Raw genomic sequence first — 116,475 nt, 5'->3', positions numbered from 1 at the left:
GAAATATTTGAGTTATTTTTTGTCAAGAATAACCAATGTTCTATCAATATATGCAGCTGAAAAGAATATGTATTCTGCATTTTATAGATATAAAGTTAGATATTTATATACATCAGTAAGTCCATTCTGTTGAAACTTTTTATATATTTACTTTTTTTTTTATTTTTATTTTTTGAGGCAGAGTCTCACTCTGTCACCCAGGCTGGAGTACAGTGGCATGATCTCGGCTCACTGCAACCTCTGTCTCCTGAGTTCAAGCAATTCTTATGCCTCAGCCTCCCGAGGAGCTGGGATTACAGATGTGTACCACCATGCTTTTGTATTTTTAGTAGAGACAGAGTTTCGCCATGTTGGCCAGGCTGGTCTCAAACTCCTGGCCTCAGGTGATTCGCGCAAGTCGGCCTCCCAAAATGCTGAGATTACAGGTGTGAGCCACCGGTCCTGGCCATATTCACTCTTTTTACTTTGTCTTGTTTCATTGAGTTTGGTTTGGTTTGGTTTTGGTTTAGGTTTTGGTCTCCTTTTCTGCCAGTTACTGAGGGGTATGTTAAAATTTCTCATGATGATTATGATTGTGAATTTGTCTATTTCTTTCTGACAATTTTCGCTTTATTTATTTTCAGACTATGTCGTCAAGTGCTTATACAAGCAGAATTGTTACACTTTCTTGGTGGCTGACCATTTTATCATTATAAAATGTATCAGTTTATGCTGAGTAATTCCTCTTGCTCTGAAGTCTGATGTCAGAGACTTAAAAACATCTAGCATTGTTTTGATTCTTATTTACTTGAATATCTTCATCCATATTGTTATTCTAATGTGATGTCTTAATTAATATGTGCCTTTATAAGCAGGCACATATTAATTTAAATCAGTCTAAGCATCTTATTTGAAATGTTTATTCCATTTATAATTATTCATATTATTAGTTACTAATGACTAATATTAGCATATGTTTGGGTTCAAAGCTACCATATTGCTATTTATTTTCTAATCATTTCATTTGTCCCTGTTTCTGGTTTTATTCAATTTCTTCTCCTCAGTGGCTTTTAGTTATCCTCCCCTTTTTTCTTTTCTTTTTTTGAGACAGAGTTTCGCTCTGTCGCCCAGGCTGGAGTACAGTGGTGCAGTCTCAGCTCACTGCAGCCTCCTGGGTTCAAGCAATTCTCGTGCCTCAGCCTCCCAAGTAGCTGGGACTACAGATGTGAGCCACTCTGTCCGGCTAATTATATATTTTTAGTAGCAACAGGGTTTCACCATGTTGACTTGGCTGGTCTTGATCTCCCGGCCTCAAGTGATCCACCAGCCTTGGCCCACAGTGTTAGGATTACAGGCATGAGTCACTGTGCCCAGCCAAGTTATCCTTTCTTTACCTCTTCTTTTAGTGGTAACTTTAGTGATCATAATGAGTATCATTGACTTAACTGAGTCTACCATAAATTAGTACCTTTACCACTGCAAAGATGGTGGGGAAACCTTAGGGCACTATTACCCGTTTGTCCCCCTTCTACCTTGTATGTTATTGTTGTCACGTACTTAAATTCTACATATTTGATAGCCCGCAAAACAATATTACTGTGGTTTTATACATTTGGTATTCATGTGGATTTATCAATTATATTTATCATTCTTCTGTGCACCGTTCTTTCAACATTACTTTGCTTCCACCTGGGATCATTTTCCTTTACCACCAAAAATCTCTCTTTAGTATTTATTTTTAATTGGATCTTATTGATATATCATTTAACTTTTTCCAAAAGCCGACTTTTCTCTAAAAATTTTACTTCTTTGGGACCCCTATCCTAGGGATTCAGCCAAGTCTCCATCCTCTCTCTTCTAGGTGTCCCCAAAATATTGCTAATATATGGGTTTAAGGCTATAAATTTCCCTCTAAGCCCTTCTTTGGCAATGTCCCAGAAAGGTTGATGTGTCATATGGTTATTATCTTTCAATTCAAAGAATTTTTTATTTATTTTGTGACTTTTTAATCCATGAATTGTTTTTAAATACACTGTTAAATTTATAGACAGCTATAGTTATTAAAATTATTTTTAACTATTTTTATTATAGTTGTTTACTGTGAACAAAGAACATACTCTGAACCATTTTCATCTTTTAAATTTTTGAGTTTTTTTTCTTTTTTGATGTTCTGAAAATGTCTTTATTTTGCTTTCATTTTTAAGGAGTACTTTTACTGACTATAGAATTTGAGATTGTTCATTATTTTCTTTCAGTTCAAAGATTAAAATCTAGGCTTCTTCAAATGGTCTATTTTCAGTTCACTTTGACTCCTAAGATGTGGCCTGTCATGGTTTCACCTGAAATCCTGGGATATTTACCATAGTCTTCTTCCTTAACAAGCACTGAACTTTAATTTTTGTCCCCTCAATTGAAGCAGAGAAAATGCATTTTCCCAAGCAGCGTTGAAAGTCCAGACCTTTCATCCCCTTTCTGCCCCTGGTGCCCTCCACTCTAGGTCTTGCTCCAAGTCAGGCAGGACAGAGATGAGACTTTCCTACATCAAGGCAAGTGTCTATTACCACAGTGTCTCTCCAAAGGGCAGTGAGTAGCATCTGCCACTGAGTCCTCACCATGGAGAACATGCTGGGTCCCAAGGCTGAAGGATTTTAGCATCAAAAAGCCGGCAGGGACATGCTGAGTTGAGCTGCTGCTTCTGCGGTCATCTGCAGTCTTGGAAAAATTGTTCTTATTAACCAAGAAGTTGGTCAGGCCCCTAGGGACAGGCTCATATACCTGGAGGATCCTTTAGAGACTCATGGGCAGAGTAGAGAGCTGCCTGATCAGGCCTACCCTTAAGCTTCTTCAATCCTCTCTTGGGATTGCTTCATTACCAAAGGTGCAAAATCAGAGGTTCAGAATTGAGCATATATCCACACACTCATGTTCACAGCAGCATTATCCACAATAGCTGGCAGGTGGAAGCAGCCAAAGTGTCCATGGATGAATGAGTGAATAAAGAAAATGTAGCATTTCCGTACAATGGAATACTATTCAGCCATTAAAAAGAAAATCCCATCACATGTTACAACATGGGTGAACCTTGAGGATGTTACCTAAGTGAAATAAGCCAGTAACAAAAGGACAAACACTACATGATTCCACTCATCTGAGATGTCTAGACTAATCAAATTCACAGAGACAGAAAGTAGACTAGGGGTTGCCAGGGGCTGTGGGAGAGAAGAATGAGGTGTTATTGTTTAATGAGTATAGAGTTTCAATTTTACAACAAGAAAAGAGTTCTAGAGATGGATAGTGGTGAGGGTTGCACATGGATGAATGTACTTAACATCACTGAACTGTACACTTAAAAATGCTTAAAATGGCAAATTGTATGTTATACACATTTTACCACAATCAAAAAATCAGGCACTCAGGAGAATTCAGAATCACAAAGAGAAAGCTTATGATTTGAAGGCAAGTTGCTCCCTATAATGTGTCGTTTGGCATTGTCTTCTGGTGCTCAATCTGGCAGTAGACGAGGGAGCGGAAGGGAAGAGCACCACCTCCCCCACACCCCCATTGCTGACCTGCTTGGTCTCCTCTGGTTTCCCAGCTGGCCTGAGGGTTACTGCCTCCTTTTGGAGCGTTTGTTCTGCCTAAGAGCACAAGGGGCTAATGTTAGCCACTCTGGAAGTTATGTCTCCACCTGCTAGACTTCTGCAGAGTTCAACTGTCCAAAATATCTCTCTTTGGGGGTCCAATTTTTGTATCACATTTGAGAGCCATCATTCCCAGAGAACCACTGAAACCAGCAAAACACAGCAGAGTAGCCATCTGGCGTTAGAATATTTCATCATTTTGCGAGCTCTGAAAAGTAGATCTGGAGAGAAACAAACAAACAAAATGCTTTTTCTTCAATCACTGATCTATAATCAGAAACAGGATCAAGCATCAGCACAGTTATTTCACCATGTGAAAAAATAATAGAAATTTTCTTCTGGCAGCTGACAAAATACTCTGTGTCTTAGGGAACTTTGCTAGAAGGGAACATGGATGCTAGAGAAGACAGACATGCTAGCTAAAGCTGTTCCTAGGGTTCATATGCTGAGGAACTACATGGGCCTCTCTATAGTAGACCTAAAATCCAAGCATATCAATCATTACATTAAATATAAGTGATCTAAAGTAAAAGATAGAGATTGTCAAATGAATAAAACGAATAAAAATATCACCCAACTGTACGCATATATCTCCCTATTTGCATACAGAAATATGTATGATTATATGTGTCATGTCATGAAAATCCCAATAGTCTACCTCAAATCCTATAGAACTAGAGGATGGCGGTATTTATAAGGTGATGGACACATATGTAAGAACAGAATAGAACAGTCAAAACATAGAATAGAACAGAATAGCCAAAAATAGACCAACTGGTAGCCAACTCACTTTTGGCATTGGTGTAGAGGCAATTCGATATATAAAGAACAATCTTTTCAATAAATGGTGTTGGAACCATTGAGCTTCTATATGCAATAGAAATTAATCTAAAACTGAATTTCATCATATGTGCATTATACAAGAATTAACTCAAAATTGAATCATAGATAAAAATATAAAACTATAATAGTTTTAGAGCAAAATATTCATGGCATGAAGTTAGAATTTTTAGACATGACACCAAAAGCATGATCCTTTTTAAAAAGATTATATATCTCTCATTTTATGTTAGAGAGTCATAAAAATGATGTCTCAGGATACAAAATCAATGTGCAAAAATTAGTAACATTTCTATACATCAACAACAGTCAAACCAAGAGTCAAATCAGGAATGTACTCCCATTCACAATTGCCACAAAAAGAATAAAATGCCTAGGAACACAGATAACTAGGGAAGTAAAAGATCTTTACAAAGAGAACTACAAGACACTGCTCAAAGAAATCAGAGATGACACAAACAAATGGAAAAACATTCCATACTCATGGATAGGAAGAATCAATATTGTTAAAATAAATATTGTTAAAAAGCAATTTATAGATTCAATGCTATTCCTATTAAACTACCACTGACATTCTTCACAGAACTGAAAAAAAAAAACTATTTTAATATTCATATAGAACCAAAGGAAGAGCCTAAATAGCCACGGCAATCCTAAGCAAAAAGAACGAAGCTAGAGGTATCATGCTACCTGACTTCAAACTATACTACAGGGCTACTGTAACCAAAACAGCATAGTACGAAAACATACATGCATACCTATGGAACAGAATAGAGAAGCCAGAAATAAGGCCACATGCCTATAACTATCTGACTTTTGAAAAACCTGACAAAAACAAGCAATGGGGAAAGGATTTTCTGTTCAATAAATGATGCTGGGATAACTGGCTAGCCATATGCAGAAGATTGAAACTGGACCCCTTTCTTACATTATATACAAAAATTAACTCAAGATGAATTAAATACTTAAATGTAAAACTCAAAACTATAAAAACCCGGAAGACAACCTAGGCAACACCATTTAGGACATAGGCATGGGCAAAGATTTCATGACAAAGACACCAAAAGCAATTGCAACAAAAGCAGAAATTGACAAATGGGATCTAATTAAACTAAAGAGCTTCAGCACACCAAAAGAAACTATCAACAGAGTGAGCAGACAACCTACAGAATGGAGAAAGTTTTTGCAAGCCATGCATCTAACGAAGGTCTAATATCCAGCATCTATAAGGAACTTAAACAAATTTACAAGCAAAAAACAAACAACCCCATTAAAAAGTGGGCAAAAGACATGAACAGACACTTTTCAAAAGAACACATACATGCAGCCAACAAGCATTTGGAAAAAGGTCAACATCACTTATCATTAGAGAAATGCAAATTAAAACCCCAATGAGATACCATCTCACACCAATCAGAAAGGCTATTATCAAAAATTTTGAAAATAACAGATGCTGGCAAGGTTATGGAGAAAAAAAAGAACGCTTATATACTGTTAGTGGAAATATAAATTAGTTCAACCATTGTGGAAAACAGTGTGGTGATTCCTCAAAGTCCCAAAGACGAAAGTACCATCTGACCTAGCAATCCCATTACTGGGTATGTACCCAAAGAAATACAGATTGTTCTATTACAAAGACACATGCATGCATATGTTCATTGCAACACTATTCACAATAGCAAAGACATGGAATCAACCTAAATGTCTGTCAATGATAGACTAAATAAGGAAAATGTAGCACACATACACCATGGAACACTAGGCAGCCATAAAAAAGAATAAGATCATATCCTTTGCAGGGGCATGGATGAAGCTGGAGGCCATTATTCTTAGCAAACTAATGCAGAAACAGAAAACCAAATACCACATGTTCTCACTTATAAGTGGGAGCTAAATGATGAGAACACATGGACACATAGAGGGAAACAAACCACACTGGGGCCTATTGGAAGGTGGAGGGTAGGAGGAAAAAGAGGATTAGGCAAAACTAACTAAAGGGTACTAGACTTAATACCTGGGCAATGAAATAATCTTTACAAAAAAACCTCATGACACAAGTTGACCTACAAAACAAACCTGTGCATATACGCCTGGAAGAAAGAAGATAAATTGAGCTTCATGAAAATTTAAAGTTTTGCTCTAACAAAGACACAGTTAAATGAAAAGACAAGCTACAGACTGAAAAATGATATTTTCAAATCACATATATAAAAAATTGTAACCAGAAAAAATAAATAACCTCAAAAACTCAATAGTAAAAAAACAAACACACCAATTAATAAATGGACAAAGACATGAATACTTTACCAAAGATAAACACATAGTAAATAAACATATGAAAAGATCACTAGTTATTAGCGAATAGGCTCCATGTCATTAGTCCTTGGACAAATACTGATTAAAACCATGATAAGATACCACACAGCTAAAATAAAAAATAGTGATAACAACAAATGCTGGTGAGAATGTGGATAAACTGGTTCTCTGATTCACTGCCAGTCAGAATGCAAAATGGTGTAATCACTGTAGATATGTTTTGCAATTTCTTACATAGACATACCTCGGAGACATTGGGCATTTCATTTTAGACCACCGCAATAAAGTGAATATTGCAATAAAGTGAGTCACACCATTTTTTTTGGGTTTCCCAGTGCATATAAAAGTTTTGTTTATACTATATCGTAGTCTATTCAGTGTGTAATAGAATCATGTATGAAAAACAACATATATACCTTAATTAAAAATGATTTATTGATAAAAATCCTAACAATCTGTGCCTTCAGTGAGTCATAATCTTTCTGCTGGTGGAGGGTCTTGCCTTGATGTTGATGGCTGCTGACTGATCAGACTGGTGGTTGCTGAAGGTTGGGCTGGCTGTGGCAATTTCTAAAAATAAGATAACAATGAAGTTTGTGAAGTTTTAATATCTCACCAGGAATTTCCTTGTGGGAAGAATACAGGGGAGGCGGGTAGCTTTTCATCTTGTATTCATCTTATTTGGGAACAAAAAGGTGGAGGCAGTTTTGCATGACCCAGTTCCCAGCTTGACTTTTCCCTTTGGCTAAATGAGTCTGGGGTCCCAAAATTTAACTTCCTTTCACAGGGTGTATCTGACTGTTCCCCTACCCCATTTTGTCTGTGTTATCTTAAGTAAAATGTGGATTCCTGACATTTTTTATGTGCCTTTTGTTTATGTGAAAACTGTGGGCTTCTCAATATCCCACCCTTTCCCCTTTGAATTTCGAGCCCTGAAAATCATCTTCAGAGAAAGGCACCTGTCTCCCAGGTGCGTCCTCAACTATGGCAAATAAATCTCCAAAAATGATTGAGACTTGTCGCGCCATTTTCCTCGCTTGACAGCCCCATGATTACAAAATTTATGAATTAAAAAGTGAAAGATGACTATTCAACAAATGGGGCAGGTAAAACTAGATAGCCATCTGCAAAATAAATAGATAAATAAATACATAGTTCAATTCCCAGGGTATTCCTTCCACCAACACAAATTCCAGATGGGATCAACAAGTACAAGGGACACTTCTGAATGTTCCTCTGGCAGCCAGGACAGCCTCCCCATGACCCTCTGGATCCTACTGAGGCTACAAGGGAACCCTGGCTAAATGGGGAGAAGGAGCGAACTTCCTGTTAGTGAGGGCCTTTGGGGAAGCTGAGCTGTTAAGCAGCCACCATTTGCCTTCTGAGCTGTGAAGCAGGATCCTATTATATTTGTTCCCAGAACGGTATAAATGCATTTTAGGTGTTTATAAGGGACTTGGGGAGGCCAGCAGGGTTTGTGGAAAAGGCATTCTCATCTAATGTTGGCAGAAGTGCAAATTGCGGAAGTATAAACAGAAGTGTTGCTATAAACACTAGTTGTCTTGTGAGTTTGTTCCTTATTTGCTAGTCCACTGGGAACCAGCTGAAGACCTCGCAACAGTGGTGTAAAACTAGCTGCGTTGTGCAGGGAGATACCAGAGTGGATAGCGCAGGAATGGTCAGGATATTACATGAGTCTGGATGGAGTCAGTGAAGACTGGGCTGGAAGGCAGCTGTGGAAATGCAGTGTACGGGGAAAAGGATTTTATTCATTCAATCATCCATGTGTTCATGCTTTCACTCATCCACCATGTTTTTCAGCAATGATTTTGTGTCAGGCCCTGAAGATACTGTTGTGAATAAAACTAAATCCTGCACTATGCCAGTGGTTTTTGACAGGTGTGCTGAAGAACGACCCAATGGGACCTTATGATGGACTGGGCACAAAGAATGAGTCAGAGGAGAGAACCAAAGTTTAACACTTGGGCAAGTGCGTGTGTGTGTGTGTTTGTGTGTGTGTGAACATTGTCAGCGGTTCATTCAACATCAAGAACTGCACTACTTGTCAGAAATACAGAAAATAACAATGATAACAACAACAACAATAATAATTGAACACTTTTTGGAAACCATTATAAGCTCTTTGCCTGGATTATCTCATTTCATTAGCATGAATGGGAACTATTTTATACCCATTTTGCAGGTGAGAAGACTGAGGCACGCTGAATATAAGTAACTTGCTCACAGCCACCCAGTTGGTCAATGGTGGAGGCAGATGTGAGTCCAGCCAGTCTGACTTTGTTGTCCCGAGGGATTCAAAGTGAGGTTCCAGAGGCAGAGCCAAAGAGCAATGGAAAGAGAACAGCTTGCATGTTTTGATAGAAGAGTGGCCAGAAAGCAGTGGCATCCACGTTAGCCTGGGCAGAGGGTGGGGCAGGCAATCAGAAGGCGCTTCTTGGAGCAGATTGCTTCTTCAGCAGAGTCCAGGAATATGAGCAGCTGTTAATAAAAGGAAGAAAAAGGCAACAGCGCTCAGCAGAGGGGAATCCCCTACGAAGACCGAGCTATGCTGGAGACTTTTTAGGAGGGAATTCGGCTGCCCCAGGAAGCTCATGATCTTGGACTCCTAAAAACCTACATCTCTTAAATGTTGACCCCATTTTGAAGGAGAGAAGAGGCCACATGGGTCTAAGGAAGGTGAGGAAGAGCAATCTCTGGTAAGAGCTCGGTTTCTCCTCTGAGGCCCAGCAATTCCAACTCCTCTGGCTGACCCCAGACTGACAAAACAAAACCCATCTTAACCAAAGTCTCAAAGGAAACTGGGGCCACCTCCAATGGTCCAGGGGCCTTCCTTCCTGGGGACAGTACTGATAAATGTGCCTTTCTCATCCTCACCATAATTCAGTGATATTTGCTGGTTCTCCTGGAGACCAGCACCCTCCTGATTAATTGCCCACTCAATCCTCTCTGAGTCCAAGGAGCTGCATTCATTCAACTTGGCCAGGAGAACAGTTTTCATGAAACATGAAAGCTGAGGTAATAATAGCAAGCGAGAATCAGCACGCAAGGAGACACATCCACCTGAGCTATGGGGAACAGTGAAGAAGAAGTTTTAGCAGAGCAGGAACATTCATTGATTGCAACCTGAAAACTTACAAAGCCACTGGAGTTGAAGAGTGCATGGAAAATTTTAGAAACCAGCGAGTTCCTCAGCATGTTCATCTATGTGAGATGACAGTTTGGTGGCCAGATAACATCTTCCAGCAGAGCAACTCCATGCCTGCGGCTGCAGAAACTTCAGGCAAATATATGCAAACTGCAGTCTGAGTATTCTATATCAGGTTGAGATTCTGACAGCTGGAAATGACAGCCCATTCTATTTTCAATTTTAGCATCTTAACCAACTCTTGGTAGGATGTGGAAAGTCAGAAAGATTTTTTTGGAAGATAAACATGCTACAATATTGCATCTGTGGATGGATGTCTCCTAGCAATGAATCCATGGACCCATGGATGCATGTTACCGAGAAGAAGCCACAGCGGATGGGGTGTGGAACTGAGACATGACTGGAGAACTTGTGGGACTTGGTGGCTGACACTGGGGCTCCAAAGAGACAAAACGGGGTACCCCAGAGAGGCAGTGGAAGGGTGTGAGGACAATGAGCCCTTCTTTGGCTGGAGGAGATTCAGTTTACAGTGGGACTTTCAAAGGAATTTGCAGCAAACAGGTAGCAATATAGAATCACACTTCAAAAAGGGAACTTGGAATGAAGTTAACCACATGGGAGTCACATCTATAGCAGCATTAAATGCGGCCAAATTGTTAGTAACTGAGATTGTAGAAAAGGGGTTCCTAAAATAGCATCAAGGCTGGTGCAAGTACAATGGTATTTACAACTTATTGATCACAGCCATTTACAGATTCCTTTGTTCTTTCTCCACCCCCACTGCTTCACTTGACTAGCCTCTAAAAAGAATCATATATATATATATGTATATATACATATATATACACACACACACACATATATATATATAAAATCCCATGCCAAGGGATTGGATTCAGGGGCCTGTAACCTCCCTGAAGTCATATGCAACATTTTATGTAAATGTTACTGAATGTTAAATGGAATTTTTTTTTAGGACAAGTTTCAAAATCAGGTGCCAGAGAAGAACATAAAATTTTTCATAGTGGATAGAGAAGCCACCTGAATTGCTCACCCATGTTGAGAAAATGAAATGTCCAGGAGTCAGGAACAGAGGAAGTACTGAGGGAGGTGATCTACCTGACCCTCGCCCGAGCTAGTGGTGACTGACTTCCTGCTTTTCTGGCCAGGCAGCCAAGAAGCAGCTAGGTTGAGATGGTCCAGAGCAGAGAAGGACCTGAGGTGGTCGGGATGTCAACAGGGCTCCACATACCTCAGCCGAAAGAACCAGAGCAGTCTTGGCCGAGGCAAGAGCAACCGGCAGCCAGAACGGAGAGCCTCTGTGCTGCCGTGACAGGTAGAGTAACACCCCACCCGAGATGTCCACATCCTAACGCCACAACCTGTGAACTTGTTACCTTGTGGGCAAAAGTGACTTTGCAGATGTGATTAAGTTAAGGATCTTAAGATGTGAGATTATCTGAAGAGGCCCCATGTAATTAATCACAAGGGTCCTTAGAAGAGGGAGATAGAGAGCCAGAGAAGGAGACATGCTGGGATAAGTAGAGGTCAGAGAGAACTGAAGAGACTCTGTGCTGGCTTTGATGATGGAGGAAGGGGCCATAAGCCGAGCAGAAAAAACAGATTCTCCCCTAGGGCCTCCAGAGGGAGTGCGACCCAGCCAATACCTTGATTGAATGGCTGGTAACCTCCAGAATTGCAAGATAATCAAAGGGTGCTGCTTTAAACCACTGTTGTTAGTAACTAGTTACAGCAGCCACAGGAAATGAGCACAGCTGCCAGGGTAGCTGCAGGGGAGGGGCTACTAGCAATAGAGGCTGGGTAGAGGCAGGAAGGGACCCCAAAACAGCCAGTTTTAAAATTCTGCCAAGGCTGGCGAGCACAGCAGCTGCAGTCAAGTAGGAATTTTCCAGTCCCCTACATCTTCCTCCTCTGCTTGTTCTGACACAGAGGGTCCCTGAAAACCATGACGAGATGGAAGAGGTAGAGGAGATGTGGTGCATAGGGAAAAAGAGAAAGAAGCAAGCACTCCTCCCCAAATGCAAGTCTCTAGGAGGCAGAAGCGCAACTTTAAATCATGTTCGAAGTTTTGACCATCTCCAAAAACTAGCATTTCAATAACTGGATTGAGACTGTGTATATTGTCTGCGAGTCACTTGAAAAGTCACAGGGGACAAAAAGCATAGCCGACTCCATGCAAAGGAACACTAGGAAGTGAGGACAAAGCCACAAATGATGACATTTCCAAGTGAAGCCTGTTCCCCATAAGGGGCACATTCTCTGTTTTCGGGGGAGTGGGCTACAGCTTCCATCAGCTTCTCAAAGGGGATTTTTACATCTGCTGAGGTTAAGAATTATGAATACGGAGGAAGAGGTCAAGGTCTGGGCTTGGAGAAGAGCTTGTATTCCGGCCTGCAGGGGAGTGGGGAGGGAATAACAAGAAGAAAAAGCAGAGGGGAAAAAAGACAAGATCAAGAGGGCTGGAGGACACGGTGTTCTTCACACTGCTTACCTCCCCATGCAGGGCCAGGAGGGCAAGTGGGCGACAGGAAGAGAACCCACGGGCTACTGGTGAGATCAACCAAGAGGAAATGCTGCCAGTGCAACCCTGCGGCCGATCGACCACCTGCGCCTCCTGGCCCGGCTTCTTTGGTGCCGCCCTCTTGCCTTGCTACCTGGGGCCTGAGGGAGCTGGCAAGGCATGTTTGCGCTGATAGAAGTGAAGGCCCACGGGCTGCCCACTGAAGTTGGAGATGAACGGTGCCAGTTCTGCACAGCTGCAAAGCGCACACGGGAGGGGATCCAGTCAGACTCTCACAGACATTGATAGGAGGGTTTCTTTGTGAGCCCCACAATCCTGCCCCACCACGTGCTGGATGCTTACATATACTATCCCTAGTCTTAGAACATCTCTGCAGGAGACGTGTAGTAAGTATGTCTATGCCATGAACAACCTAAATCAGACAATAAAAAACAAAATTTCATAAATACTGTCCAGACAATTGCACAATAATCCCACTACATACTAAGCACTTACTATGAGTCAGATTCTGTTTCAATTAGTAGCAGTATGTGGCCAGCCATGAGAATTAGAGACCAAAATTATGGTGGTCAAAACACACAAGAGTTGAAAATATACTCTTATTTATATAAGCAAGAAAATAAACTTTACTATAAAAGAGTTGGGATGGCAATATAGGACTGGCACTGTAATTCCAAAGTGACAAGGGCACAAAGCACTACAATCCTTTCATCTTTTTCTGTTCCATCCTCAGAGCTCCAATAGAGCTGCTGGAGTTCCAGCCGTCATGTCCTCATTCCCAATGGCAGATAAGGCAAAAATGACTCTTTGCAACTGAGTCAGCAATTTACAGAGTAAATTCCTCTATGTCTCAAACAACAATTTCACTTAGATCTTGGTCATGAGACCACCCCCACTGCAAGGAAGGCTGGGAAATGCCTTCCCAGCCTTCCCAGCCATCTTTATTGCAGGCAGTCCCATACTCAAAACAAAAATGCACTTCTGTGACTGAGAAAAATAAAATGAGCAGTCTCTGCCATAGGCTCTTAATTATAATACAAGAGTAACCCAATGAAAAGAGCATTGATATCCCACTTACAGTCGCTCAGGGAGCTCAGGGCAGAGGCCAAGCAGACCTCACACTAGGCCCAACTGATGCCCAGCTTCTCACCTTTTTCCACTTTGCCTTTGTGCCACCAGACAAATTGAGGCCGTCCTGGAAGCACAGACAGGAGGTTGAGACAGAGCCTTTCCACAATGTTCATGCTGCAGTCATGCCAAATCCTCCATCAAGAGGGTGTGGAGGACGTGTGCCCCACTGCACTCCAAGGAGTGAACCCTAAGGTCCATGAGTTTGGGGTGTGTGTGTGCAGGTGTGTGTGTCTGTATGTGTACTGTGTCTGTGTGTTTCAGTGTGAGTGTGGGTATGTATATGTGGGGGTGTGTGTCTGTGTGTGTTGTGTGTGTGTTTCAGTGTGAGTGTGGGTGTGTATGTGTAAGTATGTGTCTGTGTGTATGTTGTGTGTCTGTGTGTTTCAGTTTGAGTGTGGGCATGTACGTGCAGGTGTGTGTTGTGTGTCTGTGTGTTTCAGTGTGAGTGTCATTGTGTATGTGTAGGTGTGTGTGTTGTGTGTCTATGTGTTTCAGTATGAGTGTGATTGTATACATGTTGTATACATGTAGGTGCATGTGTTTCTGTGTGTTACGTGTCTGTGTGTTTCAGTGTGTATGTGAGCATGTGTGGGGGGTGTGTGTGGTGTGTGTCTGTGTGTTTCAGTGTGTATATGTGCATATGTGGGGGTGTGTGTGTTGTGTCTGTATTTCAGTGTGAGTGTGGGTGTGTATATGTAGGTGTGTGTTTCTCTGTGTGCTGTGTGTCTGTGTGTTTCAATGTCAGTGTGGGCATGTATGTGTAGGTGTATGAGTGTTGTGTGTCAATGTGTTTCAGCATGTGTGGTTGTGTACGTGTAGGTGCATGTGTCTCTGTGTGTTGTGTGTGTGTTTCAGTGTGTATGTGTGCGTGTGTGGGGGTGTGTGGTGTGTGTTTCAGTGTGAGTGTGGGTGTGAATGTGTAGGTGTGTGTGTCTGTATATTTCCATGTGACTGTGGATAGGTATGTGACTGTGTGTGTTGTGTGTCTGTCTTTCAGTGTGTGAGTGTGACTGTGTGTGTAGGTGTGTGTGTGTTGTGTGTGTGTGTGTTCGGGTGTGAGTGTGACAGTGTGTGTTTAGGTGTGTGTGTTGTGTGTCTATCTTTCAGTGTGTGAGTGTGACTATGTGTGTAGGTGTGTGTGTGTTGTGTGTCTGTGTGTTCGGGTGTGAGTGACTGTGTGTGTAGGGGTGTGTGTATGTTGTGTGTCTGTGTGTTCGGGTGTGAGTGACTGTGTGTGTAGGGGTGTGTGTATGTTGTGTGTCTGTGTGTTCGGGTGTGAGTGACTGTGTGTGTAGATGTGTGTGTTGTGTGTCTGTGTGTTCGGGTGTGAGTGTGGCTATGCGGCAAGTGTGTCTGTGAGGGAAGGTTGAGCAAGGGTGTCAGGAAAGAGGCCCTGGCTTCCTGGTTCCCTGGAGGCAGATGAGGAAGCCTCGAAACAGGCCTTGGGTGCGCCCAGGGCTCCTCCCCTGGGTTCCCACACAGGAGCCATCACTGCACATTTGTGCATCCCATCTTCCCAAATGACACCATAACAGGCCTTCTAGGAACCGAGCGTAACTGCACCAAGCCTGCATTCTGTGTGCCATGGGACACAAGCTCCAACCTCCACCCACCAGTGGCTTCTTCCTTCCCTAACTGGCCGCCAAGTCTGGGGATTCCCATCAGGTCCCCAGGATGAAGCCTTTAGGAAGCCAGAATATCCAAGCAGAAAGCTCCTCGTGCCTCACACCTGAAGCTTCCTGGCTGCTTCCTTCTCCTCCAAAACCTCTAAGTCCAGCGGAAGCCACTCCAGGACTTGGCGGCACTGGGGAATCATCGGTGTCAGAGTTGACTCTCCCTCACTTCACACTTTTCTGCAGGGTGCCTCTGCTCCTTCGTCCTCTAAGGGAGGGGATTTTCCAGAACTCGTCTCCAGGAACCAGGTGCGGGGAGAGTGACTTCTGGTGCAGGCAGCCCCTCCCCACAGTGTCCATCCCCCACGGCTCACCTATGCATGCTCCAGTCCTGGTCTCCAGTCTCCCTGTGTCTCCAGCAGTTACCATCCTCCAGGACTCCCAGGGGCCCTGGCCTGGCTCCCACCAAGACAATGCTGGGTCCACAGAAGCCTGTGTGTTGCTGAGGGAGCAACCCCTCAAAGAGAAAATGTGTGTGTTAGCATGTGTGTGGCATGAACTTATGCAAAAACCATTGCACAGTCTCTTGCTGCTCTCCCCTCAAGTTCAGCTGCTGATGAAGGGGGAGGAGGAGGAGAGGAGAGCTGTGGGTGTCCACCACCAGCTGCTCTTAAATCCTGCCAGGGCAGGTAGGGTCAGTGTGATTCAACTTGTCCCTGAGGGGTGCAGAGAGGACTCTTCCTGTTCCTTTGCAGCTGAAGGATGATGGCTGAGCCCTGGCAGGCCCTAAGGCTCCTGCTGGCCATTCTATTGACTCTGATGACCCTTACCTACCAAGCAAGGAAGAAACCCTTTCTAAGTGTCCATGAAGTGACGGCAGTAGAAAACCATGCGAAGGACACCTTGCAATGGATCACCGACCAGTACAACAAGGAAAGTGATGACAAGTACCACTTCAGGATCTTCCGAGTCCTGAAAGTCCAGAAGCGGGTGAATGTATGACTTCCCGCCTCTCCCCAGGCCTGATACGTCCACATCAGGCGGCCACTGGTGTCAGGAATAGTCCCACTCAAGGGAAATTCAACCTTGCTTAGTTTGAAGTGAGCACTTTAAGAGAAGCATAAATTCACTAGGGTGAATGAAGTTACGGCACTTAAACGAAACCCAGGGCCAGGGATCCTCAGCACATTACATCCCAAAGGCCAAATCTGCCTGCTGCCCACTTTTGTAAGTCGTGTTCTTGTGACTCAGCCATGCGCGTGGGTGTGCTTTGTCTGCCACTGCTTGCTGCTGCCACACTCACGCTGAACTGAGTAGTTACAGAGACCGCATGTAGAAAACCTACAATGTTTACGATGTAGTCCTTTACAGACCCCTATCCAGAACCACTAGCATCACTTGTGTTATCCAAGGGATAGATTTGCCCAAGGGGAAAGATCATGTTTCTGATGGTTTCTGGTTAATTCTCTATGAATGATGAAAACAATCATGAGTCAAACAGAAAGAGGAGAGAGGAGCCCGCCCAGGACCAGGTCCTTGCCCTTGGATGCAGGGTAGCGGAGCTCCCAGGCACAGAAACCACAGACAGGGGAGAAGGAGACACACTGTACCTCCCCACCACCTGCCGCCCACAGGTCACTGACCACCTGGAGTATCACCTGAACGTGGAAATGCAGCGCACCACCTGCCAAAAGCCAGAGACCATGAACTGTGTCCCCCAGGAAGGGGAACTTCACAAGGTATTGGGTAAAAGCACTTTAACTTAGACAGAAGTCCTTTTCAGTGAGGTTTTTCTGTGGCTTTAGAATGAGTTGGGAAGAATTAATTGGAATTTACTCAAGCTGGCTTGAAAGAATGCATGGGTAACACCTCCTTTCTCAGAGAGGAAAAGCAAAGGTGCAGACGGCTGGGATGCTGCTCCTTTGTTGCTGGAAGGAGTGTGAGGAGGCCGAACGTATCCAGAGAGAGGAGTTGAGGTGGCCGAGCTGCAGGGGCACACTCTGGGGTGAGGGAAGCAGACAATTCTTAATATTTGAGCAGCCTGTGGGAGGGACGTAGCAGGTGCGCTGACTGAATACCTCAGCGTCAACATGACAAGGCTGCACAAGTGCTGGGCCGCATGAGTGCTGGGCTGCTGTCCTCTCTCATTTCATCCAGCTGTGTTCATCCAGCGGGAGAAGGAGGGGAGGAAACAAGTTCGGAAATGATTTGACTGGGTAAGGGGCACAAACTTGTATGCGTGTGCTATGCTGGGAAGCCACCACCCCCGAAGGCAGCTCCAGCTCCAAAAGGCCTTCTTCCCACACGGCACTGGCCCATCTGTGGGACAGTAAGCAGATCCCGACCCACACCACCAGCACCACAGTGTGCATGGGCAGAGTGAACCCTGCATACAAAGCGGCCTTGAAAGTTGCCAATCCTATGCGCCCTGCAAATCTCTTGACTTTACCCAAACAAATGAAAATGAGGCTGCCTGGATGTCCCGCTCTGCCTGGCATGGCCCTGATCTATGCCTAACTTCTCAGTGCAATCATTCATAGCATCCCCTGTTGCTTACAAATGTCTCCTGGTTAGGTTCATAAATTATATGATCAGCCTAGTTATAATGGCCTGGGTGTCCTCAACACAGAAATGTGACCCTCCCTGAGCTCCCTCTGCACTTTTTACATGCTTTTCAGTTCTTCAAGATCTAACAAGGTAGACTTTTTGTTTTTTTCCTGAAGAAGATTGTGAAATCTGCAAAAAGAGTAATTAAAGATGACAGTAAAGTAAAATGAAAGACGATTTTTGACTCGAGAGATTGAATTAGTGGAGTAGGTATTCTGAATGTTATTTTAAGACAAAAGTAAACACTAAAGCCTAGCACCCCTACCCCAGGCTTTCAAATGAAGAGCAACAAAACAAAATTACGCTAAGAAATTATAATTAGTAAGATGCATAATATGTTTAAAGTATTATTTTTATTATGGAAAAAGGAAGCAAAACAGAGAAGTAAAATTTGGAAGAAAATAGGGATAAGTGAGGAGAGAGATGATGCAATGGACGGATGGATGAAGAAATGAAGCAAGGCTGCAAGCACGGAGAGAGAGGAAGCAAAATCAGGAAGTAAAGATGGATGGGTGGATGGAAGGAGGGATAAATGGAAGAATGAATGGAGATGGATGATGGGTAAATGGAAGGATGGATGGATGGATGGGTTGATGAGTGGACAGATGGGTAAATGGATGGATGGGGGGGATGGGTGGAAGGATAAATGGATGGACAAATGGATGGATGGACATACGGGTAGATGAATGGAGGAGTAAATAGATGGTTGGAAGAATGGGTGGATGAATAAATGGAGTCATGAGAGAACAAATAAGGGAAGAAGTGAGTCTTAAAAAATGAGTAAAAATGAAGAGGGAGAAAAGAATCAGCAGTACCCATGGTGAATATGGGCTGCTCAGACACTTTATTTCTAAATATCTCGTTTGATATTTATTTTGATTTCAGTCACTTGATAGTAACATTGCTGGGATCATTCCAGAAAATGCCCTTCTGTTTGTGGTCAGATAGGATTGTAGGGGTGGAGAGGTGGTGGCCTTTTCTTCATTTTCATGTCTTATATCCTCTTCCTTCTCGTTTTAAATTTCACCTTGCATCTTTTAAAATACTGCCTTTGTTTTTTTATTTTAGCAAGTCAACTGCTTCTTCTCAGTGTTTGCTATACCCTGGTCTGAGCAGTACAAAATTTTGAACAAAACCTGCAGCAGTGACTAGGTGTCCTGGAACATACACCTGTGGTTACTGCATGTGAGAGAATCCTGCAATGAGCAATAATCCTTAAAATAGGCAATAAATGTTTGTCAACATATTCTTTTAAGATCGTGATTCCACTTTTTTTATTTTTCCTTTTAACCAAATTCTTCAGCTCATAGTAATAATCTGAAACTCTGCTGGGCCAGGGCAGTTTAGGGGTCCAAATGAGGTGATCTACATTATTCCTGACCTTATTGCCTACGCCGTCATGGTAGCAGAACTTCAATTTCATTATCACATCAGGCAAGATATTAAGATTCTTCAGATTTTAAAATAGTATGGAGAAAATGAGAAGCAGAATGAGGAGAGGGAAGAAGCTCAAAGCAACTGAACAGTCAAGAGATATTTGCAAGTATGGCCTATGATGGCACCTCTGAGGGGCCCAGTGAAGATCACCCTCTCTCCTTGCCTGAAATGCGAAATAAGAAGAAATCACACAAAGAACTGAGAAAGACAAGGCCTTTGCTACTGATGCGATAACCAGGTGGAGAAATGTGCCTTACTTTTGTAGGCAAGTCCACTTTCTAATTGCAAACTCCAGAATTAGACTTCTGCCCCTTTGCACGAGCAACACTGGACCAAACTAGGTCTGTCTATGAACAAATTCCTCTCCTGGAGGAGCAAAGGGAAATATGTGCTCCCCATGTGAAGGAGGCTGACCTGGTGACAATGCCCAGTTCATTCTTCCCAAACAAACCTGTCAGATTCATCCCACCAGGAGAGGAAGTCCCAAGGACAGGGAGAAGCCAGGAGTACTCTGTTCAAGGGGCTTTCTTTCCGCAGAGGGCACAGCAGCCACGGGAGGAAGCATCCCCCAACTCCATAGCCTGATTCAAGATCTCAGATGATGTCGCCGGGCTCACCCCACTCAACCTCCTCCTCCATGTGGTCGCAGGGAGGCTGCCAGCAGCTCAGTGGGTTAGGTGTGTCCTCCTTCATGTCCAGTAAGAAAGAGAGGAAGATCTTGTTCCCAAGAGCTCAAGCAAAAACCCTGGGTTTAATACCACAGGCGAGGTCTAGGAACACCATAGCGTGTGCATGCATACACACACACACACACACACACACACACACACACACACGGCATTCATCTCCTTGCGGGGAGAGGGAGTTGGGGTATTTATCCAACAGTTCAGTTCCCGTCAGTATTGGCTCTTAGGGGGCATGAATTCCCTAGTACCTCTGGCCTGAGGCAGCTCCAGGGCAGAGTAAGTAGCAGAGACAGTGCACAGATAAAGGGGCACAGGGTCTGGCACCTGGAAGTTGAGCTGATACACACAGAAAGTGAGAGATTTGAGAGATTATAGGCAGAGCACCGACAGGAGAGCTCTTGCATGTGTGAACTGTCAGCTGAGATGCATGTCAGCAACACCAAGTCTCACCAAGATAGGGTTGGCTTTGAAAGAACAAATCATTTTTTTGGCTTTTACTCTCACTATTGAAGTGCTGGAATGCCCAGGACCCTGTTTCAGTGGGGAGCCCAGGTGGGGTTTCCCTCCGCTAACTGCCTGGGATGATGTTAACCTACAGTGTCTTCATCTTTAACTGAGAACAACAGCACCTACTCCTTAAGGCAGTTGCAAAGATTGATGATGATAATGCATATACATTGCTTAACACAGTGCCTACCATGAAGCAGGCATTCAAATACATATTAACCATTAGTAGGAACACTGGCAGTGGCAGTGGTAGTAATTTAATACTAGTCAACATTCAACACTTTTCTGACATTTTTGGCTATGGTGTCCCCAAAGCAGGCATTATTATTCCTGGGGAGATTAAAAAGAGAAGGTGGAACATTTATGCCCATTAATCTCTTGGATTTCTCAGCCAATGTTGTGGGGCTTTCTTTGAACTTTTTAAAAAAATTAGTGTATGTTTCCAGGAAGTTACAAAGGTAGTACAGAGAAGTCCCCTGTGTCTTTCCTGTAGTTTCCCCTAATGGTTATCTCTTATCACATCATAGAAAAATATCACAATTAGGAAGCCATCATTGGTACTGTGTGTGTGCCATTGAGTCACATGTGTACATTTGTGTAACCAGCACCACGCTCAAGACACAGCACTGCTCCATCACCAGAGAGCTCTGCTGTGCTGCCTCCCTGTACTAAGCCAGGGCCTGGGTGCCCACTCTTGTCTTGATGCTGGCTCAGGTCCACCCTTCCTGTTTGCCAGTTATGAAAGCAAGGTGGGCAGGGGGTGGTGGTGGGAGAGTTCACTTTAAAAAATTAAAAATAATGCCACAAAGTTTGGTAAAACATTATATAAAGAATAGAGTGTCCATATGAAATTGTATTTAAAGAGATAGAAATACACATTGGGTACAGTGTGCACGGCTCAGGTGAGAGGTGCGCCAAAATCTCAGAAATCACCACAAAAGAAGTTATCCATGTAACCAAACAGCACCTGTTCCCCAAAAACCTATTGAAATAAAATAATAAATAATAACAATAACAATAATAAGAGATGACTAAAGTTGGAAAGCAGAAAAAAGAGAAATAGTACAATTAGACCATATAAATAAAAGGTGTTCAAAAAGTAAGAACTTAGAGATTGAACAAAATTTAAATTGATAAGTAAGTAACATTAGAAAAACAAAGGTAAAAAACAAAAAATGTTTAAAAGTCTTGAGCAAAAAATAGCTAAAGGCTAAACATAAGCACATCTGATTACCCACTAACTCTTAGGCATATATCCAATAGAAACACATGCATGTGGCCAGGCACAGTGACTCACGCCTGTAATCCCAGCACTTTGGGAGCCCGAGGCGGGTGGATTGCCTGAGGTCAGGTGTTCAAGACCAGCCTGGCCAACATGGTGAAACCCCATCTCTACTAAAAATACAAAAAAAATTAGCTGGGCATGGCAGTGGGCACCTGAATTCCTAGTTACTTGGGAGGCTGAGGCAGGAGAATCCCTTGAACCCGGGAGGCAGAGGTTGCAGTGAGCCAAGATCGTGCCACTGCACTCCAGCCTGGGCAACAAGAGCGAAACTCTGTCTCACAAAAAAAAAAAAAAAAGAAAGAAAGAAAGAAAAGAAAAGAAGCACATGAAAGGTGTCTAGCATTAGACAGGTACATGCATGCTTGTTAATAGCTATTGTTGTTAGAAGCTGAAAACGACCCAAAAGTACATTATCAGTACAATAAATTGTGGTATATTTACACAATGGAATTCTATACAATAATGAAAGTAAACTATAACTACACAAGACAACACAAATGTATTGAAGTCAAGAAGCCAGAAACAAAAGAATATACATTGTATGACTCCATTTCTAAAAATGCAACCAACAAGCTATGTTAAGCTAAGATGTTAGAATCTGGACAGAGGCTGCCTTTGGAGGCTCTTCATCTATAAAGTGGAGGAAAAGCTGCCATTTCGTAGGGTGGCCATGATGATCAAATGGGACAATGTGGGCAGCCGACCAGTGTTGGTCACCTAGTCAGCCCTCAATTAGCTTAGATTTGCAGGTCTGGGTGCCTTCTGGCCTTTTTGTTTTTGTGATGTTTGTGGGGAGGTTGTTTTTGCACAGGAATTTCACCTCCTTTAATTATTTTCCTCCATCCTCTCTTCTCCCTCAGGTCTTGCTGTCAAGTTTGAGGTTCTTGCTCTGAGTTTATTCTTTCTTTTTAGCAATACTCCCTCAAGTTGCCGTTATGACTGGCTGGTGGCACTGGTGCCTGGGAAGAGACTGAATGGTCAAGTGGTACAATAGGCACACTGTCAGCCATTGTCTGTGGCCGTGAGACCATTTCTGGTCTAACATGTACCTTCTCTAATCAACTGTCAGCCAGAGAAGGGGAGAAAACACAGGTCTTGTTTTAGCAGCTACAAGAATATGGGAGGCTGCTCAATGACTCAGTGTGCAGAAAAGAGTTTGCACGGCCTGCCTGAACTGCTGTCTTTAGAAAGACTGCTTGCAGGCTGGGCGTGGTGGCTCACACCTGTAATCCCAGCACATTGGGAGGCCGAGGCAGGCAGATCATAAGGTCAGGAGATCAAGACCATCCTGGCCAACATGGTGAAACCCCGTCTCTACTAAAAATACAAAAAAATTAGCTGGGCGTGGCAGCATGCACCTGTAGTCCCAGCTACTAGGGAGGCTGAGACAACAGAATTGCTGGAACCTGGGAGGCAGAAACTGCAGTGAGCCAAGATCGTGCCACTGCACTCCAGCCTGGCAGCAGAGAGACTCCATTAAAAAAAAAAAAAAAGGAAAGAAGGAAGGAAGGAAGAAAGGAAGGAAGAAAGGGCGGGAGAGAGGGAGGGAGGGAGGGAGGGAGGAAGGAAGGAAGGAAGGGAGGAAGGAAGGAAGGAAGGAAGGAAGGCAGGCAGGCAGGCTGGCTGCTTATAAGGCTGGCCTGGGCTGAAGTTTGAGAACCTGGAGGGTCAACAGTTTGATGGAAAACTTTTCCTACATGATAAGAGGGCCTCAGTGTGTCTACACTCTCTGTACAGCAGTGAGGTTGATGTTGAACCCCTGCTGTCCTCCAGGAGTCTGGAATTTCTGCATATGCCAGGCAGAGGCTGCCTTCATGACCAGCCCCCAATAAAAACCCTGGCTGCTGGGTTTTAAGGAACTTCTTTGTGACACATACTGTCACAGCTCACTTCTGGGGGAATTGAGCGTGCTCTGTGTAATGGCACTGGGAGAGGATTCCAGAAGCTCCTGCCTGGTTTTCTGAACCTTTTGCTTTTGCTGGTTTCGCCCTGTGTCCCATTGTTGTCATATCACAGCTGTGAGAATGACACTAGGCTGAGTCCTGTGAGTCCTCTAGTGAGTCACTCAATGTGATTTTGGTCTTGGGAATCTCAGACACACTCACAAAACTGTGTGAGTCACAGTGTTGTGTGTGTGCTGGGAAGAAATAGGGCTCCCCACACTAGGGTCAGAACTAGGGTTGTTTTCGCACAGGAATTTCACCTCCTTTAATTCTCTTCCTCCATCCTCTCTTCTCCCTCAGGTCTTGCTGTCAAGTTTGAGGCTCTTGCTCTGTGTTTATTCTTTCTCTTTAGCAATACTCCTTCAAGTTGCCATTATTTCCGAAAAGCCATAGAGAGGTGGGGTGGTGTAGAAAGAATGGTGAGGTTTCAAGCCGGGCATGGTGGTTCACGCCTGTAATCCCAGCACTTTGGAAGGCAGAGGTGGGTGGATCACGAGGTCAGGAGATCAAGACCTGGCTAACACAGTGAAACCCCATCTCTATTAAAAATACAAAAAATTAGCTGGGCAGGCTAATGGTGGTGAGTGCCTGTAGATCAGCCACTCGGGAGGCTGAGGCAGGAGAATGGCGTGAACCCAGGAGGCGCAGCTTGCAGTGAGCAGAGATCACACCACTGCACTCCAGCCTGGGCAACAGAGGGAGATTCCGTCTCTTTGAAAAAGAAAGAATGATGAGGTTTCCCCAATGATTATGAACATTCTGTTCTAATTACACAAGCTGGGTGGGCATGGTGGCTTGCGCCTGTAATCCCAACACTTTGGGAGACTGAGGCAGGAGGATCATTTGAGCCCAGGAGTTCATGACCAGCCTAGGCAACAAAGGGAGATATTGTCTCTACAAAAAGAAGTGTTTTAAAAAGTTAGCTGGATGGCCAGGCGTGGTGGCTCATGCCCATAATCCCAGCACTTTGGGAGGCTGAGGCGGGCAGATCACAAGGTCAGGAGATGGAGACCATGCTGGCTAACACAGTGAAACCCTGTCTTTACTAAAAACACAAAAAATTAGCCAAGCATGGCGGTGGGCACCTGTAGTTCCAGGTACTTGGGAGACAGGCAGGGGAATGGCATCAACCCAGGAGGCGGAGTTTGCGGTAAGCCAAGATCGCACCACTGCACTCCAGACTAGGCGACAGAGCGAGACTCCATCTCAAAAAAAAAAAAAAAAAAAATTAGTTGGACATAGTGGTGTGCTACTGTAGTCTCAGCTACTTGGGAGGCTAAGGTGAAAGGATCACTTGAGCCCGGGGAAGTCGAGGCTTCAGTGAACTGTGATTGTGCCACTTCTCTCCAGCCTGGGCAACACAGCAAGACTGTGACTCAAAAAAAAAAAAAAAAAAAAAAAAAAAAAAGAGAGAAAAGATTGCACCAACCCCTGAAGACCACTGAAAGTGTGTGTGAGTGTGCCTGTGTTTGACATGTATGAGTGAGTGGGTGGGCGGGTGGATGAGTGTGTGAGGCTGTTAAAGTGGGTGTGCCTGTATGTGAGTGGTGAGAGTGTGAGGCTGTCGTGAGTGTGAGCGTTGTGTGTGGGGGTTGTGAAGGTAAGTGTGTGCATGTGTGTGTGCGTGTACAATCATGTGTATGTGCATGTGTGTGTGTGCATGTGTAATGAGACCCCAATGAGGGAGACATGATCCTTTACAGTTTATTAACAGCCAGTGCACAACTCAATCGTCTGAGCCCTCATCCAAGGTTTCTGCTCACATGCTCAGGCCTCCAGACAGGAATTGTTCCAGAGCTGGAAATAGTTTATCCAGGGCACGGTGTATATCAAAGACTCGCAAATTAAACTCTGTGGAAGAAGAAAGAAAACAGACTTTGGGGGAAGTATTTTTCAAAGGCGAGCAACAGGTGCCTGTTCCCCAGGTCTGTCCCTGTGGCCGCTCATGAACCCCATCGGCAGAGAGGGGAGCTGCCCACAGTCAAGGGTAGAAACAGAAAGGAGGGCCAGTCTGCAACAGGAATGTCACCCTGTCTTCCCCCTACCCAGCCACTTGGGACCCACAGCAGGTGCAGCTGGAGCCTGCGGCCTGGCAGGACGCTGTGATATGGACCAGGCAGGCCAGCAAGGAGCAATAGCATCGTCCCCTCCTCCTGCACCTCCCTAGGCATGGGGGAGCCACTTGTATCTGCCAGCTTTCAAGGGGTGCCACTGACGGACCACAAAAAATAGGAGGGAACAAGGAGGAAATTGGACAATGCTTAGAGACCTGGAGAGGGAGAGAGAAGACAGAAGAAGGACCCCAAGGAAAGGGAAACACTACTTTCACACAGAGGGTCTCGGGAGCGGGCCAGGCTGGAGAAGGGTCCAGGCGACTAGAGGCCTGGGTGCAGGGCTGTACCAGCCCAAATATAAAACCTCCCTCCTTCCCCCTTAGGAGGTGCCAGGCAGCTCCAGGGCTGGGCCCCAGCTGGCCCCAATCCACATAAGTGGAAAAACTGCCAACTTCTAGCTGTTGCTTTTTAAAATGTTCACTTCACAAGTCCCTTTGGGATGACTCCCACTACACACCTTTCTCAGCTTCTTGCTTTGCAGGGGACAGGAAGAATTGCTCGTGTCATTCCTCTTGCATTTGGTCCGGCCAATCTTCACGGTGACTATATACTCCACTCCTGTCGTCAGCTGCAGAGAATCAGTTGTGCTGTTAGTGTGCACTCCAAGCATCCAGTGGCTGAACCTCTCCTGAGGAAGCTAGGACTGAGAGTAAAGCCCCCAGAGCCATAGTCCTTGTTCCCGGAGCTTACCCACCAAAAGCAGGGCTCCCTTCTCCCTACTTCTGGCTGGAGGGAGGGCAATGGCAGCCAGAGCCCCTGGTCATAGGTTGGTTTGCTGCAGCGGCCACAGAAAGCTTCTCACCTGCCTCCTTTCCATCCTCAGGACAGAAGAGGTAACATGAAGCTGGGTTGCCTGGCCACCACAGGCCACTCCCAGGCTGCCTCATGTGGCCTTCATAATGCAACAGAGTCAGCATCTTGTCCCCACCCTCCCAGTCCCTTCTGCCACTTCCTGTCTCCCTACTATCCTTCCTGACCAACCTAGCGGAAGGCAGCTTAGCAATACAGTTAAAAACAGTTTTGAAATCAAATTGATTTGGGGCACGCATTTTCCATTTACTGACTGACCTTGAGCAAGCTACTTAGCATCCTCAGCTTTTCCACTTACAAAGTACAAATCACAATTGTGCCTGCTCATGGAGTTGTTATGTGGGCTAAATGGAAGCATGCATTTCCCTTAATGCATAAAATACATTTTAAATATTTTCATAATTACAAATTATTAAATGTTTTAGCAAAGTGTCTGCACTGTTACTTTGAAGCAGATTCAGTGTTAGGAGAGTGACAGAACACAAAATCTGGCTTTATCCCCTGCAGACTCTGTCACCATGGGGGAGTCCCTCCATTTTCCTGAGCCTCAGTTTCCTCATCTAGGAAACAAGGAGAATAATGCCAGTTTCCTATTAGCATGTACAGAAATGAAGGAAGGAGGCGTGGTGGGTACACGAGCCACGGAGAACGCACACCAGGGATTTCCCCATGGCTCTTTCACTTGTGATCAAGTGTGAGGCCGTGAACCCTACAGGGGTTGGAGCCTGGAAAAGCCCTTGTGGGCAGGGAGGTCCTATGCCCAGAAAGGAGACTCTAACAGAGAGCTTGGGGGTTACAGTTCCCTGTCCGGTTCTGAGCTGGATTCCCTGAGTAGATGTGCAGATTAGTGGATCTTCACCAGTGCAGGAGAAGCTCTGGGAGGCTCCCTGCTGCCTTGCCTTGTCACTGGTCAAGCCCATCGAGAGGGCTTGGTCGTCTCTGGGGTGGTGACTGACGCAAAGAGTACCCACACTGCTCCTGGGAGGAAGACACACTCAGCAAATACTGGGACAGGGCAGCAGGGGGGCTAGGCCTGAGGGCAGTACCAGGCTCCCAGCACCCAAGCATGCAGGGGCCATCCACGCATGGGCATTTGTAGGGCTGTACCAGGCATGGTCACACTGACTTTCAGCACGCTCGGAATGTAAGAAAAAACTAAACCACCAGTCATCACTGTAACTGACGTTCCAGTGTGCAAAGAGTTATTCGTTATTAGACTTATTTGTCTGATAATGACAGGAGTAGTAGTAATAATGGCAACGATTTTTACAAGTGCTATTAAATGTTGGCACTGTGATAAGTACTTCCCTCCTATTCTGAGCCACTTCGCAGGTGAAGCAACTGAGGCCTGGAGAGTCTGGATGTCACTTGACCAAGAGTCTCAATCAGAAGGAGCTGGGCGTGAGGCCCCAGAGGCACCTGACAGCCCTCCATGCCTGCCCTTGTCCCCTCTGTGAGGTGTAAGGACAGACACAATCGTTGTCTGGGTGCGGGGGTGCCCAGAGGCCCATGCCAAGATCCACCCAGCTACCAGGAGGCACGCCTGCTCTGTCTCCTTATCAATATGAATGACATCAAATGCTCATCATTATTCTTTAACAGCTAACTTAATGGTAATTGATTGATTTCACAAGACAAGCCTCCTTGGGGTCTCAACCAATTGAGGAAGAACCAAGAACCAAATGGACAACATCGCCATCTTGTGGTAGTAGTGCCTCACTGAGCTAGTCCGCGGGACAGTCTGCACTGGGATAAGGATTTGACCTACGCTGACTGGTCCTGCCCACCCTGCCCTCCCTCCTTGCGGGTTCTCTCAGTTCCAGCTGCCTTACTCTCTGGCCAAAGAGCTTTCCCATAGCCAGTTGTGTTTTCCCAAATCCAGCTAATTGAACTAGGACATAGCATTGTTGCTGCCCCAACTTCTACAGTCGGCCCTCTGTACTTATGAGCTCCACATCTGTGGATGCAAACAACTGTGCATCAAAATATTCAGGAAAAAAAATGTATGGTTGCCTCTATCCTGAACATTTTTGTCTTGTAATTAATCACTAAACGGTACAGTATAATAATTATCTACATAGCATTTACACTGTACCAGTTTTACAATTAATCTAGAAATGATTTACCATATGTAGGAAGATGTGCATAGGTTATGTGGAAATGCTATTCCATTTTACACAAGAGACCTGAGAATCCGTGGATGTGGGCACCCTGAGGGGTCCTGGAACCAATTCCTCATGGACGCCAAGGGTGACTGTATAATTTATTATCTGACCTTGAGGAAATGTTAGACCACTAAAAATGGTTCCCAAACAACTTTTCTTTCTTCTATTATCCTTCAATTAATATATTTCGGAGAAATTTTATATGTAAAACAGAAGGTGAGGTGATCTGGCTGAACCCTACTTCTCACATCCCCTCCACTTCCAGAATAAACCCTCTGTGTAATGTGAAGTTTGTATAACACAGAAAACCCAGTTTTGAATTTTACAACCCTGGACATTGAAAAAATATTGGGGGCTACAGGCCTACAAAGAATATTTGTATTTTGCCAAATAAGAACTTTAAAGGGAGCAAAATCATCCTTGCTGTCACTCTGGCAGGGTCAAATATCAGAATGAAAGGCAATTCTTCCCAAGGAAAAAGAGTTGGCCAGGCATGGTGGCTCATGCGTGTAACCCCAGCACTTTGGGAGGCCAAGGCGGGCAGATCACCTGAGGTCAGGAGTTCGAGACCAGCCTGGCTAACACGGTGAAACACTGTTTCTACTAAAAATACAAAAAATTAGCTAGGCGCGGTGGCACACACCTGTAATCCCAGCTACTCGGGAGGCTGAGGCAGGACAATCGCTTGAACCCGGGAGGTGGAGGTTGCGGTGAGCCGAGATTATGCCATTGCACTCCAGCTTGGGCAACAAGAGCAAAACTCCATCTCACAAAAAGAAAGAGAGAGAGAGAGAGAGAGAAAGGAAGGAAGGAAGAGTTTAATCCTCAGTGAACATTGTTGTTTCTAAGTGTAATGGAGTTAGAGTTCATGCCAGTCCTTAGAAAAGAATTTTAGAAGCATGGCCGAGGACAGTCTGGGATCTGAACAACTCTACAATGGACCCACTACACGTGAAAATGCTCCCCACTCGGGACCTCATGGAGAACCCCTGCTCGGTTGTTTCGGGAGCCACCCCAGAATCCTCACGTGTCTGAAAGGGCAAGAACGGGGCCTGCTGATGTCTGGGAAGAGCAAGGTACAAACCTGCATCTGACTTCGAGTTAGCTTCTGAACTCGATATAAGTAGGTGTCGTTGCTGGCATTGTTGTAGGACTGAATGAAGAAGTTAAGCGTTGAATTCATGTTCTTCTTGCTCATAGGCTTCTCCTGGAAGCCCTCCCACCTTTGGAAGTGACCCAGCTTGGCCGACAGGACCAGGGCAATCAGCAGCAGCAGGGGGTTTCTCCAGCATCTGATCCCCATGTCTACAGCCTCGGAAACCTTCTTCTCAACTGCACCTTCCAGGGTGTGGTGGTGCCAGGCAGTAGCTCACTCGTTCTCCCACGGTGACCCTCACCAACATAGGCTTTCCTGGGGGATGGCCTACCTGCATTTAAACAGAGATTCAAACTGAACCTTGTCACTCACTTTCCAGTCAGTCAGTTCATTTTCTACCCATTTACACCACCCATTCAGTTCTTTGGTGATCCAGGCAAGCAAAATTTTTAAACACCTGCCAAGGTGTGCAAGCCCCTCTCCCTGCCTTCACAGGTCTCAGGGAAGAAAGCCCCCAGAACAGCCCCTCCAGTGCTCTGCAATAGGATCTGGGTCATAGAGAAGCATCACTTACGGGAAGGGAGGAGGCCTTATGGAGAAGGTAGTATCTGAACTGAGATATAAGGAAGCAGTCATATGGAGCAAGAGGTGGTACATTCTTCTTACCTACCTTGGGCTCCAACTGTCTTACCAAGCCACCACCTGTTCCCTGTGCTTCCTTTAGAGACACGTTCTCCTTGCTCACCTGCCACCCACCCACCACAGATTTCTGCCTGCGGGATCCCCTTGTACCTGCAGGCCCTGCCCTGGCTTTTGCTACCTTGTTGTGACCCTAGTGGAGCTTTGTGAGGTAATTGCAGCCTCCCTATGAGGGACGAATAAGGTGTGAGCCCCATTTAGACATTATCCTGCAGACCCCTGAAGATTAGGTGTCACTTACCCCCAAAAGTCCATGAGTGCCCTATTTTAAAAACATTTACTGGCTGGGCACTGTGGCTCACTCCTGTAATCCCAGCACTTTGGGAGGTTGAGGTGGGTGAATCACCAGAGGTCAGGAGTTCGAGATCAGCCTGGCCAACGTGGTAAAATCCCGTCTCTACTAAAAATACAAAATTAGCTGGGTGTGGTGGCATGCACCTACAGTGCCAGTTACTCGAGAGGCTGAGGCAGGAGAATCACTTGAACCCAGGAGGTGGAGGCTGAAGTGAGCCGGGATGGTGCCGCTGCACTCCAGCCTGGGTGACAGAGTGAGACATTGTCTCAAAAAAAAAAAGAAAAAGAAAAAAGGAAAAGCAAAAAGCAGCAGAAAAAACACCCTAAATGGAATCCCACCAGAACAAAACATTAGTGGAATAGTTGATGAAATGTGAATAAAATCTGCAGATTAGTTAATAGTATTGTGTGAATGTTGATATTCTAGTTTTCACCGTTGTACTGTGATTGTATAATACGTTAAAATTTGGGGAAGTGGAATGAAGGGTATATGAGAATGCTTTACGCTATTTTTGCAACCTTTGTTTAAGTCTGAAATTATTCCAAAATAAAGGTTAAAATGTCCAAAAGTAAATAAAGCATTGTTCTATGAAGAGTAGCGTGCTGAGGAGGGGGGAAGCAGGAGTCTTAGGATCCAACTGTCCTGGCTCAAGTCCTTCGCTGGGGACTCTGGGAGAGTTACCTCATCTCCCTACACTGGGTTTCTTTATCTGTAATATAATAATGAGGAGAAAGACTCCTCTTGGATTGTGGTAGAGACTAACTGGATATAGGCAAAGAACCTGCTCCCAAGTCAGGTGTCGGTGCATAAGAACATCTTCTTCGTGATTCTTCTGTGACTCTGAACCCACACTTAACCCTTGGCCTGGTCAGGTCCCTCCTGTCCCGGAAGCCAGGCCACCTTCCATCATGACAATGTTGCTAGCACCTGTCACAATATCCTCCCTTGGACCCAGAGCCTGTCTGGAAAGGACTTGTCCAGCCAGTGGAGGTGATATGTTTGAAATTCCCTGAGCCTGAGCTGCCGAGGGCCACTAGCTGTAGAATAGATAATGAAGGATTCTGAGTAATAGGGGAGGCCACTCAGACCTGGGTCATCTCAGAACCCACCAGACACCTGGAATACTCCTGTCAGACTGAGGCCCATAGAGAGGAAAAATAACATTGGGTGGGCCATAGTAGAAGCCCCATGGACATGGGGCTCAAAGCATAAACAATACATCTGCTTAAGAAACATGGGAGTTGGTTGCATCTGTAAAGAGGAAAATGAGTCACTGGCAATTTTAATTGAAGAAAAGGAAAACACAGACCCTGGCTATGCTACAGAAGGAGATGCGAGGGGCCTAACAGGTCACACTGGCATTCCTTAGCTTGTGGCAGTAGAACGCTGATCTCTGACTCTGTGGACATGGAATCAGGAAAAAATACGATTCTGGTAATGTGCATGTGTAAAGGGAGACAGGGAGCTTGGTTACAGCATGGAATGGGGCAGAGCATAGTGGCTGACGCTTGGGGGCTGAGGCTGGAGGATTGCTTCAGCCCAGGAGTTCCAGACCAGCCTGGGCAACATGATGAAACCCTGTCTCTACAGAAAATAAAAAAATTAGCCAGGCATGGTGGCGCATACCTGTAGTCCCAGTTACTCGGGAAGCTGAGGTGGGAGGATCGCCTGAGCCCAAGAGAAGTCGAGGTTGCAATGAGCTGAGATCGCACCAAGCACTCCAGCCTGAGTGACAAAACAAAGGGAAATAGAGGACTTAGTTGTCTGGTTACTGCCATGAAATAATGGAAAAGTAGGGGCCTGAGTATTTCCATGGAACAAGAGTAAATTAGGAGTGCTGGCTATAACAAATAGGAGCCCTGTCTGTTCTTGCCAATAAAAGAAGGGGAAAATAGGAGCTCTGGTTAGACAATGGAATAGCAGGAAATGTAGGGTCTGCTCATGTCCGTGGAATGAGGGGCATAGGAGAGAAGGATTGCAAAAGGGCATGAGAAAACTTCAGGTGATAGATATGTCTGTTGTATGAATTGTAGTGATGATTCCACAGATGCATACGTACGACAAATCTCATCAAATTGTACACTTTAAATATGTGCAATTTGGCCTGGCGCAGTGGCTCACACCTGTAATCCCAACACTTTGGGGAGGCCAAGGTGGGCAGATCACATGAGGCCAGGAGTTCAAGATCTGCCTGGCCAACATGGTGAAACCCCATCTCTACTAAAAAACACAAAAATTAGCGGGGAAGCACACGCCTATAGTCTCAGCAACTCTGGAGGTGAGGTGAAAGGATTGCTTAAGCCCTGGAGGTCTAGAATGCAGTGAGCTGTGATTGTGCCACTGCACTCCAGCCTATCCTACAGAGTAAGACCCCGTCTAAAAAGAAAGAAAGAAAGAAAAAGGAAGGAAGGAAGGAAGGAAGGAAGGAAGGAAGGAAGGAAGGAAGGAAGGAAGGAAGGAAGGAAGGAAAGAAGGAAGGAACGTATCTTTCCCAGGAGTCCAGCAAACCAGGCCTCCTATCTCATGAGCTGAACCTGGTAACAGGCCACTGCTGGACCAGGCATGATGGCAAGTGTGGGATTCCTGTTGGATCAACCCGTGGCTTGGTGCTGTGTGGATGAGATGGTGCGTGTCCCACAGGGGCCCTCTATGAGTTGCAGAACTTTCTGGTTCTCTCTGTTGACGACCAAGCTCAGGATTTCTTTATCAGTCAAGCTCCTAGGAGAAGCAGGAAACAAACAAGAACATGGTGATGTGTTTTATCCCAGCAGGCTCTGCTTGCGTGGGCTGAGGAACCTGCAGACAGGGAGTTTCCTGGCTGTAGCTTTTCATCACTCCTTCACCAGTAGATATGGCACTGGTGCTGGGAAAGGGTCACACTGTGACACTCTCTCCATCAGCTTACATCTGCTATCTGAAATTTTCCCATCACTCTGGGGAAACAAATCATCCTCTGTAAATAACACGGCTGATCTCAGTTGGTTTCTTCTCTCCACTCTCTCTTTTCTTTCTTTTTTTTGCTTGTAGCACTATTTGACAAGCTCTGCTTTTTCCCCTAAATAATTTTGTTCTAGGCTGGCTGCTGACCTGGATATAACCCAGGCAGAAAGCAAGTCTATTTGCCACCTGTCTGCTGCCGGGCACCCTCCAAACATGGCCCAGGAAGGAATGGTTAGCAGTCTGTGCCTGCTTGAGGACTCTCCCAGCCATGGCTGCAGGGCGGGGGTAGGGGAGCAGAGTCCACACTGCCAGCAGCAGCTCCCACTGCAGCCCTGAGCCCTCGCCTCCAGGGCAGCGGCAGAAGAACGTGGCTGACCTTGGCTGGAAATGCCTTCTGATTCTGGGGAGCAGGCCAGCGGCAGGCGCACAGAATGTCAGCAAACAAGGCGGTGCTACAGATGGCTCCAAACTGGCATCACTCCAAAGGTCCCAGGGTACATTTTCTCTTTCCAGACACAGAAACCTGAGAAATCACAAGGCTTAAAAAGTAAGAGCGTGTCACAAGAGGCCAAGGATGTCCAGGGTGGAGGGGCTTATGGGGAGGTCATCGTCCTCACCCAGACTTTGGTCTCCTTTCTGCAGATGTTTTCCACAACACGGTATCTGTTTACCAGCTCTTAAATAGTCATCAGGTTCCATTTTGAAAGCAAAGAAAAAGCAGGTGGATTCTGCAGGCCTTGACACTCCTGCTTCCACCTTCTCCGGAGATCTTTCTGGTTTTCTGTAAGCAGATGCTCTTCCCACTGAAGTAATGAGCAGCAAAAGCAGAAGAGGGCCAAGAGTTTGTTGAAATCTATAATTAAGACTTCAGGTTCAACTCTTTTGCCCATTTTTCTTTTTGGTTGTCTTCAGTTGATTCGTAGGATTTCTTTATCCTTCTTGCAAATATCATCCTCTGGGTTGTGGTTGTCTTTTCATTTTATTTATGGCATGTTGATGAAAAAATATTCTTAATCTTAATGGAAAGAATGTATTGATTTTTCTCTCATGGTTTGCATTTTTATGTCTTATTTAGGAAATCAAGGTCATAAAGCTACTTTTAAATATTTTTTTCTGAAATTTTAAAAGTTCAGCATTTCCCATTTATGTCCATAATCCATCCAGATATTTGTGCATGGTACGTTTACTAATGTTTTCTTCAGAATTTTTGTATCTATCTTCATGAGTTAAACTGGCTGATGATTGTTTTTTCTCATATTGTGCTTTCCTGGTTTGGGTTTCAAGGTTATACTGGCCTCATCCAATGAGTTGGGGAGCATGTCAGTCTGGGTCTCCACAGTCAGCACAGGCACACTTGCAACAGGAGAGTTCAGGGAAGTTTCCATACAGGGCACTGTGCAATGGTGCAGGTGCACAGAAACCCCAGGGCACAGGGCAAGTGTCTGCAGCTAGCAGCAGCCATGCCAGCAACCCTAAGCCTGAAATATGAGGTAAACAATCTAGAAAGAATTGGAGTGCCAGCTGGCCACCTTGTGGAGGGAGCAGGGGACAAACACCATGATCTCAATCCCCTCTGTCCTCTACCTCATGCCTAGGCATCTTGTTGTCAAACACAAACAGAAGTTATAGGGCACAAGAGCCCTACTGATGGAGTCCACAGCAGCCTGTGTTGTGGAGCAGAGAGCAGCATGGAGAAAGTGCATTAGTCAGGGTTCTCCAGAGAAACACATAGATATGAAGATATTTATTATAAAGGATTGGCTTGTACAATTATGGAGGCCTCGAAGTCCACCATCTGCTGTTTGCAAGCTGGAAACCAAAGACAACCAATGGTATAGTTTGAAGGCCTGAGAGCTGGAGAGCCACGGGTGTAGATTCCAACCCGAGTCTGAAGGCTTAATAACCAGGAGCGCTGAGGACAGGAGAAGATTGATGTCAGAGTCCAAACAGCCAGGCAGAGCTAATTCAACCATCTGCCACTCGGGCACTCAGTGGATTGGATTGGATGGTGTCACTCATATTGGAAGCCATTTGCTTTTACTCAGTCCACTGATTCAAATGCTGACCTTTTCCAGGAACATCCTCACAGACCCATCCAGAAATAACATTTAACAGATAATGGGCATTCTGTGACCCAGTCAAGTTGACACATAAAATTAACCATAACAGAGGGGTAGCAAGTGGAGCTAGGGGGCAAACAGAAATTAGCCAGCGCCAGACGATTTCCCTCTGTCTTAATTCTCTTGAAGAGCTGCTAGTTTTTACCTTTTTACCCATTCCTTTTATGGATTGGGAAAGGGAGATTTTATGATCTGACTTCATTTCATTTCTTTGTCCAGATACTCTCCCAATGTGCAGCTGATTTTCATCATTTGCAGAAGTTATCTTCTATAAAATCTCTGCAAACACAGAAGTAGTAAATGCTAAACCATTGTGCCCAGGAAAAATACAAGGCTTGGTTTCTTTGAGTCTCTGGTTACAACACTTTCTTTCAATTGATCAATATATAACCTCGTTTTATGTGTGTCTCCAGTTAGATGTGTCTTTTAAAACATATATTGTTGACTCGTTATCATCAAGCTCATCACCAACAGCTCTGTAAATGCCTGAATGAAGCTTATTTAAGACACATTTTCTCCATAAGGCACCTCACAGCCTTCCTGTGCTTAGAAACTAGACAGCACTGCAGTACTATGCCTGGGGCCATTTTAAACAGCAAAATCGCCAACCAAAAAAGCACAAAACCGAAACCACATGTGGTGGCTCATACCTGTAATCCAGCACTTTGGGAGGCCAAGGCTGAAGGCACTTGAGCTCAGGAGTTCAAGATCAACCTGGGTAACACAGCAAGACCCCACCTCTTAAAAACAAACAAACAAACAAACAAACAAACAAACACAAAATTGCAAAATGTGGCAGTAAACAGGCTGTGAAAAAGGACACTTGTTAACAATATAAGAGCTGGAACAAGGCTGGGAGTGGTGGCTCAAGGCCAAGGTGGGTGGATTACCTGAGGTCAGGAGTTCGAGACCAGCCTGATCAACATGGGGAAACCCCATCTCTACTAAAAATACAAAACTTAGCTGGGTATGGTGGCATGTGCCTGTATTCCCAGCTACTTGGGAGGCTGAGGCAGGAGAATTGCTTGAACCCAGGAGGTGTAGGTTACAGTGAGCTGAGATCGAGCCACTGCACTCCAGCCTGCACTCAGCCTGGTAGACAGAGTGAGACTTCATGTCAAAAAACAAACAAACAAACAAAAAACAACAACAACTGGAACAAGAAGGCAGAGTGTTGCTGTGTTTGACCTCAGCTTGGAACATATGTATCAGACCACCCACATTTTCCCACTCTGAGTGTCTGCAAAAGTGCCACAAGTGTTGATTTTAGGATTACAACTTAATTTCAGCAAGTAGGTAAGTTTGCAAATATGAAATCCATGAAAAATAAGGGTTGACTGTGTTTTTAAAGCCAGTTACTACCATGCTAAGAGTAGATTTGTGAAGACCCAGTTCTTCCCACCTGATTACGAAGAAATGCTAGCACCACACCCTAAATAAGCCTGGGACAGTGTAATTTAGTGATGGTAAAATTATTTAACTTTCCGAGACAGTCTTAGATGTTTCCATAAGAGCCAGATGTGATGCAAACCAAATATACCACAGTGGACAAAGGTTTTGTGAAATTTGATTCATTCAACTATTGGCCATTAACAATCAATTACAAACACTTATAGCAACAGAGAAAATATATGTTTCATAAACAAACAAAAAATACAAACTATAAGCATACTCCTAGTAATACTTACATGTGTGTAAGTTTCATGGATAAAAATGAGATAGCACTATATATGTATAAAAAATTAAAAATGTTTCATTGGGTAGGTAGAATTATGAGCATCTTCTTTTCCTAAAATTTCTCCTAATGTAATATTAAATAATGATGTGAAAGGAATTCAAAGAGTATGTGGGAAATAAACCATTTTTCCCTTTAAGCAATTGTGTCTGTGGGTCATAACCATAACTTACATTAAGCATAGATAAGAAAGGTCCTAGAACATATAATATAAATAAAAAATGTCAAAATGATCTTATGCCCATTTGCCATAAATCAAGGCATCAAGTTAATTTCAAAACTTGTTTGTAGACTTTTATATCAGCTAATAAAAAGAAGAATATTTGGTCGGGCACAGTGGCTCATGCCCGTAATCCCAGCACTTTGGGAGGCAGAGATGGAAAGATTGCTTGAGCTCAGGAGTTTGAGACCAGCCTGGGCAAGACAGCAAGACCTCATCTCTACTCAAAATAAAAATTAAAAAAACAGCTGGGTTTGGTGGTACATGCCTGTAGTCCCAGCTACTCAGGAGGCTGAGGTAGGAGGATCACTTACTCCTGGGAGATTTAGGCTGCAGTGAGCTGTGATTGTGCACTTCAGCCTGGGCAGCAGAGCAAGACCCTGTCTCAAAAAAAAAAAAAAAAGAAGAAGAAGAAGAAGAAGACTTACTAATGACAATAATATGTATTTTCTCATAAGCATTTATTTTAACTTAATTTACCATTTTTTGTTTTCCCTAACAGATATTTGTGTGTATTTAATTTTACCTTTTCTAACTTTTTGGTCTGAATTTTGTAAAGTAATTTTTTAAGGAAAGGTTAAGTAAGATTAACAAAGTTACATTTGGGGAAACTTGTAACAATTTTGACAGGGTGTGAAATGTCACCCCACACACACATAACACACAAACACATAAACTGATGTTGTTTCAAAAAGTTTTTTAGAGATTAACAAAAGCTGTTTAATTATTTCTCTGAAATGTGCCATTCAAATGTTGTTGGGTTTTGTTAGTCTATGAGAAAAATGAAAAGAATCACTGTAAATAGAACAATTAAATTCTATCCTTAGATTTGCACAACCTCATCCACACAAATGGAAGATTTATTTTCATTAATGCATTCCTTTAACGATTTTGGGTGAAGAGCCTCCTGAAATGGACTTCCTTCTTCCCTGCCTTCTGAAGCAGAACACTCTGCTTTAGATGGTTTGACCTTGTCCGAAGACTCTGAGCCACGCTTAGCATTTCAGGCAGAAGCAAGGCTGAGATGTCATCAGAGGAGGCCACTGCAGACCTGGGTAGGGACCCTTGGGCCATGCCATGCAGGGCCATGTGAGCTGAGGGCTGTCCCCCAACCCCAGCGTAGGGGCTCCAGCTTCCCAACTTTGTCAATGAAACCAGAGTGGACCAGGGTGAGCACGGACTCCCTCTAACCTAGCTGTTGTGCTGTGAAAACATCTGCAAATCCTCGGAGGCCCTCCCATCAGGAAATGGTGTCTCATTTCCCTCCCCTTTAATGTGGGTGAGCCTTCTTGCTTTGCTTCAGTGAAGCAGCAGTGATGTCCTGTAACTTTCCATACTGGATCTTTGCCTGGTGCTTTCTCTCCTTCTGTGAACACGCGCAGATGGCTACACGCTTTCTCCATATCGATTCTGTTCTTTTCTGACTCTGGCTTTCTTAGTGTTGGGGTTCCCAAGTAGCCTCAGCCCTGTCTTGATGGATCATATTTCGGGGTGTGTGTTGATTCAGTCTGAACGTCCAGGTGTCCACCTCCATCTGCTCACAGGGAAAAGCCAGCAGTACTGTTGGCTCTGCCTTGTTCAGGCTACAGGCTCCTTTCCTGCTCTGACTTCTCAGAAACTCCCTGAAGCCTTTTTCATCTTTTCTTACATGTGTCTGGAGTTTCTGAAAAGCAAGGCACATAGAGGCTAGTGCCATCCACTAGGACTTGTGCAACGATAAAATTGTTCTCTGTGCAGTCCAATATAGTAGTGTAGGGGGGCATCTCACGCTCCATCCACCTAGGCTCCTGGTGGAGTATAAAAATTAAACTTATACAAGACAAGTTAATAGCAGAGAAGCACACAGATGTATTTGATACAAGTTTTACATGGCATGGGAGGCCTCATAAGGAAATAAAAACCCAAAGAAGCAGTTAGAGTGTGTTACTTATTTACTGAATTGGACAAAGAATAGTAAACTGAAAAATTGATGAGGCAGAGGAGCTTGGGCTAGGGTAGTTAATTGGACAGAAAAGTGACTAGGAAGGTAAGGGTTAGTTTAACAGGGTTTGTACAGAATTCTCTTGGACTCAACTTCCTGCCTTTGATGATAAAAATGTTGCTTTATTGCTAGTATAAGAAGGACATCTTTCATATGGGAGTTTCATCTCTTGCTTTAAAGAAACAAGAGGTTGGGGCCAGGCGCAGTGGCTCATGCCATAATCCCAGCACTTTGGGAGGCCGAGGCGGGCGGATCGCGAGGTCAGGTGATCGAGACCATCCTGGCTAACACGGTGAAACCCCGTCTCCACTAAAAATACAAAAAATTAGCCGGGTGTGGTGGCAGGTGTCTGTAGTCCCAGTCACTCGGGAGGCTGAGGCAGGGGAATGGCATGAACCCAGGAGGCGGAGCTTGCAGTGAGCCAATATTGCACCACTGTGCTCCAGCCTGGGCAACAGAGCGAAACTGTCTCAAAAAAAAAAAAAAAAAAAAGAGAAAGAAAAAGAAAGAAACAAGAGGTAAAAACATCCAGTGTGTATTCTGTATGCAAAAATAAAAGAAAAAGGTCAAAGTAATCTTCTTGCACCTGTCGTTTTTCAGGTGTCTTTTTTTTTTTTTTTTTTTTGAGACAGAGTCTCACTCTGTTGCCCAGGTTGGAGCGTAATGGCGCAATCTCGGCTCACTGCAACCTCTGTTCCACCTCTCAAGTTCAAGTGATTCTCCTGCCTTAGCCTCCTGAGTAACTGGGATTACAGGCATGCATCACCACACCCAGCTAATTTTTGTATTTTTTGTAAATTTTGTATTTTTAGTAGAGATGGGGTTTCATTGTGTTGGCTAGGCTGGTCTTGAACTAGTCACCTCAAGTGATCCGCTTGCCTCAACCTCCCAAAGTTTTGGGATTACAGGTGTGAGCCACCGCCCTCAGGCATCTAACTTAGTCAATCCACCAGGTGTCTAACTTAGTCAATCCACCAGGGTGATATATTTTTAACTCTTTCAGTAGCCACTGGCTATGTGTGGCTGTTGAGCACTTGAAATGTGGCTGGTACAGCCCTGAAATGGAACTTTACATTTTATTTAATATTATTTCATGTGAATGTACATGGCCACCAGTGGTGAGCAGTTCCATCCTGGGCAGCGCAGGTGTGGGCAGTGGGTCCTTTGGCTCTTCTCCAAGGTAACTTCTACTCTTCTCCTGATCCACACCAGGGGTGCTTCTCCTTTTCTTTTCCTTCTTGTTTCAAGGATTCCTCAACTGTCTCTCTAGTCAGGCCTTATTCTGTGATGTTCATCTCTCTGCCCTGCCTCCTTTCCTCCCCCCGCCTCTGGGAGAAGAAAGCACTTGCTCTACACAGTAATTACATTTTGAAGGTTTTCTCCCGCTTTGGTGTGGACTGGCGGAATGGTGGGAGTGCCCACAAATTTCCTGTGACAAAGAAGAGAATGAAGGAAATTACCAGAAACTACCAAAAATGTCTCTCTTAATTGCAAGTACTAGCTTCGAGGAGGCAGTCTGTTCCGGCTCCTTTTCAACTGACTACAGATTTGAGAATCTAGAACTGTGTGCTTTAGAATAGGGGTGGATTTCAAAATGTGCATTTTCTAGACCCCAGCTGCAAGAGACCTTGATACCAAAACCCAGTGGCCTAGCAATCAGTATTACTTAAATATCCGTTAGAGCTTCTGCATCAAACCACGTTTGGAAACTGATTTAATCAACACACTGATTTACTTAGGAGTTTTTGATTTAGCCTCACTCCATTAAATGCCCATAGACTGCTCTGCTTTCCAAATGCTTATGTTCACTTTTTACGGTTTTTCTCTGATCTCCCCTGCATTTATGGTCACCTCCAACTTCCTGCCTCCTTCTCTCTCCAAAAGCACACAGATCAGCTTTTCAAAGTTAGAATAACGCATGTAGTAATCATAAATAAACTGCAGGAAGAGCTGAGATTTCTTTTTATCTCTACAGAGGCCTCAAATGTATGAACTCTGTGATATGTGCTTTAGTCAACTTTCTTTCTAGGAGTTTGGCCCCTCTTGCCTTGCTCTCTACAGACAGTCTTCATTTTTAAAAATTTTGCATGCCAGTGCCCAGAGTGTATTTATTAATAGTTTGAAACTGTCATAAATCCTCAGCATCTCTGCCTTAGCACTGCCAAGCTTGAATGGTCTAGACATTGTATTCAAAAATAACTCCCTCTGGGACAGGCCTGAAAGTCTCTGGCACAGGATTCCATCTATCTATGGATACTTCTCCTGGGAGATTAAAAGTCTTCCTGGCAGGCACAAATTTTGTCCCTGGAGATCCATCCACTATGGCCAGTATTATGTAAAGGATAAGAGTTCAGTGGTTGATATTCACTGAATATAACTCAGTCAACAAAAGAGTGGATTGTGCATATATTGCATATATGCAACTCATTTATAACCAAGGAAGAAAGGACCAACAGAAAGTTAGTTTGGGGAGATTTAAAAATAACTGAACTTATATTGGGGAAGTCTTGCTCTTGGAGATGAAAATGGCTTTTATTGCCAGCTGTTGCTCGTTTTTTGGTAGGCGGTATCAAGCATGTGATGCTTTGGTGGCTACACTAGATTCTCTTTTGCAGAACTTGCATGTAGGGTGTGGGTTCCATCCAATCTGTTATCCCCCTGTTCCTTCATCCATCCCATTGCCATGCGAGTTTTACTGAGTAGGTGATATTTACTAGAGGCCACGGATCATTTACCATGTCTTCATACCTAAAAGATTAAAGTTCACTTTGGCCCAGGACCCCTCTGGGTGGTCACGCCCCCTGCGCCGATGTCCCGGGAGTTAGCTGTGCGTATGCTCGGCTCACACACACCCCGCTCCGGAGCCTCCTGGGAACTGTAGTAGGCGGTTCGCGCATCCCCGCCCCCATGACAGGACCTGGGCTACAGCTCCCGAAAGGCCTCGCGCGTCGCGCCTGCGCCTGCGCCCCTGCGGCCGCCAAAGGGAGGGCTAAGGCGCCTGGGCGCGCAGCGAGCCGGCTGAGGGGGATGTGGCGGCTGCCGCTGGCGACACGGACAACGCGGGGAAGGAGCGTGAGGCGGTACAGCTGATGGCGGAGGCCGAGAAGCGAGTCAAGGCCTCCCACTCCTTCCTCCGAGGGCTGTTTGGGTGAGCGCCAGACCGTGCATGCCCTAGGGGGTCTCGGTACTTGGCCCCCTTCCTTTCACGCTGACCCCCCGAGTCCCCCACGCGACCTCTGGGACCCTCAGACCACGCCTAGGGGCCCTCAGCCTGCAGGCGTCCTCCAGAAATCCTGTAGGGCCCCCTAGCGCCCCCTGGAGCCCCCAGGACGCCCCGGGGCCCTCAGTCCGCACGCGCCCTCCGGAGACCCCACAGGGCCCCCCAGGGTCCCTGGAAACGCCGCATCCTCCCAGGGGCTCTCAGCCCCCACGCGCACTTTAGAGACCCCGTAGGGCCGGCAGAACCCCCCAGGGTTCCTCAGCCCCCACACGCCCTCCAGATCCCCTAACACGCCCCCTTGGAATCCCCAGAGTCTCACAGGGACCCTCAGCCCCCACGCGCCTTTCAGAGAACCCTAGGACCCCCAGATCCCCCCAAGCGCCCCACGAAGCCCCTAGAACACTCTAGGGGGGCTGTCAGCCCCACGCGCCCTCTGGAGACCCCGGATCTTCCCCGTCGCCCTGGCCCGGGTTGGTGCAGGGGTCCCACTACCTAGCACGTCAGCAGCTCCCTGAGGGCCGGGGGCGGGGTAGCCCGGGGCGCGCGTGGGGCCCCCTTCTCCGTGCGTGGCGAGTCGTATTGGTGCATTTCGCCACGTTGAAGCCCGTATTGCTCCGGAGACCGGTCCGGGTGAGGCGCGCCCAGGAGGAACCGGAGGGGTCAGTGCAGGGGCCGCCCCTGGCGCCTGGCACGCGCTTCTGGGGGCGTCCTGCCTGCGGGTGGGCCCCGCCGGGGAGGGGGCTGCCAGGCGCCGGATCCAGAGCTGGTGTGCTTGTTGGCCTCCCGCCAGGGGCCTTGCGTTGAGTACACCTTTAGTAAATACTTGAATAATGAACGAATGTATTTTCTCAGCATAGTGTTTTTCCTTCTCCAGAGATTGATAGCCAGGGCCTCCTGTTTGATTAACGGTGACGCTGCTCCTGTTTAAGTCAGCGCCCTTTGGGAATCCCGTTAATATCCTGTAATTTTTCCTTTCTCTCTTAAGGAGGATTTTGAATTCCAGCCTCTCAAAAAGCAGAGCCCGCACTGACAGCCCAGAATTCTTCTGGGCTGTTGAATATGTGAATGATTCAGCTGTTTAGGATGAGAAAGGCAGAAATTTTGTGTGTGCTGGTTTTCATTTTTTTCTTTTGAAAGTGAAAGATCCTTTGCTGTTACCAAGAGCAGATACTTAACCCATTGCATGACTAGACACGATTTCATTTCTGTACACATTCAGTTCAGACTCTTATTTCCGAAGACACACATAATGGGCTCTTAGCTTGTTTTGCCAACTTCATTCTTTTGGCTATAAATTATAGTACTTTACGGCTATTGATATATCTTTAGGAAACGCTTAAGGACAAGTTTCGTGCAGTACTCATAACTGCAGAAATGCATAAAGGGCTGCAAAAATGCATGAAGATAAGGGTCCCTGTCCTCAAGAACCTCTAAGAGGACATTTATCACAGCTGATTTCTAAATTTCTCATGTGATGTGTAGGAGATATAGCTATGAATTATGTTTTGTTTTGCATTTAAAAGTTATAACAGTACCATCAAGTACTAGCGCCACACTAACTCCTTTTAAATGTTTTGATTCACAAAACATTTAAAATTCACTCTGATAAAATTTAATGCCATAGTACCTCATGCCAGGAGGTTATTTTAATGTTACAATGTATTTCAAGTCAGGAAGTGCTTCCCTGTGGGAGAGTCTGTAACTGGCAGAGGAAAAAGCATGACAGCACTTGGTGCTTGTCTCAGGAGAACACTCCTTTTGGGAAAGAGGTTTTCGATGTTTTTAGGAAACTAGGCCAAATCTTGAGCTTATAATCCTTAAAGGATTTTGAAAAGCCTTTGTTTTTAAAGAAACATCTCCCTTTTAACTGTTGCTACCTATGTTATTGACAGGACATATACGAAGACCAGTCTTCACCATTCACACTCAGTTTACACAAAAGTTAGTGCATCTTAGTTCTTACCCGGGTACAACAGGTCAGTTTATTATCTAGCTTTGGGACTTAGGACAAGTTACTTAGCCTCTCTGTGCTTCAGTTTCCAGTGTATACAATGGAGACAATAATAGTATATCTCAAAATTTATGCGGGTTCAGTGAGGTTATGTTTGTAAAACGTTTGGAACCATGGATGTTGGAGACAGTGACTATGAGATATTAATTAACATATTAATCAAAATTGTCAGCTCCAGTTATTTATCAAAGAAGCAGTAGACCAAACAGATGACTTTTCCAGAATTTCAGAGCCAGAGACCTTTTAGAGTACATCACTGATTTATTTATTTATTTATTTATTTATTTATTTATTTATTTATTTTTGAGACAGAGTCTCACACTGTTGCCCAGGCTGGAGTGCAGTGGTGCGATCTCAGCTCACTGCAACCACTGCCTCCCAGGTTCAAGCGATTCTCCTGCCTCAGTCTCCTGAGTAGCTGGGATTACAGCCACCCACTACCATGCCTGGCTAGTTGTTCTTTTTTTTTTTGTATTTTTAGTAGAGACAGGGTTTTGCTATGTTGGCCAGACCGGTCTTGAACTCCAGACCTCATGATCCATCCGCCTTGGCCTCCCAAAGTGCTGGGTTTACAGGCATGAGTCACTGCGCCCAGCCTCATTGATCTTTTAATGAAATAAAATATCTGAAAGAGCTTTAACCATTAATGCAAGTGTGATTTATACTTTGAAGACTGTTATTTCCAGTAATACTTGCTCCAGGAAAGCTTGCAGGAAGAAGAGTACTTAAAGTTTTAGGAGTTGAGTAATATTATATAATTACTGAAGCCAGAAAACAGACATAGTGTCTCTGTGACAGCTGGACAATTAAGATTCTGTATCAGTGTTAGATGTTTAGAATCCTACCTTATAGATGGCATGTATCATCACTTTTCTAGACTGGAATACATGTCACTCCACCCTGCCCCTGCCTTCTTAGCTATAGAATGTCCCCATATTCATTCCTAAAGGTCTACATGTAATCCTTTATTTAAAATGCAGGGTAGTCCATCTCTACGTCAGACTCCTGAATTAACGTAACACAAAATTAATAAAACACACAGACTGACTTGAATATCATCAGAGCTCATGAGCTGACTAGCTGGTGCTTTAAAGAGGACAGGCGATCTGTTTTGAGGTTGTGGCAGTCATTAAAAGGTGCTTGGCATATTGCAGATATTTCACATCACAGACATTCTGAATGTTCTGTCTGCAGATTAAAGCCTGTCATGAGTTTTCCTCTAGTGTTTACCACTCACACTGGTTTTGTGGCAATACTGTATTCTTAGTAGTATTCTACAGTTTTTTTTGTTGTTGTTGCTTTCAGTAAAATTAGATGAAAATATACTTAACGTATTTATGAGAATGTATCAGTCAAATATTTCTTCTCTGTGTAAGGCACAAATCCTGTGCCTTATCTGCTTGATAGGTAAGGTATCAGTATTCCTTCCCCACTCCCACCTTCCTCCCCAGGAAAAGGGCTGACAAGGGATGCAAACATTGCAGGAAACCACTGTTGTGATGGTTTGTGTTTCTGCTTAATTACCAGTTAAACAGTGATGTGCTTTTGTAGTTGTGGAGTTAAAACTTTTTCTCAAGTTTGTAGTATAGTACATTTAGTAAAACTGCTTCCAAAGGAGTTGTATTGTCCTTTAGTTTGTTGCCAGGAATGAGCTATGGAATTTTGTAGTTAATTTCAAATTCTAACATATAATGTTAATGAGCTACTCGTATGATTTTAAATCGGCCTGAGGCTGACATTAAGATAGTTTTCAATTGGAAAAGCCTCTTTTAATACTATCCCCTCCATCTTGTTGCTGTGAGACCCGACTGGGAATAACCTGCACAATGCACGTAGAAGAAAGTGCTTAAGAATGACAGTGGAGACCAGATGCAGTGGCTCACGCCTGTAATCCCAGCACTCTGGGAGGCCAAGGCGGGAGGATCACTTGAAGTCAGGAGTTTGAGACCAGCCTAGCCAACATGGTGAAACCCTGTCTCTACTAAAAATACAAAAATTAGCCTGGTGTGGTGGCAGGCACCTGTAATACCAGCTACTTGGTAGGTTGAGGCAGGAGAATCACTTGAACCTGATAGGCAGAGGTTGTAGTGAGCTGAGATCGTGCCACGGCACTCCAGCCTGGGCCCCTGAGTGAGACTCCGTCTCAAAAAAAAAAAATGCCAATGGAAAGATGTTCTTTATGGTTAACGCTGTCTTTTGCCTTTCAGTGTTTAGTCTCAGAGTTTACACAAGAGCTATAAATCTGGCAATGTCAATGTAAATTTAATGAAAGGCCCCACTGGGTTATCTTGAAATAATTGTGAATCTATAATTTATTAGCTGTTTGTGAAAATTGTGAATATTAAGCATTGCAGACTATAAATTATCAGTATTCTTCACTTGTGTCTATTTCAACAAAGATTGCTTTTAAGTTTTGCCAAAATATGGTGGGGCCATGTGATAACATAGGTGAAGCATTTAGGTTTTCCTCAGTTACAATTGTTGTTCAAATGCAGATTGAGCTTTTAAAAAAATTATTAGGCTCAAGTTTACTTATAGAGACAGGTGATACAGTATAAGAAATATATATGTGTATTTGTGTATCTTTCTCAAAAGAAATAGATTATAAATTGAACAATTACTTTTATAAATTATATAATACACATAAGAAATATAATTATATTATTATTCATGGGGAGACCAGGTGGCAGTTCAAGTTCTCTCATTTACTGTTTTGGTGACTATAGTCAAGTAAATCATACTCAGAACTTGTTTTCTTAGTTTTCAAATGGGCAGAGGGACAGAATCTGTTTTTCATGGTTGTTAAGGATTGAATGAGGTCAGAATGCTTATTCAGTTGCACAGAGCTATATGACTTTATTATAATTGTTTGGTTTTCTTTCTTTCTTTTTTTTTCATTTTTAATTTAACAGATATGTTTAATTGCAATTTCTATGACCTCACGGGCTCAACTTCACGGGATTTTACATCTGAAAGAGGAACATGTGCTCTAGCAGAAGCCAGATTGACATTCACCAGGTCCAGGTTCCCTGATGCTCCTGTGCTGCAAAGAGCCAAGCCGTGTGGACAGGCCCAGGAGAACGGGATGCCAAGTAGAGAATGGGAATCCAGGAGACGCCAAGGCTCCAGACGTATGGATGCAAAAGTGATCTTGAAAGTAGGGATCCTCCAATCCTAGTCACCCCAGCTAAAGTCACATGGGTCAAAGATGAACTGTCCTACAACTTAAAGAATTGTTTGGTTTTCTGATTTTTTTTTTTTTTTTTTTTTGAGACGGAGTCGCGCTCTGTGGCCCAGGCTGGAGTGCAGTGGTGCAATCTCAGCTCACTGCAAGCTCCGCCTCCCGGGTTCAGGACATTCTCCTGCCTCAGCCTCCGGAGTAGCTGGGACTACAGGCGCCTGCCACCGCGGTTGGCTAATTTTTTTGTATTTTTAGTAGAGACGGGGTTTCACCGTGTTAGCCAGGATAGGCTCGATCTCCTGACCTCGTGATCCGCCCGCCTCGGCCTCCCAAAGTGCTGGGATTACAGGCGTGAGCCACTGCGCCCGGCCAGTTTTCTGATTTTAGGTTGTTACAGCTTGGTATCAAATAATAAGCTGTTACCAGACTGGCCTTTTTCTTGTTGCATTTTTGCAGTTTTCTCCACATATTCTTTCATTCTTGTGAGCTCTGTGAGGTGCAGTTACTCTGGAGAGAGAGGGAGGGCCAGTGGTCATGTGTGGCTCCTTGGAAGTCTGCCTGTTTTGTTGCTGTGGCTAACACATCACCTAGCCTGAGGCATGTGGTGGGCACGTGGTAAATATTGGTGGAGAGAATGAATGTATTAATGCTAATATAAATGCTGATGTTTTTTCTTTTATTCTTACCTAGTTTTCAAGAGTAAAGCTATACCAAGTAAAGGAGATTTTAAGTCACTTTCTTCCATTTTATGTATGTATTTATTTTTTTCAGACAAGCTCTCACTCTGTTGCCTAGGCTGGAAGGCAGTGGCGAGATATCTGCCCACTTCAATCTTGACCTCCTGAGCTCAAGAGATCCTCCCACCTCAGCCTCCCAAGTAGCTAGGACTGCAAGCATGCACTACCATGCCTGACTAATTTTGTATTTTTTGTAGAGACAGGGTCTTGCTATGTTGCCCAGGCTGGTCTGTAACTCCGGGACTGAAATGATCTGCTCTGCTGACCTCAACTTCCCAAACTGCTGCTGTTACAGGGGTTAGCCCCCGTACCAGGCCTTTTATTTAAATATTTGTTTATTATAAACATTGTAACTGTACACGGTAGAAAAGTACAAGGAGTACAGAGAGTTGTCTTCTTCTTCTTTTTTTTTTTTTTTGATGGAGTCTTGCTCTGTTGCCCAGGCTGGAGTGCAGTGGCGTGATCTTGGCTCACTGCAACCTCCGCCTCCTGGGCTCAAGCAATTCTCCTGCCTTAGTTTCCCAAGTAGCTGGGATTACAGACATGTGCCACCACGCCCAGCTAATTTTTGTATTTTTAGTAGAGACAGGGTTTCACCATGTTGGCTAGGCTGGTCTTGAATTTCTGACCTCGTGATCCGCCTGCCTCGGCCTCCCAAAGTGCTAGAATTACAGGCGTGAGCCACCGTGCCCAGCACAGAGAGTTTTCAGTTGAAAAGAAAAGTTCTCTGAGCCTTTTCCATAATCTCACTCCTAAGAAGCAACCATTTTTAACTTTCTCATTAGTTTTTCTGATGGTTACCACCATATTTCTAAATAATTTTAGAGCACTTCTACTTCTTGATTTCTTGATTTTAGACAGTATCTATTGATTTTGCTAAAAATGATGAAGAATTTATTATAACTTTCATGGTCTCAGATTTTCCCCTTTACCCCCTCATTTTACTTAGTTATATCTCAATCTCTATTACCTTGTGTATATAAACAGCAGATTTAAATCTTAATTAATCATGTGAATTAATGCTGAATAAGTATTTAAGCTAATCAAAATATTTTACTTAAAAATTTTTTAATATATTTTTCTATTTTTGTGAGTTATGGAGTCAAAGAGAATATATTGTCCAAATTGCGATATTTTTGAGATACTAAGGAAATGGGTACAAATCAAGCATGTCTATGCAGTGAGGACACAGAATCACCCTAGTTACAGACTTCATATACTCTTCTTAGATTTTTACATTGTGTTTATTTGATTGGATGATAAAATCAGTGAAGCTTTTGTACCTTCAAAGAATTTTCAGTGACTAATAAAGTTCACAGTAAGGAAACTTGGAAGTAGTTTCAGAATGTTAACTATTTTTGTGTTTAAGTAGAACTTATAAGTAATAAGAAAATTGAATAAGTCAGTACTTTCTTGAATTAAGGTATCTTTTTTCATGGTAAGGACATGTCTGTCAATTCCAGTTTTAGTCCGTGTTTTCATTAGGCATTAGTGTTGTATTTTGAAGCCCTTTTTGAGTATCTGTGGAGATAAACATTTTTCTCCTTAGAGTTATTATATGTTAATTAGTAAATACGAGGCCTCGCATTGTACTGTCCTTGCACTCTTGGAGTAAATCTCTCAGGATTGTAATATATTTTTAAATTTAGATTCTATTTTTTATTTATTTATTTATTTATTTATTTATTTATTTATTTATTTGTGACAGGGTCTCACTTTGTCGCCCAGGCTGGTGTGCTCATTACTCACTGCAACCTCCGCCTCCCAGGCTTAAGTGATCCTTCCACCTTAGCCTCCTGAGCAGCTGGGATTACAGGCACAGGCCACCATGCCCAGCTAATTTTTGTATTTTTATTAGATATGGGGTTTCAGCATGTTGGCTAGGCTGGTTTCAAACTCCTGGGCTCGAATGATCTACCTGGTTCGTCTCCCACAGGGCTGGGATTATAGGCGTGAGCTACTGTGCCCGGCCTAGATTCTATTTTTACATATATGATTTAGGATTGTTTTATCTACAGTTCATTTGTATGTAGTCTTTATCAGCTTGAAGTATTGCTGTTGCAGGTGCCTCCCAAAAATAATTTGGATTTTTCCTTTTTTTTTTTTTTTTTTGGACTCCAGTCTTTGAAGGTTTAAGAATATACCACAGTGAAACCATTGGGGCTTTTGATGGGTATTTCTTTGATAATTTTCTTGTTTTTGTCTCTGGAGTTTGTAATTAAATTTTATTTCTCTACTGATGTCAATTTTGGTAAATTGTGTTTTCCTAGGAAATAATTCATTTTATCTAAGTTTTAAAAAATATATTTGCATTGTGCATAGTAGTCTTTTCTGATTTTTAAAAATGTTCTGTTTTAGTAATTTTCTTCTATCACTTTATTTTTGTATTTGTGCTTTTTACCTTTTTTCCTTGATTCTTTTGATTCTTTTTCCCTAAACAACGAATATTTTGATTGATTTGTTCTACTGGTTTTGTGTTTTCTGTCTTACTGACTTCTACTTTTATCTTTATTGCTTTCTTTGGCTTCTTTTGTTTTTCCCTCTGGTTCATTTTTCTAGGGAGGTGTTTTTTCACTGTTTTCATTATTTTATTTGTATGGATTCAAATATTCATGGCTATACTTTTGTTCTTAAAACTGCTTCAGTTGTATTTTATAGATCTTGTTATACAATATTTTTATCTTAGTTTGTTTCCCCTTTGTTCCAAGAGGTTTTTTTTTAAGGGTTTTATTCCAGATAGACAGAATGGCCTTTCTTTGTATATTATTACTTAAACTTCTTTTTTTTTTCATTATGATCAGAGATTTTCTTTGCCACTTAATATATTGTTGGTGTTCATGAATGGTCCAGGTACACAAATTTTTTTTAGACATGGAGTCTTACTGTGTTTCCCAAGATGGTCTTGAACTCGTGGCCTCAAACAATCCTCCTGCTTTGACCTCTCAGAGACTGCTGGGATCATGGGCATGAGCCACCGGCACCCAGCCCCCATGTACACTTTATTTTTTTGGAGACAGAGTCATGCTGTCGTCCAGGCTGGAGTACAGTGGTGCAACTCACTGCAATCTCCGCCACCTAGGTTCAAGCGATTCTCCTGCTTCAGCCTCCCCAGTAGCTAGGAATACAGGCATGTGCCACCCCACCTGGCTAATTTTTGTATACTTAGTAGAAACGGGGCTTCACCGTGTTGGCCAGACTGGTCTCAAACTCCTGACCTCAAATGATCCAATTGCCTTGGCCTCCCGAAGTGCTGGGATTGTAATCCCCTGTGTGTACTTTAGAAGGTGGATATTTTCTTGTCAAATTTTGATAGAGATCCCTCATGTCTAGTTATTGATTATATTGTCTGTGTCTTTCATGTCTGTATTTTTTGTTCACTTGATCTGTTTTGGACTTAGAGGGGCATATTAATATCTGCTTTCTTATAAGTGTATTTCTGTCTTTTTTAGCTTTTGCAATTTCTGCTTTATAAAGGGGGCTACTGTGTTTTTGGTGCATAGATTTTCACAACTAATATTATTATGAATTATATTTTTAGCATTATGAAGAGAGCTTCTTGAAGGCCTTTGAGCCCAAATTTTGTCTCATTGCAGGGTAGCAATCTCTATTTTCTTATTGCTTGTATTTGCATTCCTTAGGACTGTATTATGTAAGAGGATCATACATGCCGTCTGTTACCGTGTGCCCTCTGCTGCTAGTTGTGGCCATGTGACTGACTTCGACTGATAAAGTATGAGTGGAAGGCACTTGTGCCATGGCTTTTTCCCTTCCGTAAGAAATTAAGAAGAGTATATGTACCGGATAAGTGGTACATTCCACAGTAGAGAATGATGACACTTGGAGAAAGAGCCAGCAGTCACAGCCAGTCTGCAGTAACAAGTCAAGTGACTGAGAGAAGCCTTTGGGAGACATCAGGGTTATTTGCTGTTACGACAGCGCTAACAAGAGCTGCTTGATTGGTTTGGTATACTTTTGACCATCTCTTTATTTTAAGCCTTTCGGAATTGGTATTTTAGTTGTGTTTCTTGTATTGAGCACAAAGTTGGGTTTTATTTTGTGAGCAGATCTGAAAATGACAAGTATATGATTGGTTCTTAACTGTCATACCACTATATGTACTGTATATTTTATTTTCATTGTCATCTATTTTCATGTCATCTCTTTTCTCTTTTTAGAAAGGTTTGTAATTTTGTTCTACTGGTTACCTTTATGCTATAAATGTTTTTAAATATCCTTAGCTCCTTTTCCTTACTTAGGTGCCTTTTATTTTGTTTACTCTGGAAAACTCCTATTACCTATGTGCCTCTCAGTGAGCATGTTCTACATCTCTTGTTCTCTAATGTGCCTGTTTTTTTTTTTTTTAAAGCTGTTTGTACTTTATCAGACATAGAAGTGTTTCCCTATTATTTTTCTACCCTCGTCCTCACATTTTGTCTTAGATATACAATACAACATATGCAGTGACACCACCAGTCATTTCAACTATGTTTCCTAGTCATCTCTTAGTTATCCCTTGGGTCCTGGCTTACACTGGGGGTGCTTGATGGATGGCCTGATTGTGTAATCCTTGGCTCACTTTTTTCCCCCTTGAGTTTCCGGTAAAGGATTGTTCCACTGTTCTTTTGCTCTGTATATTGCTGTTGATGTCTTAGCCTGATTTTCTTAGTTTTAGAAGTAACTTTGCCGTTTTATGTGGAAGCCCAGAAATGTTCTTCATTTATAAAATCTAGTCATCTTACTAGGATATGTTTCATAGTAGACTATTCTGGGTCAGTTTTCCAAGTACATGTAGGCCTGTTCAGTATTTAGATTCATGCCTTTTGTTTCCAGAAAATTTTCTCAGATTTCGAAAGTGGGTTTTTTTCCTCCCTTCTTCAGGGACTCACATTACATGGATATTGGCTCTTTGCCCATCCTGTATCACTTTTACTTAGATCCTTTTCTCTTCATTTTTGTTCTCTTGGCTGTTTGCATAGTTTTCCTTATTGTCAGTAGAATCTGCTCTCCCCCTAGGTATGTTATAACAGAGATTTTATTTCCGAGATCATTTTGTCTTTTTATTTCTGTCCTTCTAGAATTTGAAACAAGAGTTCATCATCTTACTTTTTTTGTGTGTATTTCCATGATGAGTTTTTAAATTTCTAACTTATGATGTACTTTCATATCTGTTTAATAATATTTCAGTCATATGGAATTGTTTTCCTGTGCCTTGTGATTGTTTTAGGGAACATATTTTAATTCTTGTTTCTTTTTTGTTTTGGGGTTGTTTTGGTATGACTCAATTTTATTTTAATATTTATTCCTTTTTTACAACTTTTATTTTAGATTCAGGGGGAACATGTGCAGGTTTGTTAACTGGGTAGGTATATTGTGTGCTACTGAGGTTTAGGGTACAAATGATCCTGTCACCCAGATACTGAGCATAGTACCCAATAGTTTTTCAACTGTTTCTCCCCCCATGCCCCTCTAGAGTCCCCAGTGTCTGCTGTTGCCATTTGTATGCCCATGAGTATCCAGTGTTTTGCTGCCACTTAAGGTGAAAACATGTGGTATTTGATTTTCTATTCCTGCATTAATTCACTTAGGATCTTCTTTCTTATATAGTAGCTTCATATGGATGCTGTTTCTCCTTTCTGTTTAGTGTAGAGAGTGACAGAGATTCTTGGACACACAATAGCATGTGTTTCTGTGACAGGAGATGAGGGGTTTGTGTGACTTCACGGGTTTCTTAGTTTAAATGCTGCCTTGTATAGGTACAGTTAAATGAGGTTTCTTTAATGAATGGTGCTGTAGAGGGGTAGATAGAGGGTTGGCGTGACTTCTAATTTTGTGATACTCTTTTGTATCAAGAATGTATTTCCATCACTTGCCTTCTTTCCTTTCACTGCCAAGCCTCCATAGAGTTGCCCCCACCTTCTAAGTTGCCCTCTCCCAGAAGCAGTGTCTTCTGGAAACTGCTGCCTGTGGCAAAGCCCCTCTATTTGTTCCCAACTGCAGTGCTCTAACCTACCAGGTCTTCCACCTGGTCTGGGGTGTTTGCCTACCCTGGTAGGGCACTTCCTTGCTGAGAGTTCTTCCCTGGACAACGATTGCCAGGTTAAACTCCCCTCTCCTGTCCACAGATTCCCCTCTGACTGGCAGCAGGGGCAGTGTTGCTAGCTCTGGTAGTTTTGGATTTTTTATTTCCTCAATTATATTTAATGGAGGCTTGCTGAATAATGCCTCCTTTTGCTGTGGGCACGGATTATGGGTGGTGGTGTTTGCTTTTTGTTGATCTGTAAGGTTTTTGGAGGATGTGTGGATATATTCATCTGTAAGCAGCCACCATGATTTTTTGGGAATCACATGTCTCATGAATATTTTCTGAAGACTGAAATTCAGCTTAAATTTTTATAAAGACTGAAATTCAATTTAAAAACTGCTCTTGGTAAATTAGGTTGTGTAACAGTCATTTCTGAATTAATCTAGCAGTTACCATTATCTTAAGTATTTAAATATCTGTGTTTTGTTTTATTAATAGGTCCAGTCTATGCCTATTTCTTCTCTATAAAGATGACTACTCCCCATATAAAGTTGAGGCTTTAGAAAACTATTGTCAAAATAAAGTCTAACTAGCTTTCTTTGTTATACTTGTTCTCATAAGCTTTATTTCAGGAAATTGTGCTTAAACAGAAATACTTTGGTCACAGTCCTTAAATGTCTCCGATTATTTTCTCTATTTGAGAATCTATGATTTTTGTCCTTAATTAAGCAGAAGCAAAGTGGAAAGTTCTTAGAAAATTGATTCCAAAAGTCCAAGGCCACTGAGACAGCGCTCCCCTTAGTGGTACAGTACTAACTGGCTTGGTGGAATTTCTCTTTCTCTCCAAGGCCAAGACAGGCCTGGCTGCTCCAGGGAACTGAAGGCTGGTAAATAAATGACAGTGGTCATTTGTAGGTAGTCTGACTCAAGCCCATGCCCTGGACCTTTCCACCATACCTTGGGCTTCTGCATTACCGATTTATAATGGAACAGTGAAACATTTAGATGCTGCCTTTTGATGTAAGAATTCAAATTAGCATTCTGGAGAGTATCTCCCTCCTACCTTTTTTTAAAAAATAGTTTTTAATTGACACATTGTATTGCACATATTGATGGGGTACAATTTGTTTTTTTGATATATGTCTGTGTTGTATAATGATCAAATGAAGATAGTTAGCATACTCATCACCTCATGCATTTATCATTTCTTTGTGTTGAGAACGTGTGAAAATATCTCTTCCAGTTGTTTTATGTCCTCCTGGGGCCTCTGTGTCTCCCCCACTGAAGAAATCTCTACTTTTGCATCACATAAAAGATTTGTACTATTTTAAAATATGTTAAGACCTGAAATAGAATAGTCTTGGCAGGGTTAAGTTTATCAAGTTTGTAGAATCTGTGGAGATTCCAGAAGTGAAGCATCAGGGGGAAATAAATTGTTTATAGAGCCTATAATATCACAGAGTAGTTCTGTATGGCAGAGGCACTTTTAGACAGATTTTGAATTTTCCTCTCTTCTGGATTTTTTCTACATTTGCTTATTATTTTGAGGCATACATGGGAAACCTTAAAACATTAATGTGGACAGTTTGTTCCATCCAGACACTAAGCAGTCAGCCTTGTTATTGTAGCAGGCCCTGTGCTGCTTCCTTTCCTCAGAGCATCAGTCTAGTGGCTAAGGAGATACTGCTGGTAAATAATGAGAAAAAAGCTACCCTGCTTTGTGGGGATCCCCCCAGGCTCCCCACACTGGGCAAGTCCCTTTTCAGTCTTTTGGGATGGCTTGAAACACCCCTTCATGGCATCCTGATGTTAGAGCTGAATTTTGTCTCTGGTTCTACATGCTTATCTTCATAGTACTGTCACTGTCACTTTTTGTGGTATTTCTACTCTAATATCTTGTGATTTTAGAGGCAGCTTTATTTCTACCTCAGGAGTTGTCAGCCTTTTTCTTTGAGGTACATCTCATGATATGTGTGTCATTAGTTCTCACAATTCTACGATGTCTCCTTCCTCCCACCCACAGTTTTAAAATAGTACGGACTATGGTTGTCATAGTTTTACAATGCTCTGAAATAGTTATTATTCAGGATGGGGGAAATCAAGATTTTAGATTATTTGAAGATGAATTGGTTTTTACAGCTCTACTGTTCACTGGCTCCCGGTGGGACATTTGTGGCTTTGACCATGTTTCCTCAAGGGAACATGGGGAATTGATAGGCTTTTTCTCAGACCCTTCTAGCCATGAAGCTTGATATTCTTTCCTCAATGTTGTGACTTCTTTGTGGGCAAGAAGTTTATTTCCTTAGTGTTTTCTGGCACATATAGATCTCAGTAAATGTTTCCTGAGTCAGTATGGTCAAGAAGAAGAGAGTCTGCCTTGCCTCTGGAATGCAGGGGTGGTTCAGCTGCGTGAACCACCAGGCAGCCAGGTGGCAGTGGTTTTGTGCTAGCTGGGCAGTGTTTTCTTTAACGGTGGGGTAAATGTTTTCTTCTTCCAAGTCAGATTCCTGTAATACAAAACAGTAGTTAATTTAGCTCAGTTTAGCTTCTTAATGTCAATTCAGTGTCATGTATTTAACTTACATCGCTGTGTAATATGGATTCCTCACAGAATATTGTTTCCAAGGATCTTCTGCCTCACTGTGAGACCTCTGGATAACAGTTGTTACTTTGAATGCAAATTCTGAATACTTGTCCAATAAATTTACAAAAAATTAATTTTCGTATAAAACAAAATAAGCATCAGGGGTAATTTCAAAAGCACATTTTTTCATGAAGTTTTAAAGTTATGGTCAGTTTATGACAAATGGATTTGTAAAGTGAGGCTACCTCTGGTGATTCTGTTTCAGGAGACATGAGGATCTCTTGGTTTAGCAAGGTTCAAAGATCACTGAACTTTAAGTCAAGTGTCAGGTACACTACTGACCTTGGCTTAAATTTAATCCCTTGGATAAGCCATTGACCTCTATATACCATTTTCTCTTCGGTAAAATGGAGATAGTGTCTTTCATGGTTGTAATAATGAAAATGACATAACATACATGGAAGTATCTAGCATAAAACCTAGAATAATGTAGGAAGTCTGTTAATTCTAGCTATATCTGTCTCTGAAAATAAGTGGATAAAATACCTTTTAATTAAGCTAGTTTTATTTAGAAACCTTTAATAAGAATGATTGAACTATAATTACAGTTCAAGATTCCCAGTACTCTTTAGAAAAACCAGACCCAGGAAAGTAGCAAGACTTTATGCCAAGGGAGGTATGGCTAAGATTGAGAACATTTTCATGTCAGGAATTTTCCATTTAGGAAACTTATTAGCTATTTTTATTTTCTTTTTTTTTTAATGTGTAGATTTGAAGTGGAGGGAAAGGGATGTGAAGGTGTGAGAGAAAGCTGTAGCTTACTCTGACACTTCATGTTTGGTATGGCTTGTTGCCATTCTATCTTTCACTGTGTAACATAGTCCCCAAAGGTTTTTGTTTGTTTTTTGATTTTTTTTTGGTGTGTGTTAGGGAAGAGGCTTTATTGAGATTTAATACACATACCATACAATTCACTGATTTAAAATGTACAATTCAGAGGTTTTTAGCATATTCACAGAGCTATGCAACCACCGCAGTTTTAGAACATCTTCATCACCCCAAAAAGAAACCCTGTACTATGTAGCTGTCATTTTCTCTCACCTACCTGTTTTTCCCCAACACTCCCACCTCTAGATGTCTTTGCCTGCTTTGCCCTGCTGTAACACAATAACCTTGGCCTGGGTAATTTATAAAGAACAGAAATGTATTTCTCACAATTTTGGAGGCTGGAAAGTCTAAGATCAAGGCACCAGCGTCTGGTATCTGGTGAGGGCCTTCTTATTTTGTCTTCACACGGTAGAAGAGAGAACCAGAGAAAATGGAACCTCCCTTTCACAAGCTCTTTTATTAGTGGCCTTAATAAATTCATGAGAGCAGAGCGCTCATGACCTGAACACCTCCCAGTAGGCCCTACCTCCCAACACTGTTGCATTGGGGATTAAATTTTAACTTAGTTTTGGAGGGGACAAAAACATTCAAAACATAGCACTACCAACCACTGACCTCTTTTCTGTCTCTAAAAATTTGCCTACTGTAGACCTGTCATATAAATGGAATCACTGTGACTGCTCAACCATAGTGTAGTATGTATTGATACGTCATTTCTTTTTATTGCCCATTAATATTCCATTGTGTGTGTATACCACATTTTATTTATCTGTTAATCAGTTGATGGACTTTTGGGTTGTTTCCACTCTTTAGCTTTTTTTTGTTTCAAGACAGAGTCACTCTGTCACGCAGGCTGGAGTACAGTGACACTATCTCTGCCTCCCAGGTTCAAGTGATTCTCCTGCCTCAGCCTCCCGTGTAGCTGGGACTGCAGGTGCCCACCACCATGCCCAGCTAATTTTTGTATTTTTGCTAGAGATGGGGGTTTCACCAAGTTGGCCGGCCTGGTCTCAAACTCCTGCCCTGAAGTGATCCGCCCACCTCGGCCTCCCAGAGCGCTGGGATTGCAGGCATGAGCCACTGCGCCTGGCCACTTTTTAGCTATTATGATTAATGCTGCTGTGAACACTTACATACAAGTTTTTGTGTGGATATGTGTCCGTCCTTCCTTCCATTCTCTCTTCTCTTCTCTTCTCTTCTCTTCTCTTCCTTTCTCTCTTTTCTTTTCTTCTTGACAAAATCTCGCTCTGTTGCCTAGACTGGTGGGCTGGAGTGCAGTGGTGCGATCTTGGATTACTGCAACCTCAGTCCCTCAAGTAGCTGGGACTATAGGCATGCGCCACCATGCTGGCTAATTGTTTTTGTATTTTTAGTGTAGATGGGGTTTCGCCATGTTGTCCAGGCTGGTCTCGAACTCCTGACCTTAGGTGATCCTCCCGCCTCGGCCTCCCGAAGTGCTGGGATTATAGGCATGAGGCTCCTTGCCCTGATGGGAAGTATTTGATTTCTCTTGGGTGTGTACCTAGGAATGGAATTGCTCAGTTATATGGTAACTTTAGGTTTAACCTTTTGGGCAACTGCCAACCCATTTTCCAAAGTGGCTGCACCCTTTTATATTCCTCCCAGTTGTATATAAGGCTTCTCCATGTCTTCCCTGACTCTTGTTATTTTCTGTCTTTTGACAAGACAGTAGCTCATCCTAGCCATTCTAGCAGGAGCCACGTGGTATCACATATGTGGTTTTGATTTGCATTTATTCTAGATAACATGTTCCTTATGAGACATAACAATGTAATATTCTCAAAGGTTTTTATGCCTTCCATACATGGATCTAGATATGATAACCATTCTGATTGAGTACCTACTCTGGGTGAAGCTCTGCAGTGGCAGCTGTATACGGATTATTTCTTTTGATCCTCATAGTAACTCCTAGGTATACATAATATTATCTTCAATTTACACATGTCAAAACTGAGGTGTGAAGGAGTTAAAGAACTAGTCCAGGGCCAAACTGTTGGTAGTTATTGCCTAAGGTCTGAGTCACACCTGAGCCTTGCTGTATGCCCAGCCTCTGCTCTGCACTAGGACTTGTGTTGACACGGAGCTGCAAGCTTCTCTGCTGGAGCTTGGAGTTTATTGGAGTTCCTGGCACGTGTGTGTGCACTTTTTCATGTACATGTGTTCATACCAGGCCCAGCATCCAGTGTCAGCCTCGACCTCTCCTGTCTCTTGAGTCCTTATGTCCATACCCCACTGAGTTCCTTGTTATATGTACTGTACAGAGTCTACTGTGTCTCAGTTTTCCACTGGTTATTTTATGATTGTATATAGACAAGATAAACGTCTTTCATGGAGGGACCTTAGCATAGTAAAAGCAAAGTTAACTCTTGGAGGATTACGGAAGATAATTTTGGCTTTTATGTGAAAAGAAATTTCCAAGTAGCTTAGAGCTGTCCCTCAGTGGAGTCAGCTGCTTGGTGAAGAACTTTGCAGAACTATGTATGTTCAAGCAACAGTGGAGGTACCCTTCTCTCAGGGTGTTGTAAAATGCATTTCTCAGGGCGTTGCAAAATGCATTTCTATACTGGGCTGGACCCTGAGGCCTCCTCCAGGTTAGAGAAGGACTTGCCCTTACCAGAGTTGACATCATACAGCTGTAGAATGTAGAAAGCCACTTTCTCATCTGATGTGGCTTCTGAATAAACATAATGCTGAACTCTTGGGAGATAACAGGGAAAAGATGTCTTTATCCTTCAAAATTTAATCTCCTTTGAAAAACCTACTTTTAACTACTCAGACTGATATAAAACTTCCAACTTTTATAGATGGGAAGGACTCTGATTAAAGATGTAATCAGAGTAACATCTTTAGTCTGTAACCCCTCTGGTTCTAGGGTCAGCCAGATCTGTGTTTGAGTCTTTTTTTTTTCTTTTTCTTTTTTTTTTTTTTTTGTTGTTGTTTCGAGACATAGTTTTGCTCTTGTTGCCCAGGCTGGAGTGCAGTAGCACCATCTCAGCTCACTGCAACCTCTGCCTCCCAGGTTCAAGTGGTTCTCCTGCCTCAGCCTCCTGAGTAGCTGGGACTACAGGCGCCTGCCACCATGCCCAGCTACTTTTTGTATTTTTAGTAGAGGTGGGGTTTCACCATGTTGGCCAGGCTGGTTTTGAACCCCTGACCTCAGGTGATCCGCCTGCCTTGGCCTCCCAAAGTTCTGGGATTACAGGCATGAGCCATCATGCCTTGCCCTGTGTATGAGTCTTAATTCTGAGCTATCCTTTCCATGTCACCTCGGGCTAGTTACTTTACCACTTAACACCCCAGTTTCTCATCTGGAAAACGGATAGTAAGAGTATCTCCTTTAAACAGAGGTTAAGATTCTGGAATGCTTGTCTGGCACATAGCAAGTACATACTAAATGGTTATCATTTGAGGGAGGGAGAATTAGAGATGTGGATGGTTGTTAAAATGTAACATATTTTTTAACTTTTTCTCAGAGGAAACACAAGAATAGAAGAGGCTTGTGAAATGTATACCAGAGCTGCAAATATGTTCAAGATGGCTAAAAATTGGAGTGGTATGTACAAAGTTTGTTTTTTAGGCAAATGGTTTAAAATCACTTTGAAGGAAGAAATGACTGTTTTCCCCTTAATGAGCAAGACTATTGACCCCAGAGACAGGTGTCAGTGCTGAATAACTGGCCTGGCTGCTGCTGACATGGAGACTGAAGGGGTGTGCTCTAAGTGAATGAAGCTGGAAAGCCTGGCTTAAGTTCAAGCACAGGGACAGTGTCTGTCTTAGTTTCCATAAACTTCTTAATACAGTAGGCATGTGGTAACTAAAAATAGTTAAAATTACTTGGAATTAGAGTAATCTTTGTTTCTTACTAATATGCTTAAATAAATACAGTGCTATAAGGAATGAAAGTTGGAATAAAAGTCATTAAAACTAGTGGGATAAAGAGAAATGCCTGGTTTTCTTTACCTGAACATTGGTTGAGAATGACCATTCTCTGCTATGCAATAACTGATTGTAATTCCACTGAGAACTATGACAGTGTGGTTTGGGGGGAGGGGGATGGATTTACATTAACCTCAAGAGACTCATGGTTATTTTTTAGAGTAATGCTTTCCACCCAGTGAGACGGGGCATAACAAAATTCACAGGACTATTATTTTCATTGGTCTGAGATGAGATGGCTCTTTCAGAGAAATTCATCCCTCTCCCTTCAGCGAAAGAGATCTTTCATGCCTTAGTGATGGGATATTTCTATAGTGAAAATGGAGACCACCGTTGACCAGGGCAGGGGACGTGGGTGTTGAGCTCTGGCTCACAGCTGCTGTGGGACTGGAAGTGGGACTCTTGCCCTCTACAAGCTGTTTCAAGGCAGATACTTTAAAATCATTTCAAAGGAGAAAAATGCTTTTGAGCTAGTTGAATCTAAAAGGTAAGATCTTTATAAGAAGTTTAGTTTTAGCTAAGGCTTTAGATATGCTGTTTTTCAAAACACACTTATGCCTGAATTGTCTTGTGTTTTTAAAATGGAGGAGAAAACAGTTTGTTTCACATTCCATCTTTTGTTTTGTTCAGGTCTTGTAAGTAAAAAGTGATCTTACCTGAAGAGACTATTTATTTATTTATTTATTTATTTAAGACAAAGTCTCACTCTGTAGCCCAAGCTAGAGTGCAGTGATGCAATCTTAACTCACTGCAATCTCTGTCTCCGGGGCTCAAGTGATTCTTGTGCCTAAGCCTCCTGCGTAGCTGGGACTACAGGCATGTGCCACCACGCCCAGCTAATTTTTTGTATTTTAGTAGAGACGGGGTTTCACCATGTTGCCCAGGGTGGTCTTGAACTCCTAAGCTGAAGCCATCCACCCGCCTCGGCCTCCCAAAGTGCTGGGATTATAGGCATGAACCACTGCGCCTGGCTGAGACCACTTATTACTAATTGTATCTGGTGATCAGGTATTCTAACCTTTGGAAATTCCATTTCAGGGAGGCCACTGATCATGTATATAACTAAGGCTTCGTATGTGCACCACTCATTATCTGTTGCCTGGGATGATGCTCCAGCCTCCTGACATCGCCATACTTCTGCACTTTTCCAGTCTGTTTCCACTTATGTCTGAGGTTACAGTTTTTTGAATTTTGGAAATCAGACCTTGGTGATGACCTTAGCAGTAGGATAGGATATAAATACCTCCCACATGCTCAGCGTTCCAGTAAAGGAACACTAGGCATAAATGTGTTAATGAAGTAACATAACACAAGTTAAGTAAGGTCATCTCATTCCAAATAAGAGCTGACCTCCCTGTAGTGGCCCTCAAAGACTGTCCCCTTCCTTGTGCACCCAGCTCCCACCTCAGAGCCTTCGCATGTACTGTTCCCTCTGTCTCCCTACTCTTCCCCCAAACAGAATGTTGCTGGGTCCCTGCTTCCTTCAGCTCCCTCTTCACATGTCATCTTCTTGGTGAGGTCTTCTCTGGCCACCTCTTTTAAAAATAACAAACTTGTCCTTCCTGGAAACTTCTTTTTTTTTCCTCCAACATACTTATGACCATCTAGCAAAAATAAATTACATAATGTTTTATTGATTTATATTTACGTTTTTATTATACGGTGATTCTCATTAGAAAGTAAACCTTGGAAGGCCACATTTGTGTGTTTTATCTCTGCTGTATCTCCAGGCCTTGGATTGTAACCTGCAAAGTCATAGGTGCTCAGTATATTTGTTGAGTGGATGAATATTAGATTCCTTGAAATTCTATCCATGTTGCATTGGTGATGATCATAACAGCATTGCATCTCTTTATAGTTTTAAAAGTTCTTTCATAATGATTAAGCTAATTTGTTTGATACTCAGTTTTTGAGAGATCATCCTGACAGGTATTATACCCGTTTTGCAGGTGAGGAAATTTAGCCCAAGTTGTGTGGCTTCTCAGAGGCCATTTAATTTAATATATGCTCCTTTAAAGGCACTTCCAAGTTCCTTCCCCTACCTCCGAGAATAGAGTCTTGCTCTGTCATCCAGGCTAGAGTGTGGTGGCGTGATCTCAGCTCACTGCAACTTCTGCCTCCCGAGTTTAAGCGATTCTCCTGCCTCAGCCTCCGGAGTAGCTGGGATTACAGGCATGCGCCACCACACCCAGCTAATTTTGTATTTTTAGTAGAGATGGGGTTTCTCCATGTTGGCCAGGCTGGTCTCAAACTCCTGACTTCATGGTCCACCCTAAGTGTTGGGATTACAGGCATGAGCCACTGTGCCCAGCCCGACACTTCCAAGTTTAGATAGACTGAGCTAGCATTTGCTATTAGTGATTGGATTGAATAGTCAGCGTGAAAAAGTAAGTCAGCAACTCGTTTTGGAATGTGGGAATGTGCAAATGTAAAATTAAAGCACTTACTATTGTCTGGAGAAATGGAGGTAGCCTAGGAGAGCCTGGGTGTTGTGATATTACTGAGCAAGAAAAGGATGGACCATGACTGATTCTGGGACAGGAAACATAGATAAGTTACTAAAAATGAAATGCCAGCAGGAGAGCAAGGATGTACGTTGTAAAAAAATGATGACATTTCAACATGCCAGACCGCAGATGTGATCTAAGGCTAGATTTGCATATAATAATGAAAGTGGCCACTGTGTGTAATGTGAGTCAGGCCCTTCTAAGCATTTTACTTGTGAAGTCCAAGCTATTACTACCTTCTTCTGAGGCAGAGCCCATCAAAGCTCCCACCTAGCCAGATATGTTACTGAGCTGCCACTTCATGGTTAAGTGCTGCCCCAAGTACCCCAGGTGCCTGGCCACTGCCTTGGTAGTGGCCTTTGCCCCTCCTGGATACCCTCAGCCTCTCCTGATTCACCAGGGGCCAGCAGGGCTTCTTCAGTTCCAGCTCTGGCCCTGAGATGAGGCTGGCATCTACTCGGATTCTTCAGCACCTTGCTTTCTTCCTGCTGCTGTAACAGAATACCTTAGGGTAATTTATAAAGAAAATGAATGTATTGTTCAGAGTTCTGGAGGCTGGATAGTTTAAGATCAGGGTGCCAGCAGATCCCGTGTTTGGTGAGGACTGTTCTCAGCTTCCACGATGGCACCTTCTTGCTGTGTCCCCATGTGGTGGAAGGAGCATGGCAGCTCTCTTCAACCTCTTTTATAAGGGCACTCATCCCATTTATGAGGGTGGCGCTCTCATGACTTCGTCACTCCCCCAAAGGCCCCACCTCGTAACACTGTCAAATTGGATATCAGGCTCCAGTAATACAAATTTTGGGGGGATACTACCATTCAGATCATAGCACTACCCATGTCATGCTGGTGGCTACATATTTTTCAAAGATGCCTGGTTACTCTTAATCAGAAACTGAGGTACAGAGCAAGAATTGAACCTGGGCAGGTGGGCTTCAGAGTTTGTACTGTCCCTTTGCCCTCAGGTTCAGAAACCCACGTGAGAATTATGCATTTCCTCTGGGGAGAGGGAGTTGGAACAAGAGATGCAACTGAAGCTTTAGCAGAATTGGATGTTTATGGCCAGGTATAATCACCTGTAATCCCAGCACTTTGGGAGGCCGAGGCTGGAGGATTGCTTGAGCCCAGAAGTTCAAGACCAGCGTGGGCAACATAGTGAGAACCTATCTCTACAAAAAAAAATTTTTTTTTTTTTTGAGACAGAGTCTTGCTCTGTCATCCAGGCTGGAGTGAAGTGGCACAATCTCGGCTCACTGCAACTTCCGCCTCCCGGATTCAAGCAGTTGTCCTTCTCAGCCTCCAACATAGCTGGGATTACAGGCTCCTGCCACCGTGCCCAGCTAATTTTTTTGTATTTTTAGTAGAGATGGGCTTTTGCCACATGACCTCAGGTGATCCACCTGCCTCAGCCTCCCAAAGTGCTGGGGTTACAGGCTTGAGCCACCAAACCCGGCCAAAAATTTGTTTTAAAAAATTAAAAATAAAAAAAGCCAGGTGTGGTGGCACACACTTGTGTCCCCAGCTACTCGGGAGGCTAAGGTAGGAGGATTTCTTGATCCTGGGAAGTAGAGGTTGCAGTGAGCTGTGATCACGCCACTGCACTGCAGCCTGGGTGACAGATTGAGACCCTGTCTCGAACAAAAGAAAAGAATTGTACTTTTTTTCCTCACAAAAAAATTTATAGCAAATGTTTCATATCAGCAGTGAGTACTGCTTTATGATAATTTTTTTAGAAACCTAAAGGCTTTGTGATATTCTTAACCATGCTTTTCGTGGTAGATCAGATTCTTTCCTTTCCATTTCTACTGTACTGACTTCCCCAATGTGACTCATTTTTCGGAGGCACTCTGCCGTGTTGCTTCTCTGAACTCAGGAAGTTTCCCTTGTTGATGTTTAAACCCTCTCAGAAGTGGCCTGATGCAGCTTCAGCCTTGATTTCCACTGCCCTCCTGCAGCCATGGCAGGCTTGTCACTGGCCTCCACTTCCAGCCCTTTCTTACCTTCAAGCATTTCTTCAGTGTTCATGTGACTCCTCTGCTAGCGATTCCTTCCCTCTTTCTTTTCCAGCACTCCAGAATCCATGGTCCCTGATCCAAAACCTTTTCTGAAAAAGATTAGGTCGTGTACCTTGTATGTTGTGCCATGTCCCAGTTGGAGACCTGGGCAGTACCCCACAACCAGATCCATCAGTGATTCTGCAGGGAAATGTGTAAATTTTCACACTAATGGGGTAAAATAGATTAAACCTCATATACATTTCAGTCAGATTTTGCTATAAACTAAAGAAAAAAAAATTGGATTTTTAGACTTTTATGGATTTCAAAATTGTGGGCCTGATTTTCACTCTTTAGGAAACTTACTTTATCCACAAAGCCCTTCATTAGCAGTTTCTTCCACTCTGACAACTAAGTCTAGAAGACACTAAGAAAAGTAAACAAATATCTTTGAGCTTAGTGTTTTATCTTTCTTTAATCATTTGTGGCTTGAAGCCCTTAGCTGGTGTTTATTATGAATTAGTGGAATTGAATCCAGTAGCCCAAGACTTGGCTTTTGGTATTGAATGGTCAGATCAAGGAATGGTGGCTTAGTGCCCAGGGACACTTGGAAAGTCTGCTGGGGCTGAGGTGGAGAAGCTTTCATTGCTGTTTGACTTGATTCTGGTTATTTTTATATTTGCCCGAGGTGCACTGGACCACATGGATTTTTGCTTCTGACTAGAATGCTTCTTTTCAGTGGAATATAATAGGGAGGTCTACTACTTAGAGCATGGGTTGCTCTGGGGGGGACTTACTCCTCTGTGTTTAATTGTAGTGTCTTCTTCAGCTGCAGGAAATGCATTTTGTCAGGCAGCCAAGCTCCACATGCAGCTTCAGAGCAAACATGACTCCGCTACCAGCTTTGTGGATGCTGGAAATGCTTACAAAAAGGCAGATCCCCAAGGTAAGGCAGCCAGGCGCGTAGCATGCCTATCTCTGTGTGCAACTAACCAGTCAGTACTTCCCTCAACGTTAAGGTCAGTGTTGGTGTCCTTTCAAGTCCTGGTAAAAAGGAATTTTTGTATTTTGGAATAATAGATAAATTTTGATAACCTTAGGCATTTTTATTTTTTAATCATTTGGGGGCTTTTATGAGGAGAAAATATGTTAAATTTATACTGGCTGTTTAGTTTATAGCATCATTTAATTAAACTCCATTTATGCTGCATTTTAGAGAATTTTTTGGAAATAACCTTTGATTTTACGTAAGACTTCTTATATCTTAATTTTGTGAAAATGTATATTGTTCATAAAAGGAAACTCTTATGTTTCCTTACTCCTAAATACCTAAGGAGTTTTCAGATCCAGTTAATGGGAAATTGTAATATTCAATCGTTAAAAAGTCTTATTCATACAGTATCCATTTGGTTTTTTAAAAAGTGTTTTTCAAAGTATTTGTTTTGAGGAAAGAATGCAATTGGATATTTAATGTGATAAAATTTTGCAAAGATTATTTCTTTTTAGTTAGAAGAGTGTAATTAAAAGTATTTCTTCCCTTCCACCCGTGTGCATGGCAGAAATTTTGTGTTTTTCCTTTTTCTTTTAGCAGTCCATTTTGTTTAACACCAAATCCCAAATTTTGAGAATAAATATGTCATAAAGAAATAGGGTATCTTCACGACCTTTTGTATAAGGATTAATCACAGTTTATTTCCCAAAGTGAAAAACTCATAGGTTAAATGAGCTGTTAGAGTGGTAAAATTGTAATGCATCAGCACTTTAGAATATGGTGCAGGCATTAAAATACCCGGTTTCAGAGAATCTTCAGTGACCTGGTAAATGTTTACATGGCAATTAAAGAAGCACATGAGATTGAATGTTGTATAATCTCATTTTTAGAAAAAAATTTGTGCATATAGAAATGTGTTTAATAAACAAAGGAAAAGTACATCTGAGTACTAACAGCGGATTTCAGTGGGATTATAGATCGATAATTTTTCTCTTTATATTCTGTATTTTTAAAGGTATAACAGGGATCCACATTTTTTATGTAGTTTAGAGGGAAATTGTTTCGATTTTTGTTTATCTGCTTACCTTTCTAATTTTGTAGTCAGGCCGTTCTACTTTGCTGCCTCTTTAAACCAAAAGTAATAAACCTGGAGCTTATTATATGCCAGCATTATAAACACCATCATTTTATGATAGGGAAAATTTTTTGGCTCACTTTTTAAGATAATTAGTATAATTTATTAGCATTATTATTTATTAGATTTGTTTCTTCATTTTGTTAGTATGCTACAATTTAGCATCTTTGAACATTATACAGAATGTTGACTTTGCTTAAGGGTTGTTTGAATAGGCATTTCAAAGTGCTTTTGATTTTGGCTGCATGGAGAGTAGAACCTATTGAGGTGATCGTTCTTGTGATGTGGTGCCATATTCCAAAATTAATATATATGCATGGTATTAATGAGGAATATGTTTGCATTCATATTTTAGCAGATATAATTTATCAGTGTTGGTGACAACCTCCATGGTTTTATTTTTTTTATAATACAGTCTTTTGCCTGGATGGAGTCCTCACTTTAAGGTTAAGAGTAACTAAGACAATGTTACTCCAGCTACAGTTCCCTAAATTATACTGTAGCTGCTGGGAACAAAGCCATGCTGATGAATCTGGACTTGTGCATGATTTTTGTTTGCTTCTCACTAACTAACATGCCCACCCTCCACTCCAAAATTATACCTCATTAACGTTCTAATAACAGCCAAGAAGACAGCCTCACCTGAACCCTCTTTGACTGAATGGATTTTTTCGTTGTTTTTCTTAAATGCCTACACTTCAGAGGCTATCAACTGCTTAAATGCAGCCATCGACATTTACACAGACATGGTAAGACATTGCTTTGCTTGAGTGGCTGTGGGGTGGAGTCTTGAGATGGCTTAGAGTGCTCTCTCTCTTTTTTATGTTCCCAAACTGGCATTCAGATAGGAAAATGGATGTGTGACTATTTCTTATTTTTTCCCCTAGGGAAGGTTTACAATTGCAGCCAAGCACCACATTACTATTGCAGAGATCTATGAGACTGAACTTGTAGACATTGAGAAGGTAAGCAGTGGGCACACTTCCTCAGATGTGAAGCAGGCAGATAAGCTGACTCAAAGAACTCTCCTGTCCTCAGTTTGAGAGTGATCATAGGTGTAGAGTGATCACAGATGGCCTTGCTTGGAGACTTTTAGGGTCTAGCTGGCTAAAGTAGTGGGCTGTTTTCCTGGAGTTGGCATCTAAGACATGAGAGCTGGTTAAGATTTACAGAAATCACCTGTTTTTTCCCCTCTTTCTGATTCACGTCAGAACATTAGCATTGCCAAAGGAACCTTCGGCTGTATTGCTTAGTACTCTAAGGCCCAGTGAAGAAAGCGTAAGAGGTGACCTCTCTACACTCAGTCAGCATCACAGCTTTAAGTATCTGTATGCCAGTGACTCACAAATCTGACTGTAGCTCAGACCTCTCTCCAAATGCTAGATTCCTGTATCCACCTGGCTGCTGACCTCTCCACTTTGTCCAGCAGTCACCTCTAACCTGTATGGGACTGGATTCCCATCTCAGACGCCCTGTCCCCAACCCAGTGTTCCCCCCTAAACTATAGGCTTCCTTGCCTTTTCTCTTTCTCTACAACCTGTGAGCAGTTTTTGTGAGCAGTGTCCTTCCTGCTCCCAAGTCTCGGCACAACTCACTACCTTGTCTCCCAGCTCGCACTTGATCGCTGCAGGATCCTTCAAACCGGTCTCCTTGCTTCTGCTCCCCCTGCCTTGCCAACCCCACATCCCCTTGCCACAGAGTAGCCAGAGTGAACCTTCTAGGCATTGCATCATATTCTGTTTCTCCACTGCTCACAGCCTTTCATTAGCCCCCTTTCACTAAGAAGAACACCTGGAGCTGTGCAGAGCCTTCATGGCTCCACTGAATTGCTTCCTCCCAGCCCCACACTCCCCATGTACCTGTGTGGCCTGGCCTCTCCTCTTTTCTTTTACTCTCCTCCTCTTGCATACCCTACACAGCCACCCTGGTCTCCTTGCTGTTCCACACATGTGCCAGATGAGCACTCCTGCCTCAGGACCTTTGTACCCACGATTTCCTCTGTCTGCAAAGCTCTTCCCCAGATGTCCACGTGGCTGACTCCTCACATCTTTCAAGTCCACCTGGCTAACTTCTCCATGCCCTTCCATTTTTGCTCATTTATTACCTTTTCCATGAGGCCTATTATGACCCCCTAGTTAATTTAGCCCCCAAGGAAGGCACAGCAGATCCCCACACACCTCACTTAACTTCTTGTATTGCTGAGCAGATATCACCTTACAACATGCCTTCTCATATGCGTGCTCATCATTCTCATATTGGTTGTCTCCCTCCCTCTGCCAGAATAGGCACACATGTCAGCAGAGAGCTTTGTCTCTGCTTTACTGATGTGTCCCAAGAGCTCTGGGACCTATTGGGGTCTAAATATTGGCTAAATAAACAAATGCTACCCCTGCCTCCACCATACCAAATGGAGTCTCCTTGGTCTGGGGAAAGATCTGCTAGGCAGTACTAAAATTGGACTGGCATTGTTAACATTCACTCTTTTGACTGTGACCTCCACCTGTTATTCAGCACAAAATTTGATCATATTCGTTACAATTTATTATTTGACATCTTTTTTTTTTTTCCATAATTGCCATACTTTTCTGAGGATACTCCCTGATCTTGATCAAGTCAGGGCCACCCTGTGCATTGACATGTGCATGTGAACCTTCTCTCTGGAAGGTTATCTGTGGATCCTGGAGGAAGGTGATGGAGCTGGACCTGAACCTCCTTTGTTCCTTGGTGTGGAACTGATGATGGAACGGGAGGGAGATGGGTCTGGTGTGGCTGGGGTATTTATTTGGTCAGGGTGTCTGCGATGGCCACAGTATCTTTATTTAGGTTTGAGTGAGTCTTGCGGGGATGAGCACTGTGCACAGAGCATCTTTGCCAGCAGAGGCTTCTGTTCCAGCTTCCTCTTTCATAGTGGTGAGAAGGGCACTCTGGGGCAGGAGCCTGCAGTGCTGTGTCATTTCTGCTGCCCAGGCATGGTCTCCAACACATGGGTCTCCATAAACTTGAGAGCAGATAAAATGAAATGTGACATACTCTTTTTTCCTCTTGAAAAAAAAAAAAAAAAGGCCAGGTACAGTGTGATGCCTATAATCCTACCACTTTGGGAGGCCAAGGCAGGAGGATCTCTTGAGCCTAGGAGTTCAAGACCAGCCTTGGCAACGTGAGAAATCCTCGTTTTTACAAAAAATCCAAAAAAAAAAAAAAAAAACTAGCCAGGAATGGGGGTGTGTGCCTGTAGTCCCAGCTACTTGGGAGGCTGAGGTTGGAGGATCTCTTAAGCCCAGGAGGCAGAGGTTGCAGTGAGCCAAGATGGCACTGCTGCACTCCAGCCTGGGCAACAGAGTGAGACTCCATCTCAAAAAAAAAAAAAAAAATACCCAACAAAAGCAATTTAAGAATATTACTGAACACACTTGCACACACATACACACACACACATACACACACACACATGCACGTGCAGGCACAGGGTTAGGTTGTTACGGTCCCTAATGTTTAAACTCCTGAGTTGTTCAGAAACATCATTACCTGGCCAGGCGTGGTAGTTCACACCTGTAATCCCAGTATTTTGGGAGGCCAAGGTGGGAGGATCACTTGAGCCCAGGAGTTGAGTGACATAGTGAGACCTCCTCTTAAAAAATAAGAAAAGGAAGTATTATTACCTTCTCTTCCCTGGTTGGACTCACCAGATTGTGGTTAGTGGATTGTGAAATTAATGTTTGAAAAATCAGTTACACCCAAGGTACCTTATATCTGGCTTGTTACAGATCACTTTCTTCTCATTTAGCGCTCCTACCCAATGTCCCTTCTCTGATTTTAGATCATTCACAGATTTTAGTTAGTGGACAGTGAAGTGTGTAGTTTCATAGCTTCATATTACCTCTTTTTTTGAGATAGAGTATATAAGTAGCTGATAAGTCAAGCAGATGTAACATACCTAATACAAATAAAAATCTTGTGAAATGTTAAAAATATGTATAACATGTTTTGGGGTTTTCTAGAATTTTTTAATGTTTAAATTCAGGGCTGCATGTGAAGATTTGTTATACAGGTAAACTTGTGTCATGGGGGTTTGTTGTACAGATTATTTCATCATCCAGGTATTTTGCCCAGTGCCCAGTAGTTAACCTTTTCTGTTCCTTTCCTTCCTCCCACCCTCCACCCTCAAGTAGACCCCAGTGTCTGTTGTTCCCAGTGTCTGTGTTCATGTGTTCCCATCATTGAGCTCCCACTTGTAAGTAAGAACATGCAGTATTTGGTTTTCTGTTCTTACATTAACTTGCTGAGGATAATAACGTCCAGATCCATCTGTGTTTTTGCATAAGACATGATCTTGTTCTTTTTTATGGCTTCATAGTATTCTGTGGTGTATACATACCACATTTTCTTTATCCAGTCCACCATTGATGGGCATTTAGGTTGATTCCTTGTCTTTGCTGTTGCGAATAGTGCTGCAGTGAACTTTTCATGTGCACGTGTCTTTATGGTGGAATGGTTTATATTACTGTGGCTGTATACCCAGTAATGGGGTTGCTGGGTTGAATGGTAGTTCTGCTTTCAACTCTCTTAGGAATCGTCATATGCTTTCCACAATGGTTGAACTAATTTACACTGTCACTAACAGTGTATAAGTGTCTTCACAACCCCACCAGCATTCGTTGTTTTTTGACTTTTAATAATAGCCGTTCTGACTGGTGTGAGATGGTGTCTCATTGTACTTTTGATTTGAATTTCTCTAATGATGAGTGATACTGATCTTTAAAAAATGCTTGTTGAGGCCGGGCGTGGTGGCTCAAGCCTGTAATCCCAGCATTTTGGGAGGCCGAGACGGACGGATCACGAGGTCAGGAGATCGAGACCATCCTGGCTAACACAGTGAAACCCCGTCTCTACTAAAAAATACAAAAAACTAGCCGGGCGAGGTGGCAGGCGCCTGTAGTCCCAGCTACTCGGGAGGCTGAGGCAGGAGAATAGCGTGAACCCGGGAGGCGGAGCTTGCGGTGAGCGGAGATCTGGCCACTGCACTCCAGCCTGGGTGACAGAGCAAGACTCCGTCTCAAAAAAAAAAAAAAAAAAAAAAAAAAAAATGCTTGTTGGCTGCATATATGTCTTTTGAAAAGTATTTCTTCATGTCCTTTGCCCACTTTTTAATGGAGTTGTTTTTCTCTTGCAAATTTAAGTTCCTTATAGATGCTGGATATTAGATCTTTGTCAGATGCATAGTTTGCAAGTATTTCCTTCCATCCTGTAGGTTGTCTGTTTACTTTGTTGATAGTTTCTTTTTCTGTGCAGAAGCTCTTAAGTTGCATGTGTCAATTTTTGCTTTTGTTCCAATTGCTTTTGGTGTCTTTGTCATGAAATGTTTGCCTGTTCCAATGTCCACGATGGTATTGCCTAGGTTGTCTTCCAGGATTTTTATGATTTTAGGTTTTACATTTAAGTCTTTAATGCATCTTGAGTTTATTTTTATATATGGTGTAAGGGAGGGGCCCAGTTTCAATCTTCTGCATGTGGCTAGCCAGTTACCCCAGCGGCATTTATTGAATAAGGAGTCTTTTCTCCATTGCTTGTTTTTGTCAGCTTTGTTGAAGATGAGATAGCTGTAGGTGTGTGGCCTTATTTCTTGGCGCTCTATGCTGTTCCATTGGTCTGCGTGTCTGTTTGCGTACCAGTACCATGTTGCTTTGGTTACTGTAGCCCTGTAGTGTAGTTTGAAGTGGGGTAACATGATGTCTCTAGCTTTGTTCTTTTTGCTTAGGATTGCCTTTACTGTTCAGGCTATTTTTTGATTCCATATGTGATTTTGATTCCAGCTTTAAAATAGGGTTGTCTAGTTCTGTGAAGAATGTCGTTGGTAGTTTGACAGGAATAGCATTGAATCTAAATTGCTTTGGGTGGTATGGCCATTTTAGTGATACTGATTCTTCCTATCCATGAACATGGGATGTTTTTCCATTTGCTTGTGTCTTCTTTGATTTCTTTGAGCAGTGTTTTGTAATTCTCATTGTAGAGATCTTTCATCTTCCTGCATTGCTTCTTTTACTTCATGAAGTAAAACACTGAACCACGTAATAAATGGGTCTTTTTTAGATGGTTTTTAAAAATGATCTACAGGAAATATAATTCAATTCTATTTTCATCCTCTGGAGAGCCTTATTTAATACTGTTTGTTACAGCATAGAATAGGGGTATATGGCAGATTTATGTTAGGTCTGCTCTAGGGGCATTTGTTCTAAAAGAAATGATCCCATTTTAAAGCTACTTAAGGGTATTTCACCTACACAGTGGACTCTTAAGCCTGGAAATTGCATTTGCTTTATGGCATCATTGATGCAGTCATAAGGCCCTTGTTTCTCATTCCAGAATTCCATGTATCGTGACACTCATCCAGGTGCCCCAAGCAGAAATGTTGTGACTTCCTTGGCCCTCTACTTAAATAACAGGATAACCAGCTGGTCTTAAATTTCTGGATTTATTGTTACGTGTGCTGTTGTTATTGGTGGCTGTGTTCTGCTTTTGACATTTATTATAGTCCTTGGGATTGTCAGATATCTAGGTAGGCTGATTTCTGGTGTGTAAGGATCTGATAAATTTCACTACATGTTAAAATTCCAAACTAGATGTGAACATTTAGAGATAGCCTGTGGCCAGTCTCTTCTCTGAAACCTCTCTGTTAAACCAGTGAATTGTGCTTTTTTTTCAAGTACAATCTGTCACAACTTGGGAAAACCATGGAATTTAATGATTGGTTTAATTAGCATTATTAAAAACCAACTTGAAATTTTTTCTTTTGCTGTGATAAATATAACTGTAGTTTACATCTCTAAAATTCTAATGAGCCAGTGCCATTATTGGTAAAGTGTTAAGTTACACCAAATTGTCAACATCTAGCCTTTTCTTTTTTAACCTCCAAAGCAGCAGTTACATACGGTTTAACCCAACCCTATTTATTCATTGAGTTCTGGTGCTGTAAGAATTAGGAAGATATGTAGTTATACTCTATCTGTCCTGAAAAAGAGGTTATATAATCCAGTACTCTTCACAGACAGATTTGGTCAGGTTTATCATGATTTGCCCAGTTTATTTTGATGGGAAATGGTGCTAAACACTTTAGAGAATGAGGCCAGTTGAAAGGAGGTTATTGATTAATCATAAATTCGCTGAAAACCTTTTATTTCCTGAGTATTTCACATAATCATGATACTGGCAATAGTTTAATAGGCAGCTTTCATTTGTGATGCACTTTGCCTTCATTCACGTAGCATCTGTTACCGAGCACCCACTTTGTGAACAGGCATCATGCTAGGCTCAGGGCTGTGATGGTGAGCCAAACAGTCATGGCCTTGCCCTCACAGAGCCCACATTTTAGTAGGAGGAGATGTACCTTCATCAGGTAATCCCACGTGTGTGTACATAACAGCTTTGATAGGTGTTCCAAAAAAGTATTTTCTTTCAGACTATTTCTGTATGTTACTAAGTATTTGCAAAAAGAGGACCATAGTATACCTATTCTTTTATAGCTGCATTTTTCAATTCAGTATTCTGTGAAGGCCAGGCATGATGGTCCATGCCTGTAATCTCAGCATTTGGGAAGCCAAGATGGGAGGATTGCTTGAGTTCCGGAGTTTGAGACCAGCCTGGGCAACATGAAAAGACCTCATTTGTATGAAAAATTTAAAAATTAACTGGGCATGGTGGCACATGCCTGTAGTCTCAGCTACTCGGAAGGCTGAGGTGGGAGGATCACTTGAGCCCAGGAGGTTGAGGCTACAGTGAGCTGTGTTCATGCCACTCCAGCCTGTCCAATCTGAACAACAGAATGAGACCCTGTCTCAAAAAACAAACAAACAAAAAAAACACTTTTCAAGTATCCCATTATATGTAACTACTTAATTTTTTTTCAGCTTTTCTTCTACTGTAATAATGTTCAAAATATGTGTTTTGGGGGAGCATATTAGGTTATGCTAAATGACTGAAATCATGGACCCAAAATGTAATCATATAAACACAGTGTAAGTGTCAGTTTTTCACAGAACTGTTCAATGTGAATGTTTGAGGCAGGGTTCCTCTGTAGTCCTGAGAGGCTAATACTGGCTCTGCCACTTCTAGCTTATGGCCTTTTGGTAGCTCAGTTTCTGCTCTTGGTCATCACCACCACCATCTGCAGGGAGTTGGGGGCCTGGGGCTTGATGGGCCAGGTCTAAGTACTTTTCTAACTTTAACATAGTTCCATGGCCTGTTTTGTTTTATTTGTTTTCTTGTCCCTGCGACTCTCTTCTAACTCACTAGGAGCTGCCTTGAAGCCACTGAACTAATGGGCTTGGGCAGAAAGGCAGCACCTTTACTCTGATTTTCAAAGACTGCTAGCTCCCTCATTTGCATTTACTGGGAAACCTTTGTAATTCAAGCAGCCTGCAAACCCACCACCTGCTTCTATATGTTTGCATGCTAAAAATGATTTTTACAGTTTTTAATCCTTGAGAGAAAAAAGCATTTGCTACATGTAAAAATTATATGAAATTAGAAATTTCATTGTTCATAAATACAGTTTTATTGGAACACAACCACACTTATTCATTTATATCTTGTCTATGACTGCTTTTATGCTACCACAAGAGAGCTGAGTAGTTGTGGCAAAGATGCAGAAAACCTAAAATATTTCTTGTCTGATCCTGTTAGAGAAAAACTTGGCTAGAGCCCTGGTTTAAAGAACTGCTTATACTTACCTCTCGTTATCTGGGGTATAGAAAGTTTTTTCAGTCTTATGAGAGCCTTATTTCTAAGATTGTCTACAACTGTCTACAAACCAGCTGATTCTTTGCAGAGTTCAGCTCTCACAAAACTGTGCTAACAACAGCAGCACACACTATCTTCTGGCTTTTCTCAGCCATTTTGCTTAGTTTTGGACTCTGGTAGACACCTATTTTTTTGTTTGTTTGTTTTGAGACAGAGTTTCACTCTTGTTGCCCAGGCTGGAGTGCAATGGTGCGATCTCAGCTCACTGTAACCTCTGCCTCCCAGGTTCAAGCAGTTCTCCTGTCTCGGCCTCCCAAGTAGCTGGGATTGCAGGTGCCTGCACTATGCCCGGCTAATTTTTGTATTTTTTTAGTAGAGATAGGGTTTCACCATGTTGGCCAGGCTGGTCCTGAACTCCTGACCTCAGGTATTCCACCTGCCTTGGCCTCCAAAAGTGCTGGGATTATAGGCATGAGCCACCGCACCTGGCTGACACCAATTCTTTTTTCTGAGTTGTCACGTGCTTGATTTCACTAACTTTCATCACAGCATGACAGGGTCTTCTAGCTTTCTGGCCTGTGATCTCTGTTTCCTCTCCACTTGATGCCATATATTTTTAGATTGACAGCAACATCCTTATTCTAGGTGACACTTAAGGTATTAGTGGGTGTAGTCTGTGCTGCAAGTCATAGACCTAAAGTGTAATTAGGGCTTCATACCTCTCTAACAATCCAGTGTGGCTCCTAAGGGTTTGACAGTGGTAGAGACACTGGGGTTGGAGGTACATTGTGTCCTTTGTAGTTATTTAGGAATCTGCCTGACAGTTACTGCCATTTTGGGTGTCTAGCTTACAGTGTCACTCTGGACTTGGTCATAGCCATCCTAGCTCATGGGAAGTGGAAGGCCTGGAGAAGTATGCAAAGTGAGATATATGGCCCAAGCCTGGGAGTGGCCCCCAGCATGTCTGTTTACATTCCACTGGAGAGAACTAGTCACAGGCTGCCCCTCACTATAGAGGAAGCTGAGGAAGTGGTGTAGCTGGGCATATGCCATGTGGGGAGGGAGAAACAGATTTTGATGGTCAGCAAGCATTCTGATTCCAGAGGTGCATGCTTTCTTGTATTTCCTAAAGAAATAGGCCGAGTTGTGAAAAGTTTGCTGGTAGAGTAGGTTTATTTATTAAAAAATACCTATGCAAATATGGCTTTAAAATGCAACTCTCCAAATAAATTGTGTGTGAATAAAATATGTATGTTTTCAGGCTATTGCACATTATGAACAATCTGCTGATTATTACAAAGGAGAAGAATCCAATAGGCAAGTATTACTTTTCTTAATATAATTTAATGGGTTTTATTATGTGTGATAAAAAAAATACTTCTTTTTATACTCTGTGAGTGTATTTGACTATACCAAATGAAGATGTACTAAGGCCCAGTGCACATCTTTTATTTTTCCATTGGCTTGTTATTCATTCTGCTTTGGTTCTTGATTTCAGCTCAGCAAACAAGAGTCTGCTGAAGGTGGCAGCATATGCTGCCCAGCTTGAGCAGTACCAGAAAGCCATTGAGATCTATGAGCAGGTGAGGATACTGTTGTTTCCTTGGAGAGAAGTTGTCTGAATCATTTTTTTAAATTAAACTTTTTATTTTTCTTTTTATTGAGATATAATCCACACATCATGTGATGAGTACAGTTCATTGGTTTTTAGTCTATTCACAGAGTTGTATAACTATCACCACTACTTAATTCCAGAACATTTTCATCATCCCCAAAAGAAGCCCAGCAGTCCATTCTCTCCTCCCAGTCCCTGGAAGACACAATCTACTCTCTCTCTATATGGATTTGTCTATTCTGAACCTTGAAGATAAATGAAATCACATACTATGTGGCCTTTTGTGACTGCCCTCTTTCACTTAGCATATTGTTTTCAGGGTTCATCCGTGTCATAGCAAATGTCAGTATGTCACTGTTTTTCGTGGCTAATACCTCATGGTTTATTTATCAATTTATGGATGTTTGGGGTTTTTCCACTTTGGGTCTATTATCAATAATGCTTCTGTGAACATTTGTGTTAAAGTTTTTGTGGTGGTGTTTTTAGTTCTCTTAGTTATATACCTAGGAATAGAATTGCAGTTGCTGGGCTATGTGGTAAGTACATTTATAACTTTTTGAGGAACTGCCAGGCTTTTTCACAATGGCTACACCATTATAACTTCCCACTAGCAATGCACAGGGTTCCAGTTTCTCCACATTGTCACCAATACTTGTTTTTTTTTTTTTTAAATAATAGTCACCTTAATGAGTGTGAAATGTCTCATTCTGTTTTTGATTGTTATTTCTCTAATGACTGGTGATGTTGAGTATCTTTTTATTTGCTTATTGACCATTTGTATATCTTTGGAGGAATGTCTATTCCAGTACTTTCTCTGGATTTAAATTTGGTTGTTTGTTTTTTGGTGGTGAGTTTTAGGTGTTCTTTATATATTCTGGATATTAATCCCCTATCAGATATGTGATTTGCAAGTATTTACTCTCATTCTGTGGGTTGTCTCTGGACTCTGTTATTAATGTTCTTTGATTCACTGAAGTCTTTAATATTTTTGAAGTCTAGTTTGTCTGTTTTTTCTTTGTCTGGCTTTTGTTGTTATATAGAAGAAATCGTCGCTGAATCTGTTATCATGAGGCTTTTCCCTTCTGTTTTGTTCTAAGAATTGTGTAGTTTTGGCTGTTAGGTTTAGATTTTTTTATCCATTTTGAGTTAATTTTTGTATATAGTATGAGGTAAGGGTCCAACTTTATTCTTTTATATGTGGATGTCTAGTTTTTCTAGCACCATTTGTTGAATAGAACTATCTTTTAACTATTGAATGGTATTATGACCCTTATTGAAAATTACTTCACCATATAAAATATGAGGGCTTACTTCTGGGCTCTCTATTCCATTGATCTATTTATCCATCTTTATGCCAGTATTATACTGTTTTTATTTCTGTAACTTTGCAGTAAGTTTTGAAGTCAATAAGTGTGAGTCCTCCAACTTTTTGTTCTTTTTCAGAATTGTTTTGGCTATTCCAGATCCCTTGCATTTTCATCTGAATATTAGGATCAGCTTGTCAATCTCTGCAAAGTAGCCAGTTTAGATTTTGATAGAGATTGTATGGAATGTGCATACCAATTTGAAGAGTGGTTTTAGGGTTTCCAGAGAAACAGAACCAATAAGAGGTATAGAGGTGTATGTGTGTGTGTTTGTGTGTGAGTGTGTGTGTGTGTTTAGAGAGAGAAATTACTGTAGGGAATTGATTTGCTTGATTATATAGGCTGAGAAGGTCTGAAATCTGCAGTCTGAAGACCCAGGAGAGCCAATGGTATAGCTCCAGTCCAAATCCGAAGGCCTCAGAACCAGGAGAGTTGATGGTGTAATTTCTAGTCTGAGTCCAAGTCTGAAGCAGGAGAATACCAGTGTCCTGGCTCTAAGACAGGCGTTGAGAATAAATTCTTCCTTTTAACCTTTTATTTTATTCAGGTTTTCAGTAGATTGGATGAGGCCCACCCACAATGGGGAGGGCAATCTGCTTACTCATCCTACTGATTCAAATGTTAATCTCATGCAGAAACACCCCACAGACACACTCAGAATAACACCAAATATCTGGGCACCCTGTAGCCCACTCAAGTTGACACATAAAATCAGTCATCACAGAGAGTATTGCCATCTTAAAATCAGTCATCACAGAGAGTATTGCCATCTTAACAATACTAAGTCTGAGTCTGTGAATACAGAGTTCCTTTTATAGTTATTTGGATCTTTTATTTTTTGCTCAACAGTGTTTTGTAGTTTTTGGTGTGCAAGTTTTGTACTTGTTGGGTGAAACATACTCCAAAGTATTTTATTTTTTCTGATGCTACTACAAATTGAATTATTTTCTTTTTTTTTTTTTTTTTTTTTTTTTGACGTTGCTTTCTTTTAATTGGAGTGAGGACACAACCTGGTCATGTTCAGAGACGAACAGCCTCATCTAGGTGGTGAAGAACACTCTTATCTTTCTTGGTTAACCAGGTCCTAAATTCAAGGGATTTCCACGTGTTCTTTAAAACCACCTGAAACTGTCCTGCGCAGGCTCACACTGCGACTCTGTACCAAGGGCCTGGCCCCGCCTGCAGCCAGAGGTCATCTCACTGGATGTCATCATCATCGAAAAGATCTTCAAAATCATTAAAAAAGTCTGCATGAACGGCCTTTTCATTGGCTGCCAAGTCCATCAGGAGCCCGGTGCTGCCTCCCGCCTCGTCCAGGTCCACCTAAGGCCCGGCGCCCTCGGGGAACATCTCGTCCACTGCCGGCTTCATCTCGGGCCCGCGGCGCTCCGAATTATTTTCTTAATTTCCTTTTAAGATTGTTAATTGCTAGTGTGTAGAAATACTGTTGAATTTTGTATATCAATTTTTTGTCCTGTAACCATGCCAAACTTATTAGCTCTCATAGGTTTTTTTGTGTGGATTCCTTAGGTTTTCTATATCCAAAATCATGATATCTGCAAATAACAATAGTTTTACTTCTTCCTCTGCAGTCTGAATGTGTTTTACTTCATTTTGTCGGTTGCCCTGGCTAGAATCTCCAGTGCAGTGTTGAATAGAAGTGACAAGAGCAGACATCCTTGTCTTGTTCTTGATCTTGTAAGGACAACTTCCAGTCTTTCATATTAAGTATGATATTGGTAGTGGGGTTTTGGTAAATGCCTTTATCAGTTTGAGGCAGTTCCCCTCTCTTCCTAGTTTGTTGAGTGTTTTTATAATCAAAGGGTATTAGATTTTGTCAGACTTTTTTCTGTGTCTATTGAGATAAGCATATGGTTTTTGTCCTAATCAGCTTAATATTGTGTATTACATTGATTGATTTTCATATGTTGAACCAACCTTACATTCCTGGAATAAATTCTACTTGGTCATTGCAAACTTTGAGGGGTTTCCCAAGAACACCCTCAAGTTTAATAATTTGTTAGATGAACTTACAGAACCCACTGAAAGCTGTTATACTCACAGTTATGGTTTATTACGGGTACAGATTAAACTCAGTGAAAGGAGAGACTCATGGGGCAGGGTCCAGGAGACTTCCAGGAAGAGCTTTCAGTTGTCCTCTCTCAGCGGAGTTATGTAAACAGCACTTACTTCCCCCAACAGTAATGAGTGAAAATAAGCGTAGACTACTGCCAATCAAGGAAGCTCCCCTGAACCCGGTGTTTTGAGTTTTTACTGGGGCCCAGTGACATAGATGTTGACCACCCTTGTGGCTGACTTTACTTTTTGTAAGTGCCAGAATTGGTTTGCTAACATTTTGTTGAGGATGTTATGTCTATATTCATAACGGATATTGATTGTTAGTTTTCTTATGGTGGCTGTGTCTGGTTTTCGAATCAAGGTAATTCTGGCCTCAGAATGCATTAGGATGTCTTCCTCCTCTTCTGTTTTATGGAAGAGTTTGTAAAGGATTGGTGTCAATTCCTCTTTAAATGTTGGGTAGAATTCAATTATTTCTCTCTTTTTTGTTTTTATTTTCACTGATTTCTGTTTTTATTGTTATTTCCTTCATTTTGTTTTCTTTGGATTTGTTTTGCTCTTTTTCTGGGTACTTCACATGGAAGTTTAGCTTGCTGATTTTTATCTTTGTTGTGTATGCATTTTTGGTGTTATCAATTACCTTTTCATAGGTTTGGCTACTTCCCAATTTTATTGTCTCATTGTACTTTTATTTTTATTCAGTTAGTTGGATTTATTGATTTCCCTTGAGACTTCAGTGACCCATGGATTATTTAGTAGTGTTTTATTTAATTTCCAAGTGTTTGGCAGAGATTTTTCTGTAATCTTTCTATTGTTGACTTCTTGTTTTTAATTCCATTGTAGTTAGATAACATATTTTGCATGATTTCAATTCTTACAAATTTGTTTTGTTTTATGGCCTAGAATATGGTCTGTCTTGGCATATATTTTATGATTATGCTGTTACTGGGTGATGTTTATAAATGTTGATTAACTCCTGTTGGATGATGGCATTATTAAGTTCTTTAATATACTTGCTAATTTATCTATCTGTCTTTGTCTCTCTCTCTCGCTCTCTTTCTCTTTCTCTCTCTGTCCTCTCTCTTTTTTTTTTTTTTTTTTTTTTTTGAGACAGAGTCTTGCTCTGTCACCCAGACTGGAGTGCAGTGACTTGATCTCAGCTCACTGCAACTCTCCACCTCCCAGGTTCAAACGATTTTCATGCCTCAGCCTCCCAGGTAGCTGGGATTACAGGTGTGTGGCACCCACCCTGCGTGGCCAGCCCTGCCTGCAGTTCAGGGCTTCCCCCTCGCTGCCCAGTCAGCGCCTTAGGTGGGGGCGAGGGTGCGGTGTACGACTCCCAGCCCCAAATCTTAGCAGAGCAGCAGAGGCCTCTGCTCAGCAAGTTTCAGACCACTGACCACCGGGAACCTCAGACCCCGCGCGTCCAAAGCAGGCCTTGGGTCGCTGGGGTGCAGTTCTCTGAGGCCGAGAACAAGAACGGGGAGGCCGCTGTTACTTCCTTCCCGCCCACAGGCCCCAGGCCCGCAGCGAGGAAATAACTGGTTCCAGCTGCCACGCCGGGTTTCCTCCTCCCCAGGTCGCCCGCCACAGCTCTGTTTGTTTATGTGGGCAGGGCTTGTCCTCAGGCTGATCCCCGGGCACCGCAGCCCCCAGTGACAACCGCCACTGCTTTGTTTTTCCGTCCACCCCGGTATAGCAACGGGAAAGTCCCAACACCAGGGCGCTCGGGTGTAGCCCGCGGCTCCCCGCCGGCTCTGGCTCCGCGGCGCTACGCACCCAGTAACGCAACTCTGGAGTCAGCAGAGCGAGGAGCCGCGCCGAGCAAGGCCAGCAGCGGGGCGTCCCAAGCGGCCACCGGGTCCCCGCGGGCACCGGCCCGAGATGGGCACGTGGATCTGGGGCCGGATGGGATGAGCGACGGGGTGACGTGGAGCCACTGCTTAGAGCTGGCGGGGCGGACGGAATACTGGAGGAGGGGACGGCTGCCGCAGGCGAGAGGCTCCGAGTTCCCTCTGGACGCAAGAGTTGGGGGCGTCCTGGGTCTCCCGAAGCCCACTCACCAGAGACGTTTAACTGGCCTCCCAGGAACCAGCCGATCTTGCCAGTGCTGAAGTCGCAGTCCCAGACGGTGTGGTAGGGGGTGTCCCACAGTAGAGTGTCCCGCGCCAGAGGCCCCCAGAAGGCGGCCGGCTCCCGGGCTGCCTGTGCACTCAGCGCGGGGTACGAGCTGGGCTGTGAGGCTGCGGCAACTGCGGGGGGCGCTGCCCGAGGGTCCCGAGGCCGCCCTGAGCGGCGCGCTCACCCGACACAGCGGCCGCGCGGGCTGCCCCGAGAGCCCTCGCAGGCTGCCCAGCAGCCTCCCGACGCCGCGGCCCAGGCTGCGCGCCGCCATCTAGCCCGACTACCTGAGTTCTCTGCGCTCCCAGAGTGGGTGCCTCACGCCCGGGGCGCCCCTTGGAGTCTCCGCGGCCCCGCCCCTGCTCCGCCCTTCGGCCACCATCCATTCCTCCAGGGCCCCTTCCCGGAGCCCGCCCGAGTCCCACCCCTTCTTCTGCTGCCCGGGAGAGGGGGGGGACACTTAGGAAGAGGGGAGCAGCGTGGGGAAGGGGTGCAGAGGGGCGCGGGGCGGAGCCCAGGCTCCCAGGCCCTGGCCCAGGCGCTGTGCTCCCGCGGGTCTGCAGTTCCCCCCGGACGTTCCTCGCGTCGGCCTGTTTTGGTTTCAGTTTGCGCGCTCTCCTGCAAGCCCCGACCGCTTCTTCGAGCTGCCAGAGGCACGTGCGGCCCAGGGCGAGGGGGCCCTCAGGGATGGGAAGGAGGCGGGAGGGAGCCGGCACCAACGTTAAGAGGGCTGGTGCACCCAAGCGCACTGTTGGGTCCCAAGACGATAGGTCGGTCAGTTCCGCATCTCAGAGGCTGAAGTAAGGTTTTCATGCTTTTGTGCGCCCCTGAGAGTGAACCCCTCCCCTGGCTTCTCAGCGGAATGCGAAGGAGGTTGGCGGGGAGCCCAGAAGCCGGGAGGCTGCGCAGGCCTGAGTCCGTGGTCTGGGGTCCCATGCTCCAGCCCCCCCGGCTGCCGGCCTCCGTCCTGGCGGGGGTCATGTTCTGTTGGGGGTCGGTGGTGGGTGATATGGGGCGATGAGGACTTTATCCAGTTGCTCCAGCGTCTGTGGCCTGAGTTCAAATTCTGTGACCTTGAGCAAGTTCCTTAACTTGTCGGTGCCTCGTTTTCCTTTTGGGGAAAACGGAAGTAATGCCTCCCTGGGGGGCGGGGACGGCGGGGGTGGGGAGCTGCAGTAAGGAATACATCAGACAATGTCTGTCAAACGTCTACCCTTGCGTGGCCCCATAGTAAGCTCAGTAGTGGGGGTGATGTTTTTGCAGCTGTGGAGCCAGGAAGGACAGAAGGAAACGTATAAAACTGGTCTCCACCAAGTTCTTAAATATTTCGACATCCAAGAAGTAAATTCATAACAAAGGGGTAAACACAGGGGAAGAGAGGTTTTGGAAAACTGGTTTCTTGAGTTCTTTCTGATGTTAAAGTTTCTTTCCCTTGAGCTGTAGGGCTTGCAGAGGGGAGGAGCCTGCCATTAGAGGAGCCTCTGCGTGGGCCAGCCACCAGCCCCTGCTGGGGAATGCTGCTGTCTGCCAGAGAAGACAGGAGTGTACCTAAGGGCTGGAGAATCAGGGACATCTACTAGCATAACACATGCCCTGCACAGTGCTCGCACTTGACCTGCATTTTCTCCTTTGTTTATTTATTTATGATACTTTTTTAGAGATAGGGTCTGTAGCCCAGGCTGGAGTGCAGTGCTTCCCATCATAGCTCACTACAGCCTGGAACTCCTGAGCCCAAGCGATCCTCCTGACTCAGCCTCCTGAGTTTCTGGAACTACAAACGTGTGCCACGACACCCGGCTAGTCTACTTAATTTAAAACTTATCTAGTGCTGTCCACCCCCACCGACTGTCAAACTCCAGGTGGAACAAATGAGGAAACTGAACCCAAACAAATAAAATGGCTTACTAAAGAGCATTCGACTGGCTAAGGGAAGAGCAAGACTAATACCCAGTGCCCCCAGTGGGGAGCTCTTTGGCCTAAGTTCCCATTTGAATAGAATATTAAAGACACCCAGTACAGGGCACTGAGAGGCAGAGGTCGGTGAGTAGTAAAATTGTAAATTGAGAAAGCTCTTAACTGTAGCAAGTGGTCACATAGATGGCTACCAACTCTTCCTTCCCATACCCGCACGTGATGGCACGCTGCTCTGTCCAGAGGAGGACCCTGGCTGGTTGTATTGCTTTGGCCAGTACAACCTGGTGGGAGGGATGCTCTGACAGTTCCATGTGGAGGCCCTGAGAGACCCTGCAACCCCAGCTTGTCCTCCCATGGAACCCAGCTGCGAACTGTGAGGAAGCAGGGCTGGCCTTCTAGAGGAAGGGACCAAGGGAGAGAATGAAGCTGCCGCATTCACAGCCAGGACCAAATCCCAGACAGGAACAAGGCCAATGTGGAGGCTCCCGCCCCAGCCAAGGCAGCCTCACGAGTCACCCCAGATAACGACCGGGATACAAAGGAACCTCCCAGTCCACTTACAGAATTGTAGAAGGAATACATTGTTGTTTTAAGCCACTAAACTTTGGGGTGGTTTGTAACTCAGTAGTAGGTAACTGATACAATAATTGAAGCTGAAAAATGCATGGTTCTTTCACTCACTGACTTCTGCCTCTCAGTGCCCTGTACTGGGTACCTTTCCTCTCTCTGCCCTCCAAGTGTTGAAGTGCCCAGGCGCTCAGCCCTCAAATCCCCCTTTCTCCCCTGCCCCCTAGGAAACAGCAACCAGCTCTCTAATCTCTGACTTTCATATTGACACCTCCCGCCTGGACCTTTCCTCCATATCTCAGTCCTGTATTCAAATGTCTCATTCACATCTGAAACATACCAAGTCCTGGGATTCTTCCCCGCAACACGGATCTTCTGTGTCAGTGAATGGAAATGGCATTTTCCTGCTCATTGGGCTGATACCCTTTTCATCCTAGATTCCTCCCCCTCACACTCCACGTGCAGACTGTCAGCAAATCCTGTGGCTCACCTTCAGAACACCTGCAGCACTAACCTCTTCCCCCTTCACCATCCTCTCCTGCCACCATCCCAACCACACCCATCTCTTTTTAGGATTATTCAGTAGGCTTCAAATTGCTTTCACCCTTGCCCCTGACAGCCTAACCAGCAGCAGTGCAATTCCTTTTAAACAAAAGTCAGAGGAACTTGCTCTGGAGCTTAGAGCAATCCAAGGGCTCCCCAGTATCCTTAAAGCAGGCCACCATTAGAGAAATGCAAATCAAAACCACAATGGTAGTGTCAGTCCTCCAGCTCTGTTCTTCTTTAGTATCAATGCGTCCATTCTGGGTCTTTTGTCTTTCTCTATAAACGGTAGAATTAGTCTGACAATATATACCAAATAAGTTGCTGGAATTTTGATTGGGACTGTATTTGATCTATAGATCAAGTCAGGTGTTATCAATAATTGACATCTTAACTATATTGAATCTTCCAATCCATGAACATGGAATATCTCTCCATTTAGTTAGATCTTTTATTGCTTTCATCAGAGTTTTATAGTTTTCTGCACATAGATTATACACATATTTACCTAAGTATTTCATTTTTAGGGTGGTATTGTAGATGATACTGCATTTTTAATATTAAATTTCAATTGGTTCATTGCTGGTGTACAGCAAAGTAATTGATTTTTATATATTAACTTCGTATCCTGTGACTTTGCTGTAATCAAGAATTTTGTTGTTGTTGTTGGTTTTTTGGGAATCAGCAAAAAGCTCCTGACTGTAGACATTTTTTTCAAAGACCATTTTATTTCTTTCCCAATCTGTACACATTTTGTTACTTTTTTATTTTTTGCACCAAGTAGGACTTTCAGTACACGCTGAATAGGACTGATGAGAGAAGACATCCTTTCATTGTTTCCCATCTTAAGGAGAAAGCATGTGGTTTCTCATTATGAAGTATGATATCAGCAGGAGATGTTGGAGAGCAGGTGTTGCTGTGTGCTCTCCCCTGTGTCCTCCAGCCATAGAACAGAGACAGTTTTATACCAGCTGCAGCCCTGAGCAGCCATCCCAACTCTTCTCAACCTTCTTATTTGAAGGCTTTTCTTCTAAAAACGACATTGCGGTTGATGTCTTGTACACTGATCATTGCCCAGTCAATAACTATATCTGTAAGGTATGCTCCCCATAACGGAATTGCTGGGTCAAAAATATACACATTTGTAATTTTAGTAGATATAGCCAAATTGCCTCTTGCAATGTGTATTTCCACTGCAGTGCATGAAAATGACTATTTTCCACACACTTGCCAACATGATATGAGTCCATGGGCAAGTTACTAAATTATCTGTACTTTAGTTCCTTCATCTGTAAAATGGGGATAATAATGAGATTCACCTCATGGAGTTACTGTGAGGACCAAAGATGTGTTAAGTATTCGCAACAATGCTGGGCACATAGTACATATTGTATAATTACTAGTAATTATTCTTACAATTGTCAAATGTTTTGATATCTGACAATGTAGGTGGTGAAAAGTAGTACATTTTGTTGTGGCAGTTTAAATAAACATTTATCTTAAGTGAGATTAGGCATTGTTTCAATTGTTTTAAAACCATTTGCACTTCCTTTTTGTGTATTGCTGGTGCAAATCCTCTTGCACACACATATCGCTTCTGCTCATGTGCCATTGGCTAGAATTAGTCATGTTGTTACCCCTAGATACAAAGATGGTACTGCTGGGAAATATAGTGCATTGGGCAGCCTCTTTACAGTGACAATTTCATACTGTGATTGGTTTCCATATTTGTGCCTACTCCTACTTTTTTGGACTAAGATAGCTGACAGTTTATTTAATTTATATTTTTTCAAACAATTAGTTAATAAAATAATTTATTAATTTTGTTATTTTTTGTTTTTCTATTTTTGATTTATGTTTCTGTTTTATATTAACTTTTTCTTTCAACATGTAATCTTTAGGTTTATTTTGATATTCTTCAATACTTGTCACTTGGGACCTTTATTTATTTTCATTTGATCTCAATTATTAATATATTGAAGGCTAAAAGTTTCCTCTGAACACTGCTTTAGCTATGTCTCATATGCTATCATATATCTTAATATTCTAGACATTTGTCAGTTCTGAAATTTTCTTTAGTTCAGAATTATTTAAATTAAAAATGTTAAAGTTTTTATTTTATTGTTGTACATTTCTAGATGTATTGCATTAGTATCAGAGAATAGTATTTGATTACAGCTCTAATGGTGTTTTATTTGAATCAATTGTTCTAATATAGAGTTATTTTACAAATATTCTATGGGTACCTAAAAAGATGAAAAGTTTATTTTCAAGGATCACACACAAACATACACACACATAAAGTCTTTATATATTTTACATGTATATATAATATATGTGTGTGTGTATACATAAAACAACTGATAAGAGGTGTGACATGAACTCACCTTAAAATCACTAAAGCAGGCTACAAACCAGAAAGGGGATTAAAAGGGGGTCATAGGAAGAATCTTCACATGAGTACTAAACTTCCTGGAAGTTGACATAGATTTATTTTCTCTGCTGTTATTGGCTAATTGTGGCTTTGGCTCTTTAGAAGCTAAACAAGCTCACTGACATCAGCATGTTTACACTGCTGTGTAAATTTCAATATACTTAAGAATATAGTCTTTGCTTAAGAACCTTTCTAAGGTCTCTTGTTGAGAGGTATATATCCAAAATTCATTAGGTAGAGACTTGTCTCTGTGTTCCAAATAAATGAAATGTCTATTTTAATGGGAATTATCCTGTATAGAGGCATACATTGACTTGGTCAAGGAGTAAATGTTGAGCAAATTTTGCCATGAGCCAAAAAGTTTTATTCCAGAAATAGTCTTACCAAAGGATCAAGACATATGTTGAATTTTCTGGAACAACAGCCTAAGCCCAACAAAGCTTTGGCTAAAGTTTACGAGTAAATCTGCTATCATTTCCTGTTTATAATCACCAGAGGAGAAAGATGAGCTCGGTGACCGAGTGAAGCCATGCACACTTTGACAGGGCCAAAAGAATCATGAGCAGCATCTAGAGACTGCATGAACACTACATCTAACTGAGGGTAAATGGAAGATGAAATTCTTGGATAATTCCCTTTCTTGATGCCCTAAATTGCCATCTCATTTCAAATAAAGAAATCATAATTGGTCTGGTTTAGAATGGAGTGGCAGCTTCAATTATGTCAGATCTAACAGCAAAGATAAATCACATCAAGAATAAGCTTCCTCCAAAGACCAGCTTAGAGTTCTCTAGTGTCACAAGAGTAGCCTCCCTTAGAGTTGCAGGTGATTAGCTGGAATAACCAAGAAAAGGGAGTGAAAATGGACTTTAAGGCCTAAAATGAAACTTGCCTGACCAGTGGTGTGGATCCTTGGAACTGTGAGGGGCTCATAAAGTGGGAAAACCCAGTCTGGATTCTTAAAATCATTGGGTGATCTGAGAGATGGTTATATATATGAACTGAAAAATCTTAGCAAATAAAAACTGCAAATTTGGGACACAAATAGGACAGAAAAATCCAGAAGGGAGATGGTAGATATTGTGTTAATAAGGCAAGTGGATCTTGGCTATTATTTGTAAACTTGAATGAAATATTCTTATTTTCTTCATGAATTTGTAGAGCAGTTCTCACTGATTAACTTATCTCCATTGATTGTCTTGGCCATTCGTTGTTAACTTTTTTAAAAGAGCCACGGACCCCTTTTCCTCCTGCATATGATTATCCAGTTTAGAATTATGTGGGAAATTCTCTTCAGTATATCTGCCTAAATGTAAAAGTTGGCCTATAATTTCAGGGGGCCCCAAAAATGTCTGAAACTTATTCATGGACCTCGAGTTAAGGCCATTTTCTTTAGGAGGCAGGCAAGATTAATATTATTATTTCTGCTTTACCAATGAAGAAATGGAAACCCAGCGTTGTCAAGTGACTTGTTTTAGGTAACACAGCAATGTAGTGTTATTAGACTAGAACTTAGATTTCCTGATTCCTTGTCACCACAGCATCCCTTGGAATGCTATCAGTATCCTTCTAGCAAAAACCACCAGGAGTGTACACCTTTACTAGAGCAGGCTGATGTCATGTGAGAAGTGCTTCTGGTGTAGATTTTTTATGACAGAGTTGAGGCTGGAGCAGGCTGCATCGCATTCTGCTTAATTTCTTCATCAATAACCTTGATGGACTTGCCAGTCCTTGCAAACACTGAGAAATTGGCTTGTCTTTGAATTTTTTATTGCATTATTATGCTCCCAATCAATATGTGAATCTCTACAGTCCTCCTGCCCTTGGAGAAGGATACATCAGAAGACATTTGTATTCTGAATTCTGCCTTGCATTTGTTTGCTGGGAGAGAGCTTGAGAGCCAGGGCTTGCTGGGAGACAGGAGAAACTTTCATTGTGCTTGCTATCTTGACTCTCTGTTATGTACATCCTTGTCACAGCACAACTGGCCTTTCTGTTCGAAAAGAAGTCAGAGATGTACTGGAGCTCATTTGTGTGGTGAGCAATTTGCCTTTGTAGGTCTTTTGCCTCCTACTTAGAGATCCTAGCATCTTCTAGGTCTCTTCCCCACTCCCCACCACATACCTCTCTCTCAATCAACTGCTAACTGACATTTGTGTAGGTGTTAATAATGGATTATAGCTTTATCTGTTCAGTCTTATAGGAATGTTTATATGTTAATAAGGGGCTCATAGAAAGCATTAATAATAGTGCTCCAATATGGGCCAACAGGCAGTGTGACAGGCAGCAGACAGATTTGGGAATTCCCTGATCCCATCTGGAATCCCCTGAATAATATACAGGGAGTTCCCTTTTCTTCTATGCATAAGAAAGACCTTATTTTTGGAAGATAGTATGGTGGCTCACTCAGCCTCCATTACAACCCCTCCCATTACATAAATGCTGAAAAGGTAGAAACAACAATTTTGTGCACCACCTTAGTGTTAGAGTTCCAGCTATGTTTAGGCTCCACCAACTAGGTGAATTTGTGAAACCGAGAGATGTGAAAAGAAAAGGAAGGGTGTGGGGAATCTCTTTTGCTAGTGGGGATTGTGGTAGAAGTGGCATAATTTTAGAGCAGTGGTATAGCTTTCCTGGTCATGTCAGGTTAGATGCTCATTCAATAAGTGACAGTGTTAGGAGTTTTCTGATCCATCAGTTGCTGCAACAGACTAAAGTGGCTCTGCAGAAATAACTCGATGCTCAGTCTAGAGTATTTTCCCTTGACCTTTCAAACAATTTTGGGAGCACCAAATCCCCTGTTTCAAGTCCTTTGCTGGTAACACTACCTAAAGTGGATCTCTTGCATGTACCCAAACCCAGATCAGTTCTAGTTTGGGCACCAGAAATGGCTGCAGACAACAGATTTCCAAGGCAATAGGAATCTGGATTTAGTGATCCGACCTGGTTGGATTTGAAGAGAACATGGACCCAGTTGCACATTTTTAAGTAGACAACTACATTTTTTATTATACATTTTAATAGGATAAATAAAATAAAAGGATATAATTTCTAGCATATTGTAAATACTGCATTGAGATTTCAAAATATAATAGCCCCATCATTCTTTTAAATGTATCCAATGGAATCTAGTTACCATGGTGATATATTATCCTCAATTGTTCACTTTTAAAAGTATACAAAGTCCTCCTTAAGAGTTAGAAATTTTATAATGTTTATATTTCCTCCTTGAATTTGTATTTCCATTTCATATCTACCATAAATTATGTCCTCATAGTACGTATTTTATGCTCAGATATCTTTTATTGTTAGCCCTAATATACTTCATTGCCAAAAAAAGTTTATAAAATGAAATTTTAATTGTTTGATATTTTCTGTGATCATAAAAATCCTCATTAGAATTTATGTATATATTGTTATTATAATTATTAGTATATATAATTAATCAAAAGAGTATATATATTTACACATTAAATAAGCAATTATTAAACATAAAAATTAGATACTATTGGAAACATTTCTCACAATGAGACAGATGAAGCTAGTTTTTCCATTTAGATATGTTCACATGAATTAATGTTACTTCTACTAGAATGAGACAATTTCATCATCAATTCTATTTCATTTTTAATTTTTATGTATGTAACCACTAAAAAACTTTATTTATATAAATAAGTAGATGGGAATGGAAGGAATTACATCATAGCAGTGTCATTCAGTTCTCTGAATGCCTTCCCAAAATAAAATGGCTCTTCAAATTATTTTAATGACTATTGAAAAATTCTAATGGTTTTCTTTCAGTTTTTTAAAACAAAAAAGTAAGAACCTCCTAATCTGTAAAGGGGGTAAAAAAGAAAATTGTTGCTGAGTCATCAGATTCATCTACTTTCTCAATTGCTGGGCAATCATTTCCAGACTTACAAATGACTATTAATTATAGTTGTTTTTCTTTCACTAAAAGAAACTATATTTAACCTCATAATTCAGAAAGATTAGGAGGAATAAAAAATATTATTGATTTAAATACACTTTTACTAGTACATTTTTTGTGGTAAAATACTTTTATGATGTAATTTAAATAACGTTTTTATTCAAAATTTTAGAGCTGCAGATTAAGCTCCTTCAATTTATGAAAAATGCCTGCCACATATCCTAATTGACAAAGCCAGTGTTCACGGTCAAATTAATGAGCCAAGTCAGACTTAATTTCTGTCAGAAATACTCTGACTCCATTTTTCAATTCGAATAAGCATGTTATTATGCATTCCTATGACAGCCATTTAACTTCTGAATTCTATGTCCAAGATAGAAGGGCAGATAGGATGAAACATGCATCCTCGCTGAGAGCTTGTCACCTGAGTGAAATCAGATGCCTCCAGCTTCCACAGCTCTTATATATAGGCTTTTTGTTGCCTAGGTTGCTTTCCATAAATATTAATACATCCTTTACCAAGAGTCAGGAAATACAAGTGGTGAGGTCATTATAACACTTCTCCCTAGTCTATAATAAATGCACTTTCCATAAGGATTGATACATTCTTTACCAAGAGTCAAGAGTTACAAGTGGTGAGGTCATTATAACATTTCTCCTCAGTCTAGAATATAAGAGGGCACCTCAACACAGGCCAAAAGCCTGTTTCTAATGCCACAGTCATTCCTTAATAGATGTACATGCAATATAAGAAGTATAAGTCTTGGTATGCTTTGGATCAAGGAGACTCCTTGACACAAATATTGGAAATTGTACCTTTGATTGATACCCTGGAAATTTCTAAATCCTAGGTCAATGCACCATAGGATTGGTGTATAACATGATATTAATTAATTGTCATGTATTTTTATGCTCAAACAAAGTTAATAAAATGTTGATTTTCTTTTCGAAAGTAACTAACAGCTAGTTTTGAATGAGAAGGTAGAAATAGAAAACCAACAAAACACTCAACTCCAAGTAGAACAGTTTTATGAAAGTACATGTGGAAAATGAGAACATACCAATTGATTCCCTTAAAACTATTCATGTCTTGGGAAGAGTGATAGACATACCCTTACTTAAAAATGCTGAGACAGAGAGGATTCTGTTATTTGCAACTGCAATCTGCAATGAAAAGTATTCAGAAACATTACCTGCAATACTGCAGATGTTGTGGGGCATTATCACAGGATGTGGATGATTAATCAGGATATGAGCAAGGAGATGGTGCATAGCATGGCCCCAGACATGCTGCAGGCTAATGGCTTTATGAACATTCTACTGATCCTTCTAGGGTGACCTGATGTCCTGTGTTGTAGTCAGGTAGTTCCTCTGCCGTTGACTCTGATCCTTCCATGTATATAGCAGGTGCTGAACAAATATTTCAAATCAGAAAATGTTAAAACTGCTGGGCATGGTGGCTCACTCCTGCAATCCCAGCACTTTGGGAAACTAAAGCAGGTGGATCACTTGAGCCTAGGAGTTCAAGACCAGCCTGGGGAGCATGGTGAAACCTTGTCTCTACCAAACAAACAAAAATTAGCTGGGTGTGGTGGTTCGTGCCTATAGTCCCAGTTACTGGGTAGGTTGAGGTGGGAGGAAGGCTTGAACCAGTGAGGCAGAGGTTGCAGTGATTTTGTACTGCTGCATTCCAGTGGTATGCCCTGGAGTTGCCTGGGTGACAGAGAAAGAAAGGAAAGAAAGGAAAGGAAGGAAGGAAGGAAGGAAGGAAGGAAGGAAGGAAGGAAGGAAGGAAGGAAGGAAGGAAGGAAAAAAGAAAAAGAAAATGTTAAAACTGGATGAGACTTGAGCAATCATGCAATCTAATAATCTCCGTGTGCAGATGAGAAACTGAGGTGCTGAACAGGGAAACAATTTGTCAAAGGTGACAATACTCAGTGAAGTGGTTGACCTACCATGGCTCTTCTCTGTCTCAGTGTGTCTAACAATTTACTTTTTAAAGTTTCCAAAACTAAGAGTGTCTGCAAAAAAGCAAATGCGCTAACTACAGATAAACACCTGGTTTTAATACACTATATTGAGGATAATGAGGTCCCTTGTCCAGTGGTTACAGCCACGTGATTCTTAGCCACAGCAGGGTTCACGGAAGAATGTAGAGGCAGTTCTGGTGTGGTATAAAAGGTATAAAAGGTATAAAAGGAGTAACTAGGGTAAGCTCGGGGATGGGGAGCTATGGCTTGCTATAATGCCTGACTCCAAAGAGAAGAGAAAAATTTTGAGTTGAATTCATAGTTAACAGTGGGTCTTACTCAATGCAATAGTTATGTTTCAGAAACTTTGCATATTGAGTTTTAGGAAATACAATCCTGTTTCAAACAGGGGGTGGCACTAGTCATTTAGAAGATTGTTACAATGGATCATTTTTCGAAGTGAAGACTGTAGAAGCTGCTCAGTGGTAGACACAGTCTAATCCATGGAAAAGTGAACAAGTGCACTGAAGTGCCAGGCCAAATTGTGGAGGTGCTGGGAGGTGATGGAGCAGTATATGCAAGGAATTTGGTGACACATGGCAAAGTAGGATGTCTGGGCCAATCACAGGGCATAGCCCTCGGCAGGAAGACCGTCATCTTTGGGTAGGTCTTTCAGCCAAGTCCAGCAGTGCTCTAATGCAGAATGGCATTGGGGCGAAAGTCAAAAGCAGGCAGATCTAAAGACTTGGAAAAATTGGAATAGCAGCAGGTCAACTAAAGTAGAGAGCTTATTCAAATAGTAAAACCAAGGCCCAGTGACAGAAAGAAGATAAACCATCGTTATGAAGGCAGTATGGCAAAGTGGTCAGGGTGCTAGCTGTGCAGTCAGAGGATCCCCTGAATGTTGGCTCTACAATTGACCAATTATATAACCAGGTAGATAGATGGCCAAAAAAAAAAAAAAAACCAAATAGCCTAAATTCTCCACACCTCCCTATATTCTCATTCTTTGCAACATAACTTTGCAGTTCTTTCTATCAAGAGGAGGAATCTATTTTTCTATCTTTTGAATCTGGGCTAACCTGTGACATGCTGTGGGCAAAAGAAAGGGGCAGAATTGTGATGTGGTGCCAGTTCTAACCTACAACCCAAGAGGCCTTGCATACCTCAGCTTCCTCTCTTGGAATCCTGTTTAGCTGCCATGTGAGCGTGCTTGCACTAGCCTACAGGGGCAGAGACAAGTCAGCTCAGCTGTTCCACCTAAGTCTCCGGACTTGTGAAAGAGTCCAGTCAAGCTGAGCACATCTGATGTGCATCTGACTATACATGCCACAGAGACCTCATGCAAGACTAGAACCACCCAGCTGAGCCCAGCCAAAATTGCTGATCCACAGAATTATGAGCCAAATATATGGTTATTCTTTTAATCTACTAGGTTTGGGGTAGTTTGCTACACAGCAATAGAACTGATACAGTGATCCTGGGAAGGTTAGCTATTTTGAGCCTCGGTTTCTCCTAGGTGAAATGCAGACGGCAATAGTGCCTACTTCATAGAGTTATTGTGAGGACGTAATGAAATAAAGCCTAAAATTATTGGAAATATTATTTGGTAACTACTAAGGGCTTAATAAATGTTGTTGCTATTATTACTAGACTGAGGCATAAGGGTGGTTATAGGATATGGTTTGGAGACACAAGAGGTCTCTTGAAATCCCCCCAAATGCATTATTCCAAGATTCAGCAGGAAAATGGCTTAGTGAATGTGTCTACAAGGAACAGGGGCTGGGTAGGAAGCCAGCCCGGCTTTGAATGAGTATCCTCTTATTTATAAGGTTTGCAAATCTGGGTTTCTACATTTCAAGTTTTCTGAAAACTGGACTTGCATGCACTAACTACTATTTCTATGTTCTCAATATAGAAGTTGAATGAAGCTGTTCTTTTGTAAAGACTTTAGAAACTCCGGCTCTCTATCAGTCAGTAAAAACCCCTTTTAAAAAAGAATCTGTAGGCTGTTTAGGTACTAATTGTCCTTGGACTATTTTTAATAAACCATTTTTGTTCAGCTTATCATTCTCCATCTGCTGATACCTCTGCACAGGTAAAATGAAGTACAGTTTATCTTACCAGACTAAAATACGATCCATCTAGCACTGAATGGGTTTTAATACAAAGCAAGTAATTAATTGTCATAGCCTAGTAATTACCAACCAGGGATGGGATTACATAAAAATGGCTCTTGGATGGGATCATGATTCTGTCCAATTTTAAAATTCTTTTTGGCCTTATCCTCTAATTTATGAGCCAACTCTAAAAGGCTGAAGCAGGATTTGGTGCCAGCCCTTGTCCAAGTGAAGTCTCACCCTCCATTTAGGTAATTAATGGAGGCCACTAAAACTCAGATCTCGTCAGGCTTCTTTGTAATCAATTGCTTCCAGGATTAAAATTGAGACTCTTATTTGGGGAACGTGAAGCAGATCCAGCAGCCTCAAATTTCTGATTACAGTTTTTAAGCTTCAGCCATTTGAACTTGACAAATAAGATTTGTACCAAGCACCCCAGGGATGTGGAGGCCAGGAAGGTGGCCAAGGTCAGAGGATTGGCAATAGATTCAGAACCATGATGTATGGGATTTCTGCAAACACTTATGTGCATTTTACTATGTGACCATGTTGTATCCTTCTCATTTAAATGAGGCAAACTCAGATTGTGGGGTCTGTGCCTTTTCCATTAGATTTCTTATTCTGAAACTTTTTATGATTATAAAACTTTTACCTTAAAAAGATTCACTAAGGTATTTTCCAAAAATGCATACTACTAGCTGTATGTTTGATTTGGTAAGTCTGAGGTGGGGATGTAGAATCTGAGTTTTTAACAAGGTCCTCAGGTATTTGTTATGTTGGTTCTCCAAGGACCACTGTGAAGACATTGCCGCAGTGATGAATTTCTAAAGGTTCTGTGTGTCTATGGGAAGAGAGGAGGATGTGGTTGTTATCTCTGGATGTTATTTCTGAGTTGTTATCACTGCCCACACAGTGATCACAGTAAAGTCCTACATTCAGTGGTATCCAATAAAACTGACTCATTATTACTCACTGGTGCTAGAGTTCATAACTCCACCAGATGGAATTCAAGTAACCATTAATTTATGCCATAAAAAGTTGGGAATGTATTAGTATGCAGACAAATGTTTGTTCTTTTAAAAGAGCAATAAAATTGATAAATGCTTAGAAATAATAAGCAAGAATAAAAGAGAGATGGCACAAATACCAATATTAGGAGTTAAAAATATTTGATGCTGCTACAAATCTATCAGACATGTATGAATCATGCCTTTTTATTTTCTAACATTTTGGCATCTGAGGACTTGCTGATCCTGGAGAGCCTTTGCATCTCAGAGACTTTCTTCTCTTAGGGCTGATCCTGGATAGACTTTTTCTCTTAGGGCTACCCAATTCCTAAACATAGTGAAGAACTTGCCTGCAAGGGTTCCTTTCATATGCAAATAAACAAGTCCAAAGCCCATACCCCCAGCAACCTCCTTTGTTGAGCTCTCACATGCCTAGCCATTGTTTCCCTGCTCTAATCACCCCAGGTCCAGGTTTCCGACAACCAGGGGTGGCCCCTGCACCCTGGAACCTGCTGAAATTATTCCAGTTAGCCAATCATAAACCTACTTAGCACACTTACCAAGATGCCTTGGCCATCTCTTACCACATAGACACACCTACACACACACACACACACACACACACACACACAAAAACCAACACAATACTCTTGCCCATGTTTCCCCCTCACTCCCTCTGCTCCTCATTGACCCTGCTGCTTCCCCATGTATTTCTCTGTGGCATGCTGTGCCTTCTGCTTCTACGGAACTGTAGATATTAATGCAAAAATCTTCCTTCGTGATAGTCATTTCTGTGCTTGTGTATTTTATCACACATGATTAAAACAAATCTCATGGACATTTTACAACACATCAAATCAACAATGGATAGAACATCCAAACAGAAAATCAATGAAGAAACAGCAGACTGGAACCACACTATACACCAAATGGACCTAATGGATATATGTAGAGCAAGCTTGTCCAACCGTGGCCCACAGGCTACATGCAGCCCAGGATGGCTTTGAATGCAGCCCAACACAAACACGTAAACTTTCTTAAAACATTATGAGATTTGTCGCAATTTTTTTACTTAGCTCAACAGCTATTGTTATTGTTAGTGTATTTATGTGTGGCCCAAGACAATTCTGCTTTCAGTGTGGCACAGGGAAGCCAAAAGACTGGACTACCCTGATGTACATTCTACCAAACAGCAGAGGAATACACATTCTTCTCAAGCACACATGGAACATTCTTTGGGATAGATCACATATGAGACCGCAAAACAAGTCTTCACATATTTAAGATTTAAATCATATCAAATATCTTCTCTGACAACAATGGTATGGAATCAGAAATTAACAACAGAAGGCAAATTAGAAATTCACAAAAATGTGGAAACTGAACAACACACTCCTGAACATTCAATGAGTCAGAGGAGAAATCAAGACATACCTTGAGAGAAACAAAATGAAAACATAACATACTAAAACTTATGGAGTACAGCAAAAACAGCAACGAGAGGCAAGCTCATAGTGATAAATGCCTGCATTAAAAATGAAGAAAGGTCTCAAATAAACAATCTAACTTTACATCTTAGGGAATTTGAGAAAGAAGAACAAACTAAACCCAAAGTTAGTAAAAGTTAGTAAAGATTAGAGCAGAAATAAATAAAATAGAAACTAGAAAAACAATAGAAAAAAATCAGCAAAACAAGAATTACTTTTCTGAAATGATAAATAGAATTGGCAAACCCTTGACTGACCTAACTAACAAAAAAGGAAAGAAGACTCAGATAAACAAAATTAGGAATGAAAATGGAAACACTACAGCTGACACCACAGGAATAAAAAGGATCATAAGAGACTACTATGAACAATTATATATTAACAAATTGCATAACATGGAAGAAATGGAGAAATTCCTGTAAACATACAACCTACCAAGACTGAATTATGGAGAAATAGAAAATCTAAACAGACCAATAATGAGTAAGGAGATTGAATCAGCAATCAAAAACTTCCCAAAAAAGAAAAGGCCAGGACTAGATGATGTCATTGGTGAATTCTATCAAACACCTAAAGAGGAATTAATGCCAATTTTTCTCAAACTCTTCCGAAAAATTGAAGAGGAGCAAATACTTCCAACTTCATTTTATGAGGTCGGTATTACCCAGATACCAAAGCCAGACAAAGACATTACAAGAAAAGAAAACTACAGGTCTCTATTTCCAATAAGTATAGATACAGAAATTCTCAACAAAATATTAGCAAATTAAATGCAACAACACAGTGAAAAGATCATATGCCATGATCAAGTAGGGTTTATCCCTGAGATGCAGGGATGTTTTAACATATGCAAATCAATACATGCGATACACCATATTAACAGAATGAAAGATAAAAATCACATGATCATCTCAATAGATGCAGAGAAAGGATTTGATAAAATTCCACATCCTTCATGATAAAAACACTTAACAAACTAGGTTTAGCAGGAATGTATTTCAACATAATAAAGGCCACTTATGACAATCCCCCAGGTAATATCTTAATCAATATTAGAATGGCTCTTACGTAAATTAAAGATTACACGTGTTGGCAAGGATATAGAGAAATTGGAATTCTTGTACACTGTTGGTAGAAATGTAAAATGCAGTCACTACAGAAAACAGTATGGAGCCTCCACAAAAAAATTAAAAATGGAACTATCATGTTATCCAGCAATCCCACTCCCGGGTATACCTCCAAAATAATTGGAATCAAAATCTCAAAGACATATCTGCATTCTTGTGTTTGTTGTAGCATCATTTACAATAGCCAGGGCATTTGGGTTGGGAAGCTACCCCATTGTCTACTGACAGATAAATGGATAAAGAAAATGTGGCATTTTATATATAATGGAATATTATTCAGCCTTAAACACGAAGGAAATTTGTAACAATATGGGTGGACCTGGAAGACATTATGCAAACTAAAATAAGCTAGTCAAAAAATAACAAATATTGCATACTTTTATTTATATGAGAAATCTAAAATAGTCAAACTTTTAGAAGCAGAAAATAGAATGGTGATTGTCAGGCAAGGAGAGAAGGGGGAAATGGAGAGTTGTTGCTCAGTGGGTATAAAGTCACCATTATACAAGATGAATAAATTCTAGAGATCTGCTGTTCAACGTTGTGCCTGTGGTTAATAATACAGTATTTTCACTTAAACATTGAGGAGGGTAGATCTCATGATATATGATAACACACAAATACACACAGAAAAGCAAAGAGACACAAGAAACTTTAGGGGTTGATGGGTGTATCTATTACCTTGATTGTGGTGATGATGTTATGGGTGTGTATATGTGTCCAAACTCATCAAATTGAATACGTTAAGTATATACATTTTTTGTGTATATCAATTGTACCTCAATAAAGCTGTAAAAAGATAAGAGGATATTATGAGCAACTTTATGCTAACAAATTTGAAAATAGAGATGACGTGGATAAATCCAAGCAAACCACAATTTATGAAAATTGACAAAAAAATAGAAAGCAATCTCAGCATCATACATCTGATTAAAGAAGGTGAATGTGTGATTTAAAAAATCTTCCCATAAAGAAAATTTCAGGTCCAGTCCAGATGGCTTCACTCTTGAATCCTTCCTATTTTTTAACTTTTTATGAATTTTAAGCAGGTCTACAGAATCATAGCTCAAGAGATGATTCTACTTAATTTTCTATCATCATTACTTTAGTTCATTATATTTAAGAAAATAGAGCATCAAAGCAAAATTATAAATTAAAAATTAGTAAACCTAATAAATTGTTGATTTTATATTTTTATAACAGATACGTAACTTAAATAAATGTATAAGATTTCTTCATAGATTTAAGTTGTTTACTCTTCAATGAGTAAAATATAGTCTCAATTTTCACATGAACAAGAAAATATGATGAAAAAATTGTTTTGATACAAAAGAAGACAAAGACATTATGGAGAGAAAGAAAAGAGAACAATCTTTCCTGTGAAGACAGATGCCAGTTCTGGGTGGTACCCAGCACCCATGAGGATGTACCTTCAGTGGCTCCAGGTAATGTAGGCTGGATTCACCTGACCTATATTATTTGGTGGATCCAATAGTTTTCAAAATGTTTGTAGCATTTATGGAGGTCATATAGAGACTTTGGTAAGTTCCAATATGAAAACTACAGTACACCCATAGGATCTTGGATCAAGGCAATTAGCTTCCAGTAAGTGACAATTTTCTCTTCAGTAACAGCTTTGGGCCTGATACTGCTCTGTGTTTGAGATTAAACATCTGAAAGACCATGTGGCCATGGGTTCTGAGCAGTCCATTATATCTGGGTGCTATTTTATTCAATCCATCATAAAGGGAGGCATCTTCAGCGTGCTCTGTCCTCAAGGGGAAGGGCTACACTCAAGATCAAGCCTCAATATGTCTTGAACGTGCAGGTTAGTTTCAGAAGTTGTGGGTTGTAAACCCTCTCAGAACCCCTATCCTGTCTCTCTGCTGCCCTCCCTTAATCTGCACCTGGACACAGGAGGAGCTCCTTATGATTGTTTAACTAATGAGGAAAAAACTAGAGCTCTGTTTACAGGTGACTGTGCAGGTCACTACACACAATATATCATGGATTACGGTGGTATTAGAGCCCTACTCAGATGTAGCTTTGAAGCATAATAAAAAATGGGAAGTTTTTCTGTGGGCAGAACTTTAATGATTACAGTATATATTATTTCCCACTTGTCCTGGACAGAGAGACAAACAACTGTAAGGATTTACACAGACAGTCAGGCAGTAGCTAATTTTTTGGGTGAAGGTTAGGAACTCAGAGAATGACTCAAACATGAACTATAAGGAAGTTCAGGAAACATATGTGGGTCCAAAATATGAGCATATTTCTATCCTGTACACATAGTACTAGAAATCCCTCACTCCAGAAGACCACTTTAATAACCAAACAAGGATGGGCTTATCTCCTCTGGATGGCAGTCATCCACCTGCCCCAGCTACCTGTGGTGTTGCTCACTCACATTGCCCATGACCAGGGAAGCTATTGCGAAATAAACTTTCCCTCACCACCACTGCTGAGACCCCAGTGTGGCAGCAAAACAATTATCCTCAAGACCCTCACATGCAGCCATACTGCTAGTAATTCCACTGGACCCCTTTCATCACAGAACATGTAGTCATTGTTTTTCTTATCAAACTATTAATAAACACTTCTGGGAGCTGAGTTTTCTGTTCTTACACATGGATGTACTGAGGGCCTTGTTCACCATCATGGCACCTATTCCATACTACACTTCTCCTAAGTAGGGACTCACCTCAGTGTGCAAAATGGAAGACAATGAGCTGATGGGATACACTGGTCTTATCACATTATGTTCCCTATAACCCAGAAGTAGCCGACCTCATTAAATGGTGGAATGTCCTGTTAAAGATGCAGAAAAAGCAAAAGAAGGACTTCTAAGGAATTAGAGGCTTTCGGGAGTGAAACATTGGTTACTCCACTTGGAAGGAATCCTACTGACTGAAAGACTGAGGCAAAGATAAGGGCAAAACAACATCAAATGGGCAGGATTGATACATAATAGCTATGGCATAGTGACCAGCTGCATAAAGACCAGTTAGTCATGGTGAAATCTATCTCTCAGTCCACAGGTTACAAAATTGTGAGATGGTATTATGGCAGACCTAAAGGATGAATAAAAAATACCCAATAACATAGAAGCAAACACTGAGACAATAATTTGGGTTCATGCCACTTATTTGGGAGGTGACTCTAGGAAGTACCAGCAGGATAGTGGGAATGTGAGACTGAGGAAGAGAAAGTGCAGACAATAAAGGATACACTGCTGTGCATATTATCAGTGTGAGCAACTGGAGCTCACAAAGGATGAAGCACTCTGGAAAACTGTAGAAATATACACCTAAGAGTTCTTCCAATAGCTCCAGGAAGGGTGAGGAAAAGTGTATATTTGTCTATTAGTTCCTTTAGTCATTGGTTGAGGGCTGCTCCCAAAGTGGTGATAACTTTTAGACATTTCCTTCCCTACCCCAAAAATGGTCAGAGAAGTCTCCAGTGGCCAGAGAGAGCCTACAGGCAAAGAGTTGTAGGTGCTGACAGTTGGAAGTCAGGGCCAGCATGTACTGAAATAGTACATGGTAAAGACATATGAGATGCACTTAGAGATTCTATCCTGGGAGAACAGGGGCCTGGAGGCCTTGCTTCCAGGTGCAATCGCTGAGTGAGACTTTCAGGAAGGAGTTCAGTTGAAGATTTACGGGGTATGATTTTGTAATGTTAGATGGCAGCATTTGTAAAATTCTGTGAATGGAAATATGCACAAATGGATAGCCAGAGGAATTAATGTAGTGGATATCTATGGCTTCCATCTACCCAGCATCTCTTTCTTTGGGAGAATTGCAGGCCTGCCTCCCTTTCCCTCATGCCCTGCCACCAATATTCTCTTCTGGTAGAGAAACTCATCAGAGGATAACTCACACTCCTGCTCTACTGACCACAGGCGTTGAGCATATGCCCAAGCTAGGCCAAATTCCTTCTCTTGGGAGCATCTGAATGGGAATGCACAGGGAGGCAAGATGGTTGGCTCTGAGTTGTATGAAGGTAACAGTGTAATGATTAAGTCTGGGAATTTCTATGAGATCCCTGAATCTTTCCTACTGCATACTTCCAGAGACTGGTTTATCAAGCTCTCTAGTTCTATAAGCTACCAAGCATCTTTTCAATAAACCCCTCCTTTTGCTTAAATTAGGGTCAGTTTAGATGCGTTACCTCCATACAAGCTGAACTCACGCAAGCATTCAAAGTTCCCTGGGTGTCAAAGCAAAAATTGTCTGTATAAGAAATTACATGAGCCCTATTTCCAAATAATTTTAGGTGCATTTCCCCCAGATTATATTAATTTTTCTGAATAAAATGGGACTTGAAGGCAGATAGAAACTTAAAGCTAAGTATCTGCCTCTTTCATGTTCAAAAGGAGAGGAATTCATTGAAGAACCACAAGACCAAAACACGGGCATGGAACTGACTGTGATACAAATTGATTAAGCTTCAAAGTGCCGAAGTCTTTAGAAGATGGAAATTGATAAAGAGGGAGAAACGGGCAGTTTCTTTAGTATTAATCTTTCTGAACCACTCTTAGGAGAAATACACATCCTTCCCCAAGGAGAAGGTACTTTGGAGGTCCTGTAGATTGCCCAAATTGAGGAAGGGCGGGAGGAGAGGGATGCACGAAACCCGATAAGCAGGCAGGCGGAGTTGGTAGTCAGCTCACCTCCCAACTGGGAATTTCTTTGCCTACTGGAGAGGAAATTTGGCAGCAGCTGACTTTTGGATAATAATGAGCTGTTGCAAATAAATGCCAAGGAATGCTAAATGGCCCATGATGTACCAATCTACACTGATTTATTGTCAATGGCTAATCAGAGGGTAAAACTTGATTAAACGTTTTAAGATAGGACTGATTTAAGAGTCCTAATATTGTGTAAAATTGTAAATATCTTCCCAATTCAATTGCAAGATTTTAAAGATAAAGCTTTTAAATTTGTATTTAATACCTGTCTTAGTTTGGGTTGCCCCAGAAGCAGAGCCTAAGGTCTCTAGAACTAACTCATTTTGCATAAAAGAAACTTTATACCCTTTGACCAACATCACTTCCTTCCCCTTCCCCCACAATCCTTGGCAACTACAATTCTGCTCTCCACTTCTGTAAGTTGGACTGTTTCAGATTCCATCTATAAGACAGACCATGCAGTATTTCTGTTTCTGTGTTTGCTTATTTCGCTTAGCATAATGCCTTCCAGCTCCATTCTTATTGTCCCAATTGTCAGGGTTTCCTTCCTTTTTAAGGCTGAATAATATTCTGTCGTACACATACACCACACTTTCTTTATGCAATCATCCATCAAAGGATATTTAAGTTGTTTCCATATCTTGGCTGTTGTGAATAATGTGCAATGAACATGAGAGTACAGATATCTCTTTGTGAACATGGGGATTTTTTCTGTGTTTTTTTTGTTTGTTTGTTTTTTGAGATGGAGTCTGGCTCTGCTGCCCAGGCTGGAATGCAGTGGCCCAATCTCGGCTCATTGCAACCTCTACCTCCCAGGTTCAAGTGATTCTCCTGCCTCAGCCTCCCGAATAGCTGCGACTACGGGTGCACACCACCATGCCCAGCAACCTCCACCTCCGGGTTCAAGTGATTCTCCTGCCTCAGCCTCCTGAGTAACTGCGACTACAGGTGCACACCACCATGCCCAGCTAATTTTTGTATTTTTAGGAGAGATGGGGTTTAACCATGTTGGCCAGGCTGGTCTTGAACTCCTGACCTCAAATGATCCACCTCGGCCTCCCAAAGTGCTGGGATTACAGGCATGAGCCACCGTGCCTGGCCTTTTTTTTTTTTTTTTTTTTTTTTTTAGACCTCTGTTGCTCAGGCGGGAGTGCAGTGGTGTGATCTCAACCCATGGCAGCCTCAACCTCCTGGGTTCAAGTGATTCTCCTGCCTCAGCCTCCCTAGTAGCTGGGATTACAGGAGTGCATCACCATGTCTGGCTAATTTTTGTATTTTTAGTAGAGACGGGGTTTCATCATGTTGGCCAGGTTGGTCTTTGGATATACACGCAGAAGTGGGATTGCTGGACCATATACTAGTTTCATTTTTAATTTTTTTGAGGAATCTCCATACTGTTTTCCATAATGGCTGTAGTAATTTACATTCCCACTAACAATGTATAAGATTTCCTTCTTCTCCACATCCTGACCAACCATCTTTTGCCTCTTTGATAAATAACCATCTTAACAGCTATGAGGTAGGATTTCATTGTGGTTTTGATTTCCATTTCCCTGATAATTGATGTTGGGCACATTTTCATATGCCTGTTGGCCATTTAAATTTGTTCTTTCATGGAGTGTTTATTGAGGTTCTTTGCCCATTTTAAAATCATAGTTTTTGCTTATTTTTGCTATTGAGTTGTAGTGGTTCCTTCTATATTTTGGATACTAATCCCTTATTGGATATAGGTTTGCAAATATTTTTCTTATATCATAGGTTGTCTTTTTATTTTGTTGATTATTTCTCTTGCTCTGCAGAAGTTTTTGGGTTTGATGTTATCCCACTTGTCTATTTTTGCTTTTGTTGCCTGAACTTTTGGGGTCATAACCAAAAATTATTGCCAAGACCAATGTCAAGATTGTTTTTCCTATGTTTTCTTCTAGGAGGTTTATAGTTTCAAGTTTTACATTTAAATATTTAATCCATTTTGAGTTAATTTTTGTATATGGTGTGAAATAGGGGTCTAATTAATATTTTTTCTTGCATGTAGATATCTAGATATTTAGAAATCACCATTTGTTGAAGAGATTGCTCTTTTCCATTTTGTGTTATTGATGCTCCTGACAAAGATCAATTAATCATATGTATGTGGGTTTATTTCTGGGTTCTCTATTCTGTTACATTGGTCTATGTGTTTTTATGCCAGCACTAAACTATTTTGATTACTATAGCTTTGTAGTATATTTTGAAATTAGGTGGTGTGATGCCTTCAATTTTATTTTTCTTACTCAAGATTGCTTTGACTATTTAGGGCTTTTTTTGGTGTCATATTAATTTTAAGATTTTTTTTCTATTTCTGTAAAACATACCCTTGGGATTTTGATAGGGATTTCATTAAATCTGTACATCATTTTGGGTCGTAAGAACATTTTGACCATATTAATTCTTCCAATCCATGAAATGGGATATCTATTCCTTTATTTGTATCTTTTTAGATTTCCTTCATCAATGTTTTATAATTTTTGGTATATAGGTCTTTCATCTCTTTGCTTAAGCTAATTCCTAAATATTTTATTTGTTGCTGCTGCCATTGTTAATGTATTAATAAATGAAATTGTTTTCTTAATTTCCTTTCAGATAGTTTGTTGGTGTATAAAAATACCACTGATTTTGTATGTTGATTTTGTATCCTGCAAATCCTTTATTGAATTTGTTTGTTAGTTCTAACAACTGTTGTTTTAGTGAATCTTTAGGATTTTCTACATATATGATCATACCATCTGGAAACAGAGATAAGTTTACTTCTTCCTTCCCAATTTGTAAACCTTTAATTTCTTTTTCTTGTCTGATTGCTCTAGGACTTCCAGTACTATGTTGAATAGCAGAGGCAAGACTGGGCATCCTTGCCTTGTTCTGGATCTTAGAGGAAAAGCTTTTAGTTTTTCTCCACTGATTATGACGCTAGAAGTAGGTTTTTCATATAAGCCTTTATTGTGATGAAATACGTTATTTCTATACCTATTCTGTTGAGAGTTTCTTTTATCATGAAAGGATATTGAATTTGTCAAAATACTTTTCCTGCATCTATTGAAATAATCATGTAGTTTTTGTCTTTCATTCTGTTAATGTAGTATCTGTTGTATCACGATGATTGATTTTTGTACGTTAAACTCTGGTTGAATCTCAAGGATAAATTCCACCCTGTCATGGTATATGATCCTTTTAATGTGCTGTTGAATTCAGTCTGCTAGTATTTTATTGAAGATTTTTGCGTGTATGTTCATCAAGGATATTGGCCTGCAGTCTCTTTTCTTGTGTTGCCTTTTTCTGGCTTTAGTATCAGGGTGATGCTGGCCTTATAAAATGAGGTTAGGTGTATTTCTTCTTCTATTTTTTTGAAGAGTTTAATAAATGTTGGTGTTAATTTTTCTTTAAGTGTTTGGCAGAATTCACTCATGAAGGCTTCTGGTCCTGAGCTTTTCTTTGTTGAACGCTTCCTACCTTTCTGACATTACTTAAATTACATCAAATTTATTTTTATTAAAAATAATCTCTTCCTGTCATTCAGGAAGGAGGTATTTATGTAAATGCAGTGCACCATCTAGATCCGTCTCCACAATTAGTTTTGTGAGTAGCTTGATGTCTGTGTATTCCACCTCTTCTTTTCTATACTTTTTCTGTACAATATTATTCCCTCTCCCCATGGCTGTGTAACATAGACTTTAGAGTTTGGTAGACTTAAATTCCAATCCAAGTCCTACCACTTGCAAGCTGTTCAATTAAAAAAAAAGTAACAACTTTATGCAGATATAACTCACACACCACAAAATTTACCATCTTAAAGTACACAATTCTATGTTTTAAAATTATATTTAAAGAGTTGTGCAAACTTCACCACTAATTTTAGAAATTTTTTTATCAGTACTAAAAGAAGCCCTATACCCATTAGCAGATACTCCTCTTTCCCTCCTACCTCCTGAAATTCATTAGTACTTTCTGTCTCTGTGGATTTGCCTACAGAATAGAGAAAAGAATATTTGCAAATTATACATATAATAAAGGATCCATATCCAAAACATGTAAGACTTCTCAAGAGTTATCTTAACAGGCCGGGTTCGGTGGCTCACGCCTGTAATCCCAACACTTTGGAGGCTGAGGCATGCAGATCACTTGAGGTCAGGAGTTCGAGCCCAGCCTGGCCAACATGGTGAAACCCTGTCTCTACTAAAATACAAAAATTAGCCAGGAGTGATGGCATGCACCTGTAATCCCAGCTACTTGGGAGGCTGAGGCAGGAGAATTGCTTGAACCCAGGAGGTGGGGGTTTCAGTGAGTTGAAATCATGCTACTGTACTCCAGCCTGGGTGACAGAGTAAGACTCCATCTCAAAAAATAAATAAAATAAAATTTAAGAGTTATCTTAACAATAAAAATACAAATAACCCAATTTTAAAATGGGCAAAGGATTTGAATAGACATTCCCCAAAGAAGAAATTTAACTGATCAATGAGAACATTTAAAAATGTTCAAATTGGCCAGGCACAGTGGCTTATACCTGTAATCCTAGCACTTTGGGAGGTTGAGGTGGATGGATCACTTGATGCCAGGAGCTTGAGATTACCCTGGGCACATAGTGAGACCCTATCTCTACAAAAAATTAAAAAATTAGCTAGGCATGGTGGCATATGCCTGTGGTCCTAGATACTTGGGAGGCTGAGGTGGGAGGATTGCTTGGGCCCAAGAGTTTAAGGTTACAGTGAGCTATGATTGCTCCACTATACTCCAGCCTGGGCAACAGAGTGAGACACTGTCTCTAAACAAACAAACAAAATTACAACGAGATATCACTTTATATCCTGTAGGATGGCTATTATCAACGAATCAGACAATAACAAATATTAGCAAAGATGTGAAAAACTTAAAATGCTAATATATTGCTGGTGAGATTGTAAAATGGTACAACCACTTTGGAAATATGTTTGAAAATTCCTGAAAATGTTAAACATAGAATTTCCATATGGCCCAGTGATTCCACTCCTAGTCATATGCTTAAGATAAATAAAAACATATGTCCATATAAACACTGTACATGAATATTCCTAGCAGAATTAACCATGATAGCCAAAAAGTAGAAACAACCCAAATGCTCCTCAACTGATGAATGGATTTTAAAAGTTGGTTATACAATTTAATATTATTTGGCAATAAGAAGGAATGAACTACTGATACATGCTACAGCACTGAAGACACTCTAACTGAAAGAAGCCAGGTACAAAAGACCATATATTGAACAATTGCAAGTTGTTTGGTTTGAGGATGCTAACTTTCTTTATCTGAAAAATGAGGATAATAATACTTACCTCAAAGGGTCATTATAATATTAGCAAATGTATGCAAAGTGGGATGACTGGCATGGGAAAGTATGTGAGTGGAGATGATAACATTGTTCTCATCATCTGACACAGGACTAGACATAGCAGATGCTTAGAAAAGACATTTTGACAGCTTGATTTTCAGCTCCAAGGACTTCCATGGTTGGCTAAAATTCTGGGACACGTCTGAACCAAAACTGTGAATCTAGCCTTTTTTGGGCAGGCAGGGAAACATTTCTAATTTCCTAATCTGAGTCTGCTGCTTAAACTGCCCCTCTGATGAAATGCCATACATCTTCCCCGACAGCGTGTGACAGCCACCACTGACCTGACTTACAAAGACACTCTTTGAGCAATGAAGTAACAATGTTCTAAGGAGATTTAAATCTAGTCTTTTGGAAAACTCAGTTTTTGGGTTTCTTTCTTTCCCTGGCATTTTGTCCTAGGGAACCTTTCTATCCTTTTACTCAAAATTAAACAACATAGTTTTATAGAGCAATTGGCCTGTGGAAGATCTCACAGGGGAACAGTTTGTAAGCCAAGGCAGTAGATCTCTGCTTGCCATGGTAACTTAGTCTCTGAAAGACAATATCCCTAAAAGACAACACAGTTTCATTTTTCCCTGAGTCTAGTTGGAGTAAATACTTTAAGGGGCTTCCTGTGTGCCTCTTGGCCCATTAAGTATCCATGCTAACAAGTACACAGCAGTTGGGGACATGATGTAGGCATGCACAAAGTTAGATTTTCAATCAACAAGATCAACGGCTCTTAACTATGGCTATTCTATTTGGTGGGAAAAAGAGCAATTCTTCTATTTGGGGGAAAGAAAGAGCTGAAAGGCTCTGCTGAAGAAAGAATAAAAAAGTAAAAAAAGAAAGAAAGAAGAAAAATAAGATAGAAGATAAGAATGAGGTTTTGGAAAGAGCCAGGAGCCCCAGGTTTGAGAAAGCTCTTAATCTGCCTCATTGTGTGATCTTGGATAAGTCTCTTTTCACTCACATCTCATTTCCTTATTAATAAAATGAAGGGTTTCTTTTTGTTTTTTAAGTTTGGGGTACATGTGCAGGTTTGCTACATAGGTAAACTTTGTGTCATGAGAGTTTGTTGTACAGATAATTTTATCACCCAGGTGTTAAGTCTATTATCCATTAGTTATTTTTCCTGAACTTCTGCCTCCCCCAACCCTTCACCCTCAGGTAGCCCCCAGTGTGTGTTGTTCCCTTCTATATGTCCATGTGTTCTCATCATTTAGCTATAAATGAGGACACGTGGTATTTGGTTTTCTGTTCCTGCATGAGTTTGCTAAGGAAAATGGCCTCTAGCTCCATCTATGTTCCTGCAAAGGACATGATCTAGTTTCCTTTTTATGGCTGCATAGTATTCCATGGTGTATATGTACCACATTTTCTTTATCTAGCCTAATACTGATGGGCATTTAGGTTGATCCCATGTATTTGCCATTGAAAATGAAGAATTTCAACTTTGTTATCTCCTAGCCTTTTCTGTTTCCAAATTTCATGTTTTTATACTGTGATTCAGAAGCTTGCAATAAAAACATCTTGCAAGTATAGATCTTAGATGTGAAAGCATATTCACATCCTTAATTTCATTTGATTGCAGATCCAAATTTACCATGCCATCAGGGGTTGAATGTTTTGTTATTTGAGAGACAAGAAGCACACTGAGAAGTAAAAGGATTTTCCCAGTGTCACAACTAGTAAATGGAAGAACAGTGATCAGTTACTCAGTTGGTCAAGCCAATTATAAGACACGAATAATCAATAGCAATTACTAAGACCCTTGCTGTTTGCTTCTTAAATTCATGAGTCTTTTTTTTTTCCTTGTTCACTTATTCTCTTACTTCTGAGCCCTTTTCTTGAAATCTCACAGTGGAGAAGGAGAAATATTCTCATAAAGACAGAATCACAGGACAGTGACATTGTGAGTTAAGCCCAGGATAGACATGTGCACAGGATCCTGAGGCAGCACAGCTTGAAGGGTAGGGAAGATAGATTTTTAGGGAAGGCTCATTTGAAGGAAGAGATATCTGAGTTGAAACATGCAAATAAGAGGGTGGAATGAACAGGGAGCCAGCATTTTGTTAAAAAGCATAGCACTGGCAAAGATGCAGATTCAATAAGCAATTCAGAATCTGTGGGGCTCCAATAGCAGTGGAAGGAGAGGAGAGGCAAGGGGTTATGGGAGGTAGGGTTGGAGATGTGGTTAGATGCCAGATCCTGGAGATCCTGGGGTTCCCTACTTGGTAGTCATGACTTTGTCCAGTATGCAATTGAAGCGGGGCTGGGGAGAACAGAAGAGCATTAAAGATGGAAAGGCAAGTCAGGTATGTACAGGGTGTCCCAAAAGTCTTAGTGGAGTTTTTTGTTTGTTTGTTTGTTTTGAGATGGAGTCTCACTCTCTCACCCAGGCTGGAATGCAGTGGTGCAATCTTGGCTCATTGCAACCTCTGCCTCCTGGGTTCAAGTGATTCTCCTGCCTCAACCTCTTGAGTAACTGGGATTATAGACATGCTCCACCACACCCAGCTGTTTTTTGTATTTTTAGTAGAGATGGGGTTTCACCATGTTGTCCAACTGGTCTCGAACTCCCAACCTCAGGTGATCCACCTGCCTCAGCCTCCCAAAGTGTTGGGATTACAGGCATGAGCCACCACACCCGGTTGTTAGTGGAGTTTTAATCTTTAATAACTTGAGAAGTATGAATGCTATTAACTTAAAAAAAACTTGAAATTTAAAATATTCAAATTTCAGTTGTACTCATTTTGTGAATTTTGAAAGGTAAATTAAAAAACTTTGTTTTTCCCATATTTTATTGATATAAAATTGACAAATAAAAATTGTATGTATTTATGATGTACAATGTGATGTGTTGATGTACATATACATTGTGATGTGATTACCACAGTCCATCACCTCCCGGAGTTACCAATTTTATTTTTTATAGTAAGAACATTTAGATCTGTTATCTTAATAAATTTCAAGTCTACAATACAAACTATAGTTCCCATGCTGTGCAGTAGATCTCCAGTCCTCATTCATCCTGCATAACTGAACTTTGCACCCTTTGACCAACATCTTGCCATCCCCCGAGTCTCCAGCTCCTGGTAACCAATTTTCTACTCTGCTTTTATTAGTTTAACTTTTTAAGATTCTACATCTAAGTGACATCATCCAAAACTTGCCTTTCTGTGTCTGACTGACTGCACTTAGCATAATGTCCTCCAGTTTAACCTTTGTTGTCACAAATGGTAGGTTTTCCCTCTACTGAAAGACTGAATAATATTCCAAGATGTGTGTATGTGTCTATATGTGTATGTGTGTGTGTGTGTGTGTATGAGAGAGAGAGAGAAAGAGAGAGAGAGGCACAGATAGAGATATATCTATATTTATATACCCCACAATTTTTAAAATTTATTTTTCCAACGATGGATACTTCGGTTGGTTTCATATTTTGGCTGTTGTACATGATGTTGCAAGGAACATTGCCGATATCTCTTTGAGATACTGAGTTCATTTCCTTTGGATATACGCCCAGAAGTGGGATTGCTGGATCATATAATAGTTCTGTTTTCAATTTATTGAGGAACCACCATAGAGTTCTCCGTAGTGACTGTACCAGTGCGCATTTCCTCCAACAGCGCATGAGGGTTCCTTTTTCTCCACATCTTCATCAACGCTTAGCTTTTGTCTTTTTCACAATAGCCATTTTAACAGGTATTAGGTGTTATCTCTTTGTGGTCTTGATTTGTATTTCCCTGGTGATTAACGATTTAGCATTTTTTCATATACCTATCGGTTATTTGTATGTTTTCTTCAGAGAAATGTTTGTTTTCTTGCTATTGAGTCGTTTGAGTTCCTTATATATTTTTAATAGAACGCCTTATCAGATATATGATTTGTAAATATTTTGTCCCATTCCACAAGTTGTCTCTTTACTTTAGGGATTGTTTTCTTTGCTGCACAGAAGCTTTTCAGTTTGATGTAATTTCATTCATTTATTTTTACTTTTGTTGCCTGTGTTCAAAAAGTCACCATCCAAACCAATGTCAAGAAGATTTTCTTTTGTTTTCTTCTAGGAATCTTATAGTTTCAGGTATTTAATTTATTTTGAGTGATTTTTGTATATGGCATAAGATAGGGTGCAAATTTATTTTTCTGATTATGATATCCAGTTTTTCCAACACCATTTGTTAAAGAGACTTTCTTTTCCCCACTGTATATTCCTGGCACTTTTGTCAAAGATTAATTGACTGTAAATGCATGATTTATTTCTGGGCTCTCTATTCTGTTCCATTGAT

The 116,475-nt window shown here is 41.9% G+C and overlaps 3 protein-coding genes and 1 pseudogene across 10 annotated transcripts; 2 read left to right on the top strand and 2 right to left on the bottom strand.

The window, feature by feature from the left end:
- The first annotated feature begins 15,630 nt into the window (after window positions 1–15,630).
- Window positions 15,631–19,176, top strand: LOC119623635 (cystatin-11). Of its 2 annotated transcripts, XM_037996313.2 has the most exons (3): window positions 15,631–16,218; window positions 16,863–16,967; window positions 18,904–19,176. In XM_037996313.2, exons 1-3 carry the CDS (start codon window positions 15,991–15,993, stop codon window positions 18,985–18,987), a joined length of 417 nt encoding a protein of 138 aa, XP_037852241.2. In that variant the 5' UTR covers window positions 15,631–15,990; the 3' UTR covers window positions 18,988–19,176. The 2 variants fall into 2 exon arrangements, with proteins under 2 accessions (XP_037852241.2, XP_072867902.1); XM_073011801.1 differs by lacking the exon at window positions 16,863–16,967.
- A 6,200-nt stretch (window positions 19,177–25,376) lies between these two features.
- LOC119621452 (cystatin-like 1) lies at window positions 25,377–34,370 on the bottom strand. The gene is made up of 5 exons (XM_073007514.1): window positions 34,189–34,370; window positions 32,499–33,590; window positions 29,867–30,209; window positions 26,265–26,375; window positions 25,377–25,544 (listed from the first exon to the last, which is right to left on the bottom strand). Exons 3-5 carry the CDS (start codon window positions 30,083–30,085, stop codon window positions 25,461–25,463), a joined length of 414 nt encoding a protein of 137 aa, XP_072863615.1. The 5' UTR covers window positions 30,086–30,209; window positions 32,499–33,590; window positions 34,189–34,370; the 3' UTR covers window positions 25,377–25,460.
- An 8,448-nt stretch (window positions 34,371–42,818) lies between these two features.
- LOC140708545 (beta-soluble NSF attachment protein-like) lies at window positions 42,819–83,870 on the top strand. 7 transcript variants are annotated; one of them, XM_073007485.1, is made up of 8 exons: window positions 42,819–43,016; window positions 62,006–62,085; window positions 67,787–67,915; window positions 69,798–69,844; window positions 69,983–70,060; window positions 79,090–79,145; window positions 79,327–79,411; window positions 81,889–83,870. In XM_073007485.1, the coding sequence occupies exons 1-8, from the start codon at window positions 42,958–42,960 to the stop codon at window positions 81,931–81,933; spliced, it is 579 nt and encodes a 192-aa protein (XP_072863586.1). In that variant the 5' UTR covers window positions 42,819–42,957; the 3' UTR covers window positions 81,934–83,870. The 7 variants fall into 7 exon arrangements, with proteins under 7 accessions (XP_072863586.1, XP_072863587.1, XP_072863580.1 ...); XM_073007486.1 differs by having other exon boundaries at window positions 42,823–43,016; window positions 67,799–67,915; XM_073007500.1 differs by lacking the exon at window positions 42,819–43,016 and adding an exon at window positions 48,148–48,256 and having other exon boundaries at window positions 67,799–67,915.
- LOC119622301 (COP9 signalosome complex subunit 9-like) lies at window positions 81,752–82,178 on the bottom strand (annotated as a pseudogene).
- Window positions 83,871–116,475: the final 32,605 nt, after the last annotated feature.

This window comes from Chlorocebus sabaeus, chromosome 2, assembly GCF_047675955.1.
Source record: "Chlorocebus sabaeus isolate Y175 chromosome 2, mChlSab1.0.hap1, whole genome shotgun sequence".
NCBI lineage: Eukaryota > Metazoa > Chordata > Mammalia > Primates > Cercopithecidae > Chlorocebus > Chlorocebus sabaeus.
This window is presented reverse-complemented; position numbering and strand designations above follow the sequence as displayed.

What these genes read in the sequence shown, in the direction of transcription:
- LOC119623635 (XM_037996313.2), top strand. Translation starts at nt 15,991, where the DNA reads ATGATGGCTGAGCCCTGGCAGGCCCTAAGGCTCCTGCTGGCCATTCTA. An exon ending in TCCTGAAAGTCCAGAAGCGG is followed by an intron (nt 16,219 to 16,862) that starts GTGAATGTATGA and finishes TGCCGCCCACAG; the next exon opens with GTCACTGACCACCTGGAGTA. An exon ending in AGGAAGGGGAACTTCACAAG is followed by an intron (nt 16,968 to 18,903) that starts GTATTGGGTAAA and finishes TTTTTATTTTAG; the next exon opens with CAAGTCAACTGCTTCTTCTC.
- LOC140708545 (XM_073007479.1), top strand. Translation starts at nt 48,014, where the DNA reads ATGTTTAATTGCAATTTCTATGACCTCACGGGCTCAACTTCACGGGAT. An exon ending in AACTTGTAGACATTGAGAAG is followed by an intron (nt 70,061 to 79,089) that starts GTAAGCAGTGGG and finishes GTATGTTTTCAG; the next exon opens with GCTATTGCACATTATGAACA. An exon ending in CCATTGAGATCTATGAGCAG is followed by an intron (nt 79,412 to 81,888) that starts GTGAGGATACTG and finishes TTGGTTAACCAG; the next exon opens with GTCCTAAATTCAAGGGATTT.
- LOC119621452 (XM_073007514.1), bottom strand. Translation starts at nt 30,085, where the DNA reads ATGGGGATCAGATGCTGGAGAAACCCCCTGCTGCTGCTGATTGCCCTG. An exon ending in TAACTCGAAGTCAGATGCAG is followed by an intron (nt 26,376 to 29,866) that starts GTTTGTACCTTG and finishes GATTCTCTGCAG; the next exon opens with CTGACGACAGGAGTGGAGTA. An exon ending in AAAGCAAGAAGCTGAGAAAG is followed by an intron (nt 25,545 to 26,264) that starts GTGTGTAGTGGG and finishes CTTCTTCCACAG; the next exon opens with AGTTTAATTTGCGAGTCTTT.